A 144179-nucleotide genomic window follows, 5' to 3' on the forward strand; every position below is an offset into this window, starting at 1 on the left:
GGCACCATAGGCCAGGTCAAGAAAAACCTAACATTACTGTAATTAGAGACCATTTTTTTATGTTGCTTTAAAAAAAAAAAATTAGGCAACAATTTTTCTTCCCCTAAATATTATTGAAGAATAATTGACAAATATAATATTATTTAAAGTGGACAGTAAAAATTTATATATATGAATAATTACCAAGATCAAGACAATTAACACATCCATCACCTCACATAGTTAACCTTTTTTGTGTGGTAAGAATGCTTAAGGTCTACTCTCAGCAACTTTCAAATATACAATACCATTTTATAAATTATAGTCACCATGCTGTACGTTAGATCTTCAGAACTTATTCTTCTTATAACTAAAAGTTTGTATCCTTTGCCTTACATCATTTCCCTTCTTTCCCAGCCTCTGGCAACCACCACTCTATTCTCTATTTCTATGAAACCAACTTTTTTTTAAGATTACATATATAAGTGATAGTATACAGTATTTGTCTTTGTCTGGCTTATTTCACTTGGTATAATGTCTTCCATGTGTCAAATGATGGAAGGATTTCTTCTTTTTATAGCTTAATAAAATTCACACACACACACACACACACACACACACACACACAGTAGTCCCCCTTGATCCACAAGGGATATATACATAGTCACCAGTGGATGCCAGAAACCAAGGAGAGTGGCAAACCCTATATATACCATGTTTTTCCTATACATACCTACGTATGGTAAAGTCTAATCTATAAATTAGGCACCAAAAGAGATGAACAGCAACAATAATAAAATAGAACAATTATAACAATATACTGTAATAAAAGTTATGTGAATGTAGTCTCTCTCTGTTCTCCTCGATAAATGATCTGATAAAGGATGGGTAATGTATACAGCTCTGATCCACTGAACAAAGGAAGTGGAATGACTCAAGATTTCATCATGCTACTCAGAACCATGCACAATTTAAAATGTATGAATTGTTTATTTCTGGAACTTTCTATTTAATATTTTCAGACTGTGGTTGACCTCAGGTAACTGAAACCACAGAGAAGGTAGACAGTTCTTTATCCATTCATCCTCAAGAGATATTTAGATTGTATCTATATTTTGACTATTGTGAATATGGTCAAAGAACTATATTAAAATACATTAAATGACCTATAGTCAATGAGCTATTGTGAATGCTGAAATAAACATGGGTATTCCATATTTTTGTCAAGATACTGAATTAATTTCCTTGAGAGGCAGTCATTCTTCATTCTTCCACAGTCAACAACTCTGTAAAGGGACTAGTGTATTTACTAATAAGGAACTTGAAACTCTATTACCATGGGTGAAAATATTAAGTTATACAAAGCTCAAGTTTTAAAATAATTTTCATGAATAATTGTTGGAGTACCATCCACATGTGAAACAGAATCTACTGTAGATGAAATCTCATGATTACTATCTATGACTAATGAATGAAAATCTACTTCTTTAATTTGGAGAAACAGTGCTTTCCTGATCCATATCAATAAGTATTACATAGTGAATCATCTTATAAAATATAAATTTCTCTCGTTCCTAACCATCTAATTAAAAACCTTTGTAAGACAAAAAGCAATTTTAGCCAGTGCTGTTTGCAGGTACTACAACTGCTGAGCCAAATTAAAGCGGGGAGAGAAGGGAGAGCTGAGCAGGGATACAACACATGTCCTGCCCACAGTGATTATCTCTCTGTTCCTTCCATCCTTCACCTGTCTCCACAACCAGGTTGCTTAAACAGTGTTTCTCAAGTATGGTATGTGAGTTCTGAAAGTCAAGATAAAAATGTAAGTGATGTTTTTATTTTGATAATTATATAAAGTTTTATATATAAGCATATTCTGTATATCTGCCTTTCACTTGGAGTGCAGCTTCATCATTTCACTACCTGTTGCATTTGTCTGTACCCACATTGCAACCAAATGGTTCACTTTATTTGTTGAGGCTAACAACAAAAACACAGATGTGAACTTAATATACAAACAATATTTTCATGCCAAATGAAAGTTAGATAGATATCACTGAATGCTCTCAAAGCAATGGTTATGAATCTGTTTAAACACAGAAAAGTGGAGGAAATTTTGAGTTGTCCCTGAGCATATGGTGGTATAGGCATGCCAAAGTTAAAAGACCTGCTTTGTAGCAGCTGGTTTCATATTTATATTTTGAGCAATGATTCAGTTTCAGCAAACAACATCATCCATCACAGTAAAGCAATGTTTTAAAATAAAATTTTATGTTCTTCTTTAGCTTTGTTTGCATCTAATTGGTAATATTATTTTGGAGCTTATGGCAGGGACAGCTGTATGATGATTATGGGGTACTACTTCTCCACCCCTGCTACCAGTTCACAGCACCACTGGGCAGGACAAGAGAAACACACTATTTCTGAACTAGTACATGTAATTTTTCACGGTGTTTTAACCCAGGAAACAAAAATTAGTCATCATTTTTCTATTCTTCCCCATTCAACAACCTTATAAAAGGAGATAGTATATGTATTAATAAGTACAAAATTCTTGAACTTTAAAAATAATAAAAATGATGAACAAAATAATTTTAAACTACCTTGAGGAGGTTTGTGATCATTCTTTTTTGTTTAAAAGAGGCTATGGATTTCTCAACTTTAAGCAACACTGTTCCTAACTGCCCAGTATCTTTTAATCTGTCCTTAGTAGCATCCCACTTTTCCCTTGGAAAACCATTCTTCTGTTGCACATGGTTCTAGTAGAACTACAAAGCATGCTTCTTCTTCCTTCCTCCAAGTTATGAGCACATGACTCATTAGAAAAATCAGATTTTCTTTCACAGGAATTTGGATACAGGGTAGAGACACAAAGATAGAAGACAAATAAAACTGAGGTATTTCCAAGGAAAATGACTGAGTCTTCACTACTGAGATCTCTGAAGTAACAGATTTCTGTTCTTTCCTGAATCCTTGAATCATTTTATATTATAAGCAATACATTATCCTTTCTATAAATTTTTTGCATATGTTAATCAAAGTCAGTTTCTATTGGTCATCACCAAGAATCCTAACTGATGCACTAATCTAAACAAAACCAATCAAAATCATAAACATCAAAGACCAAAAAGTACTTAAGAGTTTAGAAGAGGTTAGAAAAGAAGCAGGACTATAAATATCCTTTTTTTCTTTCTTTGACTGATGTTGGATTCACTTATTAATATTTTTAAATTGTCATTTATTCAACTCTATCATATATTACACGTGACTAGTTCCTTGAAAGCATGAATTAAATCTTATTCATGTGGTATCTCTACAATCTCACAAAATGTTTGGCACACATAATAGGCAGTCAAATATGTTTTGAACTAATGAAAGTTTCAAAAACATAATAATCACTAAGTCAACAAAGTTTTTGTAATTCATGGAGTTTCTCTCTTTTTTATTGTTTAAACTATTACAGATGTTCCATTCTCCACCCCTCTTTGCCCACCTCTACCCAGCTCTCGCCCTCTACCCCCAAGCCCCAGAACAACATCACACTGTTGTCTGTGTCTATGGGTTATTTATGTATGTTATTTGGATAATCTCTTCACCTTCTTTTATCCCGTCCCCCCACCCCTCCCCTCTAAGTTCTGTCAGTCTGTTCCATGTGTCCATGCCTCTGTTTCTATTTTGTTAATCAGTTTATTTTGTTCATTAGATTCCACATATAAGTGAGATCACAACGTATTTGTCTTTTTTCTTGGGCTGGCTTATTCATTTAGCATAACAATCTCTAAGTGCATCCATGCTATTGCAAAAGGTAAGAGTTCCTTCTTTTTTATGGCTGTGTAGTAGTCCATTGTGTAAATGTACCAAAGCTTTTTTATCCTTTCAGATTTTGAAGAATGATCTTTAGGAAGGTCATTATTACTGTCATGAACATCATTTGCTTGCTACAGTAAGCTCCTTTAAGTCATAAAACCATTTTTGCTTTTGTATCTCCAGAGCCCTAAGTGCCTGGCGTTAAGTTGACACTCAGTAACTACTTGTTTAGTAAATTAATATATACTGAAATTAGATAGATCATTCTAGAACTTGCATGATATAAATTAAGTGTAACTTGAATTTGAAGACACTTTTTATGTGTCTTCACTTAAGTCATATCTAATGTTCTGCCCAAACTCTCTGTGTTATTTAACAAATATCCTCCTTAAGGCTATCAAGTATATCATACAGTAGCACCAGTTCTTCAAATCTCTAATAATATACTAGGTCTGTTTAGGTCTAAGGAAAAAACCATGGAACATTGAATATAAATTTAATTGGTAGCACCGACTCTCTCAGGAGTACGAGCATTATTAACATCATTATTAAGATATCCTGAAGTGCCCCTAAACACATCCCTCCGCTTCCTTCTCTCTCTTTCTCTGCCATCGTAGTGCATGTGGTTGATTCTCTTTCACCATGTCTTCTCACAAGACTTTCAGGAACAAAAGTTTCCTGGCCAAGAAACAAAAGCAGAATCGGCCCATTCCCCAATGTATTCGGATGAAAACTGGTAATAAAATCAGGTACAACTCCAAGAGGAGACATTGGAGAAGAACCAAACTGGGTCTATAAGGAATCACACATGAGAGATGGCTCACACATTTATGCTGTATCCTGGTTGCCAGCATCTTACCATAATCACTGAAAATATCACTACTGTCTGGACAGTTGGGCATTTTAATTGGGAAATTATTGGAGGCACGATTTTTCCTTTTCCTTTCTTTTCTGCAGTAGATTCACTCAGTAATAAATGTGAGACCTTAAAAAAATATGACATCCTGAGTCTGTGTTTTTTTTGCTGAAGCACATGATATAGAAATCACTTTAAGATATGCCTTGTATATTGTCCATATTGATGGTTATTTTATTTTCATATTTATTTCTAAAATGTATCAGAAAAATGAGTTGTCTAGGAATAAAGTTTATTTTTCTCTAACATTTGGAACTGATCAGGGCAACTATAAATTTGAGGAGAGGTGTGAAAGCAGAAAATCTGATTGTACATATTATGCAAAAAGAGAAGGTCAAGAATGACTAAGTAAGGGTACAGTGAGTCATCACTTCATAGCAGAATTTAATTGACCATTGCAGCTCAAAATGTCACTGGGTGACAATGTAAAAAAAAAAATCATAGCCATCAACTTGAAAATAAAAGGCTCATTTTTATCTCTTCTCAACAAGCATCAAAGGATGTTGACAAGTTACAAAAATTCAGAGAGCTAACCTCTTGGCTCCCCACAGGGAAAGCTAGTTTGGGTGACAACTGAATGTTTTAGACCCCATGCTAATGAATTATTTTCAATATAGTAATAATAATCTTAACCAAAAATATATCTTCAGCTACTTATATACAAATGTTGTATATTTTAAATTCATGTCATCAGTTTATTTCATTTTCATTATTTATTATCACATTATTGTTTAAAATAATAGCTTTTTGTACAGTGATTACTATGTCCCTAGCACTATACTAAGAACTTTATGGTAAGTATCTCATTTAATCCATGCAACAACCAAACTAAATAGGTGCTCTTAATTATCTTCATTTTATAGATGAGAAAACTAAGGCTTAAAAAGAATTTCTTAGTTGCAGAACCCGAGCTACCTTATTCCTGAACTCACACTCTTAGCCACATATTGTACTGCTAAAATAAAGAGTATGATCATGCCCTGGCCAGTTTGGCTCAGCAATTAGAGCATTGGCCTGCGGACCAGAGAATCCCAGGTTCGATTTCTGCTAAGAACATGTACCTCGGTTGCGGTTTATCCCCGGCCCTGGTTGGGGTCGTGTGGGTGGCAACCACTAGATGTGTCTCTCTCACATTGATGTTTCTCTCTCTCTCTCTCTCTCTCTCTCTCTCTCTCTCTCTCTCTCTCCCTCCTTTCTCCCTCCCACTCTATCTGAAGATAAATGCAAAAATGAAAAAAAAAATAGTATGATCGTACTATTCGAAAGCTCATTTTACCCTTAAGAACAGGAACAAGGCAAGGATGCCCATTTTTGCCTCTCTTATTTAACATAGTACTGGAAGTCTTAGCCACAGGAATCAGACAGGAAGAAAAAAATTAAAAGGGATCCAAATGGGAAAGGAGGAAGGGAAACTGTCATTATTCGCAGATGACATGATACTATACGTAGAAAACCCCAAAAACTCCATCAAAAATTTACTAGACTTACTAAATGAATTCGGCAAAGTAGCAGGATACAAAATTAATGTCAAGAAATCGATGGCATTCTTATACACCAATGATGAACTCACAGAGAGAGAAACCAAGAAAACAATCCCATTTACCATTGCGGCAAAAAAATTAAGAAACCTAGGAATAAACTTAGCCAAAGAAATAAAGGACCCATTGGCAGCAAACCACAGGTCATTGAAAAAAAAAAAAATAGCGGAAGATATAAAAAAAGTGGAAGCACATACCCTGTTCATGGATTGGGAGAATTAACATCATTAAAATGTCCTATTACCCAAAGCAATCTATAGATTCAATGCAATCCCCATCAAAATATCAATGGCATAATTCACAGAATTAGAACAAATACTTCAAAAGTTCATATGGAACCAAAAAAGACCTCGAATGGCCACAGCAATCTTAAAAAAGAAGAACAAAGTTGGAGGGATCACATTACCAGATTTCAGATTATACTACAAAGCCACTGTAATCAAAACAGCCTGGTACTGGCACAAGAACAGGCATATAGACCAGTGGAACAGAACAGAGAACCCAGAAATGGACCCAAGGCAATTAATATTTGACAAAGGTGGCAAGAGCATACAGTGGAGTAAGGACAACCTCTTTAATAAATGGTGTTGGGAAAATTGGACAGCTACATGCAAAAAAAAAAAATGAAACTAGACCATCAACTTACACCCTACACAAGAATAAACTCAAAATGGATAAAAGACTTAAATGTGACTCATGAATCCATAAAAATCCTAGAAGAAACTGTAGGCAACAAAATTTCAGAAATCATACGCAGCAGAATTTTCACTGACACATCACCTAAGGCAATAGAAACAAAGGAGAAAATGAACACATGGGACTACATCAAACTCAAAAGCTTCTGCACAGCAAAAGATACAATCATCAAAATGGAAAGGCTACCCACTGTATGGGAGAGCATAATTGCCAATGATATATCAGAGAAGGGGTTAATTTCCAATATATATATAGTGCTCATACAACTCCACAAAAGGAAGACAAAGAACCCAATTAAAAAATGGGTGGAGGAACTAAATAGACACGTCTCCAAACAGGACATACAAATGGCTAAGAAACATATGAAGAAATGCTCATCATCACTAATCATAAGAGAGATGCAAATTAAAACAACAATGAGGTATCACCTCACACCTGTCAGAATGGCCGCCATCAACAAATCATCAAACAAAAGTGTTGGCGAGGGTGTGGAGAAAAGGGGACTCTAGTACACTGCTGGTGGGAATGCAGACTGGTGCTGCCACTATGGAAAACAATATGGTGTTACCTTAAAAAATTAAAAATTGAACTTCCATTTGACCCAGTGATCCCACTTCTAGGAATACACCCTAAGAAGCCTGAAACACCAATCAGAAAGAATATATGTACCCCATGTTCATAGCAGCAGTATTTACAATACCTAAGGTCTGGAAACAGCCCAAGTGTTCATCAGTAGACGAATGGATAAAAAAGCTGTGGTACATATACACAATGGAGTACTATGCAGCTGTAAGAAAGAAAGATCTCTTATCCTTTGAGACAACATGGAGGGACCTGGAAAGTATCATCCTAAGTGAAAAAAGCCAAACAGAGAAAGACAAGTATCATATGATCTCACTTATTTGTGGAATATAATGAACATAACAGTCTGAGGAATGGGGTAGTCCCAGAGACGTGGAAGTGGGGTACAGACTGACAATCCCCAGAGGAGGGGGTGGTGGGGGAGAGATAAACCACAGAACTTATATGCATGTATGCATGAACAGTGGACATGGACAACGAAGCTGGGGACAGGGCAGGGAGGGAGGGGGAGGGGAGAATCAGTGGGGAGAAAAAGGAGAAACATCTGTAACAAAAATTAATTAATAAAAAAAATTAAAAAAAATTTAAAAACCTCATTTTAATGACTACTATTGTTAATAAAAATACTCATTTTATCTTATTGTAAGGAAGAACAGGAAAATGAAATTCTTGAAATGCAGAAAGGCGATAGCTTTATTGAGCAAAACTGCTGTAAATTTTTTTATCTTTTCAGAGTGTTACGATGAGCAATTTTTTCCTTTCTCTTTTTTTTTTTTTGTTTATATACAGTGGGAGGGAGAGAGAGAAAAAGAGAAACATCGATGCAAAAGGAACACATCGAGTGGCTACCTCCCGCAGGACCCAGCCATGGCCAGGGACAAACTGCAACCAAGGTACACGCTCCTAGCGGGAACTGAACCAGATTTCTCCAGACCACAGGCCAACCACTGAGCCAAACTGGCCAGGACCCATTAGCAATTTACATAATAAAATATTGTACCAAAGATTAGAGCAGAAGAGAAAAACCTCACACTCACAAAATCAAATTTCAGCACAAACTTTAACAAGTTTCAAACATTACATGGTTCAGCATAGTACTTTCTAAGTTTGATCATGTCTAATACATCCTAAATCTTTTAAATCAAGCACAATGTTTCCAATGGGCTTTCCTCAAGTCTCTAATTTGCAGATTCTTTTTAGACTGCTTTACATCAAAATCACTTTCGATTACCCTCATGAGCACTTTTGAATTCTATCTGGCTACATATTTAACACTTAGAGAATACAACCTCTGTTATTTGTACAGTATCTATACTTACTCAAGTCTTTTCACTTGTACAGAAATGGAGAAGTAAGAAGCACCATGAAAGTCTGACTTGCATGAAAACTCCATGATGGTCTATTGTTTATTTATCAATATCCTAGATGGTCATTTTTAGCATTTTGAGAAGCTTTATCTCCTTTTTTTCCTAATTCTTATTTTTGCCCACAAATAGTTAAATATGCAAATACTGTTAGCAGGCAAGATTTTGCATTCAGGATTTCCACAAAGATAATATACATTTTTGTGGGACCATTTATCCACACTCTAGTATCTTAACTTATATTTTAATCTAGCATAGCATTTTTAAACAGAAAGTAAAATACTTTATCTATAATTGTCTATGATTTCTGTATACTGAAATCTATGATTTCAACCGGTTGATCCTTTCACCAGGTTTTAGTAGCCCCATGATTGCCAGACAACAAGACTGTAGACCTGTATGGCACTTGACGAATTGGCTAGAGATATGCCCAAATGACCTCATTTCCACAAAACATAATAATTCATAACTTAATAGTCATTCCCAAAATGTGGTACACTTAACACTAAGTACTTAATACAATTTAGTTAGTATACAGAGAAACATTTTTAATTTTAATGGTAATGTGCTTATTAAATATATAAACGTACTACTAATACATCAAAACTGTGATACTATTATAACAATGAGGTTAAAATAATGTTTAGGTTTTGTTTTCTTTTTTTTTTTTATCCTCACCCAAGGTCATTTCTGCATTTATCTTCAGATAGAGTGGGAGGTAGAGAAAAACATCGATGTGAGAGAGACACATCTAGTGGTTGCCACCCACATGACCCCAACCGGGGCCGGGGACAAACTGCAACGGAGGTATTTGCCCTCAGTGGGAAACGAACCCAGGACTCTGGTCCGCGGGCCGACGCTCTAACCACTAAGCCAAACAGGCCAGGGCTCATTTTTATTTTTATTTTTATTGTTTTTTATCCTCACCTGAGGACATGCCTTTATTGATTTTAAGAGAGAGGAGGGGTGGGGAGAGAGAAACATGGATGCAAGAGTGAAACATTGATCGGCCATCTCCTGAACACCCCCAACATTGAGAATTGAACTCAAAACCTTTCAGTGCACAGGACGACGTTCCAACCAATGGAGCCACACTGGCTAGAGCTGTTTTCTTTTTAAGAATCATTTCAACAGAAAATATCAAGTAATAATAGGAAGGGTGGTACATAGACAAAGCAAAACATTAAAATTATACAAAAATTGCCTAAGTTTGAAAAACAGTAATATAATTTTAAAATAATTTAAAGTTGACTACAGTCTCAAAATAAGCATCAAAATTAGGCCAACCTAAATTACTATAACAAATTCAAAATTGTTACTGAACTTTTAAAAAAGAATAATTAGTTTCCATATTAGAGAATATCTTCAGGCATATCTTAATGCTAATGTTTTATTCAATGTGACATTAGTAGCATTAACTTTTACAAATGAAGCCAAGACATAAAATGTGCTGCATTTTAAATAATGTACAATATTTATGGATATTTCACCTACTCAAATATGTGCTTTATACACTGTAAGGACAATAAATACCAAGGGCCTGAAAAGATTTGTAAGTGCTTCTTTAAAAGTTTTCTGGGAATTTATTTGAGCCAGAAATATTATGAACCATGTATAATAAAGCAAAACTGAAAGTAAAGTAGATTCCATTCTGATGCTACATAGTAATAAGAATTTGAGAAAATGTAGGTTTCATTTAACAGGCATCAAACAACACATGATAGGATATCTGTAAGTCAGATTAGGTAAAGTTCTGAATTGTGTTCATTCTTAGCTCCCTCAAATTATGTGAATTTGTGGCTTTTTTTATTTACTAGGGGGAAATTTAATAAAATTCATTTTTAAAAGTAAAATTCTTTAAATAAAATGTCAATTATTTATTTTGACTTTGTTTTGGATATGATCTTCCAGTTTGAGCTATTTTTTTAAGGTCAAATTATAAATACTATAACTATAAATTAAATATAGACTACATTAGAGTATTTTAGACACAAGTGCTTCAATATCAAAAGTCAATAATATAATAATTCAGAAGCAAATAACACATACATGATTCTACACATAAAAGATGAATAATGTACTGTATAAAATGATACTTTAATATACAAAACTCAGTAAGAAAAAATAAAAGACATGTAGTAACACTGGTAGGAGAATTACAGAAGTAGCCAACTCCTAGTAATGGGAGTGCTGACTGAAAATTATTTCATAGAAGTAATCCAAAAATAAATTAAACTTTAAAAGGCTTTGTCTTAAAAATTATGACAGACAGTAGCAGGGGGGTTGGGGGTGCAAATTAGAGAGCTGAACCTCAGGCACTTGTCAGCTTGCACCATTAATCAGGTGTATGACTGGCAAAACTAAAATATACAGCTTCAATACAGTCAATTGATTGGCAAAGTCACTGAGTCTAACTGTTAGAGAAACACACATGTACACACAACAATAGCCACCATCAGAAATTCATCCTCTTGTTCTCCCACTCCACTATCCACCAGAGGAGGGACAAGTGGAGGGACTGAAGACAGAAATTTTGTCTGCCTTCAATTTATGAAAGTAGGGTTTGGATTCAGTCATTCTTAACACTATGATATTTATTGATTGATATCTTTTCCTCCTTCTCACATGGTTCTTTTAGTCTACCTTTTCCATCCTTCCTTCCTTCCTTATTTCCTCCCTCCCTCCCTCCCTCCCTCCTTCCTTCTTCCTTCCTTCCTCCTTCCTTCCTCTCTCCCTCCCTTCCTTTCTGAGAAACTTTGTCTTTCTCTCTCTCTCTTTCTCTCTCTCTCTCTCTCTCTCTCTCTCTCTTTCTTTCTTTCTTTCTTTCATTTCTTCTTTTTCTCTTATTTCTTTTTTGTTTCTTTCTGACTAAATTCAATTGTATATAGGATACTGCTCATAACTATCATGATCACCAGTCCTTACAAGGCCTCCTTGGTATGGTGTTTTGTTATATTATAACTGCTTCATCAGTTATTCCCAGCCCCATTTATTTAATTCATTCAACCAAATATCCAGGTATTAAGTTACATACAGTGTTTTCCATGTTTGAATGTAATAGTGTTATATGTGACCATAACTTATAATTTAAAATGATGGTTGTTCAATAAATCTTCTGTTTATTACTCATTCTGTTCAAATTATTTTCTTGATTTGTATGTTGCTATACGATATAAGTTGATGCCTTCTGTCACCTACATAGTATCCCAAAGTATGCACATGGCACATTTATGGTATTCAATACCCCTAGCAGGAACCAGTCTTCTTGGGAGGCAAAAATGTTAACAATATGAGGATGTTGCTGTGTCTTAACCATACAACCTGCTGGTTCTGAAATAATTTATTCTTTCTAACTCTTTTGACCCTTAAGCCCATATCAAATTAAAGTACTTTAATTTTCAAAAGTGAGAGAGAGATATATAATGAATAAAGCATTTAATCTTTCACAACTAATCTTTACCATAAAAAAGACTGTCAAATTATCTTCTTTCCATGTATTTTTTCACTGTCCTCCATCTTCTGAAAAATTAGAGCAATGTCTGATCCAGATAGCTACACAGAACACACTTAATGAGTTCCTGAGGACATATAATGAAATGTCAAACAAATATTGCTACTGAACATTTTAGTACTTTAATGAGATAGTTCTACTCTTTGTTTCCCTGCTCGTTTAGATTTCCCTATGGGCCCCAATTGCTTATTTGTCAAAACAGGTGTTACTGATGTGACAATAAAATCTCTAGACCAAAATTCAAGTTCTTTAGCTTGATGATAAAAGTATCAAAAATTGATTTAACAAAGATGTTCTGTCTTTTCTCGCATTTCTTTGCTATAAGGACTCTCTTTTATAGTCTAATCATACTACTACCAAGTCCCGAACAGAAAGGTGAATTTAGAATTACAAGAAAAAGAAGAGAGTATATACTCAGAAAACATATGAACTGAGCTGACTTGCCTTGTATAGGTGTTGTGAGGGTTAAATAAGATGTACAGATAGTGCCTAGCATAGTGCTTGGTAAAAAGTACTCAATATTAACTTTCTTTATTCTCATCTTGCTTGAAATCCTAGTTTTATGTGTTGTATGTGTGTGCTCTACATTTTAGATCCCCTCAAAAACTCCAAGTGTCAAAAGTATTAGTCAACTGACACATCACCTTCTTAATGAAGCCTCCTCAAATCACTACTCTTAAAGAATTTTGTGCTTTGGTTCTTTGAGAGTAGTGACAACAACTCTTGTCAAAATTTCTAAAAGAATGAATGACTTAAATACAGTGGAAACTCAAATCTTTTTTTGAATGAAGAATTTAAAACTGAAATGGTGAGTTTGGGCATGAGGTCAGAGATGAAGATCTCCAATTCATTCATAAAAATCCAATTTATGCTGGGTATGAATCAAAGAGATTGTATAAATGCAAAGCAAGGTTCTAATATCATAGGGGCAAGTACGTAATAAATCACAACCTTCTGACTTCCTGCTGGGAATTCTCAATTTTGACCTTTAAACTTTGAGAGCAAAACCAATATGAGGAATTGGTCTTAAAAATGAAGAGCACAGCCCTGGCCGATTTAGCTCAGTGGTACAGCATCAGCTTGCAGACCAGAGAGTCCTGGGTTCGGTTTTCGCTAAGGGCACATACCTCTTTTGCAGTCTGTCCCCATCCCGGTTGGGGTCATGTGGGTGGCAACCACTCCATGTGTCTCTCTCGCATTGATGTTTCTCTCTCTATCTTCCCTCCTCTCTCCCTCCCGCTCTATCTGAAGATAAAAGCGAAGATGTCCTCAGATGAGGATAAAAAAAAAAAATGAAGAGCACACGCCCTGCTGGTGTGGCTCTGTGGTTGAGCATCAACCCATGCAGCAAGAGGTCTCAGGTCTCATGCTTAGATTGTGGGCTTGATCCCCAGTAGGGGGAGTACGAGAGGCAGCCAATCAATGTTCTCTCTCATCCATGTTTCAATCCCTCTCTCCCTCTCCCTTCCTCTCTCTAAAGTCAATAAAGAAAAAAAAATATTCTTTTAAATGAAGAGCACATGGTCCCTATACTGTGACTGCTTTTTCTCCAAAGCCTTTCTGTTGTTCTGCAGTTTGAAACTATTTATTGAGACTGGAAAATATCATTGATACCTATTGATCTCAACTAGAATGATCTGCTAGCATTTGGAACTCCATATTCACATCATTGTGGTGGCTATGCATCCCACTTTGCCTAGGACAGACTTGATTTACAACAGTTTGCTATAGACAAACTGCAGTTCAGGACTAAGCATTTCATCACATTCTCTTAATAAAATATCCTCACAACAGTATTATTAATTTTAACTTTTTTTGGCTTTTTGTTTCCTTTTAAACTATTTAAGTATGAAAGCCAAAATAAAAGACAATCTACTGTAAATTTTATTTATATTACAGATAAGACCTCTGCTTTTGTCTTACCAATTAAACTACTAATATTCTTATCTGTAGTGTTTAAAATCTGAACACCAACAATTCTAGTTTCCTTTCCTATTCTAGAATAACTACTACTTTTAGTTTGGCATAATACCACCCAGACAATTTTTTTTTAATTATATTTACCTATACATATATGTAGCAGTATACAGAGTATTATCTTTTCAATGGGGAGAGTGTTTACATAAATAGTATCCCACTGTTGAACTAATACCCATTTTCTCAATGGTTATTAGTAAGATAAAGAGTAATTAATTTTTGCATGTAGGCCTCATATTTTTCCAATTTGATGAACTCTCCAGTACACACATTTCATTTGTACGCTCATTTTAATTCTTCTTGGGTAATTTTGGTCATATATATGGCCTTAGAAATTTGGCATTTCCTCCAGTTGTTATAATTTATTTCCACAAAGTTTGTCATCCCCTTTGTACTGCTCAACCTGTTAGCACTAAAGATAATGACCACCTGAAATTATTTCTTTCTGCTTTCATCTTGATGATATTTACCAAAGGTTCTTTTTATTGTTACCTTCAAAGAAATAATGTAAGATTCAATGATAAAATCTTATGAAATGTTTAATTAAATTGGATGGACATATAGTTTTTTTTTTAATCTCTTAAAGTTCATTTTATTTGTTTCCAATATTTTATTAGCTTTATAATGTATATAAGCCATACATATCTTGAGTGACTGTTTTAGCTATAACCACAATTATGAACAGCTGATATTTGGCACTGGCATTTCCTCTTGAAAACAAATGTTATTTAGAGGTGTGTTTTTATTTTCTAGTTGTGTGCTTTTAGGACAATTAAAATCTAATTATATTGTACAGTGATCAGGAAATGTGACCTGAAATAAAACACATTATGCTCTTTATTAAGGTTCACTCCAAGGTCTAAATGTAAATAATTTTGGAAAAGATATTTGTTGTTTCAAAGAAATGAGTGTTCTATATTTCAGCAATAGAAAATTCATACAATTCTATTGGATAAACCCTAGTATTTAAGGTTGCAATTTTCAGTAATCTTAGTTATTTCTAATCTTTTAATCTGCCATTTCTGAGTGATGGATAATAATATGTCTCACTGTAATTGTAGATTGTATATTTCTCAGATTGTATAATAAATTTCAAGCAAATTTGTCAGGTGTGTGAAAATTCCAACTGCTACATCTTCTTGTTGTTCGTGATGAATTGTTCTTCTTACTGAGAAACACTCTTCCACTTTCCTCTGCTGATTCGGTATTGTAATGAACAAAATGCAATGTCTCTTATAATAAGCATTTACCTTGATTTAAATTTTTAAGTTCATTTGAGCCCCTTTTTCTCTTAATAGTTACATTTAACACTCACATTTAAAATGTTTGTATTTCTTAATGCTATTTCATTTTGTACTTTTTCACTATGTTTTCTGTATTTTTTCTTGTTTTGTATCTTATGTTCACCTGTGTTTTTTGTCTTTTTATTCATATTGGTTTTTAATTAAACATTCTACTTTTGCCTGGTCATTGTAGCTCAGTGGTTGAGCATTGATCCATGCACCAAGAGGTTACCAGTTCGATTCCTGGTCAGGGCACATGCCCAGGGTGTGGGCAATATTCCCAATGGGGGGCATGCAGGAGGCGGCCAATTGATGTTCTCTCTCATTGATGTTTCTTTCTCTCTCCCCTTCTTCCTTCCTCTCTGTCTAAAAATCAATTTCAAAAATAAAATAAACATTCTACTTTTTTCATCTATTCATTAGTAAATTTTTATCATTTGTGCTTTTAAAAAAATAACGTCTAGAGTTCATCATGTTTTTATGCATTTTAAAGATTCTGTACTTAGAGTAAGCAATAAGTTTCCTAATTTATTTTCTCCCTGCTGATTTTTGAATTTCACCATAACCTCATTTATGTTCTTTATTATTCACACTGTTGCAGAAATCCCCCACCCCACTCCCACCTTTGCACAACTCCACCCAGCCTCTCCCTCCTTGGCCTTCACCAACTTGTCTGTGTCCATGGGCTATGCATATATGTTATTTAGCTAATCAGATACTTCCTTTTATCCAGTCCCCCCACACCCTTCCCCTCTAAGAACTGTCAGTCTGTTTCACGTGTCCATGCCTCTGGTTCTATTTTGTTCTTCAGTGTATTTTGTTCATTAGATTCCACATATAAATAAGATCATTTTCTTTCTTTCTTTCTTTCTTTCTTTCTTTCTTTCTTTCTTTCTTTCTTTCTTTTCTTTTCTTTTCTTTTCTTTTCCTTTTTAAATCCTCATGCAAGGTTATATTTCCATTCATCTATAGATAGAGTGGGAGGGAGAGAGAGAGAAACATCAATGTGAGAGAGACAGATTAATTGATTGCCCCCCGCACAACCTTGACCAGGGGACCAAACTGCAACCAAGGTACATGCCCTTGACCGGAATCAGACCCTCGATTCTTTGGTCCATGGGCCAACACTCTAACCACTCAGCCAAGCCAACCAGGGCCATATTTCTTTTGATGGCGTAATCCTTAAGTAACTATCTTTGAGAATGCTTTACCTTTGACATCAAGTGATTTTATGTGTTTTGTTATAATAATTTAGAATATATAAAAAGTGAATGTATTTTTGTCTTAATAACTTAGAAATTTATTACCTGTTTTAGTTATATACTTATCATTCTAAAGATAACTTTATAAAATATATTTAATTCCATACTTTAGAAAGCAGACATTTACTACCACTGCCACTCAACTATGAATAAATAGGAAATTTTAATACTTTCAATTTCTCCCTCTTCCTCATTTCTTTTCTATCACCCAGTTTGGGTTGGTTATATATTTATTTTTACTTCTTTAAGTGTTTACCTTCAAAGATTTTGAAATAATACTTTATTACCTTACCTATCAATTTAGACATTACTTAAAATCAAAAGTGGAAGTCGGTATTCTTATATTACCAATATCCATTCTGATTTTTAAAAGCTCTAATTCTAATGACATTTACTCCATATTTTCCTTACATAACTATAAAATACTTGTTTGTGAAGCTATAGAGGTCAAGGCCCTACTGCCTATAGTGTGAATATGAAAATGATGATGACTTCAATTGGAATTTACTTAGAGTTAAGAAATATGCATATTGTTTAAATCCTGCACTGTTTTATTATTTCAAAGTATTTCAGGGTCCATTAGCTCTAAAAAAAAGTTGGATTCTCAAAAAATAGTCTGTATTATTAATCTAATGACATTTAATCGTATGACAAATTCTACATTTTTCACAGCAAAGACTCCTGTAAAGTGCTGGATCAGCTACATGGCAGACATGACGAAATAAGCCCACCAAAACCTTATCTGTTGATTCTATACAGAAAATAATTGTTCTGGACCCAAAATGAATTTCCAATGTAAATCAGAATAAAAATAATAACTTCTTTTTCCCTGCACCTTTCCCAGAGGCACTGCAACACCAGGTCGATGCGTGGAGCGGACAGAGCAAGCTCCTATTCCATCTCCCTGCTCCAAAATCCATTTACTATATTGTCCTCAGATAGAGAGTGTATCAGATATTAAACTGATAAGAACAGATACTACACTTGATCTTAGCCAAAAGGCTGAGAAGCAATAAAAGTAACTGTTTAAAAAGTGCAGTTATGGCCTGGCCAGAGTGGTTCAGTGGACTGAGCATCAGTCCCATGGACTGAGAGGTCCAGGTCTGATTCCCTGTCAAGGCACATGCCCAGGTTTCAGGCTCAATCCCCAGTAGGGGGCATGCAGGAGGCAGCTAATCAATGTATCTCTCTCACACTGATGTTTCTCTCTCTCTCTTTTCCTTCCTTTGTCTCTAAAAATCAATTTTAAAAAACACATTAAATAAATAAATAAAAAGTGCAATTATGTAGAATATCATATTGGCATAGAAAGGGTAAAAGCTATGTAATAGGAAGGATTGGATCTTAAAATAGCAAAAGAAGGGAAAGATTTCAAAAGTAGTATGAAATGCTAGGGCTAACATTTGCTGTACAGAGGGGTAAGGAATAAAGGAATTCAAATCGCTGCAAGTATCCACTGCAACCATTGAAATGGTTCACTATCTCTATTATTTGTCAGCTTACTAGTGTAATGCATGCTGGTTGTAAAATATTGAAGTATAACAGAGCATAAAAAGAAGTCTTACAGGATCCAAACCTGAAATAAGAAAACAAATTAGATTTCTAAAACATACAGATACACTTCTACAGTGTTTTATGTTTGTTTTTAGTCATTTATAGCATTTATAGTTTTGGGTTCCTTTTAACCAAAAGATGAGCTTAGATAGGAAATAATTTATTTAACTTGTCCCTTATTTGGCAACAATTTTCTTGTTTTCAATATTTCACAATTTGCAAATAAGAGTACAATGAATACGCTCAATGAATGAGTATACTGGAAATATATTTGAGCACATTTGCAAAGTATACCTATGTTTCTCAAATAGATTGCTGACAGAGTATAAACATTTTATATTTTAATAGATAAACCAAATTTCTCTAAAAATTATTAGATTACAGTATTACACACCTACCAAAAGCACTGGCCATTTGCCCATGTTGTCATCAACACTGGTTAAGAAATTAAGTATTTTTAAATGTTGATTTTAAGAGGTGCCAAAACATTATAATGAAAAGTTTGTTCCTCTCCCCAAAAATAACTAAAGGAATAGGATTATACTGAAAATGATAGTATTGACAGGAGAGAGAAACACATGGAAAAGTAAATCCTAACTAAGAAAACAGTTCAAAGTGTTAAAAGAGAAGGGTTATAATAAAAAGAACAGTTCAGTTTGATATAGTCCCATTCATTTATTTTTGCTTTTACTTCCCTTGCCTTTGAAGTCAAATTCATAAAATTCTCTCTAAGACCAAAGTCCGAAGTTTAGTACCTATGTTTTCTTGTATGTACTTTATTGTTTCAGGTCTTATATTTAGATATTTGATTCATTTTGAGTTCATTTTTGTATATAAGGACAAATAGTCTAATTTCATTCTTTTGCATGTGGCTTTCCAATTTTCCCAACACCATTTATTAAAGAGGATTTCTTTTCTCCACTGGATATTTTTGGCTCCTTTGTCAAAATCATTTGCCCATATACATATGGGTTTATTTCTGGGCTCTCAATTCAGTTCCATTGGTCTGTGTATCTGTTTTTCTGTGAATACCATGCTACTTTGTAGTATAATTTGAAATCAGGGAGTGTGATACCTCTGGCTTTGTTATTTTTTTTCTCAGGATTATTTTGGCTATTCGGGGTCTTTTGTGGTGATTAGATGATTTTTTTGTTCCATTGCTTTAAAAAACTGTCATTGGGATTTTCATGGGGATTACATTAAATCTGTATATTGCTTTAGGTAACATGGACATTTTAACTATGTTAATTCTTCCAATCCATGAACACAGAATATCTTTTCATTTCATTGTGTCTTTTTCAATCTCTTTTAACAATGCTTTGTAGTTTTCACTACATAGGTCCTTCACATCCTTTGTTAAGTTTATGCCTAGGTATGTTATTCTTTTGGTTGCAATTGCAAAAATCGTTGTTGTTGATATTTTTCATTTCCTTTTTTTTTTAATTTCATTGTTAGTATATAGGAATGCAGTGAAATTTTGTACCTTGATTTTGTATCCTGCAACTTTACTGTATTTGTTTATCACTTCTAACACTTTTTGGTGGAGTCTTTAGGGTTTCCTATATAAAGAATCATGCCATCTGCAAAAACATGATAATTTTACTTCATTCCCAATTTAGATGCCTTTTGTTTCTTTCTCTTGCCTGTTTGTTAAAAAGCTTCTGCATAGCAAAATAAACTGCCAACAAAACAAAATGGCAACCAACTGAATGGGAGAAGATATTTACTAACAACAGCTCTGTCAAAGGGTTGATAATCAAAATATATAAAGAACTCATAAAACTCAATACCAAACAAACAATCTAATTAAAACATAGGCAAAGGACCTAAACACACACTCTCCCAAGAAGACATATGAATGGCTAACGACTGAAAAAATGCTCAACTTTATTAGCTATGAGGTAATGCAAATCAAAACTACAAAGAGATACCTCCTCACACCTGTTAAAATGGCTACTATCAAAAAGACAAGTAATAAGTGTTGGAGAGGTTGTGAAGAAAAAGAAACCCTCATTCAAAGCTGCTTTGAAGGTAAACTGGTACAGCCACTATGGAAAAAAGTATGGAGGTTCCTCAAAAATTTAAGAATACTTGCCTGGCCAGTGTGGCTCAGTGGTTGAGTGTCAATCCATGCACCAAGAGGTCGCCGGTTTGATTCCCAGTCAGGGCACATGCCCAGGTTGTGGGCCTGATCCCCAGTGGGGACATGCAGGAGGCAGCCAATCGATTGCTCTGTCTCATCAATGTTTCTGTCTCTCTCTCTTCCTCTCTCTCTAATATCAATAAAGAAAAAAACAATTTAGAATACCATTAAGTTACAAAATGACCCAGCAACCCTGGGTATGTACCTGAAAAATTTGAAAACATTTATTTGCAAAGATATATGCCACCCTATGTTCACAGTGGCCAAGACATGGAAACAACTGAAGTGTCTTTTGACAAATGATTGGATAAAGAAGATGTGGTACATAGATACAATGGAATACTACTCAACCATAAGAAAAGATTAAATACTGCCATTTGTAAAAACATGAGTCTGGAGAATACTATGATAAGCAAAATAAGTCAGACACAAAAAGAACAACATAATTCACTCACATGTGGAATATAAAACTGAAAACAAGAAATGAACAAACAAAAAATAGACAGAGAGACTCATAGACACAAAAAACAGTATTGTGGTTATCAGGGGGAAGACTAGCGGATACAGTAAAGGGTAAAGGAGGTCAAATAACTGAATACGGAAAGTGATTAGACTTTAGGTGGTGGGCACACAATGCAATATACAGATCATGTACCATAGAAATTTACACTTGAAACCTACATAATCTTATTAAGAAATGGTACCCCAATAAATTTAAATTTAAAAAAAAAAACTATAAATAGAGTAGTTACCATAATAATAAAAATAATCTAATATCCACAATTCTTTGCTGTTTTTTGCCAACTAGCATAAAGAAATGTGCTGTGAAATATTGATCAACCCAATAATAATTATTTTTAAATCAAATGTTACTCTTAGTAAATATATAATTACACATTTTCTGATGTCAATGATAATGAAAGGTAAGGGTGTCTTTTGACTTTAGATAAGGCTTTTTTTTTTTTTTTTTATCCTCACCCGAGGATATTTTTCCCTTTTTTGTACAGATAGAGTGGGAGGGAGAGAGAGGAAGGGAGAGAGAGAGAAACATCGACGTGAAGGGACACATCGAGTGGCTGCCACCCGCACGACCAACCAGGGCCGGGGACAAACTGCAACCGAAGTACGTGCCCTTAGCGGGACCCGAACCCGGGTCTCTCCGGACCGCAGGCCGACGCTCTAACCGCTGAGCCAAACTGGCCAGGGCTTTAGATAAGGCTTTTGACTGCCTTTTTAAAATCTGTTTAAAATCAGAACCCACTGTCTGTTTTATATTAATTTACCACTTTAAGCTTTGCTATTCTCATAACAATATAGTCACATTGAATGTGATATTATGATTGAAAGCCTCTAGTGATGTTGTATTTTCTGCTATTTTAATAAGAAATAATTAAGTAGAAATTAAATTATACTCAACTTACACAACTAAATTGAAGCCACCAGTTCCCTGAGTGTCCTTCAAACACTCATTTAATCAGTAAGCGTTGTTAATGGTAACAGTTACATGCTTACTGAGAGAGCTTAATTAAGAAATACAGTGATGAAATTAGTGAAGGTACTAAAGGAAGCCATATGGACATTTAGTCTCTCAACCCATTGACTGTCTGTATTCACTTTACGTTTTTAAAATGCATGTAGGAAATATTTGGTGAGCCAATATAGCAATACCAGATGTACTTGGCAAGTTGATTATGAAATAAACGATTTTATGATCACACTTGTGTTTTAAACGGTGCTGTTCTGTCATTTAAGGTTCACATTTATAACACATGCTTCTTGTTTAGTATTGTGAATTGTGTCAACTTGTCAAAGCATATCATATATTTCGTTTTCCTTTGGATCTGTTCAGTAAGTATGATTATTGATTCTCTTAGCAGGAAGGATAAATTATTCAATCACATTGTGGGGAGTATGGTATATTACACAGTCTTAATTTTCTTATTAACATGATGACATTGATATGACACTATAGGCAACCAGGAACAATCAACACATATGTCTAAAAGTCATGTCAGGTTGCATCCAGTTCATTAAATACCCGATTCGTGTAACCTAACAAGATTTGATCTGAACATTCAATGGTGTCTTTATGCTATATATGATACAGTTTTGTTTAACTAAGCTCAAAGGTAAAATGTACTCTGGAAGTAATTCTTTATTAAGAGAACATAACTATAATTATTCTAGGCATAGTAGACTAATAATAAAAACCTTAGCCTATATTTAGCCATAATAGAAAATAAATGTGACTACAGCAGTAAGCATGCCTTTCTGAAGAAAGCAATTAAGTATTATAACTTTTGCTCATGCAATAAATTTCAATTTTGTCACTTCTTTAGAATATAATGAAATGTAATAAAAGAGTTTTGAGAAAAAGCCTGACTTGTCCATAAACTCAGCCTGTGTCCTGATATCCTGGAAATGTTCCCTGCCTGATTTGTCAAAGTAACCTAAGTCTGAATTTGAGTGATCCAAGGGCATTTATCATATTATCATAACTGACTACGTCAGTGTAACTGTAAGGAGAGACTTTCATCCATTCAACTAGTATTTTTTTACTCATTACTAAATGAGTAAATGCTCTTGTGCAAGCCTCTAGGGTTACAAATGTAAGTGGATCATTGTGTATGCCCTCAAGAAAATCACAGTCCAGTGATAGAGCAGGATGCAAATAAATGTGTGTGTGTGTGTGTGTGTGTGTGTGATAGAGAGAGAGAGAGTTACTATTACTGTAAACAAATATTTCGACTGTAGTTATTTATATTCATCCTAAAGTATTAAAGGGGGCATTTACTGATGTCTACAATTTACTTTGATATGCACCTAAAATAGATGGACTAACGATGGACAGAGGGTGGGATGGATGGATGGATGGATGGATGGATGGATGGATGGGTAGGTAGGTGGAAAGAAAGAAAGAAAGAAAGAAAGAAAGAAAGAAAGAAAGAAAGAAAGAGGAAGGAAGGAAGGAAGGAAGGAAGGAAGGAAGGAAAGAAGGAAGGAGAAGAAAAAAGGAAGGAAGAAAAAAAGGAGGGAAGGGAAGGGAAGGGAAGGGAAGGGAAGGGAAGGGAAGGGAAGGGAAGGGAAGGGAAGGGAAGGGAAGGGAAGGGAAGGGAAGGGAAGGGAAGGGAAGGGAAGGAAGGGGAAAGAAATGCAGTAAATATTCATAATATAATCTAGGTGTATACAGGTTTTTACTGTAAAATTCTTTTAAATTTTTCATATGTTTGAAAACTTTATATAATAAAATGCCTGGAAAGAAAATACAATTGAAATTATGGAGGAAGGAGGGCAGTTGGTTTAGAGTAAGAACATGATAGGGGTTGGCTGTTTTACAGTGAAAAATAGGATAAATAATGGAAAGTCAAGGAATTGAGAAACCAAGGCAGGAAACTGGAAGGTTTGTCTACCTGAATCGATATGGATATTGAACTCATCAAAATTCTATATTTTTTGTACTAGAGAAAGTGATACTGAACCAAGACTCAAATAATATTTGAGGAATAAGAGAGATTGGACTGTGTTTAGCTAACAGAAACAACGATAGTGAGTGACATAGTCTGATGGCAGAAGCTTTAGGGATGGAGGCTTTTTAGAAGGAGGATGAACAGTGTTCTGGATACAACCGAGAGAAACAAAAAGGGCATCTGTTCCAGTTTCAGGCTCAGAGACAACAAGGGCCATAGGAAGAAAAATAGCCACTACCTGAGAAAGCTACATAAAAACATAGCACAGTAAGTGTACAATCAAGTCTTGGTTAGAGTACAAAGGTAAGGGAATGTTTAATGGAGAGGTTAAAGATGCAGGAGATATTGATAAGGACAAATCACTAGTTCCAGAGAGTGCACCATCTAAGAGTAGGGAATGGAATTAGGAACTGGAGTCAGATCAGGTTAAACACAAGCCACCTGGGGATAAGAGTCTGGGGATTCTGGTGAGGAATAAAATACACAGAAATCAAAGGTGTGATGTGTATAGTCCTGGTGGTCTCAGAGACAAACTGGGTGATGAAGTTCTGAATGATGAAAGGGAGACGGAGATGGTGTCTTGTCAAAAGCAGGCAGACAAGTGGAGAAGGGATTTCCAAGCAGTGGGAACAGCCTGAGCAAAGGCTCAGAGGCTTGTGACAATAGGATGTTCCAGGGACTACAAATATAGTAGTTGAGTATTTGTGGTACATACAGTGCAAGGATGGAAGTTCTAATATATGAGGCGTCAGGTCTTATATGCCAAGTGGAAAGGGTTTAAAAGTAGCCTATAAGCAGTGAGGAACCACTGAAGAGTTGTACAGAGTGAGGTAAGATAATCACATATTCTGGTTACAAAGATTACTCTGGATGCAGTACAGAGCTTGGATTGGATGGTATCATTCTAGAAGCACAAAGACCAGTTAATAGGATTGTTCTAAGGTCAGGTGACAACAGATAATTCATGTGGCAGTCAGGATGAAGAAGTATGGAGAAATATGAGCTGTGCTTAGAAAAAAGGACCAACAAGCTGCAGCAATTGATGCAAAAGCAAGATAAAGGGGAAAATTCACGACAACCTCGGGTTTCTGGGATGATCATGGAGCCAGTTATTATACAGGAAACAATGGGAGCTGAGAGGCTTTAAAAGTTTAGAGGACTTGGATTAGGGGAAATATAATAAATAGCTCTTGTAACATGAGGTTGAATGCAAATGTATGATAACAATTTGGGTTATAGAATCAGGGAATGAGTGTGGATTGCTAAACAGCTTTTAGCAATTTTATTTTTATTTTTTTATCCTCACCTGAGGACATTTTTCCATTTTTTGTTCAGATAGAGCGGGAGGGAAAGAGAGGAAGAGAGAGAGAGAGAGAGAGAGAGGGAAACATCAACGTGAAGGGACACATCGAGTGGCCGCCCGCACGACCAACCAGGGCCGGGGACAAACTGCAACCGAGGTACGTGCCCTTAGTGGGAACCGAACCCGGGTTTCTTTTTTTTTTTTTATCCTCACCCGAGGATATTTTTCCATTTTTTGTTCAGATAGAGTGGAAGGGAGAGAGAGGAAGAGAGAGAGAGAGAAACATCGATGTGAAGGGACACATCAAGTGGCTGCCACCTGCACGACCAACCAGGGCTGGGGACTAACTGCAACCGAGGTACATGCCCTTAGCGGGAACCGAACCCGGGTCTCTCTGTACCGCAGGCCAACGCTCCAACCGCTGAGCCAAACCGGCCAGGGCTGAACCCGGGTTTCTCTGTACCGCAGGCCGACGCTCCAACCGCTGAGCCAAACCGGCCAGGGCGCTTTTAGCAATTTTAAATATTGAACTAAAATCTAATCCCTCCCTGACTATCTACTGCTAGCCCAAACATTACAATAAAAGAATGAAAATTAACAGGGTAGAACCATGGAAATCAAGAGAGATTTACAAGATTGAAACATTCTGACTTGAAAAAAAATGTAACTATGTTCAATGATAAGTTCATACATGCAAAGAACTAAAAAAGAGTTCTGATACATTATCTATTTTTTATTTAATAGTACTTTCAAGAGCTATAACATTGTAATTATGAGCCTATTGCTATTATGTACCCCAATACAGTATGGAGTCAACAAAACTGGAAGCACAGTCTTTGCTTTTTTAGAACAGTTATAGAGTTGAGTAAACAAAACTTATCATATTCCAAATCATTTCCTAGCTTTAACCCAGGAACTCACATGGCTCCTTTATTCCACAAGCAGTAAGGATCTAATTTTTTTTTCCCTTTGTCTATGGCACCACAGTAGTACTATTCTGAAAACTGCAATACAAAACCAATGAAGAATAAACTTAAACCCTTATAAATATATAAAATATAAGTGACCATAAAAGATTCCTTCTTTAAAAAAATGAAGAATGATTTCATAAATGTATTTTTAATTTTGGTATTATGTTCCACTACACTTAGGGCATAAAATGTCTCCAATCAGTGGACCCACAGAGAGATCAGTTTTCATTAAGAATATACAACATACATTGCAATAGCTTTCTACATTTAAAAATATTAATATTATGAAGTTTTCTTATGTTAAATATAACAATATGAAAATGAAAAGTTCACTTCCTGAAAACTGGGGAAAAAAGTATTTATTGTAAAAGGAAAGACCATTTCTTTACTTTGTATGGAGGCTATGTTGTAAAAATCGTAATTATAAAGTAAAATAGAAACCTAAAGCTATAGCTTTGGGCTCTTTTTTTGACACATAATTATATGTGGGTGGTATACCCTTCTGCCAAGTTATGTGTCCATTTTTCCCAATTCTGTATAGATACAGTATTCTAGAACGCATAGACATAAAATCATTTAATGCTAGAACACTGTCAAAATTCTAGTCGAAGTTGACATTTGTCAAACTACATCTGCCCATACTTGAACTTGACACACTATCAGAGTTAGTAAAGACACATTTACCATTCTTACACAAAATACAATTTCTTTTAAAATTTCTAATTATCTAGTTTTGTTCTATCTGTTCAATCTTGCAGATTTCTCCCCAGTGATAGAACATTATTTATACCATTGTTCCTTGGGTTCTACTGAATTTGCAGTTTAGGGGTTTTAAAATGTATTTAGTTATCAATGTTTCTTATATTAATGACTAGACATATGCTAAGTAACATATAATCCTCTTTTAGCTACAACCAATATTAAAAAACTGAGGCAACTGTAAGAATTCCAGTAGCTTCTTCATTTTATTTTATTTTTCTAAATCCTCACCTGAGGATATTTTTCCATTTATCTTCAGATAGAGGAGGGGGAAGAGAGAGGGAGCGAAACATCGGTGTGAGAGAGACACATCAATTGGTTGCCTCCCTCACAACCTCAACCAGGGCTGAGGACTGAACCACAATGGAAGTACCGGCCCTTGACTGGATTCGAACCCGTGACTTTGGTCTGCAGGCCAATGCTCTAATCTCTGAGCCAAACTGGCCAGGGCCCAGCAGCTTTTTTGATTTATACTCTAGTCGTAGCCCTGCATTAGCACTGCTGAATCTCCATGTTGACAAAAAAGAAGGTAATTTATAACATGGCAGTCTGATGATGTTGTCAAGCAACTGTTATCTTTCCACCTAGGATTTCTGACCAGAAGTTATTCATGGTTGCTCAATTTAAGCACTGGTAGAATTAACAGTGCTTTTATCAGCCAAATAGCAAAAAATCAAAGCAACTCCATTTAAAACGAAGTTCTATTCTGATAAAGTTATATACAGCATTTAAATCAGCATACAATCAAACATAATAAATCACCTCCCCCAAATCTGAAACAAATTAGGTTACCCAAGAATAAATGAAGAACTGAGCACTTCAGTATTATAAAATTTTCTTTCGTCCTCATCTTTCTGTTCAAGTCTTGTGTAAATGGCTCAATAAAAATGGCCCTTGGACTCTCCAACGTTTTTAAAACAGTTTCTTGGACACCTTTGATGTTACCATTGATCTTGATTTGCGCTTCATCCTCGGGCCTATGCAGCCCCTTAACATTCTTTCCTTTATGTCCAATTTTCAGATCAGCAATCTGATCTTGAATTTAGTAAGAGAACTTTGTTTTCTTGTTTGTTTGTTTACCTTTGATGTGTCCTAAAACACAGTTGGTTCTCCCTCTCTGGGTCTTTCTACTATAGTTCACTTTGAGAAATGAACATGCTTGATCAAACAGCAGCCTAACTACAGCCTCCCAGAACAACCTAATGGGTTTGTGAATTTCCACCTCAAAGTAATCTATAACCCTCTGCTTACCCCATTTTCTTCCTTAGGATTCTTGCCCTTGTCCTTCGTTTTTCTCCTAGAAAAAAAACAACAAAGAAAACCATTAAAGAGCAGTAACATTTCAATTTGTCTGAAATGAATCTAGGAAAAGAGAGGAGGTAGTTGAGTAGCCTATATGTAACTTCTGATAGCTACAGACTATCATGTGATCTACCTTTACTTATTCCCTGACCAACTGATCAACAGAGTAGGATTAAAACCCCAATGATGTAGATGTTTCCCCCAAAGTTGAGAATTATTTTCTAAAACAAGCATATTTTAAAAACCCCTTAGTCAACTTTTCAAGCATGCTAGAAAACCAATTCATTTTTAAAACCAATAAAGGCTATCAAGTATTTATTCTGCCTCTCCTATATAACTGTACCCTAACATAAAAAAGTAATTGAAAAGGAAAAGTTTTCCTTTAAAACAACTCCTAAATGAAGAAGAAATGATAGAATTAAAATATCTCCATTTTTGAACCATTAAGAAATTAATGAAGCTAGATAATAATCATAATAGGTACTAATTTTCCAGAAGGAATCAAATATTCATGCCTTCTCATGGAGGTACACAATATTATCATTGAAACATTTTATAAGTATCAAATCACAGGAAATATAGGCATTAGGGAGCAAATTAAATAACACCATGGTATTTAGGTGTAATTTTGGTACTTAAAATAATACGATAGAATAATTTTTAAACTCAAAATATTCATAACATTAAATATATCTTGTTGTTTGGAATAAGTATAATTAATACTGATACTGAGAGCATAGAAAAACACCTTAAATAGTGTTCTATTCATTTCTTTGTTTTCTTGCATGGATCACAGCCCTGTGCAGCCTGTTGCTCAATGGATGAACATTACATATGAATTATATGTGAAATTCCATGTATTTAATCCAATTTTTAGTTGTTTACAGCAGAAAATCCCAGGATTTACAGCATAAAATCCCAGACACTGTTCGTCTTTCAAGTCTGGGAGATGAACCACTCTCCCTCTTTTTTAAAACTTAATCTTTTTTTTTTTAAATAAACGTTGGTGAATCAAAACCTAATAAATATATCCTTTAGCCATAGGACACTAAAATATAAGCATCTTTTAATGACAGATACACAGCAAACAAAAAAATCACTGTTTACTATAAAGATGTTGAGAATGTCTTCCATGACATGGCGGTTTCAGAGAGGAGGACCAGTTGAGGTATTTCTCTGAACTTAATATTAGCATTAATTGCATTTCTAAAAACAAGATGTATTCTATGTTATAGACGCTTGGAACATCGAAATGATTGCATTGATCCCTACATGTTAGCACTATAACCTTAGAGTTTAATCTATGGCTCATCTCTAAAATAAGGTACAGGACATTGTGACATCCATTTATATAGTAATCTTATTTTGGTTCTATCTTGTTTTCCTGCCTCTATTTCCCTTTGCCTCATTTTTCTAATTTTAACCTACAGCACACTGTTTCTATATTTATAAAGTTCAAAATAGTTCTGCTCTATGTGTAATATCATATGATTGGTCTTACCTTGAATAGGTACAAAATTTCCTTTCACATTAAAACCCAAATCTGTCCAACTCCTTCACTTTCTATTTGTAGAGGCTTACAAATGTCCCCAGCCATCAGAGAGAAGGTTGTCTTTACATGTGGATTAAAATGAATCAAAGCCCATCGGTATATTGAAAATTAACCTGAATTGGGCTTTAATAATGTTTTCTGAATTTATCTTGAAATTATTATTGATTTTGTTGCACAATCTTGAATCCATCTTGGGTTAATTGGCAAACAGAAGAAATAAATTATATATATAAAAGGATTTATAGTTTATAAAATACTTTAGCTCATTATTGAACATTCAATAAATAATTATATGAATGAGAAAGAATAACATGGTTATCATAAATTATTAACATCATTTATACATTCTTATCATAGAGTTGTTATAAAGCTGCCACCAGTGATTTTGTGTCAAGAGACTTGGATAGCCCTCTATGACCTCAAGCACATTTGTTATTCATAAGACATGAATACCTCATATGTACCATGCCCATCTCACAAATTTACAGTCAAGATCAAATGAGATCATGAAAAATAATAACAGTTTAAATTATTGAGGATTAAATATTTATCAAGAACTCTATATTCTGGTTTCATTTAGTCATCAAAATAATCCAAAGAAATCTTTTCACAAAGAGCTTACATAATTTGCTGAAGGGCACATAGATATTAAGAGATAAAATTAGAATTTGATATCAGCTAGTCTGATTCCAGAGCCCAAGTTCTTAGCCAAAAGGCTAAATTGCTAAGTGTCAGCTGCATCCCTTCAGATTCTGTAAAATTTGGCTATATAACATCAACTAGCTACTATATTTCAAAATTTTAAGATTTAAAATTCCAAGAATAGAAACTTTTTTTTTATTTCCTAGATATAAAGCAACGAATCTAATCAAAACACTCTGTAAACATTAAATGATACTTAAACAAAAAAAATGTCAGAGAATTGATTTAGTAAACATATTAGCCTAGTGACTTGCCAATTACCTGCCTCCTATACAGTAACTAGTTACACCCTCCAGTAGGATTTATCTATATAAACATAAAACATTGAATATTAAATAAAACCATTAGTAGTTCAATTAGTGGATTTATTATTATTTAGTAATTAGCTTCAAATTAAAAACTGGAACCCAAGGGGTTAATCTTAGGCATTAAAGAAATATAAAGCCTGATAGATCTATTTTCTTTCTAATTCAGAAAATGCTACCATGATCCATTCATTTAGATTGTTTTCTGTAACATTCCGAGTTTCCACTGTTCTGTGAAATTTGGAGTACAACACTGCCATCCAGGGGATAGAGGATTGCAAGTGCAGAGCCAGAACAACTGAAAAACGTAATGCAGAGGTTCTCTGTAGGATCGAAACACTCAGCTGTGTTGTGCAATCTGTTGTGAGGTAAATTATTAATGATTGTTTGAATACTAAAGATGGAAAAATATGCTTTAAAAAGATAGGATTCCAAATAACCTTTACTGACTCATTTAAATAAGAGAAAGGTATAGCATTGCAATCACCTTGCTAGTACCAGCCCATAACTTTACCATTATTTTATTGATTTTGGGGGAGAGAGAGAGAGAGAGAGAGAGAGAGAAGGAAGGAAGGAAGGAAGGAAGGAAGGAAGGAAGGAAGGAAGGAAGGAAGGAAGGAAGGAAGGAAGGAAGGAAGGAAGGAAGGAAGGAAGGGAGAGAGAGAGAGAGAGAGAAAGAGAAATGTGAGAAAGAAACATCAGTTGGTTACCTCTGGTATGCACCCCAACTGTGGGTCAACGGGCAAGCTAGATATGTGCCCTGTCCAAAAATTGAACCTGAAACCTCTTTGGTGTACAGGACAATGCTCCAATCAACTAGGCCACCCAGCTGGGCTAATTTCCCCTTTAAAAAAAAGAAACCACTTTATTGAGGTATGATTGACATACAAAAACTGTACATAATTAATATATACTATTGATGACTTTGGAGATAAGTATTCAGCATGAACCATCACCACAATATATTCTATTAGCATATTCAACACCTCCAAAAGTTTCCTCCTGCCCTATTTATTTATTTATTTTTTGTAATAAGAACACAATGTAAGATCAATTCTCCTAGCAAATTTTAAGTATATATTAAAGTATTGTATTAAATACTTATAGTAGATACAGTAGAGCTCTAGGACTTATATTTTATAACTGAAACTTTGTACTCTTTGACTAATGCCTACCATTTATCCTAGGTAACTACTATTCTACTCTTTGCTACTGTGAGTTTAGATTTTTAATATAAGTAGTATCATGTTTATCCTTCTGCATCTGTCTGAGTTCACTTAGCATAATGTCCTCCAGATTCATCCATGTGGTCACAAATTGCAGGATTTTCTTATTTTTAAAAGCTGAGTAATATTCCACTGTTTATATATACCACATTTTCTTTATCCAGTCATCCATCAATGGCCACTCAGGTTGCTTCCATTTCTTGGATATTATGAATAATGATGCAATGAGTGGCAATATCTTTTAAAGATCCTAATTTTAATTCCTCTAGATATACACCCAGAATTGAGATTACTGGATCATGGTTTTATTTTCAATTTTTAAGGAACCTTCAAACTTTTTTCCTTAGTATCTCAATGTGGTTTGATTTCTGTTCCCTGGATGATCATTTAAGTTGACTACTTTTTTTATACATACCTATAGGCTGTTTGCATGTCTTTTTTAGAGAAATGTCTGTTCAGGTCCTTTACCCATTTTTTAATTTGGTTATTTGTTTTGTTTTTGTTGTTGTCTTTCTGCTATTTAGTTGTATGAATTCCTTGTATTTTAAAATATTAACCTTTATCAGATGCATCATTGGGAAATATTTTGTCTTTTCATTTTGTGATGGTTTCTTTTGCTGTATCAAAGCTTTTCAGTCTGATGTAATACTTCTTACTTATTTTTGCCTTTGTTGCCTGACTTTTTGGTGTCATATCCTAGAAATCACAACCAAAGCCTATGTCAAGAAACTTTTTTTCTGTTTTCTCCTGGAAGTTTTATAGCTTTGGTCTTAAAATTAAATATTTGATGCATTTTGAGTTGATTTTTATGTATGGTGTAAGAGGAAGATCTAAAAAAGTGGAAGCATATACTTTGTTCATGGATTGGAAGAATCAACATCATTAAAATGTCCATTCTACCCAAAGCAATCTATAGATTCAGTGCAATCCCTATTAAAATACCAACAACATATTTCATGGAACTAGACCAAATACTCCAAAAGTTTATATGGAACCAAAAAGACCCCAAATAGCCACAGCAATCTTGAAAGACAAGAACAAAGTAGGAGGGATCACAATACTGAATAATAGGTTATACTACAAAGCCATTGTAATCAAAACAGCCTGGTACTGGCACAAGAACAGGCATATAGGTCAATAGATCAGAACAGAGAACCCAGGAATGGACCCAAGACATTATGCTCAATTAATATTTGACAAAGCTGGCAAAAGCATACAGTGGAGTAAAGACAGCCTCTTTAATAAATGGTGTTGGGAAAATTGGACAGCTGCAAAAAAAATGAAGATAGACGTACACCATATACAAGAATAAACTCAAAATACACAAAAGACTAAAATGTGACTCAGGAATTCATAAAAATCCTAGAAGAAAATGTAGGAAACAAAATTTCAGACATCACGTGAAGCAGAATTTTCACTGATACAATGCCTAGGGCAAGAGAAACAAAGGGAAAAATGAACACATGGGACTACATCAAACTAAAAAGCTTCTGCACAGCAAAAGAAACAACCATCAAAATAGAAAGGGAACCCACTACATGGGAGAGCATAATTGCCAATGATACATCAGATAAGGGGTTAATTTCCAAAGTATATAAGAGTACTCATACAACTCAACAAAAGGAAGACAAAGAACCCAATTAAAAAATGGGCAGAGGACCTAAACAGACACTTCTCCAAACAGGACATATAAATGACCAAGAGACATATGAAGAAATGCTCAACATCATCAGAGAGATGAAAATTAAAACAACAATGAGGTATCACCTCACACCTGTCAGAATGGCTGCCATCAACAAATCAACAAACAAGTGTTGGCGAGGTTGTGGAGAAAAGGTGACTCTACTACACTGCTGGTGGGAATGCAGACTGGTGCAGCCACTATGGAAAACAATATGATTTTCTCAAAAAATTCAAAATTAAACTGCCATTTGATCCAGTGATCCCACTTTTAGAAATATATCCTAAGAAGCCTGAAACACCAACCAGAAAAAATATACGCACCCCTATGTTCATAGCAGCACTATTTACAATCGCTAAGATCTGGAAACAGTGTCCATCATTAGATGAGTGGATAAAAAAGCTGTGGTACATATATACAATGGAACACTATGCAGCTGTAAGAAAGAAAAATCTCTTATCATTTGAGACTACATGGAGGGACCTGGAGGTATTATGCTAAGCGAAATAAGCCAATCAGAGAAAGACAAATATCACATGGTCTCACTTATTTTTGGAATATAATGAACAAAACAAACTGATGAACAGAAAGAACCTGGAGAAATGGATGTGGGGTAGAGACTGACAAACCTCAGAAGAGGGGGGTGGGGAGAGGGAAGAGATAAACCACAGAACTTATATGCAAGTATGCATAGCCAATGGACATAGACAACTATGCTGGGGGCAGGGCGGGATCGGGAGGAAGGTTTCAATGAGGGGGAAAGGAGAAACATCTGTAGCAAAAATAAATTAATTAATAAAGAAGAAGAAGAAGAAGAAGAAAGATAAGGGTCCAATTTCATTCTTTTGCGTATAGATATCCAGTTTTCACAGCACAATTTATTGAAGACTATCATTTCCCCAAGGTGTATTCTTGGCATCTTTGTGGAAAATCAGTTGATCTTGCCCTGGCCGGTTTGGCTCAGCGGTTAGAGCGTCGGCCTGTGGTACAGAGAGACCCGGGTTCGGTTCCCGCTAAGGGCACGTACCTTGGTTGCAGTTTGTCCCAGGCCCTGGTTGGTCGTGTGGGTGGCAACCACTCGATGTGTCCCTTCACATCGATGTTTCTCTCTCTCTCTCTTCCTCTCTCTCCCTCCCGCTCTGTCTGAACAAAAAAAAAATGCAAAAATGTCCTCAGGTGAGGATAAAAAAAAAAAAAAAGAAAAGAAAATCAGTTGATCTTATGTGTATGGTTTATTTCTGGACTATTTATTCTGTTCCATCAGTATATCTGTCTGTTTTTATGCTATTATCATATCATTATGATTACAGTAGCTTTGTAACATATTTTGAAATTAAGAAAGGTATAATGCCTTTAGCTTTATTATTCTTACTTAAAATAGTTGTGGTTATTCAGGTCTTTTATATTTTCATACATATTATAGTATTTCTTTTCTATTTCTGTTTAAAATGCTATTAGAATTTTTATAGGAAATACACTAAATCTGTAGATTGCTTTGGGTATTATGAACAATATTATTTTCCCATCCATGAATGTAGAATGTATTTCCATTTATTTGTGTCTGCTTTAATTTTTCCATCAGTGTGTTATAGTTTTCAGTACACAAATTTTTCACCTACTTGGTTACATTTACTTTTTGAAAGTATTTTATTCTCTCTGATGCTACTATAAATGGGGTTGTTTTCTTACTTTCCTTTGAGTAGTTGATTGTAATTATATAGAAACACTTGATTTTTTTGTTGTTGATTTTTTTTATCTTGCAACTTACCCAATGTGTATTAATTCAAATAGGTTTTTTGTTGTTGTTGTTGTTTTGTCCTGTTTTTAGAGTTTTCTACATATGCAATCATCTGCAAACATAGATAATTTTACTTCTTCTTTTCAAATTTGAATGCCTTTATTTCCCTTCCTTGCCAAATGGCTGTGACTAAGACCTCCAGTATTACATTCAGTAATTGTGGTGAGAATGGGGATCCTTGTCTTATTCCTGACATTAGAAGAAAAGCTTTCAGCCTTTCACCACTGAGTCTGATGTTAGCTGTTGAACTGTTATATATGGCCTTTATTATGTTGAGGTACATTCCTTCTACACCCAATTTGTTTAGAGTTTTTATCATGAAAGGATGCTGCTGAACTATTCATTTTATTCATTTATTGTTTTCCTGATTCCATTTGATTTTATCTCTGTTCTCTTTTGAACTATTTTAAGGTGATTAATTTAAAATCTTTATCAGGCAGTTCATAGACCTCTGTTTCTTCAGGATCAGTTACTGGAGCTTTATTTTGTTACTTTGGGGGTCTCATGTTTTCCTGACTTATCATGATCCCAGTAGCCTTGCACTGTTGGCTGCGCATTTGAAGAGGCACCCACCTTTAGTAGACTTTGCAGACTAGAGTCATCAGGGAAAATCATTTCATACTCAGCTTAGCGAGAGATTCTGCGTAGGTCAATTGGTAGGGTTCACAGGCAGGACGACTGGTGAGGTCTGTGGGCAGGGACAGGCCAGCTAGCAGGGTCCACAGATGAGTGGGCTCGTTGCTGGAATCTGTGGACAGTCATGCTTGATGCTAATTCCTAACAGCTATAATAAAATTAAAACTGTGTGGGGAAAATGCCTTAAAGAGAAAAACAATATGATCAGAGCAATGGAAACTGAAAAAGCAAATGATTAAGTTCAGCAACCATTTCTACCAATAAAAAAAAAAAAAACCTGTTAGAAAAATAAAAGAAAGAAAAGTACTTTAATTTGTTCAAACTATTCACCATAATAAGCACAAAATATCATTTCAAATAGTGAAATATTTAAGCCGTTCCCATTAAAATCAAGAACAAGCTGAGATACCCACCATCACTGTTACTACTTATTGTTTTATAATTTCTAGCAAATGTAATAATACACTGAAATAAAATAATTGGCATAAATACTAAAAAATAGATGTAATTATCTTTCTGATAATATGATAATATACTTAAAAAAGTCTCCTCCCTCAAAAAAAAAAAAAAAAAAAAAGACACACACACAAACACTTGGATAAGTAAGTGATTGTATAACAAATACACTCAAAATAAAAACTTGTAGCTTATATCTATACTGGCAATAGAAGCTAACCTAGGCAGAAATGAGAGACCATCTACCATTTACAACTGCAACAAAAAGTATGAGAATATATTTTAGATTTTTTTTTTTTTAAAGTTTATACTACCACATGGTACAAAATTCAAAAGATACAAAAAACAAGGTAGAAAGACTTTACTTATGTTTCCCAGCCAATGACTTCCCCTCCGGGGAACAGAAATGCTATATAATCAAGTAAATGTAATGTGGTATGTACAAACACACACAAATGATCACATACTATAGTATAATGCCACTTGATTTATTCATTAAACAATATATTAAGACAAGCTTTTCATTCCAGTAAATGTATGAGTTGATTCTTCTTCTTAATGAATTGATTTATTTAATCAGTTGTATATTGATGGACAAGTTTCCTTCAACCTTTTGTTATTACAAACACTTGTGTAATAAGTATTCTTGTATATACATCATGAATATGTACCAATATAACTGTAGTATATTCTTCTAGAAGTAGAATTGCTAGTTCAGTAGTAAGTGCATTTAATTAACGACTTTATTAGGTATCATTAACACACCTAATTAAAGTTTACATGTTTTGACATATGTGTACAATGTGATACCATGACCAAATTCAAAATAATAAACATAAACTTCCAGAAGTTTCTTCTTTACCTGTTGTGATTTGTCCCTCCCATCATTTCATCCTTCCTCCCCTACTTCCTTAGGCAAACCAATTGACCTACTTTTTGTCACGATATATTAGTTTGCTTTTCCTAGAATTTTACATAAATAGAATAATACAGTATGTAGTTCTTTTGGCTGAATTATATCAGCAAAATTATTTTAAAATTCATCCATATCATTCCGTATATCAATCTTTTTTTATTCTCAGTGGTGGTCCACTGTGTGTGTGTGTGTGTGTGTGTGTGTGTGTGTGTGTATCTGTCTCTCTGTGTATATACCCCAGTTTATTCTTTATTGGTTGAATAAAAACTTGAGTTGTTTTTATTTTTTGGCTATTACGAATGAAGTTTCTCTGAACATTCATGCACAAGACTTCATATGGGTATTGTATTCATCTCTTTCTTGATCTAGGAGGGGAATGACTCGATCGTATGGCTGATGTACATATAATTTAAGAAACTACCAAACTTCTTTTAGTGATTCTACTATTTTACATTTCCATGTAAATGATGCTGAGAGTTTCAGTTGCTCCATGTCTTCATCAGCACTTGTTATAATCAGACTTTTAAAATTTAATTATTTTAATAGATGTGTAATGATATTATATTGTGGTTTTAATTTGCATTTCCCTGATGTAGAACATATTTTCATGTGTTTATTTGCTACCCACATATCTTTTTAGGTATAGTATCTGTTCAGATCTTTTGCCCATGATTTTACTGGGATGTTTGTTTCTTTATTAGGTTTGAAGAATTATTTATGTATTCTAGATAAAAGTCCTTTATAAATATGTTATTTGCTAACTTTTTCTTTCTATGTGTGGCTTCTCTTTTTACCCTCCTCATGGTGTGTTTTGAGAAGAAGTTTTAATTTTCATTAATTCCATCTTATCAATGTATTTTTATAGAGATTCTGCTTTTGTTCTGATATCCAAGAAATCTTTGCCTATCCATAAGTCACAAAATTTTTGTCCTATGTTTTCTTCTAGAAGTTTTATAGTTTAAGTTTTACATTTAGGTGTAGCATCTATTTTAAGCTGTTTTTGTATTTGGTGTGCAATATGGGTCAAAGTAACTCTTTTTCATATGAATATCTAATTGTTTCAGCACACCTTTAAAAAACAAACAAACAAAAAACTACTTATCCCCCACTGAATTGTCTACAACTCTGTTGAAAATCAGTTGTTATATATGTGTAGGACTATTTTGCAATTCTAGTTTGATTGCTAAACATAAATAAGTTTAATTGTAATCTAGAAAAATATGACTACAATTTTTGAAAGTGCAAAATGATAGAAATGGCAGTCATCAGGCGTGTTAGGTAAAGAAAAGATTAATTTTGAGATAATTTTCTTTTATTAAAGTCAGTGTTATGAACTGAATTGCATCCTGCCAAAATCCAAATTTTGAAGCTCTAACCCCCAATTTGTAGAATTTGGACATAAAGCCTTCATGAATGAGATGAGGTGAAATGAGAACATAAGGGTAGAGCCTTAATCCAATTGGATTAGTATGCTGGTAAGAGGAAGAGACAACAGAAAAGTATCTCTCCAGGAGTGCACATTGGGAAGGCCACATGAGAACACAGCAAGAAGGCTGTCTCTGCAAGCCAGGAAAAGAACCCTCACCACAAACAACCCTGATGGCACCTTGATAATGGACGTCTAGCCTTCAGAACTGTTAGAAAATAAGTGCCTGTTAAAACACCCAGTCTGTGGTATTTTGTTATGACAGGCCAAGTAGATAAATACAGTGAGATTTCAGTAATTCTTGACAAACTTAAAATGGAGAAACTTGAGTCCCCATTAAACATTCTTTTGTTGTTGTTAATCCTCACCCAAGGATATTTTTCCATTGGTTTTTAGACAGAATAGAAGGAAGGGACAAAGGAAGAGAGAGAAAAAAGAAACCATTGATGTGAGAGGGACACATCGATTGGTTATCTCCCTCACAACCCCCAAGTAGGGCCTGGGATTGAACCTGCAACCCAAGTATGAGCTGGACCCATGATTATTCAGTCCATAGGCTGATGCTCTAACCACTGAGCAAAGTTGACTATAGCTAAACCTTCTTTAGATCCTTACTTCCACTGACTGGAACACTGCAATAAAGAGAAAAAAGGTCTTACAATAGTTGCTTTAATGATACTAATTTTGTTGTTTTATTTATCCGACAGCATTTAACTGATCCAGGTCAGCCCTTCAGAAATAAAGAGATGGTTTGATGTGTTGCCTTCTAGAGAAACTTGTAACCTGATTAATAAAAATACATTATTATTTCTACAGGAAATTTTCATAGCTTAATGAGAGCGGGTTAGTAGAATCACCTCAACAAAAAATCAAAATGATTTTGGAAACTGTAGCATTGAAAGGGGGAGATGGATTGAATTGGAGGTGATATAGTAGGGACAATGAAATAATACCAGTCACTTTAAAAATGAGCATCTAAGGTTTCTGAGAGCTTATCATAAAGGAGTAGATAGGACACAAGAAATTTCAAATTAGACTATTATAAGTAATATAAGAATAAACTATTGATGAGAAAAATTAACTTCTATTGGGGTCTATGGGAAGGATTTTAAAAAGGATAGATGGAGTTTGGCTTTATCTTGTAAAGTGGTACTTGAGAAAGCATATCTGGCAGGGGGAGGATCATAGGCAAAGGAGAAAGCTCGGGCTAAGAAAAGAGAACCCAAATTATGACTCTGAGGAGACAGTAGTTGCTAGAAATATGAGGTGTTAGAGAACAAGAGGTGTGGTCAAGAGTAAACACTACAGCCTTTAACAGCTACAGACAAACTTCATGTTAAGAATAAACTTTCCGAAGCATTATGGAATCATAATAACACCTTTCTCCCAAATAAAAATAAATAAATAAAAAACAGTTTTCATAAAGCTCTACATTTAGCTTTGAAACATCCTTTCCTATGTATTTATGTATGGCGTTTCTACTACTCACCTTGGTTGAAAAAGCCACTACACAACAGCTCAGCTTTATGAGGGAAAGCTTACAGATAAAGAGACAATTGCAACTCAGTATATAGTTTATTAATGGCAAAAAAAACTACCTTTATCTGACACTGGTCAAACAGGAAGTCAGCCATTAATGCATTTGTGCTCAAATCATACATGAAACTAAAAGAATCCTAATCCAAATACAAGTCTGAGTTACTGTAAATTGAGTAAAGACTCATTAGTTAAGAGCAAGGGCTCTGGACAGTACTGTCTCTTGGACAGAGTTCAGAAGCAGGCCTGGATTAAATGATCTTTCACCAGACTCTTGAAATTATTAATAATTTTATCTGTGAATGGGAGTTTTGTGAGTGCAGTGGAACATATGTCAAGGGTTTAGTCTCAGACCAGGTGTGGCCCTGCCTCCCACATCCTCCCATTGGGGTTCTTTGGCTTCCCTGATCCTTGTCTACGCCCAGCAGCTGCTGTCATCTTGCGCCAGCATAGCACTCCTCCTCTGAGTCCCGGGGCAGGGCTCCTAGGCACCTGTGCCGGTGTGCAATAGCCCCACCAGTATTTCTGTGATTGAGGGAGCACCAGATTAAATACCAAATAAGAAACATATGGCAGGCCAATAAACACCAGGAAAGAAACGTTTTCCTACTTTTTGAATGAAGGGTTCAGCATTTCACTTTGCGACAGGCCCAGCAGATTACAACCAGCCTTGGAGCCCTGCAGCAATTGTTGGCTCCACCTGGGCAACTCGGGGCAAGGCACTTGGCTCCTTGGAAGTCAGTTTCTACTCTGTAAAATAAGAATAGTTCCTATCGGATTAGATTTCTGTGACGTTTTTAGAGATAATTCATGCAAAGCATTTGTCCCAGCACTTGATTCACGTTAACGCTCAGGACCACACGTGTTAACTATTGATCAATATATTATCTAATTCATACTCCCTCGGGTCTCCTCTGCCTGCAGGTTAATACCTCAAAATATCCCTTCCCACAAGCAGCAGCAAATGTGTGTCCTGATTTTGCTCTAAACGTTCATTATTTAATTAAACTGTCTTACAGTGTGCAGGAAAAATATGTTCATGCCTAAGTTATTGGCTGAAACAAAAGGTTGAATCTAATAAGGCGTGCAAGAATCTTCACATGTGCAAGATAATGATTCGGAGCCCAAACTGGTGATTCAAGGGATGCTTTCACCAAAGCTCTCTCACCTCCGCTAGGACAAAAAAAGGAGGGGAAGGGAGGAGACCCTTACAAGTGAATATAATAAAATCAGCATCCTTAAAAACTGCTATACCTGACAACAAACAGCAGAGCGCCCAGTGGGCCCCCCGCCCACTCCTGGTTCCTATAGGAACGCGCAATTCCGGCGCGTAGCTCTCTGCTCCGGAAGTTGTTCTCCCGCAGTTCTGTTCTTCCCTTCGGACCAGTGTCCCTTTTATCCCAGCCTAAGTTAGCGCCCAATACTGATGAGTTTTGGGCCGAAGAGGCCGCCGTTGAGGGGGCGTGGCGACGCAGACGTCGTACGTCAGGCAGAGTTCACGTGCCTGCTGCGTCGGGTCTTCTTCCTGAATCAACCATGGCTCAACCCGGGACTCTGAACCTAAATAACGAGGTGAGCACCAGGCCCGGGAACCTGTGGGGTGACCCCTCGGCCCTCCGAAGGGCCCTCCTGCGGTTTTGTGAGGGGCGTGTGGTCTGGCCGGGGGTGAGGGCCGAAGGTGCTTGTGGTAGGGCCCAGGCTAGTGTTAGGAACCCAGAGCGGTAACTCCCTTTCAGGTTTCTAAGTGGCTGAAGCAAGAGACAAGTCCCTGGACGTCAGGGCCCGTGAATTTGTGTCTGTGGGACTTTGGGGAGTTCGTTTAATACCGATACTCAGGGTCCTCCTCTGTGAAACTGAACTCGCGGTGTGTAGTACAAGGATGTGAGAATTAAATGAACGGGAATATGGGAAGTGTTTGCACAGCGCGTGGCAGGGAATAAACTCCCAGTGCACATTACCTCCTTCTGTAGCTTCTCCTAACAAGTTACTGGTCTTGAAGGAGGTCATATCTCTTATGAGGATGTACGCTCAGTACCTCGTTTCTTCTAACAGCTAAAGCCCCATTTCTTTGCTTCCATTTACAGAAAAACTCGTTCTCGTAAATCCAGTCTCGTAAAATATTCACCCTCATTACCTCCACGATAATGTGTTTTCTGCCACTGTTCTCTACAGTTTCTGCTTCTATTCAAGGGAGTCATAAGCCATTTGAAGATTAAAATTAATCTGGAAAAGCAAGGGTCAAAATAGGATCTTACAGCTATGGCAAAGGGTGTTTTTTAACTTCTTTATTCAGTAGATACATGAGTTTGCTATGAGCAACTCACCGTTTACATTACACAGTTGTGTATGACATACTTTCTATTTTCAAGCAACCTATACCCAGGTAGGAAAGGTAAGTAACACTCACCTATGCTATAGAATAACTAGTAGTGCAGAAAAGTTTCCAAAGAAGGTGAAGTGAACTGAGTGCAGTATTTGTTCTTGGTATTTAAGGATCTTATGCAGGAATTTCAGTCAGTGATTCAGTGAAGGGGAAGAAGGCATTCCAGACAGATGGACCAGTATAAGCAGGGAAGGGATGGTAGGAGGAAACCGCTTGGGTTGGTGTAAGGATAGGTAATTCTCCATTGATGAGCACTTATGGGATGAAGTAGGAAACGAAACAAATAAATTGCTTCTTTACTGCCAGGTCAGTGTGTATGGGTTTCATTCACTTTGCAGTGATGTACAGGATTTATTGGAGAAGAAAATTTTAAAGGTGTTTTGTATATATTCATAAACATATGTTAAACTTGTGCTAGTTCCAGAAAACATTTGATGGGCTTTTTTTTTTTTTTTTTTTTTTGCATTAAATTACCTATCCCAAGGCCCCTACTATTATTATTCATCGGAATAACTTGTGGACCCATCCTAATTAATAGACTCCTAGCCTTCATCAGAGAGAGAGTCCAATCAGTCATACTTATGGTCTTAGCACAATCCTACCAGAGATTGTCTTCCCATGACGATTGTGAATCAATGGTTTGATCCACTCACAAGAAAAGGGGGGAGTGTTATAGCTCACTATCCTTGGCATTCAATAAAGAAAACCAACTTGTCTTTGAGCTGCCCTAATTAACAGCCTCAGGGACAGCAAGATGAACAACGGGGATTGTTATAGACGGCTTTAGCCTCATAAAAATTAACCAAAGTTTGACCTTCACTGGGAATTTGAAAAACAACATCCTTCAGAAAAAGGGAGGACAGAAACGGCCCCAAGGCCAGAGTGTCCTGCATACTCTATAAATAAACCAATAGGGAGAAACTAAAGCTCCCTTTACCCCATAAAACTGTTAAAAATATATATATTACACCTGACTAACCACTGATATCCATCTCGAATTTGTTAGTTTTTGAAATTTAAATAATAAAATAAATAGCAAGATACATGTATGCTGACCCAGTTCACCCAGTTCCCTTTTGCCTCAGCTCCCTCCCATCTCTGTTTCCTCCTGCTGATCACTGCCTCCACTTCTGTACACATAGCTTGCTTGCTCTGCTAAACTCTTGAATGACCCCTGTCCTATATAAGCAACCCTCCCCCTGAGCTCAGGGCTGCAGTTCTCCTCTGTATAGGTTGGCTGCAGTCCCTGCGCAGGTAGTAAAGCTCCTAATATTCAAAATTACTTTGTGTCCGAGTGAGATTGATTCTCCTGGGTTACAACAGAAGTACTAGTGAGTGAGTTCCTGTTCACTTTTGAAATTACTCTAAGAGTGGTAATGACATATACTGCTTCTCATTTAAGGTTCTTTCTTTTCCACTTAGCTAATTTCTAGGACTCTTCAAAACAGTTAAAGTTTGACCTTTAAGAAGTCTTCACTAATTCACCTCAGTCTAGGCTAAGTGTCTACTCTTTTTGCAACCAGAGTGCTTTGTACTCTGAAAATACTTGTTTACCTGTTTCTCTCTTTTTGTGTGCATGTCTATCACCTACAACATATGTGCTCTATAAATGTTTGCTGGATGACTAAATGAACTTATCTTTTAGGAAATTTATGCCCTGGCCGATGTAGCTCAGTGGTTGGAGTGTCCATTGGCACATGGAAGGGTCTCAGGTTCGATACCTGGTCAAGGGCAGGTACCTGGGTTGCCTGTTTGATCCTGGCCCTGTCCAGGCACCTGAGTGAGGCAGCCAATTGATGTGAGACACATGAGTGTTTCTTTCTCTTTCTCTCCATCCCTCCCTTTCCCCCTTCTCCCTCCCTCCCTTCTACTCTCTAAAAAATTCAATGGAAAAATGTCTTCAGATGAGAATTAACAAAACAAAACAAAAAAAGGAAATTTACATGTCCCATACTAAAGTAAGTCTTGCAGAGGGAAAAGTAAATAATAGATTTGCATAAAATTTGAAATACATCCCAAAGCATGAAAAAAAAAAACCAAAACCAATTAGGAAAAGAACTGTAGCAAATATGACAGATAAATGGCTAATGTCATTACTATAAAATGTCTCACGGAAATTAAGAGGAACCATCTCATAGAAAATTGGTTTAAAAATGAATTAACAACTTCTCTAAGGCAGAAAAGAGTTAAAATTCACTATTATCTTTCAGATCTTTCTTACTACTTTTTCATTACTACCCCTGTCATAGTCCAAGTTATTATATCTCCCGCCAGCACTTCTGTACTAATCTCCCAGGTACGTAACTGTGGTTCTTTCCCTCCAATCTTATCTCCATAATGCAGCTGGAGTGCTGTCTTCAAAACATAAATCTCATCATGTGACTCCCTTGCTTAAAACCTGTTTGGTGGCTTTCCATTGCTTTCAGTAAAGACCTATCTAAATAAAGCCAGTCTTCTTATCTTCTGTTATAACACTCCCCACCCCAACACCCCTTCATCTGTCTTTGTACTTCAACTACACTGGCCTTCCTCCACTATCTAGCACAGCACTCTACAGATCCTTTGCATATACACCATTCCTTTGAACTGTTTCATTTGTCCATTTCATACTTCTACTTGTTACTTTCTCAGGGAAAGCATTCTTGACTTTCATTTGCCCCTTTTATAAGGTCTTGTAGACCATTTCTCCTCTTTTAGCACTTGTAATAAGTTGCTTAGTGTGTGTGTATGTGAATGTGTGGGAGAGAGATTTCTTATTCCCTCTACCTAAGGTTTTGTTAGCTGTCATATCCTTAGCACCTGTCTGTTGAATAAGTAATTTGAGGCATCATTTTTATGATCCTTAATAATGTAAATTAGCTCACCTTAACTGAGATCCAGGAATGTATTTCAGGGATCCTATAGCTGTCTGAATTTGTCTAATTTGGTGTTTGTATGTCTGTCTCTGAGGGGAAAAGAGTCCTTAGGTGTTCATTTATAAAGCTCTGGGATGTTGGAGCTCATATCTGTGATTAATTTGATTCGATTACTTATATTGTGATTTTTTTATAGTTTTTCTTTTAAAAGTTACAGTGTGTTTAATGACCCGAAATGTCTTTTATGAAAATAAAAGCTTGCCTCCAGAGGCACCTATTATCCTAACTTTCAATGCCTTCTACCCTTAATTAATTCGATTCTTTTAAAAAATTTCCAAGGATAAATTTAGACTGATATTTATAGAATATTTCCTGACTCTAGGTCCTTAAACAAGTCTACTAGAAAGTTGCGTTCCATTTCCAATAAGATAGTAACCGTAGAAGCTAATGTGCCAGAAAACAAAATGATTTGCCTCCACATATTGTAAAAGATAAGAATGTAAAAAACTATGTTTGTGCTTTTGAAATTGCAAAACTCCTATTTTATAATTGAATGTGTAGTACCTTTTTTTTATCCTCACTCAAGGACATTTTATTTGCATTTATCTTCAGATAGAGCGGGAGGGAGATAGGGAGGAAGAGAGAGAGAGAGAAGCATCCATGTGAGAGAGACACTTCGAGTGGCTGCCACCCACACAACCCCAACTGGGGCCGGGGACAAACTACAACCGAGGAATGTGCCCTTAGCGGGAACCAAATCCAGGACTCTCTGGTCCGTGGGCCAGTGCTCTAACTGCTGAGCCAAACTGGCCAGGGTGAGTGTATAGTACTTTTTAATAATTTTTACTGAAATAGTAAATCAGGGTCCATCCATATGAAGAGAATCATTTTCTGTTTTGTTGTTAAACTGTTCTGGGAAGTTTTGCTAGGTGGCAGCATATTCTCAATAATGATTAAATTGTAGCTAATTACCAAGCAGTCTAGAATTTTTAAATTGTTGCTCATCAGAAATAAAAAGAAGTATAATTCAACAATAATGACCAAATAAGAAGTTCTCTGTATAAAACCATCATTAATTTTGTTAACTATGAAATAGTTCAGATATATGGAAAATGATCTAACAAATGTCCTTGTAATCTACCTCCTCTTGTATTTAGCAAATGTCAGTATTTTGCCATATTAAACTGCTTAATTCCCATTGTATTTTCAACCTAAGAAGTAATTATTACTCTTTTAGTGTGTTATTTTCTTTTCCATAGTTTTCATAATTGTAGTAACATACCCCATGCTTATATCCAGTGTATAGTATTGTGTTGTATATTTTTAAACTTTGCATGTGATATCATATGCATGTCACTCTAAAAGTTACTTTTTTACCAGACTCGTTTTCAAGGTTTATCCGTGATACATGCAGGTCTACTGCATTGATTTAAAATACTGCATTGTGGCCCTGGCCCGTTTGGCTCAGCAGTTAGAGCGTCTGCCCGCGGACCAGAGAGTCCCGGTTTGGTTCCCGCTAAGGGCAAGTACTTCGGTTGCCGTTTTTCCCCAGCTCCGGTTGGGATTGTGTGGGTGGCAGCCACTCAATGTGTGTCTCACACATTGATGTTTCTCTCTCTCTCCCCTTCCCTATCTGAAGATAAATGCAAAAATGTTCTCAGGTGTGGATAAAAAAAATAAAATACTACATTGTGTATACCTTATATTTGATCTCATGCAACATTTTGTAAGAATGCTGCAATGAATAATAGTCTTATGCATAACCTTTTGTTGCTGTTGGGGTTGTGTCTTCTACCTAGATTCCTAGAAGTAGGAATTTGTTAGATATTGCCAAAGTTTCCTCTGGAAGGACTAGACCAATTCGCATTCCTACCAGCAATGTGAATGCTTGTTTCCTCACAGCCTCACCAACAGAATGTGTTGTCATAGTTTTATGTCTTTACCAGTCTGATAGATGAGTAATGAATAACAAGAAGTTTTAATGTATTATAGGAAACACAGATATACTCAGATTTTTCTTATTACTGCAAGCTTGCCTAGAACAATATTAGGTCTTGGAGTAATTGTTTTCTACTAACCATGGATTTTTGTTACAGGTGATTTAAATGAGTGACAAAGTCAGTGCATTACCAAAAGAAGCTGGCTAGTTGACTGGCTAGCAGATAGTCAACTAAGAGTCAGTTCATCCTCTAACCCCTATCCAAATTGCCAGCTATAAAAATAATCACAGGGATGTAAAGTACAGCATAGAGAATATAGTCAATAATATTGTAATAACTATCTGTGTATGGTATTAGATGAGTGCTAGACTTATTGGGTGATCACTTCATAAGGTACATAAATCTCTAATCACTATGTTACACACTTGAAACTAATAATATTGTATATCAACTATAATTGGAAAATAAAATTTTAGAAAATGGAAATATTGTAATTTAAACACACCTACTTTAAACTTTTAATAAAAACATTTAAATGCAAAAAAATCAATTCAAAGTAATATTTACTTTGTGGATCATATTTTGCTTTCAGCTTTGTAGATCAGAAACTTATCATTATCATCCCCAAAGTATAGTTCATTCTCAAAGCAAATGCACATTAACCATAGCTTTTAATAGATTATATTAAGGAGAAAGCCTGATTATTAAGAAATATATCTAACATAGACAGTAATGCTCACATTGTAAAAAACATTTTTTCCTGTCCACTAATCTACATCAGCTTCTTGGAGTAATAGAACCACAGAAAAGGTTTTGTTGTTATTAGTCCTCACCCTAGGATATTTTTTCCATTGATTTTTGGAGAGAATGGAAGGGAAGGAGGGAGGGGCAGAGAGACAGAGAGAAAGAGAGACATTAGTGTGAGAGACACACATCAATTGGTTGCCTCTTGAAGGTGCTGGGATTGAATCTACAACCTAGGTACATGCCCTTGACTGGGAATTGAACTCGAGACCCTTTGATGCACGGGCCAACTCTAACCACTGAGCAACTGGCCAGAGTTTAGGTAATATTTTTGTACTCTCTATCCAAGGGGAGATCCATGCTACGTTACTATGTATAGATTTTACCAGGTTGAGAGCATCTGTATGTCTCAGTTCTAGGTAACACCTCACTTTCAGTACATGCGTGTGTGCGTGTGTGTGCACTTGGTGTTTATATTAAATGCATTCTTTTGCTGCTTGGAAGCACTTAGCTTAGGTTTCTCAATCTTGGTGATTAAGACCTTCCAATTTCTCCTTCACTTTCTGTCTTCAAACTCTTTTCTTCCACTTGTCTTTCACTTTGTTTCTTCTCTGTCAGCACATTTCATTTCCATTTTTATGCCTCTGTGCTCTTCCTTTTTTTTTTTTCTTTATTGATTTTTAGAGACAGACAAAGGGAGGAGGAGAGAGAGATGGAAACACTGATGAGAGAGAACGATTGGCCGCCTTCTGCATGACCCCCACTGGGGATTGGGCCCACAACCTGGGCGTGTGCCCTGACTGGGAATCTAACCAGCGACCTCTTGGTTGATGCTCAACCATTGAGCCACACCAGCTGGGCTCTTTGCTCACATTTCTATCCTTCTTTCCCTCCGCCCCCTCAACAATATCGTACTCTTACTGCATTTCTAACGATGAGAGTTCTGTTTGCTTTTGGTTGGAGAATATTGTCCAGCTTTCTGATGAAATTGGTTGTTTTAGTCCTATTTGTTGACTTCTGGGTTATCTGTCAACCAGCTTAATAATTTCTGGGTGCCAAATGATTTGGCAGCCCTTTAAATTCTAACTAAAAGCTGTAGTCAGTTTTGCAAAAATAAATTTAAACACTAGGAGAAAGCTAAGTGCTTGGGGTGAGCAGTTGTGAGAAAAATAAAAGTATAATTCAATTTTTACATAAAGTGAATATCCTTTTTTTTTTTAAATATATACCAAACTTAGCAAATTTTCCTCCTGCCTATACACAAATGCTGAGAAAGTTAACCTAGAAAAGCATTTTTTGACATTGGCATGAAATTAAGTACATGAAGCATTCCCTTTGCTTTTAGTTTCCCTTATGCAGTAATAACAAACATAGTACTTCTTAAATTGGAATTTTAAAATTGGAGTCTAGCTTTCCCATGATTGGAATGTAACTGAGGACCAACTCTGCCCACTGCTTATTAGTTAAGTTTGGTTAACAGTGATTAGTAAATGGTATATAATCTCATGCACCTGCAGGGTACAGCAATTAGAAACACTTGTTAATATATTTTAAGGCAAAATTTATTACTTGTTATTAATTTATTTTATGAAATGTAGCATTTCTTTTTTTTTTCTTTAAACCTAATCTAAATGGCTTTTCATTTATGGAAGTATGATTTTTTTTCCAAATCTAATTTTGAAACACATTCCAAAGAGATTAACCTATTTAGTGGAAAAGAAACCCAATTGCTCTGCATTCTGTTACTATATATCATTTGAAACAGTGAATGAACCAGTGAGGATTGCTACCTTTCTGGTCATTTATTTAACAAATATTAAACACACTTAACTGTATGTTATCCACTATGTTAGGTGTTAAGATACAGTGTTGAGTAAAACAAGATATTTGACCTTCATTGAATGTATAACTTACTGGGAGAAAGACACATTAAATATAATCAGATTAAAAATGAAGTATTGAATTTAAAATTATATTCATAAGTGCTATAAGCACTCTGAGTACTTATAATTGGGAATTTTGATTCACACGGAGGCCAAAAAATACTGGGAAATGACAAATAGAACAAAATAAGGATATGTTATTAACAAGCTAACATGGGGAGAAGGCACATACCTACTAGAAGGAACAGCAGGTATAAAGATTTGCTGGTTGATGTGAGCATGGTAAGGATGAAGGATTAAAAAAAAGCCCATGTAGCCATCCTAAGAGCAATTAGAAACCATTGAAGAGAGTGAAATAAAGGTGTGACATGACATCTGTATGTTAAAAATGTATTCTGACTGAGTTATGGATAACTGGAGAGGGGCAAGGGTAGATGTAGAGAAAACAGTTACCAGACTCACCTGGGAGAGGTAGGAGGGGAGGTCAAAATAGAAGAAGAGTGGTAGAATTTGAGAGATAATTAGGAGACAAAATGAACATGACTTGATAATAGATTAGGAGATAAAATTAACAGGACTTGCTGAGAGAGTTAGAAATGAGAGGTATGTAAAATGAGCCATAGGTTTATAACTGAAAAGATCATTCCATTCCTTGAAACATAAAACAAAAAAAAGGGATCCAGTTAGGGTTGAATAACATGAGTTCAGATGTGAGGTAGAAGTGATTTTACGCATACTCCAAAAGAAGTGGCAAGTAGGTCATTGCACATTTGGGTCTGCAGCTGAAAGATCTCAGCGGAAGGTAGAAATTTTTGAGTCATCTTTGTTTAGGTGGCAAATTGAAATAATATACACACAAAAGATCACTGAGGGCTAAAAAGTGTATGGTGAAAAATAGAGCTGGCCTAGGACCGTCCTTTGAACTCTAACATTTCATGACTGATTAGAGGTGGATGAGCCTTCAAGGAGTACCAAAATGGAGTGGCTAGAGATGCAGAAGGAAAACCAGGATTCTGTCATGTGTCATGTAAACCAAGGAAAAATGTTTCAAGAAGGAGGAAGTGGTCAGCAGTATCAGATGTTGCTGAGATTTCAAGTAAAATGAAGTCTGAAAAAGTCCTGTTGGATTCAGAGTCATTTAGAAATCATTGGTGTCTTGGACATGAACTAATTCCACAAACTGGAATTATGTGACATGCACAAATGGAGATAATGAGTTTGAATATCTCCAAAAGATGGCTCTGAAGCAGTTGAAGACAGAGGGTGCTTCAGGTGGACTTTGTAGTGAGGATGTTTTGTCTTTTTTTAAAAATGTGTTTTTATTGACAGAGAAGGAGAGAGCGATAGAAATATCAATGTGAGCCCTGGGGCCAGTTTGGCTCAGTGGTTGGAGTGTGGGACCGTGGACCAATGAGTCGTGGGTTTGATTTGGGTTTGATTCTGGTCAGAGACACGTACCTCAGTTGTGGTTGTGGTTCATTCCCGGCCCTGGTTGGGGTGGTGCAGGAGGTAGCCAATCATCTCTCTCGTATCAATGTTTCTCTCTCTCTCCCCTACTCTCTACCTCTCTCCCTACTTCTCTCTCCATCCCTCCCTCCTTTCCATTCTATCTGAAGATACATAGAAAAATATCCTTGGGTGAGGATTAAACAAACAAACAAAAAAGAAACATTGATGTGAGAGAGAAACATCTATTGACTGCCTCCTTCATGCCTCCTACTAGGGATTGAGCCTGCAACCTAGGCATGTGCCCTGACCAGGAATCGAACCACAATGCTCAATCCACTGAGCCATACCAGCTGGGTTTGTCTGTCTTGTTTTTAATGAAAATGATTCAAGTATGATAAAAATCTATGAGAATAATCCATTTAAGAGGTTGACAATTTTAGAGTAAAGGGGTGAGTGTTCTAGGATGGCAGAAAGGATGGGTTCCAAAATAGTTAAAAGTTTAACCACAGATATGTGTAGGATTATTTCTTATAATAGAGCTTTATTAGTAGAAGAGGGTAGATGATGCAAGCAAATTTGTATTAATGGTAGTAGAAGGAGGATGGTTCTTACTCGATGTCTGTGTTCTCAATGAAATTAAAAGAGATGAAGAGGGATGCCAGATATATTAGGCAAGCAGACAGAGGTTTAAAATAGTTATTGTAGAGTGAATTGACCAAAATATGTAGGATTGCTAGGAAGCGTAAGGGCCTGTTTGAGATTAGTTATGATGAATTTATAGTAGATAGAATGTATCAAGTATTTCCTGGCTATTGGGATGCTGTGGTAAAGAACTCAGAATGTTATTTGTGTTCATGATTAGCCAGAGGGATTATTAACTATAGGGGAATTCAAGGTATTGTCAAATGTTGGTCATGTACCTAAACTGGATAAAAGGAGGAAAATTAAAAGTAAAGTACTAACTGTTTGAGAGAACATATAGGGATCAGTGAATTGCTGATCCCAATGAAGCCAGAGATGATTGTGGTGGATGGAACAAGCAATCTGATAGAAGTTGTAATCTTGGGGAACATTGGAACTGATGGTTTTAGAAATGGAATATTGTAAGCAATGATTAGGACTACAATGTGAGCATGGAAGTGGGTGACAGATGGAATGGATTAGGTAATTAGAAAAGAGGAAGTCAAGAGTGAGGATATATTGGATTAGGTATCAAGTGGGCATCTACATCACCAAGAATGATGGCAAAACTTAGGGTGAAGAGAAATTATAAGTTGGTTGTCAGTGTCTTCAATTTAATACAAAGGGTGAATGATGTTCATGAAAGGTAAGAGAAGGTATTACAGCCAAGTACTAGAGCCTTGAAGAAATAGGATGATCTTAATATGGCAAGAAGAATTTGTAGGTTTGTGTATGCTAGGCACTCTTGGGAGGCACAGAAAACACTATGGAAATATTGCCAATCCTCTTACCTCTAGGAGCTCAAAAGCTATAAAAAAAGGCAGCCGCAGTGATTAATGACAATATGGTGAAATAGATTCTACCTACAAGTATATTGGGAACTCCAAGGATGGAAGGGTTTTCTCTAACTGAAGAAATTACTGGTTTCACAAGAAAGATTATATCTAAAATGAATTTTATGTAATTCCTAAAGTGGAGGAGGGGGAAGAAAGACAATACAGGAGGAATTATAATATACATGGCTCCTAATAATGATGGACAAAACATAAACTCAAAATGATAGCATCCCATTTTACTAAGTACTATTATAACATGTTTCTCTTTATCATTAGAATATTTCGATCTCTTGGCCAATTCTATTTTATTGTTGTTCTTAGAATTCAGTATTGTTCTCTAATGGGATGATTTAAAGTATGTATCTGTATGTGTGAGCACACAAAATATGTCCTTGTGTTTTTGGCATTTCTTTTATGCCTCAAATAATTTATTGATAAAAATAAATGCAAGGGGTACTCGATAAATAAGTAAGTATCATCCCTTTCATGCATTTATTTTGTTAATACACTCATTCAGTAAATTAAATTTCCACCATTATGGGTGAAGCTCTGTTTTAAGCTACAAGGATACAATGATTAGTATGATGGTCTCTGATCTCAGGGAACTCACAGTTTATTATGTTCCAAGCCCAACAAGCTATAATAAGAGTAATATTAAAATACTAATCACTGGGAATGCTGTGACTTTTTGAAAGATAACTTCTTTCTCTTAAGTCCTCAGACCCATTTTTAAAATGGTGATGTATTCCTTTATTCTTTGTTAATGGAAAAAGTTTGATTTCATCCAACTATGAATATAGTTAAACAAAAATTTGGTTAAAGTGGTAGACTTAGTCTATAATATTAAGACTCAAAATAAAGTATGTTTCCTCTTGAATTAATTGTCTTTCTAAATTTTGTTTTATTCTTCAAAGGTTGTGAAGATGAGAAAAGAAGTGAAGAGAATCCGAGTTTTGGTCATCCGAAAACTTGTCAGGAGTGTTGGCAGACTGAAGTCAAAAAAGTTAGTCATTTAAAGTTATGGTCCCATGACTAATAAAATGGCAAAAGTTGCTTTTATTCAGTATTTACTAAATATGAGGGAGTGACCTAACAGAATAATTAAATATCTTACTCATACAGTACCTTTTTTTTAATATTTAGAGAGGATCTGAGTGAGATAAAGTGTGCTGTGTCAGCATGTCCTTACATGATTTGGACCGTATTTGCTTAAAATACATGATGAAGTCTTCTGCTGTTTTTTTAAGTCTATCTTTGGCCTTTTCAGAATGAAAGCCCTTTGACGTTATGTATGTATTTTATGTTATTAGAAGTTATTTTAAGATGTTGATATAGTTTAGCAAATTTAGTAATACCTTGAATCAGTTATAAAGATTTTAAATCACTTTATTTCTTGAATTTCTAATTTGAAATCTTCAGTTCTTGTGGAAGTGTTTATCAAAATATTGTGTTCTATCTAATTTTTTGAAAAAATAGTATTTTGTATTTCCAATGTCACTGGTATTAGAGAAAAAGTATAGTGTTTATAGTTCTTATGCTTTAAACATGAATACTTGCAAAGTCTTTAAATGTGTTTTGTTTCTGACTAATTTCTTGTGCTTTCTTTCATAAATGTTTCAGAAGATGGCCCTCCTGATATAATCAGATATTTGACATCTTTATGTAATCTTTTAATTCCAGAGAACAAATTTTCATTTAATAAAGTTGTATGCGACCTTTAATTACAGCTTACGGAACTTATATTAAATACAATGTGCTATTAACTGATTAATTAAAAAGCATTATTTGGCTTTCCCATTAAGGAATTAGAAGGCAAACGATTAGTGGTAGTAATTGTTAATATTGTGCCAGGACATGCATATTTTTGCCAAAAACTTGGGTTTATTGATAGAATTGGGGTATATGTTGGAAGCAGGGGGTACAGCAGTACAGGATGACATTGCTTGTTATTTAGAGATTTATTATGCTTTTCTAAAAGAAGAGATTTTTTTGTTATCATATGAGTCTATAATAAATGCTTTTCCTGGTTACATATTATAATGTATTTTTTGCAGGGGTACTGAAGATGCACTGTTAAAAAACCAAAGACGGGCACAACGATTGCTTGAAGAAATTCATGCCATGAAGGTAAGGATTTGTGTGGTTGTGCAGGTGTGTGTATATGTGTGTTTTTTGTCTCTTGTCAGCCTGCATTTTATGTGTGTGTTGTGTTACTTATTTGAATATTATTGCAGGTTGACCAAGACTTATTTTTTGGGTCTGTTTGGTGAAGAATGTAGCACATTTAGAAAACTGTAATATGTTTAAGCTTACATTTTTGTTTTCACTGAATTTGTTAAAGTACTTTACTAATTTGAGTCAAAACTCTGCCAAACTAAACTCATCTATGTTTAATAATGCCTCATGCCTAAGGTTTTTATTTTTACTGTAACTTTAGGCATGCAGTCTAAGTTCAAGAATTAAAGTGTTCATGCTATTTGGTAATGTGGATGGGGATATTGGTAGCTGACATCATGCTTTGCTTATTGCCAACTCAATAAATTTTTGTGTGGTGGTGTCAGCATTTTATTCAGCTCTGTAGTAACTTGAAATAAAATTAGTGTTGGACCAAAATGATCCATATTTTTGTTTCTTTCGGCCAGACTCTTCACTAGCATAATTTTTAGGTCTTCTCACTGCTGTTACTTTGTGGAAACTTTCATTTACCAAATGACATACTATTAAATGTCTGGGAGACTGTTTTATTGCAGAACTTAAAAACAACATTTGGTACTAGCAATTATCTTAATTGCATGGTCATTTTGCATGTATGTTTGACTATTACATTTTGGTGTAACTTCTAAGTTTTGAGATAGATAAAAGAATGATTGGATTCTCTAAAACTATTTTAATTGAGTTAGATTATCAAAGTTTCTCACCATTTTTTTCTTTTGAAGGGATGGTAAACTATTGTATAGGTCTAAATTTTCACAGTTCATCTGAGTAGAAACAGATATAGGGCATGGTTTTTCTTTGGTGTGAGGTGTTTTTATTTGTTTTAATGTGTGTTTTTTGTTGTTATTTGGTGGGATTATTTTTATCCACAGGACTTCAAAATTTATTAAATCCATTTGATTTATCTTTTCTAAAGTTTTAATCTCTCCTTTTTCCTAATCATTCAGTCAAAATATTCTATTTGCCTCCCAATTGTCATTTGTGTCACTTTGGATGACACATCATTTAGGCTTTTTCATATACCTTTTTTTCTCATGAAATTCATATGAAAAAATCTTTAGAGATTTTCTTTTGAGGGTAACTCTAAAATAGGAAGTTATTGTATATCCCGTTATGTCTTTTACTTTCTCTTAACCAAGGTCCTTACTAAATTATTGCATTCCTTACCTAAATTTTTCCCTGTAATTTCTTCTGAAGAGTCATTTCTGTAGTCCTCAATTATTCAGAGGCTTTGAGCTACTATATAATTGCTGATTTTATTTTTCCATGGAAAGGATACACTATATGTAATAGGTTATGTGCAGTATATGAAGACTCTGAAAACAAAAGATATTCATTAATCTTCAGAATATTTCCCCTTTATAACTCTCAGTAGGGTTTAAAGTTAATCAGAAAGAAAAGTTGTCCTATTTGATCTATATGTAAAATTTATTTTATTCTTAAACCTCAACAGGAATAACAGATCATACTCAGTGATAAAATTCATAGGTTTACAACATTACTGTGTCACATTCATAGCGTGTGTGTGTGTGTGTGTGTGTGTGTGTGATTATATAAGACCACTATGGAATTTCGTTGCCTCATAGAAAGCTAAATTGTGTAGCCTATATAGGCCTGTATAGTCTTGGAATTCATAAAATAAATTGTGTGTGTGTACATGTGTATTTTTTTTCCTCTCCTCTACACCCTCCCCCCCCCCCACACACACACACCCTTGAATTCATGGCAGTGGTTAGTGTAGTCTGAATTGCAAGCTGAGAATTCAACTCTTTTTGAAATGCTGTTTAAAAGCTGGATTAAATTTAAATATAAAAACCAGAAAGAAGGAAGGAAGAGGAAGACTATGTTTGCTTTTCCTACATGTCAAATTTTATTTCTTGTTTATGATTCTTTTATGAAATTGATCTACTTTTCTAAAAGAAGCAAATATAGAGAGCATTTTTTTCAGTGAAAGGTCATTTGTAATTTCTTAAAGAACTGTTTATCATGTACATGGGAGTATCAAAGCTATAGTGACAAAACAGAAAACTCACAGTCTCAATTAAATTTGAAGAAAAACCTCTACTTATTTGTTTTTCTAGATGAACTTTTTCCTTGGTTCATATACCACTACATTTTTATAGTCTTGTTCATGACATACTGTCCTATACTTGCTTTCTATGATAATAGGGTATTTTGTTGCAAGATGACTTCCTCAAGGAGAAAACCTGAGCTATTTTTAGAAATGGGAGTTTGTTTTTTCTGGCCAAGAAAAAAAAGTGGGGCCCGATCTTTATGATACTATAAAATCATAGGTTCCATTTTTATAGACTATAATGTATGAATACCAACCAACTCTGCTGCCTTTTCTAATAATATTCCTACTTTTAATTCTGATAGTAATATACATTCTGGGTTCTAAAACAGTTCCTTTTTCTTTGGAAATTAAAGTAGCTGATCAGCTTTTACAGATCCCTAAGTTATTTAGCTAGAGAAGGAGATAGTAAAATTAAGGCAGATGATGAAATTAATCTAAATACACAATAAATCCCTTCCTCAATAATAAAGGTATTATTAGGTATTTACTATGTGCCAGGCACTATATTTGTTACTTTTTTTGTATGAGGGCTTAAAGAGAAATTCGCCATAAGGTAAAAGATGCCTTATTTATCCTGTGTTTTATATTCACTGTCTCATGAGGTAGATATCATTATTATTCCTATCTTACAGAATAGGAAACTCAGGCTTAGAGAAGTTAAGCAACTTGCCCAAGGTCAAATGGTTGTTAGGCTTCATAACTGATTAAAAGGTTAATGGCCTTGGCCGCTTTATTATACTGCTTCAGTAAAAACAGAGCTTCTGAAATATACCTATACTCTTCTCTCCTAGAGATTGTGTGAGATAATATAATAAGCACGATACTTGCCCTCAGGGGGGGAAAAAGACCCAGAGAAGGTGTGCAACATGTTTTCAAATTCTTTAATTCCTCATAGCTAAATACATATACCCAGTTAACTCAGCTGCTTCCCCCCCCCCCCCCAACTTTCTTCTCTCTGAGGCCATTAGTTTCCCTATACTGAGTATTTCTGCACAGTGAGAACTTGACTATTACTCTGTGAGGTCTTCTTCTGCCTGCTACTCCTTATTTATTTTATTTTATTTTATTTTATCTTATTTATTTTTTAACTCATCTTTATTGTTTAATGTATTACAGATGTTTCTCCCTTTTTTCCCCATTGACCCCCTTCTCCCCAATCCCACCCCCCTCCTGTTTTCCCCACACATAACCAGTGTCCTTTGGTTATGCATATATGCATAGAAGTTCTTTGGTTTATGTCATCCTGCCGTCTCTCCCCCCTTCCCTTTGAGGTTCATCAGTCTAACAAGCTATTTGTACTTCTTAATTCCTTTCTCTTTTTCACTCATCCCCTCAGCCCCCACCCATTTGGCAAGCAACAAAATGTTCTCTGTATCTATGAGTCTGTTTCTGTTCTGCTTGCTCATTTTGTTTGTAGATTCAATTGGTGATAGATATGTATTAATTGCCATTTTATTGTTCATATTTTTCTTTGCCTTCAAGAAGACCCTTCAGCATTTCATATAATACTGGTTTGGTGGTGATGAATTCCTTTAGCTTTTTCTTGTCTGAGAAACTCTTCATATGTCCATCGATTCTAAATGATAGCTTTGTAGAATAGAGTAATCTTGGTTGCAGGCCATTGCTTTTCATACCTTGAATATCTCTTGCCATTTCTTTCTGGCCTCCAAAGTTTCTTGAGAAATCAACTCACAGTCTTATGGGAGCTCCTTTATAGGTAACAGACTGCTTTTCTCTCACTGCTTTTAAGATTCTCTCTTTGTACTTAACTGTATTTTGATGATCATGTGTCTTGGTGTGGACCTCTTTGGGTTCAACTTGTTTGGGACATTCTGTGCTTCCTGGACTTGTATGTCTGTTTCCTTCACCAAGTTAAGGAAGTTTTCTGTCATTACTGTTTCAAGTAGGTTTTCAATTTCTTGCTCTCTTGCTCTCTCTCTCTTCTCCTTCAGGTACCCCTATGATGCGAATGTTGGTATGCTTGAAGTTGTCCCAGAGGCTCCTTACACTATCCTCATTTTTTGGATTCTTTTTTCTTTTTCCTGTTCTGGTTGGGTGTTTTCTGCTTTTTTATATTCCAAATCGATGGTTTGCTTCTTGGCTTTATGTACTCTACTATTGATTCCCTGTAAATTATTCTTTATTTCAGTTAGTGCATCCTTAATTTCTGGCTGGTCCTTTTTGATGTTGTTGATGTTCTCACTAAGTTCCTCAGAGGTCTCCTTGAGTTCCTTGAAGGTCTCACTAAGTCCCTTGAATGTCTCACCAAGTTCCTTGAGCTACCTTATAACTAGTGTTTTGAACTCTGCATCTAATTGATTGCTTATCTCCATTTTGTTTAGTTCTTTTCCTGGAGTTTTGTTCTGTTTTTTCATTTGGGACTTGTTTCTTTGTCTCCTCATTTTGGCTGCTTCCGTGTGATTGTTTCTATGTATTAGGCAGAGTTGCTATGCCTCCTAGGCTTTGTAGGGTGACCTACTGTTGTAGGTGTCCTGTAGGATCCAGTGGCACAGTCTCCCTGATCACGCAGCTGGGCCCTCAAGTGCATCCCTAGTGTGGACTGTACACCCTTTTGTTGTATTTGAGTCTTGATTGCTGTTGGCACATCAATGGGAGGGTTTTACTCAGGCTGATCAGCTGCAAAGACTGGCTGTGCCCACTAGCCACTGGCCTCTGACTATCTTGGAGGATCAGCTGTGCAGTGGCCACCACACAGAGCAAGACTTACTTCATCAGGGCTCTGGTACCCACTGAGTCCACTCATTGAGTGTGTTGCTTGTGGAGGTGGTTGGGTGGTGGTGTTTCGATGTGGTCTGAAGCTGTCCACTGGGTTTGCTGGCTCTGGGGCAAGGTCAGCCACTGCCTGTCTTCTATCCAGGGCCACCGGCATAAGCTACAAAGTGATCTGCAGATGACGGCTTCTTGTGCTGGGCTTGGAGGTGTCCAGGAAAAGCCAAATTGTGAAACAAGGCTGGCTGCTTCTAGTGCCAGGTCTGGGGTCACTTAATGAGAGGTATGGGGCTGGCTGAGACCAGTCGCTGCTTGTTTGAGAGATTTTAGGAAACTGAAGCAGGATCCAGGACAGGCCAATCCTATGGTAAAGCCTTTGAAAACAGCTTGGGTTGGCCTGAAAGTTGGGTAGGGCAGGGCAGGGCCTCAGGGAATCACCAGGGCGGGGCCAACTGTGTGAGCCTGGTTGCTGGAGTCTCAGTTATAGTGACCCTCTGCTGCCCCGAGGAAGAGCTCACCAAAGGAACAAAGGCCTCCGCCAGCTTGTCTGGGGAGGAGAAAGCTGCCCTCCTGCCCTCCCCTGAGGCCAGACAGCTCAGTTCTTCCCTGTTCTTTAGTGCCCCTCAAACTGAGCTCAGAGAGAGCAAGTCCCAGTAAGTCTGTGAGCAGGCCCTTTAAGAGGAACTGCCTGGGGCTCCCTTAGTCTCAGCCACCCTCTGCCTCAGTTCCTGCTGGTTTTTCCAGCCAGAAGTTATGGGGACCTTTCTTCCTGGCATTGGGACCCTGAACTGGGCGCCTGGTGTGGGACGGGGACCCCTCAGTCCTCAGGGAGGATCTTCCCAGCCGAGGTGTCCCCCCTGATTTTTATCTGCCACATGTGGTTGTGGGACCAGCCTGTCTGAGCCTCCACACCTCCTACCAGTCTGGATGAGGCTGCTGCTTTAATTTTGTAGTTGTAGGATTTCCATTCAGCTCCATGTCAGGCAGTTCTGAATGATGGTTGTGTTGTGGTTTCATTGTAATTTTGATGTGATTGTGGGAGGAGGCGATACTGCATTTCCCTACTCCAACAACCTGACCAGACATTGTTGACCACTCATGAGTTAACTCATAAAGAAGTTTCCCGGTTTGTTGATATTGATGAGACAAATGAAAAAAAGTCACATTGGAGGGATTACTGGTCAACGGACCCTTTGGTTGAAGCTCCAATATTTCCTAAAACTATGAACAGAATGAGATTTGAGCAAATTCTTACATTTTCCATCTTAGTGATAATTCACAAAATACATCTAATGAAGACAAACTGTATAAAATTAGTCCTCCTTTGGATTGTAAAATTTCAGTCTCTGTATGTACCTAAGCAGGAGCTATCTCTAGATGAAAGCACCGCGAAACCAGATATATTTGCAAAACATGTTGCGTACCATTACACATAGGTGATTGCTATCCAGTATGCCACACCAAAAAAAATTACTAAAATATATAATATCTATAAAATATAAAATGTAGCAGATATGTGCAAAGTTTCATTTAAATTCATTATGTATAAATAAAGTATGCTGAAGTTTATTTAGATTGTTTCACTTTCATACTCAATTATGAAAAAATAGCCAGTGACATACTTCTGCATAAAATTGCCGGTCAACAATGTGTTAAAACTCTCCTTTTGTTTCATTCTTTTCTAATTTTACATGCTCAAGTCTCTTATTAAAAGCATCCTTTAAGTGCCTGTTTCATGCTCCTTCATGGCCTTTTTCTAAATGGTTATTAGTGTATCACAAATAGGAAAAGAGGTGTAGATTATGACCTGTAGCAGTATTATGTAAAAGTAAGTAAAATAATGTATCATCAAAATAACATTATATCTTTGAATTTCATTTCACCACAGCTCTACTGGGCAGGATCTTATTTCAAAGGACATGTTTAGAAGGGTTCTAGGCTGCATACCCCTTGGATTGTAGGTTTATCATATACTTCATATATAAATTAGTATTTTGTGACATTTCTTGTTATGTATACTTTTAAAAAATGTATTGAGTGCCCTGGCCGGTTTGGCTCAGCAGTTAGAGCGTCGGCTCGCAGACCAGAGAGTCCCGGGTTCGGTTCCCGCTAAGGGCATGTACCTCGGTTGCAATCTGTCCCCAGCCCCGGTTGGGGTCCTGTGGGTATCTCTCTCACATCGATGTTTCTCTCTCTCTCGCTTCCTCCCTCTCTCCTTCCCATTCTATCTGAAGATGAATGCAAAAAAAAAAAAAAAAAGTCCTTGGGTGAAGATTAAAATATACATATATTGAGTTTTTTCTCTGTAATTTTACATACTATGATTTTGTTAGTTGTTTTATTTGTTTTGTATGGATGCTTAAAAAGAAGTTTGCCATATGGCCCTGGTAGGGTGGCTCAGTTGGTTGGAGTGTCATCCTGTACACTAAAAGCTAGAGGGTTTGATTCCTGGTCAGGGCACATACCTAAGTTACAGGTTCTATCCCAGGTCAGGGCATGTATGGGAGGCCTCTGATCAGTATTTCTCTCTCACATCAATGTTTTTCTCTCCCTTCCCCTTTCTTTCTCTATTCCCCCCTCTCCGTTTCTCTCTCTCTCTATCCCCCATCTCTAAAAATCAGTAAAAAAATAGTTCTCAGGTGAGGATTAAAACAAAAAAAGGTTTGCCATTCAGTAAAACATGCCTTATTTATCCTGTAAGTATACTATATTTATTAATTATGTCAAATTAATGTTTAATTCACTTACTCTACTAAACAGATAGTATTAATAGTATTGTTAATCTGATATTATAATTATTTTTGAGCTTCATCTTTTATTTGTAAGCTAATACAAAGAACCATATTATCAAATCCGACTCATATATTAGAGATATTACCTAGAATCCACTTTTATTGATAATTTCAAGGATACATGCAATCAGAAGGCACAAGTGAAGGAAGGAGAGATCTTGGACTCTGCGTGATTCCATAGGTCCTTCCTTTTTACACCAGACATGCACTTTCTGGCCCAGAGTAGATGAGATCTCTAAATAGGAAGTATAATTTATTACCTCATAGCAGAGAGCATTTAGATTTTGAAACTTTTCCATTCTGTACCCCAAAGTTGTGTAGTTTACATAATATTTTCCAGTGTGCCATACCTTAAAAATCGTTAGCTTATGGATTTGTTTACTCAAAGCTTCCTTAATAAGGGACATCCTGCTAAGGAGCATTCGTCAGATAAGGGCTTTCCTTCTAACAAAAATCATGAGCCTGTCTACCAGGAAGACCAGTTATCAGCATATTAACAAATAGGTTAAACTCTATCACTTACTTGTCCTTGAGTTTTCTCCTGGTAAAGGAAGTGATTGCTCAGGACAACTGTTTTGATTCTTCCCTCTCTGATTTGTAATAGTCTTCCTTGCCTTTTTTCCCCATTTTGTTTGTTTCCCTCCAGTGTTTTGGAAACTATTTTAAACCTAGAAAAAAATTATAATGCTGTAAATAATAATAATATATTGTATCGCATCTAGTTTGTCCCTTTACTGTTGATGCTGTTACAGTTACTTGGTTTAGATGTTGTCTGCCAGATTTCTCCATTTTAAAGGCACTTTCCTGTTTGCAATTAGTAAGTTATCTGTGAGATGACAATTTTGAGCCTAATATTCTATAGTTTTTCACCTAGTGACTGGTGCTCTATGGCTTAATCAGTTAATTGTTTCTATTTTTCTGCTGGGATTTTTTTTATTTCTCTGATAAGATTTTAATTCATTGAGAAGCATTTACTTTTTTTACATTATTGAGGATTGTGCTAATAGCCATTTTTGCCTTTGGAGAGGAAAAATGTTTTCATTTTTTGGTTCTCTATGTTATGTAATTTTGTATTGTACTTTGGACATTATGAAGATTAATTAGCAGAAATTCTGGGTTTGGTTATTTTTCTCCAGGAGTTGTTATTTTAGCAGTTAATTTTTGAGATTGGGTTTAACTTCAAACGAGATAGAGAACAGACTGACAGCTGTCAGAGGGAAAGAGGATTGTGGGGCTGGGTGAAAAAGTGAAAGGATGAGTCAGAAAAAGAAAAAGAAAAAAAAAACTCCTTGACACAGACAACTGTGGTGATTTCCAGAGGGAAAATCGGATGGAGAGAGGTAGAAGGGGGGATAAATGGTGATAGAAGGAAACTTGACTTGGAGTGGTGAACACATAATACAATATACAGATGATATATTACAGAATTGTGCACCTGAAACCTATATAAATTTATTAACCATTATCACTTCAATAAATTCACTTAAGGAAAAACACTATGTTTTTTGTTTGTTTGTTTGTTTTTGTTTTTGTTTTTAAATTTTTTTATATTTTGTTCAGATAGAGTGGGAGGGAGAGAGAGAGAAACATCGACGTGAAGGGACACATGGAGTGGTTGCCACCCGCATGACCCAACCAGGGCCGGGGACAAACTGCAACCGAGGCACATGCCCTTAGCGGGAACCGAACCCGGGTCTCTTCGGACCGCAGGCCGACGCTCTAACCGCTGAACCAAACTGGCCAGGGCTTTTTTTTTTTTTATCCTCACCCGAGGACATTTTTCCATTTTTTGTTCAGATAGAGTGGGAGGGAGAGAGAGGAACAGAGAAAGAGAGAAACATCGATGTGAAGTGGCTGCCACCCGCACGACCAACCAGGGCCGGGGACAAACTGCAACCGAGGTACATGCCCTTAGCGGGAACCGAACCCCGGTCTCTCGGGACCGCAGGCAGACGCTCTAACCACTGAGCCAAACCGGCCAGGGCAGGAAAAACACTATGTTTTTTGAACTCCAACTTCAATTCAGGTCTTTTGTCATTTACTGAGCTCCTTGGAATCTGTTTCTTGTATGAGTGGTTCAGGTGTAGAGATTCCTTGTATGGTTCTTTTTCTTCTTAGTTTCCCTTAGGTGTTTTTGTTGATGTTGTTGCTCTTGTTTTAAAATTAGCAGTATTATTTCAAAGTGTAAACTTGTTGATTAGATAATTATTGACACATTTTTCAGGTTGTAGTTCATCTGTGGTGGAGCCTACTTGGCAGAACTGTGCTGTTAAAACAAAAAATGTTTCTGTTCTTACTCATGTCATCCTAAGTATGCCTTCTTTCCTTTTCCCTTTTCCCTTTCCCCATTCTGTTTCTTATCTGTAAAAAGATGTCTAAATCTCAAAAGTCTGAAATTGTTTTCACAGTCATATTTTCTTCCTTAGGTCTGAAACCTAGAATATGCTGACAGTGGTGCAAGTATGGAAGAGCCGTAATGTTTCTCTTTCACATTTATGTTCCATACTCTTTGATCATACTTACATTGTGGTATTTTATGGCTATAGTATCTGCATTAATAAGTACTATAACCTATAAGTCCCTTTTATAAATCTGCACTGTTTCTTTCGATTACTTTTCTATAATGCATTACAGAAAGCAAGTAATAGATACTTTTTTGAAACCTTTAAGTAGCTTTAAAGATCCCCAATAAAAACTTTCAACTTAGGATACTATTCTCACCAAGAGGGAGATAAATAACAGTTCTCAAGAAGAGTTTAAGGAGTTCAGGTTCCATTGAGAATAATTCTGTCTGCGTGACTATTTAATTTTTTTTTTTTTAAATTTCTACTTGTCTCATCACATTTTTTTGTTCCTTTTTCTATCCTTTCACAGTCATATTTTCTTCCTTAGGTCTGAAACCTAGAATATGCTGACAGTGGTGCAAGTATGGAAGAGCCATAATGTTTCTCTTTCACATTTCTATCCTCGTTTGCTTTGCTCTTACTATAGTACTGATAATTTCTTCTCTGGTTGATACTTCATTAAATAGGTAACATATAGGTAAGTTGATAGACTGAGCAAAGTAAAAGTAATGGCTACTGTACTAAAATGAGGTCAGAAGAATATCTATTGTTGGAGATGATGCTGCTACTTGTTCAGTCAGTCTTACTGTTGGTGGGCATAAAAACTAATACTTGCCCTGACCGGTTTGGCTCAGCGGTTAGAGAGTCGGCCTGTGGTCCAGAGAGACCCGGGTTCAGTTCCCTCTAAGGGCACATACCTAGGTTGCAGTTTGTCCCTGGCCCTGGTTGGGTCATGTGGATGGCAACCACTCAGTGTGTCCCTTTTACGTCAATATTTCTCTCTCTCTCTCCCTCCCACTCTGTCTGAACAAAATATATGGAAAAATGTCCTCAGGTAAGGATCAAAAACAAAAAACTAATATACCTTTTTTTACACAGACATTTGGCAACATGTTAAAATTATTGACTGAGCATTTCCACTTTTAAGAATGTGTTATATAAAAAACACTAATGCATATTTGTAGAAACATTGTAATACTGAAAAATTACACACTGTGCTTAATGCCATCCTTTAAATTTTTAAAGAAATAATTATAGGTTATAGTTAATTGTAGAGAAAATGAAATAAGACGGGCTATGTATCTTTCAATGAGTTATTTTTATTTTATATATTTATTTAATGTTTTTATAAGCAGGTGTATCACTTTTATAAAGTAGACATGTATTCATGTAGAGAACTTAAAGAATTTTAAAGCAATATGGATTAGTAAATGTCCTTCTTAACATAATCATTGTACAGCAAAAATGGTATAGAAAGAAGAAATGTATTATATGTGCATTGTAGGCGTGTGTGTGCATGTGCATGTGTGTGTGCTATATTCTAAGAGTTTTGAAAATCATTTTTGGGGGGATTAATGATGTATTTCAGGGGGAAATGTGAGGTGCTGAGTTGCTGTGCATGTAAAGCCCTGAGAACAGTGCCTGTTCTGAGCACCGAATCAGGCTTTGCTCCTGCTGTTTTGCATTAGCACTGTTTGGAGTGCCTCTGGAATTAGAGTTTGTTACCAGAAAGGATCCTGGGCCGGAGCAGATCTGCCTCAGGCAGGCCTGCAGTATGTGGGTTCTTGACTTCATGCAGGAAGGATTTCACAACATGAGTCCAGATGATTTTGAGAGTATGTTTATTAAAGCTGGAGACAGTGAAATAAGGAAGGACCTAGGATAGAAGCAGAGTCAGGAGAGAGCCCAGGAGGGAGGGCTGCTTTAGCTCTCTGGAAACATTATGGGAAAGAAGTGAGCCAAGGCGGGGCTGCTGTCAGCTCACTGGAGTGTCAGAGGAAAGGGGGCCTTGGGAACAGGTTCAGGGAGTTAGCCCAGGACCTGCTGCTGCCATTGCTTCCCTGGTTGCAAGTCTCATCGGGTCCCTTTGAGTTTAGGAGATGCAGGCCTGTGGGGGGAAGAAATGGGGAAAGAAAGGTACAGGTGTGCTCCTGGGAAAGAGAGTGTACAAGTTTTGAAAATCTTAATGTTTAACTTTTTACAGTAATTTTTAATAATTTTAATCTTTGAAATGTGTATTTCTGGGGGATTATAATGTGAAAATGAGAGAAGACTTTGTATAGCAATTAGTCACAAACTTGTGTTTTGTGAACATTGTGAGACGAGTGAATGATTCTGTTATTCCACAAAAATAGTAAGAAAATAGCTGCAAAAAATTTGAAAATTGAATAAAATTGTTTTCATACTTGACCATTTAAAATTTTTAGCTATGTGATTATAGTTATGAACTGGGTCAATTATTTGCAACAATCTTAAGAGCAGTTGGAACAGAGTAGTGTTCTTCTTTAGATATGTTCACCTACTTTTTTGGTAGAACATATAAAATCTTTTTATCTAACACTGCTGAGCATAGGCCAAAAGAAAAGAAAAAACAAAAAAGTGGAATGAGTATGAATTGAAAACTACAAAACTGTGTTCTTTCAGTCCTGAGCAAAAAAGTATTTTTGTTTTGCAGTAATTTAAGTGGAACTTATATTTTAATTACAAAGCAGTGATTTACATGTTTTAACATATCATTATAATAAAACATATCATTTAAATACTAATTTATTAATTTCTTATTTATTTTATGCTTTTGATAGGGTAAAGACCTTTGTAGATGTTTACCCTTGAAACATCTAACCACGATGATGATGATTTTCTTTACATATGATAATTTTCTTTGTCTTAATAAAATAACAGATACATTTTGGTATTTAAAAAATTATATATCGTGAAACTTTCTAAAAATTTTATAGGTCTTTGTTTCTTCACAAAGTCACCCTGTACTGATGGTTTATTTTTATTGGTCCCAGAGGAAAAGTTGCTTTCTTTTGTTCCTGTTCTGGACCAGTCTCTGTTAATGTGCTGTGTCCCTTTCTTTTTCCTCCTTTATTACTTATGCCTTATTTCACTTATAGCTTCAAACTCTGCCACTATCTGCATGTTCGTCAGCTAATAAACTTGTTTAGTTCATGCTTTAACACCCATCATCATCATCCTTGAACTGCCTCCCAGTTTCTTCCTTTCCCCTTCTTATTAGAATAACATGTTAACCTCTAATAGCATAGCCACTGTGATTTCAACCTCCTCACTTCCCATTCCCTTAGCAACCCACTCAGTTTATCTATATGCCTGTTCATCCATTTCCTTGAATGAGACCTACACTGACGCTTATATGCTGGTGTTCCCCTAAATTCTTTATCTTCTCACTTCGCACTCTCTAACATGGCTAATTCCATTCTGTAAACTTTATAATCTCTCTCTGATGTAAATCTTTCCTGTAAGATCTGCACTCTTATATTCAGCTCCACTTAGTGTTTTTAGATTCATCCCAAACTCAACATTTTACATGATTCACTAAGCTAAGTTAAAAAGTGTGGTTAAGATTGTGAGGTTTCTTGTGAAGCCTAACGGCAAACATTGAATTTTAACCTCAGCAGGGATGAGAATCAGGATCTGGAGATTTCAGAAACATAGGTAGTTCTCTTTGTATGTTTCTTTCCTGTCTCTTTTCACTCTATTTTGTGCTTCATCTCTGTTTTTCCTCATCTTCCCCCCTATCCTGCCCACTCTGCTCTCTCTCACTCTCCTTCTCTCTGAATCTCCAAACAGCTTTTATTCCTTAGGTATTTCCAGGGTCACCATACAGTGGCAACGACAGCTCCAGAATCTTCATGCCTTGTGTTCATGGAAAGAATCCACACTAACTCAGCTTCTAGGTCATCTTGGGTTAGATGTGTTAAACTATCACTGGTCTAGGTCTAGTTAGATGTGGCATTGGGGTAAGAGGGGACAGGGTGATGCATTGTAAGGTAAGAAAAGAAGATGGATAAGCAGATATTCCAAAAGATGTCAGTATCTGAATATAGATTCTAACATTTTGTTCTACACCACCCACACTCTAATCAGATGTTCTTCTCTTCTATTCCTGACTTTGGTTTTAACACTATCATTCATCTAGTTTCCTAAGCCAAAAGTCTAGGAATTGTTTTGAATTCCCTTTTCCCTTAGCTACTTTCTATTCCCATATCTTGTCCTTCACCAAACTCTATTATTTTTATCTTCTAAATATGTTACCACTTCTTAATGCAGGTTATTATTGTTTCTCACTGGGACTTCCTGCCTCAGGTGTCACCCCACTTCAGATCACATTCTGCGTTATAACCGGTAACCTTTCTAAAATGCAAATTTGATCAAGATTCCGTCCTGCATCGCATACAAGGCCCTTGGTGATCTGTACTCTAGCTACCTTTCTTCTCCAACTATAACACCTACCTACCCCATACTTTTATACCAACTTTACTGAACCCCAAACATAACAATCTGTTTCATGCCTACTTTCCTTTGATCGGGCTTTTTACACATAGCATATCTCTCCCATCTGAATAAAGACTTACTCTTTACTTCAGCAGCTTTACTTCAATTCTTATGTTACTTGCTCTAGGAAACTTTCCCTGACACCACTATTCTGACCCCAAAAGAATTATTCACCACGTCTTCTATATAGCCCCTTTACCTTCATATAGCCTACCATGTATTGTGAATCTGCTTTCATGCCATTCCTACTGCTCACAGAAACCTTCTTAAGAAAATATGTTGTTTTACTCAATTCTTTGTCCCCAACACCTAGTAACATGTCAGGTATATAGTGAATGATGCTGCCTGGCTAGCTGACTGAGTGATATTTAATGCAACAGTCTTTCTTTTATTGGTATATGTAGAATGTTAAGGTTGTTCTGAATCTCAGTAGATAAGTAGAATATTACTGATCTATTACTAAGAAGAATCTATAACCAGAGTTGTTTTTGTTTTTTGTTGCTTTTAATGTTAAGTGTCAGAAATACAAGAATGGATAGGCTTTTCATTTTATAGTCACCTTGGCCAGTTCTCTAAGGCCATTTAACTTCTAATTCAGTTTTTAAAAGGGGACAACTTTTATTGCTTCTAAAGGCAGAACAAGATGCCCTTATTTAATATCCTTTTGTAGTCAGCTTGTGACATTTGAAATGAGAAACAGGAAGTCATAGTGGTGTTTTAAAAGATCATTATAATATATACCACTCTTCTCACACACATGAAACAGTATTTAGTAACAGATCATCATGTTGGAATTCTGGTTTGCTTCCTGGCATGTGGTTTCTACAGCTTTAAGCCAGTGTTTTGAATAAATCCACTAACCCTTAGCAGTGTTGCATTTTTAATATGTAGGGGTCATGATTTTCACTGTAAACTGTGTTGATATAAAGATGTTATGTTAAGTCTATGGTGGCCTAAAAATGTCTTCATCTTTTAATAAGAGCAGTTATGGCAAATAAAAATGGTATGCACACACCGTTTTTGGACCTGCTTGCTTCTATTTGAAAACAAAGAAGTTATAGATCCTTGTTTAAAAATTGTTGAAAATGTTATTACCATTTACTGAGTCCTTTTATACCTGTAATTTTACATTTTTATTTATTTATTTATTTATTTTTATATTTTACACATAATTTTAAAGTAAAAAACTGATTTTGGAATTGCTTCAATTCAGTAAGCCTGTTTCAAAGGCTATTGGGTGTGTAAATAGGATTTAAGAGTAGGAAATAAAGGAGTAGTAGCACATGAGCTTTTGGTTAAAAATGTTTTTTATTTCTTTTTATTTTATTTTGATTTTTTCTAAGTTTTGTTATTCTTCAAATTTGAACTTACAACCTTGACAGAATGTTCCTACTAATTGTGCAAGTATCCAAAGCCCTTTTCAACTGTTAATTCAAAAAATTTGGACAACAAATACTACTATTATAATGTTAGTATGAAATAATGTGGTGATTGAGAAAAGAGGCAAATATTACAACATAGTTTGAAACACACAATGGGAGACAGAGAGTCCTAGAAAAAAGCAGCAATAAGAACAATAAATAACTGGTCTTGGAAAATGAGCTTTTCTTTTTTACTCAACTTGGATGTCACCTGAATTTTGAGTTAAATAGAGAGACATGTTATTTTTAAACATTTATACTCATTAACATGCCTACATATTTTACATTGGTTGTAATGGAAACCATGTATCCATGTATTCTTTTTTCCCTGTATATTAGAATAACTAATGTTAGTATTTTACTACTCAGAGTATTAATATTTTGTGATAACGAGAAACTCAATAGTGTTCTTTTTTTCCTTAAATATAAAGTTTATTCTGTTTTCTCTACCTGCTACTAAATTATAAAAATGATTCTTTAGCAATTTATAATAAAAAAAGTATACGTCACCTATTTTCTTGCCTTCTTCTGTATAAAAATCAACCAAACCTTTTAAAAGTATGTTAAGATAAGAAGGTAGCCCTGGCCAGTTTGGCTCAGCGGTTAGAACGTCGACCTGTGGTCCCGAGAGGCCTGGGTTCGGTTCCCGCTAAGGGCACGTACCTCGGTTGCAGTTTGTCCCCGGCCCTGGTTGGTCGTGCGGGTGGCAGCCACTCGATGTGTCCTTTCACATCGATGTTTCTCTCTCTCTCTCTCTCTGTTCCTGTCTCTCCCTCCCACTCTACCAGAACAAAAAAAGAAAAATGTCCTGGGGTGAGGATAAAAAAAAAAAAGATAAGAAGGTAAGGAGAGAAATCTTCACTTTTTAAATTCTTAATTACTGGTGAAACTCAATACATTAAAATAGAACTTGGGGGTTTGGGTTGTAGTAAATTCTGTCCTTCACAATCTAAGATAGCATCCCAGTTTATTAATGATTATATCCCTTCTTAAAACCCATAAAATTTGCAACCAGAAAAGAAAAACAAAAACTACAAATAAAAAATGACTAGGAATTTCAAGAACAGCTATTATAAATTCCATGTTATATGTTCAGGTTAGTTAAATAAATTTTAATTTAGAACCTACTATGTATGTAGGTGAACAGATTTCTGCTGTCAGGGAACATACTGTTCTGTGGGAAATAAACATATGCATCTGTCTGTCATATATACAAGGCTGATATAATCAGAGTTTCAGGAACCTAGTGAAAGAAGGATCAATTAATTTAATTACTTTCAGTATTTAGAGAAGACCTTACAGAATGGGGAGGGAGGGGACGACTGGTTTGGAACTTGAAGAATAAATATGATTCTGCTTTGGAAAAAGCAGTGTAGGTGAATAGAGCGCACACCAAGAAGAAAGCATTCAGAACTGAAAGTACTTGATAAGACTCGGAAGGGCTGTTCAATACTCTTTTTTTTAACAATATTTAGCACATTGAAGTATAATTATTTTGTTATATGTCTCCTCTTGAGAGGATAGAATGTTGTCTTTTTATCTCCAGTGTTTAGTGTACTAATTGGCACAAAGCAAACATTTAGCAAGTATTTCTTCAGTAAATCAATATCGTGGCTGCATGGAGTATGGAATGAATGGAGGACTAAAACGTTGGAGATAGTGAATTAATGGTAGATGAGATTACAGTTTAAAGCCTTTTAGGAAATAGGATGATCAAAGGTTTTTGAATAATCATATGTATTTTTTAGAAACATAAATTTGAAGAAGAGTCGAGGATTGATTAGAGGGAAAAGAAATTGTTGGGCAGATAATTGATTAGGAAGCAGTGACTGACTTATTTTTTTCACGCACTAAGGAGACATTTATTAAGCATATCTTTATGGAAGGTAATACACAATGTAATTGATTGTTACTCTGCAAAAATATCGCCTGGCCGGTGTGGCTCAGTGGTTGAGCATTGGCCCATGCACCAGGAGGTGACCGGTTTGATTCCCGGTCAGGGCACATGCCCAGGTTGTGGGCCCGATCCCCAGTGGGGGTCATGCAGGAGGCGGCCAATCGATGTTTTCTCATTGATGTTTCTTTATCACTCTCCCTCTTCATTCCTCTCTCTAAAAATCAATAAAGAAAATAAATTTTAAAAAAATATATCATACCATCAGAGAAAAGAGCTGATATGCATAATTTTAAAAAGAGGCTAAGTTATGATAGGTGCTTTGAAAATTTTAAAAGAATAAGAGATTGTTTTTAGCTAATAATCAGGGAAGGTTTCCCAGTAAAGGTGACAGTTTATTAATTTATTTATTTTTAATTCTCCACAAGGATATTTTTCTATTTATTGTCAGATAGAGTGGGAGGGAGGGAGGGAGGGAGGGAGGGAGAGGAAGGGAGGGAGGTAGAGGAAGGGAGGGAGGGAGAAAGAAAGAAAGAAAGAAAGAAAGAGAGAGAGAGAGACATTGATGTGAGGGAGATACATCGATTCTCCGCCTTCCGCAAGACCCCAACCAGGGCCGGGGACCAAAACACAACTGAGATATGTATCCTTGACTGGAATCAAACCTGGGACACTTTGGTCCACGGGACAGATGCCGGGGACCAAAACACAACTGAGATATGTATCCTTGACTGGAATCAAACCTGGGACACTTTGGTCCACGGGACAGATGCTCTAATTGCTGAGCCAAACTGGCCAGGGCAAAGGTGACAGTTTAATAAGAAATATTAATTTTACTGATTTACCAAATTGATACAATTTCCTTGATAGTCTTTAAGTGGGTCCCAGTTAGATAGCAAGGATACTGTTTTATGCAATGGCTTCACAATCTGGACTTATATATTATTTATAATATTAGGTAGCTCAATTTCAGAAGTAAGAGCACTGTGAATAAACAATTTATTTATTATTTTTTTTAATCCTCACCCGAGGACATTTTTTGATATTTTGTTCAGGTAGAGTTGGAGGGAGAGAGAGAGAGAGAGAGAAACATCGACGTGAAGGGACACATCGAGTGGCTGCCTCCCGCACGACCCCAAACAGGGTTGGGGACAAACTGCAACCGAGGCACGTGCCCCTAGCAGGAACCAAACCCAGGTCTCACTGGACCGCAGGCCGACGCTCTAACCGCTGAGCCAAACCAGCCAGGGCACATTTAATAATAATTGTAGGTATTAATTACTGAGCACCTGCTCTGTAATACATATTCTGAGTGGGCAAAAGTACATTTACAGTTGTTCGCATGAAAAGTAATGCAAAAATAATAATAGAAGAATAAACTTCCATTTACAACTGTAAACCTACTGTTCCCAACCCCTATGTTATCTACAATCTGTATAGTATCTCTTCAAGGCTTTTATTTAACCTCATTTTACTGATGTGGAAACTGGGGTTTTACGAATTAATTGCTTTGCCCAGAGTTACACTACTAGAGTGTGGCAAAGCCAGGATTCAGTACAAATCTCTCTGAATCAGTAGCCCATATTCTTAACACTCTACTAAATCTAACCTCTCTTACTTTAAGTATTAAGTGTACAGTTTTATCAAGAATAGTTAGGTATTATAAAGAAATGTGCTTTTGTATTATAATTTTAATGCTCACTATTACCTAAAAAGTGAAAATAATAATGAAATGATTTATCATTGCCTCCTGGGGACAAAATTGGATTTGTTTCTAATTTGACATAATTAGAATAGTTGGGCCTTCCTAAAGCTAGAATACCTGGTTATCCATAAAGGATTTTGTGTGTGCATTTAACATTTAGAAGTAATATATGGAAGCTAAATGCCAAAATAATCAATTTTCTAGGCGTCATGAATTACTAGCAATGATTAGGTTTCTAAACATTTTCATTTCTTGCTAAATTTGGCATACTATTTTAAACAAATTTGACTGTAACATGATTCTGGCATTAATTAAGCTATTAAAACATGGAGATATACTCAATGGGCAAAAACTAAAAGTGTTAAAGTGTTTCCTTTAAAAACAGGAACAAGACAGGGTTGTCTGCTTTTACCACTCTTGTTCAACATAGTACTGGAAGTCCTAGCCACAGTGATAAGACAAGAAGAAATATAAAAGGCATCCAAATTGGAAAAGAAGTAAAAACTGTCATTATTTGCAGATGACATGATATTATACACAGAAAAACCCTAAAGATTCCACAAAAAAAACTATGGGATTTAATAAATGAATTTGTCAAAGTGTCAGGATACAGAATTTACATCCAGAAATTGATGGCATTTTATACAATAATGAACTCAGAAAGAGAAACTAAAAACAAAAAACAAAAATTTTATTTACCAGTGCAACAACAACAACAAAAATAAGATACCTAGGGATAAACCTAACCAAATAGGTTAAAGACCTGTACTCAGAAAACTACAGGATGTTGAAAAAAAAATAGAGGAAGATACAAATAAGTTGGTGCATATACCTTGTTCATGGATTGGAAGAATTAATGTCAGTAAAATGTCCATACTACCCAAAGCAATCTTAGATTTAAAACAATCTCCGTTAAATACCATCAGCGTATTTCAAAGATTTAGAACAAATATTCCAAAAATTTACATAGGACCGAAAAAAGACCCCTAATAGCCTCAGCAGTCTGGAGAAGAAAGTTGGAGGGATCACATTGCCAGATATCAAGTTATACTACAAAGTCGTTTTGAACAAAACAACGTGGTACTTGTACAAGAACAGGCATACAGATCAATGGAACAGTACAGAAACCCCAGAAACCAACCCATGCCAACATGGTCAATTACTATTTGACAGAGGAGGCAAGAGCATACATTGGAATAAAGAAAGTCCATTAAACGATGTTGGGAAAATTGGACAGGCACATGCAAAAAAAATGAAACTAGACCAGCAGCTTACCCCATTCACAAGAATAAACTCAAAATGTATAAAAGACTTAAATGTAAGTCATGAAATCATAAAAATCCTAGAAGAAAATATGGGCAGTAAAATCTCAGGCATCTTACATAGTAGTATTCTCAGTGATATATCTCCTAGGGCAGGAGAAAGAAAGGGAAAAAAATTAACAAATGGGACTACATCAAACTAAAAAGTTTCTGTACAGCAAAAGAAACCATCTACAAAATGAAAAGGGAACCCACTATATAGGAGAATATATGTGCCAATGATACATCTGATAAGCAGTTAATTTCCAAAGTAAATAAAGTACTCATACAACTCAACAAAAGGAAAACAGTCCAATTAAAAAATGGGCAAAAGACCTGATAGACACTTTTCCAAAGAGAACATACAGATGGCCAAGAGACATGAAAATATGTTCAGTGTCGTCATCAGAGAGATGCAAATTAAAATGACATTGAGGTGTATCACCTTAAACCTGCCAGAATGGCTTCCATCAATAAATCAACAAACAACGAGTGCTGGCGAAGATGTGGAGAAAGGGAACCCTAGTACACTGCTGGTGGGAATGCATACTGGTGCGGCCACTGTGGAAAACAGTATGGAGATTCCTCAAAAAATTAAAAATGAGCCCTGGCCGGTTTGGCTCAGCGGTTAGAGCGTCAGCCTGCGGTCCAGAGAGACCCGGGTTCGGTTCCCGCTAAGGGCATGTACTTCGGTTGCGGTTTGTCCCCGGCCCTGGTTGGGTCGTGTGGGTGGCGACCACTCGATGTGTCCCTTTCACGTCGATGTTTCTCTCTCTCTCTCTCTCCCTCCCACTCTATCTGAACAAAATATCAAAAAAAAAAATGTCCTCAGGTGAGGATTAAAAAAAAAAAAAAAAAAATTAAAAATGAAACTGCTGTTTGACCCAGTGATCCCACTTCTGGGAATATGTCCTAAGAATCTCAAAACACCACCAGTCAGAAAGAATATGCACCCCTATGTTTATAACAGCATTATTTACAATAGCTAAGATATGGAAACAGCCCAAGTGCACATCAGTAGATGAGTGGATAAAAAAGCTGTGGTACATTTACACAATGGAGTACTATGCAACTGTAAAAAACTCTTACCCTTTGAGACAGCATGGATAGACCTGGAGATTATTACACTAAGCGAAATAAGCCAGTTCAAGAGAGACAGATGTCACGTGATCTCACTTATATGTGGAATCTAATGAACAACATAAACTGATGAACAAATAGGTCCGGAGACATGGAAGCAGATCTCAGAGGGAAGGGGGAGGGCGGAAGGGGTAAGAGATTAACCATATAATTTACATGTTGCATGCATATATGCATAGCCCATGGGCACAGACAATAGAGTGGTGAAGGCTTTGAAGTGGGGGGCAAGTATAGATTTTATTATTATATGTATCCTTGAGAAAGGTTACTGGAAATTTGAAGTTCTAGAGAAAATACTTTGAAGGAATTAGAACTATAATAAATAGTTGAACTTCCTTGAGACTTTGAAAAATTGTTCTTCATTTGTTTCAGTTAAAAACCACTGTCTTTAACACATTCCTAAATCCTTTTTATCACACCCCTATATCTTAGTTGTAATTCTAATATTACAGGGAAAGATTGCCTCAGTCACCTAATATAATTTTCCTAAGGTATTTTGATGAATTTCCTAGGTAATTTACTGAAGGGGAAAAAATGATCTATGGGCTTATGTAATTGTTTATTAAGTTTGAGGGTTTTTGTGTTTTTTTTTTCTTTAACTCTTTGGTATTGGGAAAGCAAAACTAAACTTGCAAATATATGTAGATAAATTTAGGATTAAAACATAAATATAGTATACAAAGCTATAAGTTTGTTCTTTTTATTTGATATACTGACTAATAAAAAACAACTATATAGATCTCACCTCTAATTATTTTATTCTTAGCATGTTATTGAGAATACAAAAATAAAGTAGTTTTAAGTATTTTATTTACTCTTTATATATTATTCACAGAGTTATGTACTTTTAAACAAATATTTAGATTCCATTTCAAAAATAGTAAACTTTTCTCCCCAAGGCCAGGCATTTTATTAGAAGAGAATCTCTAAAATGAAAAAAAATCTGTCTACTCTGACTTATTCCTTAGAATTGCAGAAGTGTTCTAAGTAGAACCTCAGGCTGATGTAATTGTTGCATCTCATTTTCTCTGCTTGCCTCCTTGAACATTCAGAAGTGGGTAATTTCATGTTCCAAGAACAGTTTAGATGTTTTTATTTGGCATAAAAAATGTGATGGTGTTTAGTCACTTGAGCTAAACAAACTATTTTTGTCCTATTTTCTAAAAGATATTTCTACTGTGAGAGATAGGACTATATCTAATGCCAAGAAAGTTTTGCCGCTTCATTTGACTAAATTATTTGATAATGTTTACTTAGTTAATATCTACTTTTAAATGTAATGCAAATCTTTGGATATTGAATTTTACAAGTTGTTTTTTAGCCTTTGCTCACTGAAATTGTAATTATTTTCACATCAGTAAGTATTTTCATATCTTGATGAAAATAATTTATAGTTGAAAGATGTATTGCAGTTTAGTTTTTAGAATATGAAGATTCAGCTTTAAACATGAAAGTCAACTTGGAACTAAAGTGAGACAGTACTATTTGTAGACATTTAGTAATTCTTTAACTGGCTGCCAGCAAAACCTGACACTAGTAAAATTTCCTAATGGTAAACCTACTTTGTTTTATATATTACTCTTTTGTTCAAGAACTTAAATTAACTTCCTCTTGTCTGTCAGATGGGATCTAATTCCTCCTGGGTATTAAAAGCTATTTCATCAGTTGGTTCTCCTATTCTGACTAATTTTATCTCTCATCATTTTTTTCTACTTAATACAATAAACTTTATATCCCCTGCACATACTTTGTACATTCCTGTTTTTAAGTTTCTCTAGCTTTCTCTGACAACAACACAGCATTCACCATCACCTCACACACTTACAAAGCCAAAATGAATCATTGTCAAAACCTTTATCAACCTCTAAAACAGTGCTTTTGTTGGGGGAAGCAGAGATAGATGCATGAGGATTCATACCTGGTGACAAATATCACATGGGTGAGAGGTTTGTGCAGATTGAAAAAGGACGCCCGGTATTTGGGGTATCTTTTTATTATCCCCGCTGTTGATAACTACAACATTAAACAGAAATTACCCTGCTTAGTTCATCTTCATACATCTGTATAGTACGTAGGTGATCAGTTTTTAACAGTCTACTCTATTGTATCTTCCTCTATGTTATGATGTTAGGTCATTTGCACATTATAAGCTCTACTCTGTTTGGTTGTCTTTTTTTTCCCCCTACCCCTGTCCCTGACCTGTGGTGGTCTTTTTTGTATAGTGCCCCGTGTTCTGCCTCGTAGAAGGCTTACTAGTAACATGTTTCACATATTAATGTGGACATCTATTATAAATAGATTTTTAAAGAGATTATAGCACAGTACTGTTAAATTTTGCTAATCAAAGTGAAGATAAATTTCTAGCAGTTGTTTGTGAATTTTTTAGTTTCTTTTTTCTTATCCACCATTTAATAATGCTTGAAACTTGTTATTTAGTTTTCATTTCAGGTTTAAGAATTTGAATTTTACATACATTTGACTCTTGAACAACACAGGGCTTAGGGGCTCCATCACCCTGCTCAGTCGAAAAGTTACACGTATAACTTTTGACTCCCCCCAAAACTTAACTACACTGTCCCTCAGGATTGGCTTCAGGAACTCCCCCACCCCAAAGGCTACTAAAATCTATGGATGCTCAAGTATATTATATAAAATGACGTAGAGCAATGCATACACTTGGCCCTCTGCATTTGTGGATTCCAAGCTGCGGATCAGTTTAGATCCAGGGTTGGTTGAATCCGTGGATGCAAAACCGTGGGATGCAGAAAGCTGACTGTATATTTACTGGGGAAAAATTTTGCTTGTAGGTGAACCTGCACAGTTCAAACCCATGTTGTTCAAGGGTAAACTGTAATTAATTTCTTGAACTAAAATTAGCAATGTGTTGATGACTTTTAAGATGTAAAAGGATATAAGTATAAAAGCAAAGAATAAAGCTACTTCTATCATTTCTGAAAATTTTAACAAGTTAGTTGCTACTGTTTTTGTACAACACTGATATGCAATATCATTGTTTTTAGCATAGTACTGTTTTAAAATTTTTTTTCAAAGATTTTGAATCTTGTAGTCTTTTACTCCATGTTATTAGCATAGATGAAGTACTACTTACAATAGCAGTGGCCTTCGCTACCATTTTTTAAAGTTATGCCAAAACTATTCAATACAGAGAAATCCTGAACAGAGGTCTTGTGAAGATCTACTGTACCCCCCAGTCCACCATCATTGTCCATGTTACATTGTAACTTTTGACGAGAAGCTGAAATAATTCTTATTATTTTAGTACTGTAGGGTTCAAAAAAAAGAAAGTTTTACGTGAGGTTATTTAGTCCTGTACTTTGCCAGAAAAGTTCACATACTTTTATTTTTTCATCTCAGAGCCATCCCAATGAGCAGAGCACTTTATTTCAGCTCAACAAAAATATATTAGGTCTATATGTTTTTTTACCAGATACTTTGCTAGTTTATAGAAATATAGGAATTAATGTTTTTCTTGAGAAGCTTAGAGTCTAATGAATGAGATGGACATGTGAACAGTGAATTTCAATACAGTGTATAAAACACTGATAGGTGTTTTGGAGGAGGGCCACTTAGTACTTCTTTGAGGATTCATGGAAGGTTTCCTATAGAATGAAGCTAACTCTTAAACGATGGCTATTGCTGGGGCTGGTTTGGCTCAGCGGTTAGAGCATCAGCTTACTGACCAAAGGGTCTCGGCTTAGGTTCCTGTCACAGGCATGTACCTCAGTTTTAGTTGGGTCTCTTGTGCAGAAGGCAGCCAGTCGATGTGTCTCTCACATTGATGTTTCTCTCTCTCCCCCTCCCTCCCTCCCTCCCACTCTGAAGATAAATGGAAAAAATTATTCTCAGGTGAGGATTAAAAAAAAAAAAAAGGTGACTGTAATGTCACAAGTTGTACGATGGGAGACTTAAATTTATATTGTTTTTGTTTTAGAAAAGTTGTAAAGGAAGTACTTATTTAGAATTAAATACAATCTGGCTAGTGTGGCTTAGTGGTTGAGTATCGACCCATGCACCAAGAGTTTGATTCCCTGTCAGGACACATGCCCAGGTTGTGGGCCGTATCCCCAGTGGGGGACATACAGGTGGCAGCCAGTCTCTCTCATCGATGTTTCTGTCTTTCTCGCCCTCTCCCTTCCTCTCTCTCTAAAACCAATAAAGGAAAAAAAATTGGAGAAAAAAAAAAAGAAGTACAAAAAATGTTTAGATTATTTTTCTAGTTTTCCTTTCATGAAGTTCTATATTAGATTTGATAGAGATTTAGATTCATATCTTAACATTACAAGATTAAAGTTTTTGTTTGTTTCAAACTTAGAAAATTAAAAATAATAAACTTGAATGAAAGACATAGCTATTAAATGTACCTTCTATAATAGTTCTTGAACAGGAACAGGCAGTGTTTACTGGCAGGTCTAGCTTATGCTGTACCCAGTATTGAGATAACTGAGGTATTCAGTTTAACAATTTATAATACCTAACAAGTAGAAATAACTTCATTATCTATTCTTTCAACAAGTATTTTTGAGCATTTACCAAATGCTTTGAACCCTTCTAGGCACTTAGATATACCTGAGAAACAAAAATTTAGAAAGTGTTCTGATCTTTTGTATTTATTTTGAGGGAAAATTGGGGAAGACAACTAGTAAATAATTATTTAATATATCAGTAGATTATATGCTATGGAAAAATACAGCAGAGTAGGAAGCATTAGAAGTGATAAAGTGAAATAGTTTACAGTTTAATATGAAGACAGTATTGGGCTAGAGATAGGAGATTTTGGGGACCTGTTAACTTGTACCATATATTGAAAATCATAAGACTAGGTGAAATCACTAAGGTAGTATTAGATAATGGTGAAGAGTATCAAAGACAGAATCCTGGTCCACTCTTAAGCTAGAAAGATGAGGAAGAAGAGTATGGGTCCTGAAAGACATACAAAGAAAGTATATCAAAGAGAAAGGAGAAATTAACTTGTGAAAAGGTGATGATGGGCCAAGGAAGGGGAGATTTAGCAACATGGAAATCCTTGGTGAGTTTTTTTGTTTTGTTTTTTTACAAGAATGGCATTGGTTGAAATAATTGGAGCAGAAGCCTGCTTGCTTGGTTTAAGAGAAAATAAAGAGCATTTGGAGATAAGAGGAATTGATAAGTGTTATAATTAGGGTAACTATATGACCACATTTTCCTGCAATTCTCCCAGTATTCACAGCTTGTGTCCCAGCATAATTTTTAATAGTGCCTTATTTCATTCTCAAATGGATCCACATTATGTAGTCATTGTCATTATTCTTTTATCATACCCAAATTTGACCAATGGCATCCCTTCATCCTTCCTTTTCTGTCATAACAAAATATCGCAGGGCTTATACTTTTCCTGCCTCAGAGCTGTAGTCAGCCATTTTCCTAAGAAGTTCTGTCTCGTTTTAATGGTCTTTAGCAAGCAAGAGTTGAAATTTGGATAGATTTTTAATTGGTGGGGATAGGGAGTGAGAAAGGTAAGTGGCCAGTTAGAGAAAGGCATTTCACAAATAAAAAAGTTTAAAGCAGACAATTTACCAAAGATACTGAGGTGGGAGAATAGAAAATATTCAGGGATTCTATGTAAAACTGAATGGAGGGCATATGAGACGCCCCTCTAGAAGAAGTGTATTATAATATTAGAGCAGAAAGGGTCTTTGACTTCGTTCTTTATTTAGGACAGTGACATATAATGGGCGTTGGAGTTACTTGTCCTGGAGGGAGATAAAAATAGTTAGACCCTGGCGGTTTTGCTCAGTGGTTAGAGCGTTGGCCTGCGGTCCAGAGAGACCCGGGTTCGGTTCCCGCTAAGGGCATGTACCTCGGTTGCAGTTTGTCCCCAGCCCTGGTTGGTCGTGCGGGTGGCAGCCACTTGATGTATCCGTTTCATGTCGATGTCTCTCTCTCTCTCTCCCCCCGCCCCCACTCTATATGAACAAAGAATGGAAAAATGTCCTCGGGTGAGGATTAAAAAAAAAGGCATAATCCACACAATCCATAGTGGAATCCTGAGCCTATGGGTAAGGTAATGGTAATCCAAAGGAGGGAACAAAATTCAACAGACTTGACATCAGAGAAAGCAAAAAGCGGGGGGAGAGCATAACAGAAGCATGACAAAGAGGCCCACAGTATCAGATGCCTGAGCAGTGTAACCTGAGCAGCAGTCTGGAGATGCCATTAATTGCAATTGAGAACACAGGAATAGGTGAAGGAGGAAGATAAAGATACTGTTTTGGGAAAAATTCCTTGGGAATATAATGACAGAATATAACCTATTGAAGTTCCATCTGGTGGGGGCATATTTAAGAAACAGTAGAACAATATTTAGGAAATAGGGTTTTTATTGTCACTGAAGGATAACCATAATGAAATTCCCATCTGTGGAAAAGCATGAAGATTTGGATGTCAATAGCTCCCTCACAAATTATTTCATATTTTTTATTTCAGAGAAATGCATTTCTTGCCTCTTTTTTAAATATACCAAAAAAATCTCCAAGAAATCAGATTTTTCTTGGCACCTTAGAATTCTTTGTATTGGGAATTAGCCCCTCCTAACCTAAACATATTTTAGTTTTAATCACATTTTGGAAAATACAAACAGGTTTTATATTTTATTAAGTTAAAAGCCCAGCCTTAATGAGAGCATCTTGGAATTTAAAATGTCTACATGATTACTGCCTTCAAGTTACTTTTTGTCTTGATACAGTGTCCTCCACATAGCCTGATATAAAACAGTTTGGCTGCAAACATAATTTACCCCACTCAACCAGAGACAATACTACTGGTGATATAGTGATTAATCAGTGTACTGTAGTGGTCCAAAAATATTAAGTGGAAAATTCTAGAAATAAACAATTCATAAGTTTTAATTTGTGCACCATTATGAGTAGCATGGTGAAATCCCACATTGTCCTGCTGTGTCCCACCCAGGGCATGAATCATCTCTTTGTCCATGGTATTCACATTGTATGTGCTACCCACCTGCTGGCCATCTGGATTATCAGATCAATACAGTGCTTGTGTTCAAGTAACCCTCATTTTACTTAATGGCCCCAGAGTGCAAGAGTAGTGATAATCGCAATTCAGGCATCCCAAAGAGAAACCGTAAAGTGCCTTCTTTAATAAAAAAAAGGTATTTTGAGAGAGACCATATTCACATAATTTTGATTACAGTGTATTATAATTGTTCTTTTATCATTGTACTCTAGTTGCTGTTAATCTCTTATTGTGCCTTATTTATAAGTTAACCTTTATCATAGGAAAAAATACAGTGTATATGTAGAATTTGGCACTATCCACGGTTTTAAGCGTTCACTGGGGGATCATTCACTTGGAACATATGTTCATTGAATAAGGAGACTATTGTATTTGATTGTTCAAAGAATAGTCTCTGGAGAGAAAGACAAGCAAATCGCCAAATAACCAAAATTGGAATTACATAATTCCAGTTAAATATGCTATTTTGAATACAAGCAAAGCATTAGAATCTGGCCATTTAGAATGAGAGAAGTGGAATGTTCTGATGAATCTGGTTGTTTGTGGATGACTACCTTTAATGTAAGAAACTTGAACAATGTTACTTTAATGTGATTAGGAAATGCATTTTAATTTATCACACTACTGACAACAGCATATAACAAAAAGCAAAATGTGAGGGTTCTAGTCTTAGCATTGTAGCACCTTAAGTGAGTCTCTTAAAAAGTTTATTGGGTTATTATTCCCCTTCCAAAACTGAGTGGGTCAGGGGTCCCTTTGATTACCCTGAAGCTCACTACACTGATTCACAGCACTAAAAAAAAAAGCTTTTATACTCACAGTAACAGTTTATTACTATTCAAGGATACCGATTAAAATGAACAAAAGGAAAAGGCACATGTGGAAGTCCAGAAGAAACCAGGCATAAGCTTGTAGGCATGCTCTCCCAGTAGAATCACATGGACACACTCCCAGCAGTGAAATATGACAACATTTGCAAAGTGTTGCCAACCAGGGAAGCACACTTGAACCTCAGTGTCTAGGGTTTTTATTGGGAGCCAGTCCCATAGACCTGCATGGCTGACCTCAACTGCTCATTCTCCAGCCTCCCAGAGCAAAGAAGTGGTCACTATAAATCACGTTGTTAGCATAAACCATCTGATTAAATTCAAACCCTCTGGCCCAAGGGCTCATTTCCCAGGAGCTGGCCAAGGTCCAATCCTGAAGATAAGCCTTTTCAGGTATGTGCAGAGTTTGAGCAACACAGGCCTCCTGAGTTAACTCTTCTGCACAGTGTAGAATTATTTGATAGCTGAAGTCCCTTATAATTCTAATGTTTTATGAATGAATTAGTAACTTCTTGCATATATTTTGTAAATAACTTAGTGCTTTCTTTTGTCTCTCCTCTCCCCCTCCCTCTCCCCTCCCTCTCCTCTCCCCCTCCCTCCCTCTCCTCTCTCTCTCCTTCTCCTCTCCCTCTCCCTCTCCCTCTCCTCTCCCCCTCCTCTCCCCTCCCTCTCCTCCCTCTCCCTCTCCCTCTACTCTCCCTCACCCTCTCCCCTCCCTCTCCCCTTCCTCTCCCTGTCTCTCCCTCTCCCTCTCCCTCTACTCTTCCTCACCCTCTCCCCTCCTCCCTCTCCCCTCCCTCTCCTTCTCCTCTCACCCTCCCTCTCCCTCTCCTCCCCTCTCCCCTCCCTCTCCTCTCCCACTCCTCTCCCTCTCCCTCTCCCCTCCCTCTCCCTCTACTCTCCCTCTCCTCTCCCCCTCCTCCCTCTCCCTCTCCCTCTACTCTCCCTCACCCTCTCCCCTCCCCTGCCTCCCTCTCCCTCCCTCTCCCTCTCCCTCTCCCTCTCCCTCCTCGCTCCTCTCCCCTCTCCTCTACTCTCGCCTCTACCCTCTCCTCCCTCCCTCTCCCTCTCCCTCTCCTCTCTCCTCTCCCTCTCCCCTCCCTCTCCCTCTCCTCTCCCTCTCCCTCTCCTCTCCCTCTCCCTCTCCCCTCCCTCTGCCCTCCCTCTCCCCTCCCTCTCCCCTCCCTCTGCCCTCCCTCTCCCCTCCCTCTCCCTCTCCCCTCCCTCTCCCTCTCCCTCTCCTCTCCCTCTCCCTCTCCCTCTCCTCTCCCTCTCCCTCTCCTCTCCCTTTCCTCTCCTTCTCCTCTCCTCTCCCTCTCCTCTCCTTTCAGTTAACATTTGATTAGCAATTACTGATGTTTTTAATTCCCTTTGCATTGATGATAAATTTAAACATTTTTAAATGAAAAACCTTTGCACCATTTTTCTACAATTGAGTAAAATGCTAGTTTTACTTGTCTAATTTAGTATGAGTTCTCTCTGTTACACTCATTTTGTTGTTTAGCGCAGTATTCCATATTTAGCCCCTGTTCTATAACTGTTATCTTCATCTTCCCATTGTTTATCCTTGATCCATGGTTTTCTAATTGAGAATGGTTTTATTTGTGTTTTTATTAATTTTTCTTGGGTGTGGCCATTTAACATGTTTGAGTCATATTTTAAATTTCTTTCATTTTAAAAATGTTCAAAAAGTTTTTTTCTAAATTGAAGTATAACTGGGTGTTTTTTCTCCCAAGTTCATAATGTATAACTTTGATATAAAATTCTCAAAATACCATAGGGAACAATGCACTTTGTTCTGCATTTAAAATTACAGAATATTTGAAACTGTTATATTCAATTTAAAGTAGAGTAAGACCTTTCTAAAATTTAAAAGAAATAGTTCATCTGAAAAACAAAAATCACCACTGGATTTACTTTGTATAAAAGAAAGCTTCTTAGTGTCCCAGTCTAATTAGTCATTTTATTTAGAATTAACCCCATATACTAGAAATGGGAATTGCTTGACATCTTAAAAAAATTATTTCCCAATATGTTCTACAGTTTAAATTGCCTATCTAGTAAACCCTTGTGAATTTTGCTATAGCAGCTAGCCTTTTTAATCAATTTGAAGGGTAATCTTTAAAAATATGAATACGTTAAATTTTATGTTTAAATTATAAACTATTACAAATATTAAATTCAGTCCAAGAATAATGAAAATAATTGTTTAAAATTTCTCCTTTTAAAAATATACATTCTGAGTTAGAATATATATACATCTAGACTTTAGAGCAATTAAGAGATGATTTGTAAATCCTGGCACTTTAGCATAACTTCTCAAAAAAGACTCCACAGCAGCCTCTTGGAAGGATTCAGAAAGGCTGTGGGTTCAATTTTCTCTTACTTTCTGCGGAGCATACAGATATTTGAAGTATTTATTTCTTTGTGATAACACATCAAAGAGTCTTATTTTGAAAAACATTACCTGATCTCTTCTAAATAAAAGTATAGGAAAAGAAGAAATAACTTAATGCTATAGTAGTATATTATTTATTGAAGTTTTTGCATTGTCTAAAAAACCATTTGATTTATGAGTTCCTCAATGTCTACTATGATAACACTGAACAGAAATTTTAGTTATGGCACAATATTCCTATCAACACAGTTTGGCTACTTAAATACCATTTTTAAAGTTTTATTATGAACATATTTTAGGCAGTAGTGTTCCCTTTTAATTACACATGGTTATATTTAAAACTAACGTGTTAAACAAATTGGCCACAAAATACTAAAATATGGGTGTTGTGGTAAGGAAAGTTTAAGCCATCCAAGTGCATCTAAATTTCACTTTGATAGTTTTAAGTTAAATATTTAATTTTAGGCATTATTTATGGCACATGGTGCTTGTTCATATAAAATGGTGTAATGAGTTTTTTATTACATGAAGATTGGTAGGAAATGCAAAGTGTATTAGTTTCCTATGGCTGTTGTAACAAATTACCACAAATTTAGTGGTTTAAAACAACGTAGATTTGTTATTTTTAGAGTTCTGAAGATTAGAAATCTTAAAATCAAGATGTTGGCAGGGCTATATTCCTTCCAGAGACTTTAGGGGAGTTTCAGTTTCTTGCCTTTTTCAGCTTTTAGAGGCCACCTGCATTCCTTGACTCATGGACCTTTCCTCTGTCTTCAAAACCAGACCTACCTACTCATGCACATTAGGGTTATGTGATAATTATTAATATGGAAAATTTTCATTTTTGTATAAAATCATCTGTCATTCCCTTAGTGGAATGTTCAAATTAAAATTCTCTTAAACATGAAGAAGGGTGTGTGATAAAATTATAATCATGTAGACATTGCCACTAATTTTACTTATTTCCTTTTTCTGCTTTTCTGTGGTTTTTTTTGTTTGTTTTTAGTTTTCTAAAATAAATCTGGATTAATTCCTTGCATAATAGTAAAGTATTTTATGGCTTATATATATATATATATTTTTTATCCTCACCCGAGGATATTTTTCCATTTTTTGTACAGACAGAGTGGGAGGGAGAGAGAGAGGAAGGGAAAGAGAGAGAGAAACATCGATGTGAAGGGACACATCGAGTGGCTGCCACCCGCACGACCAACCAGGGCCCGGGACAAACTGCAACCGAAGTACGTGCCCTTAGCGGGAACCGAACCCGGGTCTCTTCAGACTGCAGGCCGACGCTCTAACCACTGAGCCAAACTGGCCAGGGCTATGGCTTATATTTTTTAAAATTAAGAATTAAAATGAGTTATTTCTCAATAAATCTCTACATTTGTCTATAAATTGATGAATTTGCCAATGTCCTATAATGTCATTAAAGTAAGATTTTCTTTAAACTTAAGAATTCTTGCCCTGGCCAGTTTGGCTCAGCGGTTAGAGCATTGGCCTGCAGTCCGGAGAGACCCGGGTTCAGTTCCTGCTAAGGGCACGTACCTCAGTTGCAGTTTGTCCCCGGCCCTGGTTGGTTGTGCGGCTGGCGACCACTCGATGTGTCCCTTTCACATCGATGTTTCTTTCTCTCTCTCTGTTCCTCTCTCTCCCTCCCACTCTACCTCAACAAAAAATGGAAAAATGTCCTCGGGTGAGGATGATAATAAATAAATAGACTTAAGAATTTTTAAATTAACATTTTGATTTATTTCAATCTTTTTTGAAACATTTTTGAAAATGTTTTTTGTTTTGTTTTTTTAAATATGTTTTTTATTTTTTTAGAGAGAGAGGAAGAAAGAGAGAAACATCAATGTGAGAAAGAAACATCGATTGGCTGCCTCCTGCACACCTCCTACTGGGGATTGAGCCCGCAACCCAGGCGTGTGTCCTGACTGGGAATCAGACTGAGACCTTTCAGTCCATAGTACAATCCTCAATTCTCTGAGCCACACTGGCTAGGCAAGAAAATGTTTTTATCCTGGAGATTTTATGGCATATTGAATATTCTGGCTTTCATACAATCTGAATATAATTGTTTTAGGAGGATCAGTTTTTATTTCATAGCTTTTTTCATAGTATGGTAATTTCTTACTGTGTGTGATAGGAGTTATTATCTTCTAAAAGGTAAAAATTTAATATCAGATTTTATTTCTTAATATCAGATTTCTTAAAAGTAAAACATAAGAAGGAATTTAACTCAGTAATAATGACAGTTTAAAATTGGACTCATAACTAAAATTATGTTGTTTTATTTTTTTACAGGAATTGAAACCTGATATAGTAACTAAATCTGCTCTCGGTGATGATAACAATTTTGAAAAAATCTGCAAAAAGGTATATCTGCAATGGATTCTATTTCCTTTAGGAAAAGTTACTTTTTTATTCTTTTGACTTTTTTCTTGATAAGAAAACTTATCAAGAAGCCAGGTATTATTAGTATATAAAGAATTTTTTCCACTTGAACTCCAATATTGCCACCCAAAAAAATATTTTATGGTAATTTATGACTTTTGCTTTGCTGTGTTATCACATCTTCAGGGTCCTGAAGTAACTTAATATGATATGTATGTGTTAGATAAAGGTTTCTCACTCTTACTAATTCAAACAAGAATCATTATTTTTATTCTTTCCAAATAATTTTCATGAATAGTTAACTTGATCCCTGCAGTGAATCATTATTTTTAACCCCCTTTACAAATGAGAAAAACTGAAAGAATGAAGTAAGGTGATTACGGCTACATACCACTGCTATGTGGCACAGTTAGGACTTTTACCCAGATCTTCTCCTTGGATTTGCCACTCCTGCTTCTTCCTTACTGTTTACCTTTTTATATTTCTGCCCACTTATATTTAATGCCTACATAAGAGAGTTCCAACTGAAAACAGATTTTGGTTTGGTTGATTTTTCTATATTGCTTTTTTCATTTTCATTGATTTTGCTCTACTCTGTATTATTTGTTGCTTCTTGCATTTTATTTACTTTGCTCTTCTTCTAGTTTCTTAATGTGGAATTTAAATTACTGATTTTTGACCTTCTTTTCTATCGTAAGCATTTAATGCTGTGTATTTCCCTATAAGTACTACGTTAGCTACACCTCATATATTTGATGTTATATTTCCATTTTATTTGAGCTCAAAATGTTTTTCATTTTCCTTGACACTTTATCTTAGACCCATAGTTTAATTAGAAATATATCCTTTAATTTTTGAGCAACTAGGGGATTTTTCGGGTATATTTTTGTTACTGTTTTCTTTATAATACCTGAGCATCCTTTTTTTTTTTTTTTTATCCTCACCCAAGGATATTTTTCCATTTTTTGTACAGATAGAGTGGGAGGGAGAGAGAGGAAGGGAGAGAGAGAGAGAAACATCGACGTGAAGGGACACATCGAGTGGCCGACACCCGCACGACCAACCAGGGCCGGGGACAAACTGCAACCAAAGTACATGCCCTTAGCGGGAACCAAACCCGGGTCTCTCTGGACCGCAGGCCGACGCTCTAACCGCTGAGCCAAACTGGCCAGGGCCTGAGCATACTTTTTTAAAATAAAATAATTTTTATTAACTTTTAGAGAGAGGAAAGGAGCGAGAGAAACATTGATGTGAGAGAGATACATTGATCGGCGTCTGCCTCCTGCACACCCCCTACTGGGGATTGAGCCCAAAACCCAGGCAGGTACCCTAATGGGGAATCAAACTGCGACCTCTCAGTCCATGAGACAACTCTCAGTCCACTGACCCACACCAGCCAAGCTATTCTTTTATCTTTATTATTTGTGTTAAGATCCAGAGTATGACTTATCTTGGTGACTATGTTATGTGCACTTGAAAACAATAGGTATTCTATTGGGGTCCTATATTAGGTCAAATTGGTTGATGGTGTTGTTTAGGTGTTTTATATCTTTACTGATTTTCTGCCTGCTTGTTTTATTGATTACTGAGAGAGTTATGTTGGAATTGTCTGATATAAATGTCAGATTGTCTATTCCAGCCTTAAGGAAAAATATACTCTTATTCTCTATGTAGACTAGCACCGATTTCTCTACAATTGATGTTAGAGATGTTAAATATAAAAGTATTTTATTGTAAAAAGGCCAGAATATAAAATGGTTTTGTTCGTTTGAGGGGCATGAGGATTTGTTGTTGCCATCATTGTTGTCAGAGAAGCAACACCAACATCAGGAGCGTCATTTATTTTGTATTACTATGATTTTACAGTAAATATTATTTCATAGCATTCATTCATAAAAGTATAAGAAAAAACTTAGTTTTGTTACTGTTTTAAACTTGTGTTTTGGTCTGTATCTGATGCAAAATAACAACACCTTAAATTGAATAGTGGTAATGGTATAAAAATATGGCAGAATATATTTTTGTTTTTTCTTAAGCGTTTTAAAAAATATAAGATTTTTACCAGAATAAATTTTTTGAACTTTTTGGTTACTAAGTTCTAAAGGTATTTCATTAATGTTTAATTTGTGGTGAGAGTAAAAAGCCATTTATTTTTAGTTCCCTAATAAAATTATGTTTTCATCTAAACTCGAACAGTAATACTTGGCAATATTTATTACTTAACTTGAACTTGGAAATATCCAAAATAAAATATCCTGTGTCTGTCCTTTTTTTTTCTTTTTAAACTCCTCAGCCAGATTGTTTTCAATTTGGAGGGTTAGTATCAGTTAATGTATGTGTAATATATGTAAAATCAGTTTTTTAGGGTATTGTCTGTCTTCTATTTACAGCCTTTTGTTCAACCTTTCCAGTGTTAGAAATATCTTAAATTGAAAATGGGAAACAAATGTCTATATTAGCTTATCATTATTTTGTAATAGTAAATTCATTTGTATATGACTAGATTTGTAGTCCTGAGATTTATAATAGTAATTCAGATGGAAATTGGATCTATCTGACTGAAATATTGTGAAGTGAAACCTGATTTCATTTCTGCCCTTTGTACCTTCCTCCAAACAAGAGGAAGGAAGGGTGGTGGGGAGGGAGGAAGAGAAAACAGTTCTGTTTCATCAAGTTCTTGAGAGATCCCTTGAGGGAATTAAAGCCAAAGGAAACTGCCCTGCTTAAGAATAATTTCTGATTCCCCGTAAGCTACAGTATTTGATTTCACCGATTTTGTTAACTATTTTATTTTCATTTGTAATATTCTTCCATTGGAGTCAGGTTCTTCCATATTGAAATCAGTTAATAAATTAAACTTCTAAAACAAAAATGAGGCTGGCAGCAGATGTTTGGAGGGAGGATTGATTATTAGTTTGCCATAGGAAGGGAGCTCAGTGGAAGATGACCAAATAGGAAATAAGTCTATTACACAGAGCTCTGCACATTTTAGGTTATGTGACCATCAAAACAGAACAAAACAAATTTGTGTAACATTTTATAACTTGCCCAATTCTTCCTAATGCATTCTTATCTCAGTTGATCTTAAAACAGTGTAAAACAGTGATCTCGTATTGAAATTATTTGTGTTTGTGCACGTGTGTGTGTGTGTGTAGTAATAGTAGTCGTGTCTTATTTTTCAAATAAAGGAAAGGAGGTAGAAAAGTTAAGTAGCCTGTTAATAAGTATGTGATGAGAGTTTAAAGCTAGAGAGTTTAGGGATTGGAACGCTGACATTGCCAGGCAGCTTTTGCCAAAATTTCAGGAACGTCTCAATTCAAAACATCTGTTGCATGCATAGCAATCAGGCACTGTGGAAGATATGAAAGGAATAGAAGAAAATATATGTTTTTTTAATTGTTGACACTATTATAGATATCCCCTGTTTCCCACCCCTCTTGTTCCCCACTCCACCCAGCCCTCCCCTCCCCTCCCCACACCCGGTCTTCACCACACCATTGTCTGTGTCTGTGGGCTATGCATATATGTTCTTTGGATAATTCTCTTCACTTTATTTTCTCCAGTCTCCCCACCTTCCTCCCCTCAGAGATCTGTCAATCTATTCCATGTATCCATGCCTCTGAATTTATTTTGTCAGTTTATTTTGTTCATTAGATTCCACATGTAAATGAGATCATATGGTGCTTGTCTTTCTTTGGCTGGCTTATTTCACTTATAATAATCTCTCCAGGTCCATCTATGCCATTGCAAAGAGTAAGAGGTCCTTTTTTACAGCTGTGTCATATTACATTGGATATGTGTACTGCAGCTTTTCTAAAGGACTATGTAATCCAATAGAAATAAAAGACAGTTATATTAAATAACTATAGGATAAGAGGAAGCATATCAGTACTTGTTAACATGTACCAGTTGCCTGACTCATTAGGTGCTTTACATATGCTAGTTTTCTCAAAGAAGATGATAACCCCAATTTAACAGATGAGACAATGAGCCCAGAAAGGTAAAAAATATACCTATAGTCAGGCAGTAGGAAATGGCAGGTGCAAGGTCTAAATCTAGGTTTCTCATCTTGGCCTATAAAACGAAAGTTTAGGACTAAAGGATGGAATAAGTTTCCATATATGTAGCACTGTATTTTAGAATAATGCTCTCACAGGGATTATGAGTTCAATGCAGAAAGTTTTCCTGTTGCCTTAAATGTGAACTCTAAAACTTAGTTTGCTTAGTTTGCCATAGTTCGTTGAATCTGGCTGAATGGGATGTTTCTTATTGTCTAATTCTTTTTTTTTAATATGTTTTTATTGATTTTTTTAGAGACGAAGGGAGAGAAACATTGTTGTGAGAGAGAAACATCGATCGCCTGCCTCCTGGGCACCTCCCACTGGGGATTGAGCCCATAACCTGGGCATGTGCCCTGACCGGGACTTGAACTGGGACCTCTCAGTCTATGGGACAACCCTCAACCACTGAGCCACACCAGCTGAGCTAAATGTATTTTAGTAATACAAATATTAATGTGTTGATTTATATCCTTAGGTAAAACCTAGAATTGAAATCAAGTCCAATTAATATTAAAAGTACTGCTACTAGCATTCTACGTATAGCAGTTCATTTAGAATCAATTTATTTTAGGCATATTTTCAAAGGAATGAATATGTAAATAAGAGAGCTTTTACATTTTTAGACTGTTTATATTCATATGTACATTCTCAAAATTCTTTTTAAAATTGAACACCATATGCTTTGTTCTCACAATAAATACCTTTATGCCAAAATAAAAATTTTCCATCAAAAAATTAGGTGTTTTCCCTTTTTTATTTAATTTATTTGAAATGGAAGAAACTGGAGGTGTTTTAAACCACAGTTTCCTGAGAATTTTCCATGGCAAACATTGTGTCAACTTTAAATAAGGAAACCTGTGGTTCCTTTCATAGCCCACAATATTGTGAAGCCTTTCATGCAGGTGTAAAAACTATTTGTTCACAGAGAATACTTAGCTTTTTAAGCTTCAAAATAAATTTATTTAAATTTAAGATATATGATTGTATTTTAAATTTTTTTATAAATCTCCATAGCATTTTCTGTCACTCCTATGAAGTTTATCACATTTTGTCTTGGAATAGTTATTTGTGCATTTGTCTTAAACTTTTATTTTATTTTATATTTTAATTGATTTTTTTTTTTTTTTTTTTTTGAGAGTGAGAGAAACATTGATGTAAGAGCAAAGCATCGGTTGGCTGCCTCCCACACACCCCATTCCCCTCTACCACCAGGAATTGAGCCAGCAACCCCCTCAGTGCATGGGATAACGCCCAACCAACTGAGCCACACTAACCAAGGCTATCTTGATCTTTTAAATTAAATCAAGATCACGAGCCTCAAAAGATGGTGTTCTCCTTCTTCATGTGTAAGACCATACCTTCACATGATAAGTCATATTTATGTAAATACAAATATAAATATGAGTAAATGTAAAGAAGGAGGAAGTAATTGAGGAAGGAAGATGGACAGGAGAAGAATTAAGGAGAGATAAAGGAAGTCTGTCATGTCAGGGACTGTCTGCTTATTCTTGTAAGTTCCTACACTTAGCCCAATGCCGTAAGTAAATTGCAGAAGGGACCCAAAGCACTGCCAAAGGTGTGAACCTGAGCAGCCAACTTGCTTCACAAGCTTCTTTTTTTAATGTTCATGTTTCATTTCTTTCCAGAAATGTTTGAGAGGGGCTTAGAGTTTGGTCATAAAATTAAGAGAAAGCTATTAAATAGTTTGGAAGAAAACTTCTTTCTCAACAACTATTCTCATACTAGACTGAATAAAGAAACTTGACTTTGATAGATGTACTTCTTAAATTGTTTGATTTCAAGAAAGTTAGTTAAAAATATCAAATCTTATAAATTTCAACAATCATTTAAATAAACCTATTGCTCCTAAGTAAAAGATGTCAGATTTAATACTTCAAACCTTTCTTTAATTTTATTCTTCAGAAAGCAATTAAAAATAATTTAATTGTTTAAATTTTAACAAGAGTTTGTAAAGGAAACACAGACCAGTGGTTTTAACAATTACACTAACAGTCTTTTTTTTTTTTTTTTCTTTATTGATTTTAAAAAGAGAGGAAGGGAGGGAGAGATAGAGACATCTATTGGCGCCTCCTGCATGCCCCCCACCGGGGATTGGGCATGTACCCTGACCGGGAATCAAACTGGTGACCTCTTGGTACATGGGTTAGCATTCAACCACTGAGCCACACCAGTCAGGCTATTCTAACACTGCCTCTATGACCTAATACAACTGTAGATAGTATGTGAGTGAATGAATTTGGTTGTGTTCCCTTAAAACTTTATTTAAAAAACGTCTTGACTTGATTTCAGATGACCTACCAGTTTCCTAACTCAAGCCTTTATTCTTTGAACTCACTGCTGTTACATACAACCGCATAAACTGTATATTACACAACTCCAGTGGTGACAGCTTCAGTGTGAGTAGCAGTCCTGGGGTTATGCAGTGCAGTGACTCTTTGAATCAGTCAGTCTTATTAACCTGGTATTTTCACCAAAATAAGTCCTCCACAACGGTTGCAACATAAAAGCATAGTTATAGAGAAAACATAAGTACGAATAACATCTTTGTTTATCAGATTAATACATAATTGTAAAATTTTAAACTTATGCTAGAGCCTTTTAAAAAAATATATACAGGATTTACTGAAATTGGATCATTAAGCCCCTCTGGGTTATCTTCCAGGTCAAAGAAAGAACATTGGTAAATAAACTCAATGATAAAATGATTCTTGACAAAACATTATTTACCTAGAGTCAACACTGGACATGCAGGTATTACCACTGCTCTTTTAAAACTTTTTATAACTAGGATGGAAAGTTGTAGGTAACTCTGGAAAGAAAAATACCAAGTTCATCATAGCTTTTAGCAAGTTGTCAAAGCAGGAATTTGGGAACAGTAGTAGATGTTCTGAGCAATTATACGTGAATACATTTAGTCAAAATCTATTAGGATTCCCAGAACTTTTCATCTAAAATTATGTGAAATTAACTCATGTGATGAGAATAGTTTCTAATTTATCTGTTTTATAAATACAGATGTTCATATATTGGGGATTATCTTTGAAGCAGATTTTAGTTGCTATAGGAAATACACTGAAAAAAGCCATTAAAGATAAATAGCTACTGCTGCAATGTCTTATGTCTCCTTTTCCCTTGGAACCTGAAAGAACAGTATGATCCTGGAGAGTGTATAATGGTTTGTTGTCAGGACTAGTTGTTTTTGTTGTCATTGTTGGTGTATTTACATGTAAATGTTCTGGAAATTGTCCTGTGGACTTAAAGTATTGCCTCTGTACTGAATACCAAATTGTTTCTACTAAGCCAGAATCTTTAATTATATCATCATGCAGGAAACACATTTAGTGCTGTAACCTGTTGCCTTGATTTGGCAACAGAAGTGTTTCTTGGTGGTGGTTTTGTTTTGAATTTAACTTCTAGACATCATGAGCCTACTAATTTATTTTGTTTTATTTCTTAATAATCTTTTACCCCATTAAAGATTCTACTTGAATGTAATTTAGAGCAGGTGTCATACCTTTTTCTGTTAAGGGTCCCGACAGTAAATATTTCAGACTTTGCAGGTTATATACAGTCTCCGTCATGACTACTCAACCCTGCCACTATGACTTAGTACAACTGTAGTTAGTATGTGAGTGAATGAATTTGACTGTGTTCCCAAAACTTTATTTAAAATAAGAGGCAACAGGTGAGAACTGGCCCTTTGGCCAGTTTGCCAACCATCAGATATAAGAGTCAAAATACTTACAAGATTGTTTGTGAAAATGACAGGTCTTTATTAGGTTTTCTTCACTTTCAACTGAAGTTGATTCTTACAGAATGTATCCCCACATCAATCTGCTTTTATTAGTACACTTTAAATATTAGCTGTTAACATCCTACTGTGATCTGTAAGGAGTTAGATCTCATTCCTCTATGTCATCTATGTACCTTTCCATCCTGCTGATGTATGATGATCAAATTTAGATTGGATGGAAATTTCTTGATTACGTTATTTTAACTATAAGTCATGTGGTGAGTGATTACTTTTCCATTTCCATACTATTTCTACTTCCTATAGTTTATAATTATGTTTATTTTGTTAGTTTTTGTCTTCTCCCTAGCATAACACCATACTCCTCCTCAACAGTTATTGAAATCTCTAAAGATATTTAATATACCAGGTGTTCTAAATCTAAATCTTCTGTCATTATCCTGGGGATTCCTTTTGCCTGGATCTCGTCTGTCTTACACCCCATGCCTGCCTTATTTTTTGCATCCTTCATTTTAGTGGAACAGTAGCTTCTTGGGATAATGGTTCAAAGGATATAAACTTTTTAAAGCCTTGCATGTCTCAAAGTATTTTTGTGCTTGTCTAATGTGAAAATCATTTTCCTACAGAAATTTAGAAGCATTGCTTTATTTATTGTCTTTTGATCTTCTATCCTGATTCCTGAATTTGTGTGTGTGTGTGTGTGATTTGATTTTTTTCAGTGATTTGTTTTGATTGATCTTTTTTTTTCCCTCCTTTTGAAAGCTTGTAAACCTCAATATTCTAATGTGACTCTATTTTCTATATTGTGTTGAATCTTTTCAGCCTGAAAAATCATGTCCTTCATTGGGAGTTCTGTGCTACAGCTTTTTAAAAATATATATATATGTTTTTATTGATTTTAGATAGAGAGGAAAGGAGAGGGAGAGACATTAATTGACTGTGCCCTCCCAGGAATCCAGCCAGCAAACGGGCATGTGCCCTGACCAGGAATCAAACCAGTGACCTCTTGGTACATAGAACTATGCTCAACCAACTGAGCCACACTGGCCAGGGCTGTGCTGCAGCTTTTAATATGCTTTCTGTAAAACTCAAACAAGCATGTTTGACCCATAAACTTCAGCGGTTCAGCTTGTCACTGAGTGACTCAGGATACCAGCAATATGCTTTCTTCCCAAAATCTCTCATATCTCTTCAAAGTAGAATAAAATAAGTAAGAAGTCCTGTGTTGCATCAGGAAACCTAGCAACAGAATGAAGAAGCAGAGGATTGATTTAATACTGTATATAATGAATACTCTCCAAATGGACCACATTTCTTAGATAAGGTTGAACAAAGGTGATGTTTCAGAGTCACAATCAAGGTATATTAGTTTCCATAAGGCTGCTGTAACAAAGTTCCACAAAATGGATGGTTTGAAACAACACAAATTTAGTCTCATGTTTCAGGTGTCAGTAGGGCTATATTTCCTTAAAAGTTCCTAGGAAAGAACCCTTCCTTCTTCCAAACTTTGGTGTCCCTAGGCCTTCCTCGGCTTGTGGCAGTATAATTTTAATCTCTGCTTCAGACTTCTTCCCTTTCTGTCTCTCTGTATCCAGATGCACTCCTTAAGAAATACCAGTCATATTAGATTTAGGACCCACCCTAATCTAGTGTGATTTCTTCTTTTCTTTTATTCATTAATTAATTAATTTTTATTACAGATGTTTCTCCTTTTCCCCCCACTGATTTTCCCCTGCCCCTCCCTACCCGCCCTGTCCCCAGCTTTGTTGCCCATGTCCATTGTTCAAGCATACAGCTATATAAGTTCTGTGGTTTATCTCTCACCCACCACCCCCTCTTCTGGGGATTGTCAGTCTGTACCCCACTTCCACATCTCTGGGACTACCCCATTCCTCAGAGTGTTATTTTCATTATATTCCACAAATAAGTGAGATCATATGATACTTGTCTTTCTCTGTTTGGCTTGTTTCGCTTAGGATAATACTTTCCAGGTTCTTCCATGCCGTCTCAAAGGATAGATCTTTCTTTCTTACCGCTGCATAGTACTCCATTGTGTATATGTACCACTGCTTTTTTATCCATTCATCTACTGATGGACATTTGGGCTGTTTCCAGATCTTAGCTATTGTAAATAGTGCTGCTACAAACATGGGGGTACATATATTCTTTCTGATTGGTGATTCAGGCTTCTTAGGGTATATTCCTAGAAGTGGGATCATTGGGTCAAATGGCAGTTCAGTATTTAATTTTTTGAGGTAACACCATAGTGTTTTACATAGTGGCTGCACCAGTCTGCATTCCTACCAGCAGTGTACTAGAGTCCCCTTTTCTCCACACCCTCGCCAGCACTTGTCGTTTAATAATTTGTTGGCGGTGGCCATTCTGACAGGTGTGAGGTGATACCTCATTGTTGTTTTAATTTGCATCTCTGATGATTTGTGATGTGAACATTTCTTCACATGTCTCTTAGCCATTTGTATGTCCTGTTTGGAGAGGTGTCTATTTAGGTCCTCTGCCCATTTTTTAATTGGGTTCTTCGTCTTCCTTTTGTTGAGTGGTATGAACACTCTATATATATTGGAAATTAACCCCTTATCTGATATATCATTGGAAATTATGCTCTCCCATACAGTGGGTAGCCTTTCCGTTTTGATGATTGTATCTTTCGCTGTGCAGAAGCTTTTGAGTTTGATGTAGTCCCATGTGTTCATTTTCTCCTTTGTTTCTATTGCCTTAGGTGATGTATCAGTGAAAATTCTGAGGCGTATGATTTCTGAAATTTTGTTGCCTACAGTTTCTTCTAGGATTTTTATGGATTCATGAGCCACATTGAAGTCTTTTATTCACGTTGAGTTTATTCTTGTGTATGGTGTAAGGTGATGGTCTAGTTTCATTTTTTTTTTGCATGTAACTGTCCAATTTTCCCAACACCATTTATTAAAGAGGCTATCTTTACTCCTCTGTATGTTGTTGCCACCTTTGTCAAATATTAATTGAGCATATTGTCTTGGGTCCATTTCTGGGTTCTCTATTCTGTTCCATTGAACTATCTGCCTGTTCTTGTGCCAGTACCAGGCTGTTTTGATTACAGTGGCTTTGTAGTATAACCTGAAATCTGGTAATGTGATCCCTCCAACTTTGTTCTTCTTTTTCAAGATTGCTGTGGCTATTCGAGGTCTTTTTTGGTTCCATATGAACTTTTCAAATATTTGTTCTAGTTCTATGAAGTATGTTGTTGGTATTTTGATGGGGATTGCATTGAATCTATAGATTGCATTGAGTAGTATGGACATTTTAATGATGTTAATTCTTCTAATCCATGAACAGGATATGTGCTTCCACTTTTTTCTATATCTTCCTCTATTTCTTTTTTCAGTGACCTCTGGTTTGCTGTGAATAGGTCCTTTATTTCTTTGGTTAAGTTTATTCCTGGGTATCTTAATTTTTTTGCTGCAATGGTAAATGGGATTGTTTTCTTAGTTTCTCTTTCTGTGAGTTCATCATTGGTGTATAAGAATGCCATGGATTTCTTGACGTTAATTTTGTATCCTGCTACTTTGCCAAATTCATTTATTAAGTCTAGTAAATTTTTGGTGGAGTTTTGGCGTTTTCTACGTATAGTATCATGTCATCTGCAAATAATGACAGTTTCACTTCCTCCTTTCCAATTTGGATCCCTTTTATTTTTCCTTCCTGTCTGATTGCTGTGGCTAAGACTCCCAGTACTATGTTAAATAAGAGTGGCGAAAGTGGGCATCCTTGTCTTGTTCCTGTTCTTAAGGGAAATCCTTTAATTTTTGCTCATTGAGTATGATGTTGGCTGTAGGTTTTTCATGTATGGCTTTTATTATATTGAGATATGATCCCTCTAATCCCAGATTGCTGAGCTCTTTATTTGACCTTCTATTTTGAATGATACCTTTGCTGGATAGAGTAGTCTTGGATTCAGATTCTTGTTTTTCATGACCTTGATTACTTTATGCCACTCCCTTGTGGCCTGTAGAGTTCTGTTGAGAAGTCAGCTGAGATCCTTGTGGGGTTTCCTTTGTAGGTAACCTGTTGCTTATCTCTTGCTGCCTTTAGGATTCTCTCTTTGTCTTTAATTTTTGGCATTTTAATTATTATGTGTCTTGGTGTGGGTCTGTTTGGGTTCTTCTTACTTGGGGCTCTCTGTGCTTCTTGAACTTGAATGCCTTCTTTCACCAAGTTAGGAAAGTTTTCTGTCACTATTTCTTCAAATATATTCTCTAACCCTTGCCCATTTTCTTCCTCTTTGGGGACTCCTATGATGCGAATGTTACTACATTTCCAGTTGTCCCACAGTTCTCTTAAGCTGTCTTCCTGTTTTTTAATCTTTTTTCCTTTTGGTTTTCTGATTGGTTGATTTTTTTCTACCTGTCTTCTAATTACTGAACCGGTCCTCAGCTTCCTCTACTCTGCTGGTTAGTCCTTCCAATGTGTTCTTTATTTCTGCTATGTCATTCTTCATTTCCACTTGGTTGGTTTTCAGTGTTTCTATATCTTTACTCATGGTGCTGATGTCTTTACTCATGCTGTTGAGCTTCCTCAAGATCATGGCTCTGATAATTTGAACTATAGTAGAAGTAGGTTTGAGAAAGAAGTCAAAGCATTCTCTTTTAACTAGTTAACTGCTTTAATATGAACTCTACCTCTGATAATTTGCTTAGCTGCATTTCATTGCTCTCATCTTCAATAGAGTTCTCTTGTTCTTTTATTTGGGATTTGTCTCTCTGTTTCACCATTTTGGCTATCTCAGTGGGTTTTGGAGCCTGCCAAATTTTCCCTGTGGGTGATGGTGTTCTGCTGTTTGTTGCTCTCTCTACTGGGTTTGGATGAGCCTGGGTGGGCCCACTTTAAACACCACTGTCAAATCTTACTTTCCTGGGTAGATTTGTAAGCCCAGGGAAGGTTCAGTTATCCTCTAGCTTTTTCTTGGAGGCTAGTAGTCTCAGTTTTTTAGTGCCTTTGAATGTAGCCCTGGTGTTCTGCATGAGAGGATTTCCAGAGGGTGGGATAGATACTGGTTATTAATAAGCCTCAATTTGCATTTCTTTGCCTCACCTGGGAAAGACTGAATCTGTGGGCGGGGCTGCTGCTTTTCCCCACATGTCTGGGAAGGAGCACACTGGCCACCAGACAGTATGCTGGGTGACATTACCTAAATCAGTCTTCCAAACAGAATCTTGCTTTTACTTAGATACTCCTAAGTTTGTATTACTGGCAGGGGAAAAAATCTTATATTGGGCTAATTACAAGGAAGGGTAAATTTAAAATAAAGATGTTTAAAGCTGGTAGCTCTACTTGCACACACTAGTGAAATGTATTCACTTGCTTTATGGAGTATTTATTAGATGCCAACCATTACTCATTACTGTACTAGGCACTGGGTCAGCAATGAAGAAGACAAAGTCTTTGCCTTACAGATATGCAAATATCTGTACTGGCATGAAGCATTAGGTGATGTGAAATAAAGGAGGAGTGATGGCAAGTGTGTTAATTTCGATAACATTTTAGCAGAGACAGGAATACAGTGAGATGATCAACCATGTATATTTTAGAAGTAGAGTATTCCAGGTAGGGAATATCGTACAATGGAAAAACTTAAGCATCAAGAACAGATAGCATGATCTGGTTATATTTTAAAAGCTCATTATGATTGTTATAGGGGAAATTGGCTGTTTGGGAGCAAGATGCTAAGGAGAGTGACCAGTTATGACCTTATCACATTGGTCCAAGTGAGAAGACCATTGGTGAGTTGGTCAAAGGTAGTAAGAGTAGAAGTGGTGAGAAGTGACTGGTTCTGAGAATGTTTTGCAGCTGGAACCACAGGATTTACTGATGGTATTAATCATGAGATGTGAAGGAAGGAAAATTATAATGGAAGAATCCTTAGAATTTTAAAAGGTCTGTGCAACCAGAAAATTGAAATTACATACTGTAAGATGGGAAGGACTATAGTAGAAGTAGGTTTGAGAAAGAAATCAAAGCATTCTCTTTTAACTAGTTAACTGCTTTAAATATCATCTATAGGCTAATAACTTCCAAATTTCTACCTCCATCTCTAATGAGCTAAATAAAGACTTACCTCCTACTAGAATGCAGTAGTAATACTGGACATTCAAAACATAAATACATAGGATTAGATAATTTCTAGGTGTCTATTAAATGGAAGTTCAAACATTATAATAGTAAGTTATATCACTGAGCTTAATACTATATGTTATTTGATTCTTTCATATTAATTTAGCCTTAACTTCATCTTTTAAGTTATTTGAAAGCAGGAGCTATATTATATTTTGTAAATATCACACATGATGCCTACCACAATTTTGGGAAGCTATTAAATACCAAAGAATATTTATTTATTGATTACACGATAATTATAATTGTTCAAGGACAGTAATATTTTTGTCACAATGAATTTTGTTTCAATTTGCAGCCTGATTCTACTGCGACTGAAAGAGCAATTGCCAGATTAGCAATGCACCCTCTTCTGAAGAAGAAAATAGATGTGCTAAAAGGTATGAATTAAATGACTTTAAGCAATGTACTTAAAATGCATTTGTGTATATTATTTTGAATAAATGACTGTTAATTTTTTAGTGCTTTTGGTTCTTTTTCTCTTCAAGGATCTTTTATATTATAAATATTTAAAAATTTAAATATTATAAATATCTCTCTTAAATATTTCCATATGTGGGAAGTGGCTTCAAAATATGGAAGGTATCTGACACCTGAAGTAAACTAAATCTGCATTTTTTCTCAATTCTAATATATGGATATATATAATATATATTCATGATAATATTAAATACAGTTGATTTTCTAATTATAGATGTAATTCATATTATTACTTTTGATGTTGCTACTACTTAGCCACATTATTTTATGTATATGTGTATTATAAAATGTATTGAAAGAGTTAAATGCTTTTGTCACAGATTAGAAGATACTTATTTTTATGGCTGAAGGCCAGTGTATAATGCTCTACAATTATATCAATACATTATTCCTACAGAAATAAAAGTTGCCATTTGAATTTTAGATTTTAAATGATACTCCTGAACGTTTCTTATAAATTTGGTTTCTATAAAGTCAGTAGATATCTTGGTGAATTCAGACCCATTCATTATATATACAGTCATGCATCACTTAACGACAGGGATACATTCTGAGAAATGCGTTGTTAGGCAATTTCATAATTACGTGAATATCATAGAGACCACTTACATAATTAGAATGTATAGTCTTCTTCACACCTAGGCTCCATTATAATTTTAGGCAACCACCACCATGTATGCCGTCCATTATTAATGGAAAGTCATTGTGTGGTACATGATTGTTTCTAATATAATGCATAAGTTATCCTAAGTGTTCTAAATAATTTAAGAAATACTACACTGAGACAGTGATATTTTTTATATTATTTGTTTCAGTGCTGAAACAAGTTGTGTGCTATTTCTCTTGCAGCTGCTGTCAAAGCCTTTAGAGATGCAAGACAAAATGATACTGAAGTTAAGTCATTAAAGAATGCCTCAGAAGAAAATCATTCCAAGGGCACTTCATGTTCGAATGATGATGCCATTAAGTTACAGCATGAAGGAGCTATTATCAGTGATCAAAAAGACAAAGAAGCCAAAATATTGGCAAAGAAACCAATAAATAGTTCAAAAGAAAAAACAGCCAAGATGGAACATGGACCCAAAACAGTGGACATTCCAAATTCTTCATCAAAGCCTTCTGAAAAGGATTCTGTTGTTCCCTCTGAACCCCAGAAGAAGACACCTGCTAACCCGAATATGAAAATGTTATGTCACACCAAAGAAAAGAAAGAGTCCAGTAGTTCACTTGGTGGTAACAGTGATGGAGAAGAATCACATGAAGAAGAGAAGGAGTATTTTGATGATAGCACAGAGGAAAGGTTTTACAAACAGTCTTCCATGTCGGAGGATAGTGATAGTGGTGATGACTTTTTCATTGGGAAAGTCAGACGGACACGAAAGAAGGAAAGTAGTCACCATTCTTCAGTTTTGGAACAAAAATCCCCCCAGAAGGTGTTCCATGAAGAAAATATACTTGAAACCCATCAGGGTATAAGAAACGACAAAAACAGGCCAGGTACAGAATCAAGGAAGTTTGAATCAGTGTTTTTCCATTCTTTATCTGGATCTAAAAGCTCTAGAAGGTAATTATATTTTTGTATTCTGAAATAATTATTCGTTCTTAATTTTTAATTTCAAAAAAATATTAAATATTCACACATTCTAATAATGAGAGAAGAAAGACTCCCTCACATACATAATTCTAATTTATATAAAATACATCCTGTGACTTGGACCTCTCCCACTGTATGTTAGTGTAATATACACAAATACACTTATGGCAAAGACACATTTGTCTAGCTTCATAAGAAAATGAGATGTTATAGCCAAATAATTTGTCTAGCTAATTTAAGGTTATCTCTTCAATTATCAAAATTTTGAAACTTGGAGGTAGTTTTTGATAAAAAAAACTTTTAACTTTTTTTTTTATCCTCACCTGAGGACTTTTTTTTTTTTTTCTTTTTTCTTCTGATAGAGCAGGGGGGAGAGAGGGAGGAATAGAGAGAGAAACATCAATGTGAAAGACACACATCGACTGCCTGCCACCCACAGGACTCCAACCGGGGCCAGGGACAAACTGCAACCGAGATACATGCTCTTAGTGGGAACCGAACCCAGAGACTCTCCGGTCTGAGTGTTGACGCTCTAACCGCTGAGCCAAACCGGCCAGGGCAGATGAAAAACTTTTGAATGTTTCACATATCTCACTCTTTAAACAGAACTTTATGAATAAAATATGGTGATTTTATGTGGGTTTTTTTTGGTTGACCCAGGGCATTATTGTCAACATCAATCATTTTATTATGTATTTCCATTTCAGTATGTACAGGGGCTTGCCCTAACCAGCTTTTTCCAGACTGCTTTATATTTGCTGATGCTGCTGTCTCTATCTCTGCTATTAACCACCACTTTTCACCGCTGTTCTGTTTTAAATCAATAAGTTTATTTTCATTTGTAATTTTTGTCAGGTAGGGGTATCTTCATTATGATAAGCTAATTTCTTCACTAACAACTGCTTTCTTCTGTAAACTGTTTTTCTGTATTTATAGGTCAGGGATCATTTTTTTAATAGAATAGAAAAATGTGATTTAAAACTTTTTGAAAGAAGTAGGAGTATGGAAAAAACACACAACCATCTTTGGAGCCTTGAAAATAATTAAAATATTACTTCTCTCTGTCTCAAACCTGCCTCAAAAGGCAACATTTTTTTCTAATTTGAAAATAACACATCACTATCCTTTCCTCTCCCTCAAAATGTAAATCTTAATTTTTGTTATATGTGACTCATTCGAATCTCTGTGAGATTTTTTGAAATTCTTTGTCTGTATAGCCCTCAAGGGTAAACATGAGGTAACCAGAGGATATTTTATGAGCAGAAACCCCTATAAGGATAGAAAGAGGGAAATTCCCATATGTTTCTATAGTAATATTGGAGCCTAACAAACCTTTGATGTAGTTAAAACCTGGGGCTTTATAATTTTTTTAAAGACTGCTGGTGGGATGAGGGAGAATACTATAGTTTGCTGAATAAATTATATCAGTTTTATTACATCATCATCTTAGCAGATTTTTTTTTTTTCTTTCTAAATTTTATTTCTTGCTTGGCCGGGTGGCTTAGTGTACTGAGCCTCATCTCATGGACTGAGAGATCCTGGTTCAATTCCCAGTTAGGGCACATGACCAGATTGTAGGCTTGACCTTCAGTGTGGAGCATGTAGGAGGCAGCCAGTGTTTCTCTCTCACATTATTGTTTCTCTCCCTTCCTCTCTCTCTCTGGATAAAAACAAACAAAACATTTAATTATTTTTTTCAATTATTGTTTACATTCAACATTATTTGTTTGGGGTATATCCATAGTGGTTAGACAGTCATATATTTTACAGTGTTTCCCTCCAATATTTCTAGTACCCCCCTGGCACCATACATAGTTATTACAATATTATTAACTATATTCCCAATGCTGTACTTTACATCTCTGTTACTGTTTTCTAACTACCAATCTGTACTTTTAAATCCCTTAAGTTTTTTCATTCAGTCCCCAAGCTCCCTCCCCGGCAATCATCAGTCTATTCTCTGTATCTATTAGTCTGTTTATATTTTGTTTTTTCATTTATTTTGTTCTTAAGATGCCACATGTAAGTGAAATCATATGGTATTTGTCTTTCTCTGACTGTTAAGTCAGAAGATTCGCTTATCTTTTAAAAGTCCTAATGGTGTTTTTCTTCTTTTAGAAATTATAGAGAACAGGCTCCGAAAAGCAACACCCCAGGTATGTTATTAATGGCTGGCTGACCTCCATATGCAATTAAGCAATACTTTGCCAAAGTTGAAGGATGAAAAATTCTGGTTGCTCAATATCCTGAATGAATTACGTACCCACAGAAATGGAAACAAAGCAAAGGAGGGAGTAGGGAAGAGGGAGAGAGAGACAGACAGACAGACAGACTCACAGACATTAATTCGTTGTCTCTCATACCCTGTTTGTGCCCTAACTGGAAATTGGAAATTGAACCAGCAACCATTCTGTGCACAGGATGATGCTCAGCGTATTTTTAGATTATTTATGACAACTTAAGTTTAATATATTTAATATAATATGACTTCTGTGCATATTCCAAACTCTCACTGATTTACTGATTTAAAACAATAAAAATTTATTTCTCACATCATAGCCCACCATGAATCATCAGAGAGGCTGTGTTTCACATAGTCATTCAAGGATCAAACTTCTGGTTCCTTCCTCTTCCAGGTCCCAGATAGTCTCCATTTGGCCAATAGAAGGAAATAAAGTATATGGAGAATTTTGTAGGAGGTTAGCATGGGCCAGATCTGAAACTGGCAGGAATCAGTTCTATTCACATTTCATTAGCAAAATTCAATTATATGATCCTGTCTAGCCACAGGGGAGCTAAGAAATGCCGTCTGACTGTGGCTAGGAGGAAAATGAAAGTGGAATTTCTTGAACAGATAATGATCATCCTTTTGATCACCAGATGCCCATTTCACTTTTCCTTGCACACATAGAGCACACTTATCTGCTCCCCAACAGAGCCAACCCAGAGTCCCATCCACCTCAAAGCCCAGGATTACTGAGTGATGTATGGTGCTTTCTATCAGGTCTCATGGATATGACTGCTCCGAGTTTGGTGACTTGTGCAACAAAAATACAAACTGGCCCTGGCCAGTGTGGCTCCATTGATTGAGAGTCATCCCATGCACCAAGGGGTCACAGGTTCAATTCTCAGTCAGAGCATGTGCCCATGTTGTGGGTTCCATGCCTGTGCAGGGGGTGGCCAATCGATGTTTCTCTCTTGCATTGATGTTTCTCTCTCTCCCTCTCCTCTCTCTAAAATTAATAAAAACATATTAAAAAAAACAAAACAACCTACCCCCAACTCATACCAAATATTTAATGGCAAAGGAGAGGCAAAGTAACTAATAAAACTCTCAACCAGTTAAAGGAAAAATGAGAAGGCATAAAACACGTTTAGTACTGAGCAAAAAGAACTCCTAGAGCACAAGATGGAAAAGACTGCAAGGAGCAGACAGACTGATGAATAAGAAAAAGATTTGATAGTTATTTTTTAAAGTCTATGTATAATACTGAGAGTGGTATTCTGAAATATGGTAGAACCATTAATATAACATAAAAATTTGGTATTGGCATAGCAGTTCAGTAATAGGTGGTAAGAAAATAGGTATCTGAGGCTGAAAAGTGAGCATCTTGTGTGCTAAAGTTAGATAAAGCAGTTGGCAGTGAACTTGGGAAGCAGGCTCCATGTTTTTGAAGTTTACAGCACCAGCTATTTGACAGTATGCTACAAAAAATAAAGGAGAGGATAGAAGCTTCCATTGGCTATAACTCAGTTACATGGCCTCATTTAACTGTAGTGTGATAGGAAATACATTATGGGTGTGCTTCTAGAAGGAAAAGAAGACTACGTTATTTTCACAAACAGGATAACTAAACTAAAGGCAATCCCACGTTTTCCCAGTGAGGAGACCCATATGAAAGAGTTTTATATGTTTTTCTTTAACTTACATATTTATAATATTTATCATTTTATTTACACATGCAAATTTACTTTTCATGATTATAGAAAATATATTATTAGTTTAGAAATACTACTGTCTTATTCAAATCTCAATTATCCTGAAACACTTTTATTTAATATTTAAATTGTCCATTCTTCATCATTTGAGCCACTGAGTATTATAAATTTCTAGAGCACGTGTGATTTGTACAAGATATAGAACCTTTCAAATTTGTGTACAGTGGTATTTTGGAAAGATTATCCCAAACTGTGTACTTGTTTATAAAACATTATGCCATTTGCTTTTTAAGGAGATCTTTGAAAGGCATTTGAAAGTCCTGTCTGAATTGCAGTGGAAAAATTATACATCCCTAGGATTTAATACATCTATATTAAACTTTCTGCTTCTCTGTTTCTTTCTGATCTCTAAACATGCATTTATTGATGTCTTTTCAAGCTAATATCTCTCTCCCAAACAGTACTTGATTGTTCAAAGTAACGGAGTTGAAGTGCCTCATAATATAAGAGGCTAAGGACTAGAATACAAGTTGCCACCCTCCTATCTGGCAGATAACTTTATGACAAACAAAACTTTGTCTTGTAGTGGAGTAGCTTTAGTAATTTGCCTTGTAGTAATAACTTTGTTCAGTAACAGAAGGGAGTAAAATCATTTAACAGCCATTTAAAAATAAATCTCTTCTTTTAATGTTGTCAGATTCAATAACTTGGTCAAAATGTATATTTTCTGGCTACATTTGCTTCACACACAGATATCATAAGCAAATGATATTTCTTAAGACAGCACAGCATCTATTAGGAGTTATACAATACACATCTCCTTACAAGGATTAGGAAACGTGTCCCAAAATTGACTGCTCGTGTATATTTCACCTTCAAACTGTTCCCTCTTGGGCTTAGATTTTAAATTGTGAGGTGTTCTGTTTCAGTAAGAACTAAATGTCTTCTTCAGTACCGATTTGAGATGATGAAATATATTTTTCTTCTATGTTGTTTGGGTCTATAGTTTTCATTGTTTTTGCTTTCTCTTCCCAGGTTTTCAGCAAAATGACCCTCAGCTCAAGAATCAGTTTATTAAGAGTGCACAAAGAGGACCTGAAAATACAAAACAGCAGACACCGCTGCCTCTTCATCCTTCATGGGAAGCAAGCAGGAGGCGAAAAGAACAGCAATCTAAAATTGCTGTGTTTCAGGGGAAAAAAATTACGTTTGATGATTGATTAGTACCTCTTTTTGTGAACTTTTCCATCCAAAAATTCTTTTCTTCTATTTGTTTTTTACCAGCCCATTATTTAAACTCATATTTGAATAAGTCTCTTTGGAAGGGGTGGAGAAATAAGTTTGTTGTTGTCTTTATTTCTCTTTTTCAAGTGTGTTCAAGTTATGTTTACATGAGACTTCCCACAAATCAACTACATAAATTGTTCTTTAAAAATATTCCCAGACTGTTCACTTTATGTATAAAAGAATTTTTAGATTATAATTCAGATTCCTCATTTGTGCTTATCATGAAGTATTGTGCTTATCATGAAGTGTATGTCACTGGATTAGGTCTGTGTTTCTTTGCCTTGAAAATAAAAGTTGAGATATATTTAAAATAATAATGGAAACGTATGAGGAAATTGTAGCTATTTAAAATAGGTCACCTTTGCTAAAAGTTATTCTTGTTAGGAAAACTAAGATTAAGATAGTAATGTTTGGCCCTGGCCGGGTAGGTCAGTTGGTTAGAGCATTGTCCCAATACACCAAAGTTGCAGGTTCAATCCCTGGTCAGGACATACACAATAATCAACCAATGAATGCATAAATAAGTGGAACAGCAAATCTATGTTCATCCTTTCCTCTCCCTAAAGTAAGTTTTTTTTTAAAAAAGTAATGTTTATTATGGGTGTACAAATAATAAATTATACAAATAAATATTAATTTTATTATAGTTTTAATTATTTGTGATCTTGTACTTTTTGACTGTTTTAGTTTTCCAGGACATTTTTGGATTTTTGAATTATGTTTCAATTATTTAGGCAACATACATTGTTTAAATGCAGCAACACAACCAAAAATTGATTTTATATTTTACTACATATAAATATTTCTGTTAAATTCAGAATGTACGACATCTAATTAGATGGACATGTACTCTTATAGAAACCTTTTATCAGGAATTGTAGATTGGAATTTATATGAACAAATTTTGAAAGAGGTGTGATTGAAAGAGCATTTCCACTGATAGCTGAACAGAAGGTTATGAGATGACTCACTGAGGAATGGACTACTTTCTGCATCATAGTACAGTTAATAAAAGGAAAATAGGATTTTAAAATCCCTTCAAAAGTTTTACTTTTGCTGCTCTGGGAGAAACTACAGGTTGTTAAGTAAATAAAAATAACTAAATTGGCCCTGGCCCATTTGGTTCAGCAGTTAGAGCATCAGCCTGTGGTCCAGAAAGACCCAGGTTCGGTTCCCGCTAAGGTCACGTTCCTTGGTTGCAACTTGTCCCTGGCCCTGGTTGGGTCGTGCAGGAGGCAGCCACTCAATGTGTCCCTTTCACGTCGATGTTTCTCTCTCTTCCTTTCTCCACTCTATCTGAACAAAAAATGCAAAAAATGTCCTCCAGTGAGGATAAAAAAAAAAAGATAGGCCAATCAGGTATGACATAGATTGCCTTCAAGAAGCTGAAGACAAAGACAATTCTCTAAGCAAAGCAGAGTTTTTTAATGCACAATGTCCTGCATCCAAATTCCACTGCATTAACATTTTACTGCATTTTCATTATCCATGGCTTTCATCTGCCCTCTCCTCCCTTTCTCTTCCTCCTCCTCTTCTATTTATCCCTCTCTCTTTTTGTCTTCCTCTTTCCCCCTCTCCATCTTGTCACCCTTTTCCCATTTCATTTTTCTTTCCCTCTCTCCCCTTCCCCCATTTATAGTCTCTCTTTAAAAACAAAGTCATTCTCTGTTCTGTATTCTCTTGTATTACCACAATCCAGTTATCAAATATTCGGATTTTGCCAATTGTCTCAATGTATTTTTACTACAACAAAAAACCCAGCATCATCCCTTACATTCAGTCGTCATGTCTCTTTAGCCGGGAATAGTTTCTGAATCTGTTGTAGTATTTCGTTACATTTGACATTTTTCAAAAGCACAGAGTTTATTTTGCTTTGTCCCTCTATTTGGCTTTGTCTAACGTCCTCATTAAATTCAAGCTAGGCACTTTTGGCAGGAACATCACAGAAGAGATGTTGTATTTATCCTAGTGCATATTAGGAGGCAGATGATGTTGATATGACCTAGTCCTGGTGATGTTAACTTTTCTAACTTGTTTCAAGTAGTATCTATATGAGTTTTCTCCACTGGGAAGTTACTATTTTTCTCGTTGTAATTAAAAGTTATCTTGTAGGGACATACTTTTAGACTGTATACTGTTCTAAACTTTCATGAACTATTCATAATTACTGGAAACAATTACTGCTATAGTAGTTGTAAATGGTAATTTTAAAACATTCAAGTTTCTACAATTATTAGCTGGCTTTTTATATTAAGAAAGCTCTATTCAGTTTTTAAATTTATTCAATATGATCTCATGGATACCTCTTTCTATTTTATATTTTTATTGGGTATTTTTATTTATTGTGTCTGTTATTGGCTTATAAGGTTTACAATATATCTTTAGTTTATCACAGTCTGACCTCAAGTAGTAATATTACCACTCTACATATGGTCTAAGTACCCTACCACAATACACTTTAATTTCCTTCCTCCCAGCCTCTGTTATTTACATACATTTGCTTCTGCTGTAACCCTATAATGCATTGTTATTGTTTTTGCTGTAATAGTCCATTTGTTCATGTTTTTCTCTACTTCCTTGAACATGTGGAACATAAATAGTTGTTTTAATGATCTTGTCTGTAGTATTTCTCAACTTGGAGCAATTTTTACCCCCAGACGACATTTGACAACATCTGGAGGTATTTTGGGTGTCACAGGTGGGGAGAGGGAATACATCTAGTGGGTATAGGCCAGGGGTGCTGCTCAACATTCTACAGTATACACAACAAAGAATTACCAAGCTCAACTAAGGTTGGGAAATCTTGCTCTAGGGCTCATTTGGTCCCACTACTGAAGCCCTACCTTATGCTTTTTCTATTAGGAAATCTTTCCATTGTGTCTGGTGAGAACACAAGCAACTGCATAAGTTCTTGGGATTGTTCCACTGACTCCATTCTAGTGATCCCCCCGCCCCTTGCCTTGGTAGATTCTTCATACACATTGCACAGATCTGTCTTATACCATCAACTTGAGGGAACTCTTCTACAGATCTAGAGAGTGCTTTCTGTGCATCTTTTTCCTCTTCTGTATTTCTCCTCATAGAATTTAATTGCATTAGCCTATATCTAAACTCTGAGCTCTTTGGCATTCCTTTCCCCTGCACTGTAGTTTGGAAACATCAGGTAGTGAGCTGAGGCACTCAACTTAGTTGGTTTTCTCTCGGGTATTAATATCCTGTACAGCTTTTTTGTCCGTTAAATGAAAATCTTTGTTTTATAAATTTTATTAAGTTTTCTAGTTGTTTAATGTAGAAGGGCCAATCTGGTTTCTGTTATTACGAAATGGTCAGAAATAGAAGACCATTATTTATTTTGATGCTCAACTTGTCCTTAATTTGACCAGTGCTGGCCTTCTCAAGCTATCTCCTGTGTCCTTTGGACATGTAAGTCCTTTCTCTAACAGTGAGAAATATATATTATCCACAATCATTTACTTTTCTCAACCCAAGAATGCACAGAAGTTCATTTCAGAATTGCTAATGATGCCTCTGCAAAACAGAAGTTTACTAATCAAAGCTCAATATATGTTTAGAGTTCTTTTTTCTTTAGCCTGAGGGTGTATGGTCTCAAAACTAAGTTTAAACATTTTCTGGGGTGATATCAGCAAAAATAGTGGAGTAAGGACATCTGGAAACTTTTCTCGCCATAAAAAGCAACGAGAAAACTGTCCATATTGTTAGAATCAACTTTTTCAGAGCTATGGAATTAACCAAATGCTTACAGCAATCTAGGGAGTATAAAAATATATATATATGGCTGAATGTTCATAAAAATGATCCTTGTGACATTTTAACTTGCCTTATTCTCATCCCCCGCTTTTCATATCTCTGGTAGTCTTGAAAACCAGCAGCTGACAGCCACTGGAGGTCAGTTTCATAACTATATTCTCTCAGAATTGTCATTATTTGACCACTTCGGTTGTTCACTGGAAAACCCCACTTACAAATCTGTCTTGACTGAAAACTTGCCCGGTGCATTAAGTCATTTCCTAAGATCACTTAGAAAACCACAAGAAGCAACATCACAGTTGCCTGAGGCAGTGAATAATACTTGGGGCAAACAAAGAGTTCATCAAAAAGTTAAAAAGAAATATGGAGAATTTAAGATCCTTGGGAAATCTGGTAACTTCTGACATATTCTTAGAATTAAGGAAGTCACATGCATAACTGTGTGCATATTCAGGAAAAAGCTGAGGATGCCCTAAACTCTCACCTCTGGTTGGCCTGCACAATATATTTCTTACTGCTAGAGAAAGAACTTACATGTCAAAAAGACACAGGAGAGTTTTCACAAGCCGGAAATGAAGGCTAAGGAGTAATTGTCAACTTTATGGCTAAGTGTTAAAGGTGTGCCCCAACACACGGCCCAATCAGAAAAATCAGAGAAGTATTGATTCTAGGCATTTAAGGAAATCTCTATCCAGTTATTAGTGTACTACTAAGGTAATGAGGTAGAGACTTTGGTGGACATACACAACAAAGAATACAGACTTCACAAAAATAGTTCAAAAAAGTCACTAAATGACAAAAACCAGTAACAACAAGACTTGGGGAGAAGGGAATATCTGATTTTTGGAGTTGTAATATTATATTTAAAATGTCTAGTTTTCAAGAAAACATTGTAAGACATGCAGAAACAAAGTAAGACCCATATACTGCTGGAAAAAGCAATCAATAGAAACTGTTCTTGGGGAGATCCAGACTTTGGATTTATTCAACTTTGACATTAAATAAGCTATTTTAAATATATTTTAGGAACCATAAGAAACCATGTCTAAGGAACTAAAAAAACGCCTGAGAACAATGTCTCACCAAATAAGGAATATCAAAAAATGGGATAGAAATGATAAAGAAGTGACAAAAAGAAACTTAAGAACTGAAACGTAAAATAACTGAAGCAAAACATGGAGCAGAAAGGCTCAACAGCAGATTTGAAGAGGCAGAAGAAAAATATGGTGAACCTAAATATAGGTCCATTAAGATTATCCAGTCTGAGGGACAGGAAATAAAGAACTAAAATGAATAGATTAACAAAGACTTGTGGGATACCATCAAGTCTACCAACATAGGCATAACAAAGTCTCAAATGACACTGTATTTCCACACATAGCTGTATACCTTAAGAGAATTGAAAACATGTTCAAACAAAAACTTGAACATGAATGTTCATAGTAACATTATTCATAATAGATAAAAGAGGAAACACCCCAAATATCCAACTGACAACTGAATAAACAAAAGTGGTAAATGTAGTTGCCTCTTGAACAGCACAGCATTGAACTGCATGGGTCCACATATATGCAGATATTTTAAATAAATACCTGTACTGTTTTTGATACATGGTTGGGTATCTGGATGTGGAGGTCCAACTGCATGTATCACTCTATGTATGCCATTTTAAATAGGGAACTTGAGCATCTGTGAATTTTGCTATCCATGAGGAAATGGGTCCTGGAACCAATCCCCTGTGGGAAAAACAACTACATTTTGGGGGAGTCAAAAGTTACAGAAATTTGTGCCAGGGTTTGACTGTGCCCATGTTGGGCAAGGGTCAACTTTACATGCAATGGAATTATTTAGCCATAAAAAGGATAGATAGAAGTACAATGACAATGAACAAACTTTGAAAACATCATGTTAAGAAAGAAGCCAAAAACAAAATATGGTTCCACTTTCATGACATGTTCAGAATAAAGAACTCCATAGAGAACAAAAGTAGATTAGTTATTGCTAGGGGCTGGGTGATGGAAGTATATGAGGAACTGCTAATGGGTATGGCATTTCTTTTTTAGATTGATGAATGTGTTCTAGAATTGGATGGGGGTGTTGGTTGCACAGTTTTTTGTGTTTTTTTTGTTTGTTTGTTTTTTTTATCCTCACCCGAGGACATTTTTCCATTTTTTGTTCAGGTAGAGTGGGAGGGAGAGAGAGGAACAGAGAGAGAGAAACATCGACGTGAAAGGGACACATCGAGTGGCTGCCACCCGCACAACCAACCAGGGCCGGGGACAAACTGCAACCGAGGTACGTGCCCTTAGCGGGAACCGAACCCGGGTCTCTCCAGACCGCAGGCCGATGCTCTAACCGCTGAGCCAAACCGGCCAGGGCTGCACAGTTTTTTCAATATACAAAACCCCACTGAGTCGTGCACTTTAAAATGTGAATATTATGGTATGTGAATTGTATCTCAATTTTTAAAAACCTGGGTTAGTGTTTTTCCCCTCCTTTCTTCTATGTAGTACTTTATTTGAAATGCAGTACTATGTTTCTGACGGTGCTTTATTTTAAGGATTTATTTTTCTTTCTTGCTAATTTGAGTTATATTTTTTCTTTATATGTGTATAATACGTTCTATAAGTCAAAACCACACAAAGCACTATACTCAGAGAACTGGCTACTCTCTGCTTTCCACTTTACTCCCATACATTCCCTGTAGATAATTAATCTCAGTCCCTAGTGTATCTTTATTGTGTTTCTATTTGCACAGATGAGCAAATGTATGTATATTTTGTTAGTTCATCTTTTTTAATACAAAAATTAGCAATCTTTAGTTGTTTTTATGAACTTTGCTTTTTTTCATTCAAAAATTATATATACTGAAAGTCACTGCAAATCTTCATTTAAAATAAAGCAAACAGCCCTGGCCGGTTTGGCTCAGCGGGTGGAGTGTGGGCGTGCGGACCAGAGAGTTCCGGGTTTGGTTCCCGCTAGGGGCATATACCCTCACCCCCCCAAAAAAAAGCAAACAAACTTTATAGTACTCCATTTGGGTAATCTATCAATTTATTTAACCACTCATCAATGTATATAAGTTATAAATGTATATGGTGTGTGTGTGTGTGTGTGTACACACATACATATATGTATATGGGTATATAGGTTATTTTCCATATATTTCATTTACAGTGTTGCAAAGGAAATATGAGAAACGTGCATTCTCATATTGTGGGTGTGTTCCTAGAGGTAGGAGTGTTATGTCAGGAGGTAAATGCATAAGCAGTTTTGTTTTAAAAATGTCAAATTTTTCTCCATGAAGGTTATACCAATTTATATTTCCACCAGCAGTGTATGAGAGAGGCCTGTTTTCCCACAACCTCTCCAACAGAATTTGGTGTTTTACATTTTTATTGCCATAATTTGCATAAGTGAGAAATTACCTTACCTCAGTCAAGTTTTACTAGGTATCTTTTCTTTCTAGGAATACAGTTGAATACTTACTATTCTTAAGAACTCTTTTTGAATCAGTGCGAATTTGTTGTCTTGCCCATTTTTTCATTGGTGAGAAGTTATTTATTGTTTTTGTCTTTTTCCCCTAATTTTTAGGATTTATTTTTATATTAGGGATACTAGCCCTTTGTCTGTTATATGTATTGCAAACATTTGTCAACTGTCTTTTGATTTTACTTATGTTGTTTACTTTTCTATCAGCTTTGTCTGCCACTTATTGTATGTAGTCAGATGTATCAGTTTCTTTTTTCATTTTTTTCTGTTCCATTTTTGCATATGGATTTGGAATCATAGTTAGAAAATCTCTCTCTACTATTGTTTGCTTTTTACTTTATTTGACAGTGTTGCTAACCCTGCTTTCTTAGTGTTTCCATTTTCCGGGAGCACCTTTGACTCTCCTTTTATTTTTAGCCTTTCTGTTTTAGGCATGTCTCTTGACCAGAGCATACAGGTGGGTCTTTACAAACCAAGTTTTAAATCTTTCCTTTTAATAAGCAATGAAACCCTTCCACAATTGTTGATGAGATGGATATGTTTGCTTTCAGTTATCAGATTTATGTTGTAATTATTATATTTAGTATTCCTTTTTATAATATGTTCACTATGTTTTTTAAAAAGAAATTCCTAAATTTGGCTCTAGGGAGATTAATATTTCTGTTCTAGTGGTGATCTTTGTGCTTACACCATTTTTAGTGCCCTTAGGTCCTTATTTCTTTTAATCAAAATTTATATTGTCTATTTTTAATAACATTTCTTAACTTTTACTTGTTGTCTAAATCACAGATTAATGAGTTTATTCTGCTTTCCTTATTCTGTCTCCATTCTCAGCCCATTTTTAGTTGCATTGTTTTTATTTCATTGGAACATACGACAAAGCATAGAACACTATTCTAGAACATTATTCTCCTATCCTTGTTCTGACCTTATTTTTTTATTAATTAATTTATTTTATTAATTAATTTATTTTTGTTACAGATGTTTCTCCTTTTCTCCCCACACACCTTCCTCCCTGTCCTGCGCCACCCCGAGCATTGCTTTCTATGTCCATTGGTTACGCATACATGCGTAGAAGTTCTTTGGTTTATCTCATCCCCCCGCCCCTCTGAGGTTTGTCAGTCTGAACCATACTCCTTTCTATGTCTCTGGGTCTATTTTGTTCATCAGCTTTTTCTATTCATTATATTCCACAAATATCTGACCTTATTTTTGCAATTAAGTTATATTAAAGCTAAATTGCTAAAGGTTTCCCAGTCATCTTCTATTTGGGTGCAGTTCAGTTTCTAGTAGATTCCTCAAAAAAGGACTTGGAGAAAGAATTCTTTGAGCCCTTGATCTTTAAAATATTTTTCGTGGTTTTCATACTTAGGTGGTGGCTGGATTTTAGGATTACGGCTTTCTCAGCAATCCTACCCCTCTTCCTTGTGGCAGCCAAACTCTTCATTGTATCTTGGTTGGCAGTGTTTCTTGACCCAAGTTAAGAGCTCTGTAATAATCTGGGTGCAGAATAGCTTCCTGACTCTTCCCAGGTATAGAGTGTTTTTCCTGGTACCCATGCCACAGTGAGCTTTCACCTGTGCCAGGATTGACAGTGTTGGATGACTACAGTAGTGCAAGCCTTTTTTCTCAGAAGGAAGAGACTCCTGATGGATATCTGTCTCTCCTGCAGCAGCAGCAGCACCTCTGTTCTCAGACCTGCACCATCAAGGACAAGTTTGATCTCTGCTCTGTCCCCTGTCTTCCTCCATGGGACTCCCATAACCCGAAAAGTTCTTGCCATCCCTAAATAATTCTGTATTTTCCACTAGTGCTTTTAATAGGGTTTTTTTTTTTATAGGTTTATGTTTACTTTCTTTACTTTTATCTGGAACTTACTCCTGTATATCCTGGCAGAGATTGGCAACCTGCCTAATCACATCAATTGGTACACAAGTAATCTACATCTCTCAGCCTCTCTTAAAATTAGGTCGAGGTCATGTAACTTAAGAATTGCTTAAGAGGAATATGGGTAAAAATTATGTAAGACATTTCTAGGTCTGGCACGTAAAATCCTCTTCTACCCGCCACGCTTCCTTTATCCCTCAGCTGGATGTCAGTTCCCAGGGAGACATTAGAAGACCCCGTTTTTAAAGTGAAGAAACAACCATCAGCCTGGGAACCTAAGTGAAGAGAATCATGGTCATTAACCCTTTCCTCCACTTAAGCCAATTGGACTTGTTGTCATTAAAAAGTATTGAGTTAAACTAAAGAGAATTGGGATTTTAAATTTTATTTATTTATTTATTTATTTATTTATTTATTTATTTATTTATTTATGCTGTCGATCCTCACCCAGGGATATTTTTTTCCATTGATATTTAGAGAGAGAGTGGAAGTGGGGTGGGGGAACACTGATGTGAGAGAGACACGTTGATTGGTTGCCAACCAGGGTCAGGGATCAAACCTGCAACCCAGATACCTGCCCTTGACTGGGAATTGAACCTGTGACCCTTTGATGTGAGGGCCAACACTCTAACCACTGACCCACACCAGCCATGGCTGGGGATTTTAAAAAATTAAACAGGTATCATTACTCTGATGCAGAAATTGGTGCTGGAAGAAGGCTGCCACTGTAGCAAAAATCCAAAATACATGTTATTGGTTCAGCAGACAGTCAAAATGAAATCTAGCAAGTGAGATTTTTGTCATGCAGGGACAAAAACGATTACTGAAATGGTCATTTGCAATTCAAATGTGGATCACGTGTCTAGGGAACCCATCGCTCTAGGGAAAGAAGTTGGAAAATGGGATATTGGTAATGAATGTTGATTGTCATTACCTACATTTATCAAGGTGACAGAAAAGAAGAGATGGGATGTGGCAATGATTTGTTACTTGGCCAGCATGAAAAAACAAAATGGAAAAGGATGGAAAAGCATCTAGTCTCAGATGGTAAGAGATTATGCACAAAGGTCCATTAAGACTTCTGGCTGCAGCACAGACCTAAGCAAAGTTGTGGTATGTCCTCCTAACCATGATGGCTTTAAGACATGGGGCAAAGGAGGGGAAAATTAAGGCTGTCTTATGAATTAATTTGAGAAAGAACTTGGGGAAATGCTACTAGCTTATGTAACTGAATAGAGATACATTTGCCTCAAAAAACAGTAATCTGCTTATTTGTAATGGCAACAAAATTGCAAGGCTGCACTTCAGCAGCCCTCAGATGCTCTGTCATTAAAAGTATCTGGGGGCTCCCAAACTTGCTCAGGCAAAAGATGGGTTACAAAAAACTGTAAAGGACCCCAAGGAGGGCATGATCCCCGTCATGATAATGAGCAAAAGAGAACCTCAATAAGGGGAGATCCAGAGTTATGAAGAATGTTAAATGAGTAGTTCCTTCCATATAGCAATGTTCAAATTAAGATGTTCCTACTGCCAGATCACAGGGACCTCAAAATGCCTGCCAGATGGACCCGTGCCTTCTGTGTGTCTCCGGTGTTTCCTTTACCAGATGGCAGTTTTTATTGCAATTTCCCTGCCCTTGCTTCAACATAGTGTGTTGGGCCAGGTGGCAGTAGAGAGATTTCTGTAACTGTGTTGTTAGCGCAGCTGAAGCTTCAAGGAGCCATATTCAGAACTGATAGAGCCATGTTGCATTCAGAGCTCTTGGACCGTAAGTTGGTTGCGATAACTGGGTAGAATTTTAGATTGTCTCACTTGGGGAAAGAGGAAATGTGCTCTGGCTCTGGTAGACTACTTAGTAACCAGACTGTATTAAAAACTGTCTCTTGGTGAGTCTAGCTAAGGGTCCATCAATCTTGTTTATCTTTTCGAAAAACCAGCTCTTTGTTTTATTGATCCTCTGGATTGTTTTTTTGGTCTCTATGTCGTTTATTTCTGCTCTGATCCTTACTATTTCCTTTCTTCTACTTGCTCTGGGGTTTTCTTTTTGTTTACTCTCTAGTTCTTTAAGTTGTGAGAGAGGGATGAACCACAGAACTTATATGCATGTATGCATGAACAGTGGACATGGACAACAATCTGGGGAAGGGGCAGGGAGGGAAGGGGGAGGGGGGAATCAGTGGGGGAAAAAAGGAGAATCATTTGTAACAAAAATTAATCAATAAAAAAAAAAAAAAAAAAAAAAACCTGTCTCAGTGGTCACTAAATCTATTTATCTTCTTTTCCTTAGGCACCTGGCTAAATGATCTCCCAGCCTCCTTAAAGATAGGCAAATACTGGCCAGTGGAATATGGGTAAAAATGATTACATGATTTTCACCTGCCCCACAAAACTTTCCAAGCAATCTTCCATCTTTCTTCCCTCGTTTTCCAGCTAAATGTTGACATCCTGGACAACCTTGCAAGATAGATTCTGAAGATGGTGAAGATTCTGTCAGCTAGGATTCCATGGTTGCGTGGAGAAGATCCCCCAACGCTGAACAACCACCCACTGAACTTCACATGAGCAAGAAATCAGTGAGTACTTACTTGCTTAAGTGACAGAGATTTAGGGCATTCATCTGTTACTGCACGAGGGTTATTCTAATACATGTATGATATGTGGTTAGGATCTATCTATTTTTTTCAAGATGAATATTGATCTAATGCTATTTTTGAGTAGTTGGGTTATCCTTTCTCTACTGATTTGAAATGTCACCATATAACCACAAAGTGTTTCTAGGCTCTTTCTCTTTTTCACTTATCCATTCCCTTATCCAGTATTGCATTTTAAATTATTCTTTAGATACCTAGTAGCCTGTTTCATGCTTGTCTTTTTTCCCCTCAAAGTTTTCTTGACTATTTTATATCTTTCTTTTACAAAGAAACTTTAAAATTCGTTTTTAAATTTTATTTACTTATTTGTTTGCTTGTTTGTTTTTTTATCCTCACGGAGGATAGTTTTGCATTTATCATCAGATACAGCTGGAGAGAGAGAGGGAAGAAGAGAGAGAGAAACATTGATGTGAGAGAGACACATCGACTGGTTGCCACCCGCACAAACCCAACCGGGTCCGGGGACAAACTGCAACCGAGGTACGTGCCCTGAGCGGAAATTGAACCCAGGACTCCCTGGTCCATGGGCCGATGCTCTAACTGCCCAGCCAAACTGGCCAGGGCTTAAATTTTATTTTAAAAGCATGTTGGAATATTAATTTTGATTACTCTTAGAAATTATTTATTACCTAGGAAGTATTTGTACTTCAAAGATGTTTTCTTTATTGTTCTCTAATTGCATAAAAAGATGTGTCTGCAGGAAGAGGCCTAAATTACAGAATTGCAGAAGAAATAGTATGTAAAGGAATAGGTTTAGTAGCCTAACTATGACATCATCCTGCAGAAGTTAAGTAGCCTTAAGTCAGATACTGGAATGTTGTTTGTTCTTTGAACATGTGTTTCTCTTCAAGGAAAAACTTGTTTTGAAAGAAAGTCATTCTCCATGTTGTTTTCAGGATAAAATTAAAAGGATGTTTTTCAGTAAAAACAGCCAAAACTTAGAGGGTCAATGAAGGAAGGAAGGTTATTTGTGTTTATTTTTAAACTAAACATGGTATGAATATTCAGTGTTTAGCTTAGGTCTCTATTGTGGAGAGAAGTTCATAGTCTTCACACATACTAACAACAACCAGTTTAGCTAGTGTCTGAAATAGGTATGAACCACTTTTGAATTTTTATTTTTATCATAGATATCACCTGTGTAAAGGATTTTCAGTCCCATCAAAGTTTTAAAGATTTTTAAGCAATATAGTTACATTATTAATGCCTAGAATTTGCTTTCTTTTTAAAGTTTTTTTTTGTTTTTTTGTTGTTGTTTTTTTGGTATGTGTCCCTAGTGGGAACTGAACCCGGGACTCTCTGGTCTGCAGCCCGAAGCTCCAACCGCTGAGCCAAACCGGCCAGGGCAAATTTGCTTTCTTTTTTCAAAAACTTTTTTTTCTTCACTTATTTTTAGAGAGAGAGGAAGGGAAAGGGAGAGAGAGATAGAAACATCGATGAGAGAGAACATCAATTGGCCGCCTCCTGCATGCCCCCCGCTGTGGGGTTTGGCTCACAACCTGGCCATGTGCCCTGACCAGGAATTGAACCAGCGACCTTTTGGTGCATGGGTTGACGCTCAACCACTGAGCCACACTGGCCGGGCCTAGAATTTACTTTCTTTCATACTTGAATTTATGTTCTCCACTTGGATATCTGCAAGGCCTGTCCTTCAGTTTTCCATATCTCTGTGCAAATGTCATCTTATTAGGGAGAGCGTCTCTGACCATCCTTAGAAAACATTAACTGGTTATAGTAGCTTCTTTCTTGCTTAACTTTTCTTCTATGACATTTGTCACCTGACACATATATTTTTATGGCTGTCAGTTTCCTCATCTGAAATCTAAGTTTTGAGTGCAAAGACTGTTTTATTCTCTGCCATGCCCCAAACTTGACCATTACTTAGTAATAGTAGGTGCTCAGTATAATACTATTTGAATATGTATTCTATAAATATTTGAATAAATATTATTATTTTGAATAAACAATCATGGGTATATGCAGGGTTTTGTTATTTTTTTTCTCCAGTTCATTAATGACTGTTATAGTTGAATAGCTGCAGCTACCAGTTAGGAAGCAGGCGATCAGAATACTCCAAGGGAGAGAGAGGATGGCTCAAACTTGGTTAGTAACAGTGCAGAATGAGAATGGGAGAAAAGGTAATGTTTTATTGCAGAGGAGAATGTATGAATCCTCTAGGAAAAATATGAGAATAATTGCAATAAAAAATAGTGTGAACCTTGTCCAGTTTTGCTCAGTGGTTAGGGTGTCGACCTGCCAACCGAAGGGTCATGGGTTTGATTCTGTTCAAGAGCACCTACCTGGGTTGCAGGTTCAATCCCTGGCCTTGGTCTGGGTTGCCCAGGAGGCAACCAGTCAATGTGTCTCTCTCACATCGATGTTTCTCTCTGTCTCACCCTCCCTCCCACTCTCTCTCTCTAAAAAACTCAGTGGAAAAATATCCCAGGGTGAAGATCAAAAAAAAAAAAAAAAAAGCAGTTTTGACAGCTTTTTCTATATTAATTTATCTGTTTAGATTTTCACCTAAACTCAATTTATATTTTTTTCTTAAAATATAACCATCTCATCCATGATATATGTTTTATTTGTAAAGCTAAACAGTATAATCTCTTGATTTTTAAAATTACCTCTGCAAGTTTGGGTTAGTTTACTTTTTTGTCATATTTTACATATTTAAATTTTGTACTTGCTTTCTAGATTTGTTAGGTAATGGTTTGCCTACATGAGATATATAGTGTTTTCATTATGTGTTCTTTAGCCATTTCCAAAAGGTTCTGATAAATCCTTACTTCTAGAATACTGGTTTTCTCTTTTTCTATTTTAATTTTTTCCCCCACTCTCCCTTTCTGCTATTCCGGTAATTCTTTTTGTAATTAAGCTTTACATTTTTAAGTGAATGTTTTCTTAAAATCTAAATTAATCTCAGTAACTCTATCAGCCCACCAGCAAAACATAGGCTTCATAACTCTCTAGTCTCTTTTTATCTTACACGCATTTATATCAAGTATTTTAATTCTGCCTTTTAACTTTATCTCCAAATTAGATATCATCATTATTGCTTTATATAGTCAATGTTTATATAGATCTACACACTTCTTTACCAGTTTCTTTATCAGTCTTTCTATGTCTCCAATCTTCTTTCTAGTATCATTGTCCTACTTTCTTAAGGACATATTTTACAACATTGTCTAGTGAAGAGCTGTTACTGGTAAACCTTCTTAGATTTTGTCTCTCAGAATGATGTTTACATTCTAGTCTCATTCTCAAATGACAGTCTAATGGGGTAACTAATCTTGGTTAGCAATTATTTTCTCTCTTTACCATGAAGATATCTCATTGCTTTATGACTTTGTTTCTGTTGAGGTTGGCTGTCAGTCACATTGTCATGCTTTTTAGGTAACTCTTTTGTCAGTAATTCTTTTATAATATGAAATATTTATATAGTTAGAGACTATCTTTATAATTATAATTAACATACTATACTTAATACCCTATTGCATTAGATGAGGGGTCAGCAAACATTTCTGTAACAGGCAACACAGTAAATATTCTAGGCTCTGCAGCCCATGAGATCTGTGCGGCAGCTGCTTGACTGTGGTATTATTGCATAAAAGCAGCCGTAGCCAATATGTAAACAAATTGGCTTGGCTATATTTGGATAACGTTTATCTACAAAAAGTGGTGGTGTGCCCGATTTAGCTTAGTCCCTAATTGCAAGCCCTACTTTGGACAGTATCTATTTACTGATTGATGACTAAATTAATATATTCTTCTTTCTCTCCAAATATTTTCCTTCACTACTGATATTAGTCGGTGGTATTATTTTTTTTTAAAGTGTATCTTTATATTAACAAATCTAAGAATAGGCAGATGTATATGTTTATCTGCTTTAAAGTGCATATTTTCACTCTATTTATAAAAATGTGAAGTAGCAGACTTAGCTTTTCCTTTTCTTCCCCTCTCAATGTGTGTTAACTATTTCATTTCTACCTTATGAACGTTTGTAGCATTTACATTCTGCTCTATCACTCTAATCTTTGGCAACTAGGTGACTTGTTGAAGGTCTTGTAGCCGGTAAGTGGTAAATCTAGGATGTGAACTTAGAAAGCCTGGGTTGTTAACAACTACATCATGCTGCTATTTTACTGCAGCCTGGTTAATCTTCATACTAAACCTAGTAAAGATGATAGGGGTGGGGTGGGAGGAGCCAAATCATTTATAAATGTGGAGTGAAAAGGTCAAATAATACTGTATTCTCTATATTTTTCAAAGTTGCCCAGTATTAACCATGGTTAATTAAATTTTAGGAACTGAATTTGATGAAATATATTATTCAAAAGAGACCAGTAAAAAGTGTTTTCAATCCCAATAAAAGGGCAAGAGCCCAGCTGGAGTGAGTGAGCGGGCCGAGCGTCATCCCGTGCACTGAAAGGGGGAGTCGGGGCCTGGTAACGGAAGTCTTGACTGTCAGGTTCTTGACATTTACAAGAAAATGAGAAACAAAATTGAAAAAGCTGAGGACGAAGAAAGTTATATACTTGTGTAAAGTATTCTTAGTTTATGTTTCCAGTAATTAATCTCTTTGAGAATGTTCTAGGTCAAAGTGTTCCCATGATATTTCAAATCAACAGATTGCTTGTGTAAGGTTAAAATTACATTTGACAATAATGGGAGAGAAATACACATGCACATGACGAAAACAGTTCCAAAAACAACATTTTGGCTTTTCTTATGAAAGGGCACAGCACCTTGAATGTCTTTCATAAGGTTCCAAAACTATCTCAAATTACTAACGGGGGGGTGGAAAAAGTCAATTATCAAATTTCATATTCAATGTTATTTAATTTAATAAAGTACATTAATGAAAGAAACAAATAGTTCAGTTCAAATGAAAAAGCATTATGAAATACTCTCAGTTTTTATAAAAAATCACTTTTGATCACTGACAGTGGATCTAGCAGTGATCAGTAATGGCTGCTAAAATGAGTAGGTGAAGGTCTGAAGGGGGGGTCGGGGGGGTTATAGTGAGTGAATCAGACTGAACAGCCGTGAGCCCAGTGTTCATTCTTATCACCACCAAGAGACAGCTGGAGGTATCCGGGCCTCCTTGTGTAGTGCAGTTATGAAGGACGTGCCTCCACTTATCAGGTCTTCCTACTCTTCCAAATCAAACCTAACTTACATCTGGTCAAGTCTCTAGATCTGATTTTTTTTTTTTTTTTTTATAGGGAACATAAGGAACAGAAGAATATGTTAAATAACACTACCAGGATAAGATCTGCAAATCCAGAATGTGAAAAATTATGTAAGACAATAGTTGTTCTATAAAAACATCTAGTTTTTCACCTTCATTGATAACAAGACAAAAAATGATAAAAGGAAAATATGTATTCTTTTCAAAGACTTAAAACACATAATAACCAAATTCCATGTGTGGTCCTTGTTTGATCCTGATTCAAGCAAGCCAACTTTAAAAAAAAGGAAAAAGATTGTAAGACAATTGGTGAAATTTGAATACAAACTAGATATTTGATGATACTAAAAAACTCCTACCTTAGTAGTTGCCTCAGTGAAATGAGTATTATATACTGATGACAACCAATGTAAGTGATTTTAACGTCACCAGGATGGAGGTATTGGTTTTGGGTAAAGATCTAAAATATAATGATAGGGCAAGGTCCACTCTTACCTTTTTTTTTTTTTTTTCCAGCACATTCAAATGAGACCAGTGTTTGAGGTTAAAGCACTCACATTGGCCTCTTGTTGATCATTGAGAGAGAAATAATTCCAGAGGGCCCCCTGTAGCTAAATTGTGAAATCCCTACGTGAGGAGACAGAAAAGGGGAATGTGTCATTTTTTTCCATGTCTCTAATACTCAGAAGTATTCCCCTGAGAAAACTGGGAGAAGGGACAGGGAAGAAGGTTGTGTATGCCTAGCTCCTGATAAGCCTTCTCAAACTCTGAAATAATAACAGGATAACTCCCTGTGGACTAAAAGGCATCTCTGATCAGCCTCAGCCTTGGGGAAAGTCTTGGCTTACTAGGTCATTTTCCAGATAGCAGGTTGCCTAATTAGTGAAGAAGTTGCACCATTTTGTATGTTTTCTATCCCACCCCTCTGACCTCATCCTCTTAGGTCTCTTCTCTGCAAAGCAAATCTAACAATTACTGATGCTCTCGGACTCAGATTTGAAAACCTCTGGGATGAGTTGTCATACCCGTATACTACTCTCACCGCACTCTAGCATAGCCTCATGTACATTTTTCTATATCTGGACTCAAAGAAACGGTGAGAACCTCAAGAGAGAATATTAGACTGACTACTGTTGCTGTCACCCTAGCCTCTCATTTATCACTGCATTTCTTCCAGAACACTAGTATTTTGCTGTGCTTTTCTCTGAGGTTTTCCTTGATCCCTTATTCCACCATTGAACTGCACCTATTCTACAGGGACCGTAATGTGTTAAAAGCACAATGTATCTAATAGAAATAAAGAGTGCAGTGCCCCTTCCCCTGAGGTCCTCCTTCTAGAGGGAGTCTCTCACTGATGGTCAAAAACAAACAGGGTCGATGGATGGTAGAGGGCATCAGTGGGAATGGTAGCAATTGGAGGAACAAACCTTAAAAGAATGGCTCTTCCTCCTGTTCTTTTCCCTCTTTCTTTTTGGATTGATCCTCGTTTTTGCAACTCCAGTGCAACTGGTTGAATTAAAAAGAACCTGTAAGGATGAGCATCGCTTCTGAAATGCCCTGCTAAGCCTTCATGAAACGCTGAAGGTGGGGTGTGGGGAGAAGGCTGCTTAGACCTGCCAGCAGGGGAGGGAAGTAGTATTGAGAGGGAAAGGAAGGGGGCAGTATGTCTTTCTTGTAGAAAAGTCAGCCCTTAGATGCTGAGAGTATAGAGTTCTCTTAACAGAAATCAGGTGGATAAGCATCTTGGAAGGAAAGGTTCTGAACTGGATTATTTAGAGGTTGATTTTATTAATCTGTTTTGCTGGACATAAGTAGGTGGATTGTTGGTTCCTAATAATCTTCTCATTGAAAATATCCATGATAACTCAGCCCCTTCCTGGAGTATCATTTTCTTTCCCCCCGCCTTCCTCTCGTACCTACACATAAAGCCAAATTGCAGTCATGATTTGGCTGGAAGCAGCCATTCTCTGCTTAACCCTGTCTCCTTGACTTGACCCTGTCTCCTTGACTTCTGTGATTGAATAAGGAGCACTCGACTCACTCTGGACCTGTCATGGTGTCCACCATGACCAGACTGGGGATTGACACTGACCCAGCCTGAGCCTGTGAAATGCCTTCCCCTAGATTTTTCAAACTTGAGCTACAGGTTATTGCAATTTTCTTTCTGGTCAACAAGCTGTGTGAATGTGTCCTGAGATCTGCAGGCAACTAAGTTTCCACTCTTAAGGAGAAATGAAACCAAAAGAATGAAGTCAACACCCAGAGAAAAGACAGTGAGAACATCGATCGTGTTTGATTCCCTCATTCCATCTTCTCCTGGGCCACCCCACCATTGCCTTCCCTCTGTTTGATGACATGACCCTGTAAATTCCTCTCTGGACTAAACGAGTGTAAGCATATTCCTATTACTAGAAACAAAATAGTCCTAAAATAAAAGTAAAGTGATCACAACTGTTAGATTGTTTACTTATCCATGAATCTTAGTCCCAGCAACAGCCCAACTATAGATTGTTATAAAAGTTTTTTTTTCCCTAATATCATACCTCTAAAAAAAGAATGGCATTGTAATGACTGAAAATGTTTCCTCTAAATTTGCACTATGACAATGATATATTTCAGTAGTTTGCAAATATCTGGTTGATAATACTTGTTCCAAAATTTTCAGGCTCCAAATTTATACATTAATTCAGTAAGATATGTGCAGTGAAGAGCCAATATTATTTGATTTAGTTTAAAAAATGAGTTGTCTCACCCTGGCTGGTTTTGCTCAGCGGTTAGAGCATCAGCCTGTGGACCAGGGAATCCTGGGTTCAGTTTTGGCCAAGGGCATGTACCTCAGTTGCAGTTTGTCCCCAGCCCTGGTTGGGGTTGTGCAGGTGACAACCAATCGATGTGTCTCTCTCACATTGATGTTTCTCCCCCCACCCCCACCCCCACACTCTGCCTGAAGATAAATGTAGAAATATCCTTGGATGAGGATTAAAAAACAAAGTGAGTTGTCTCATCTGGCTGGTGTGGCTCAAGGGTTGCACATCAACCCATGCACCAAGAGGTCCCCAGTTTGATTCCCGGTCACGGCACATGCCCAGGTTGTGGGCTCAATCCCCAGTGGGGGACATGCAGGAGGCAGCCAATTGATGTTCTCCCTAATCGATGTTTCTATCTCTCTTTCCCGCTCACTTCCTCTCTCTCTAAAATCAATAAGGAAAACATAAAAAAAGGAGTTGTCTCTATCAGGAGCTATCATTACATTTGTCCTTAACCCCTGTTATGTACAGTTTGTGTCATGAACTCTGGTTTGCCTTTGTATGTAAAGAAATTGGGAACTAGCAATATTGTATTTCTAACAGTGACCTTGGCATATTCTTGGTTATTCTATTGCTGGTTCAATTTTAGTTTAGTGGCTCTTTTTCTTTTTTTCTCTCTCTCTCCAAAGTTGGTATTAACCCATAGTTAAGCAACAAGTTATTAGAAACAAGTTGAAAATACATGCATATATCCTTCTAAGTCATTCATATCCAATCCTACTTTTTCCTGTGCACTCTAAGAAGTGCTAAGATTCATTTCAAACTTACTTAAATTATACTATTATGTATAACATAAAATAATTTCAAATATACAAAATGAAGGGACCATGAAGAAAATGATTGGTTCACCCTCAGTATTATAAAAAAGTAATGTTTGGGAGAGGAGAGGTTTTAATAAAGGGTACCTAAAAGCATTCAAGCTATCTCACAAATAAGAATGGTCGGTATTTCCTTCTAAAACAAAACATGGTTTAGAGATGGAAAGACCCATTAAAAGGATCACTCTGTATCTATTTCCCCTATTTGATCATGCGGTATTTAGGAAGCAAGGCAGCAGTAAATTGGTGGGTTTCAGCTCTTCCTGTTTCATATCACTCAAATGCTGTCACTGTCATGTATTTAAGTAATATGCAAATAATCTCATTTTTATGAACTGATAATTACTTAATATGGCATATCTCAGAGTTTTCCGTGGGAAAAAACAAACAAACAAAACAGTTTAACAGCAAAGTAAGTGCTATTAAAAAATATATGGCAGCCCTGGCCGGTTGCTCAGTGGATAGAGCATCGGCCCACAGACCAGAGAGTCATGGGTTCGATTCTGGTCAAGGGCACGTACTTGGTTGCAATTCAATCCCCGGCCCTGGTTGGGGTCATGAGGGAGGCAGCCAATCGATGTGTCTCTCTTACATCAGTATTTCTCTCTCTCCTTGCCTCTGAAGATAAATGGGAAAATATCCTCAGATGAGGATTAAAAAATAAAAATAATAATAATTACACACACACACACATATGTACATGGCAAAACAAATCTGAGAAACAATAGATAGCAAAGATAAAGTGGTTTCTTTACTCCAGGACTTCTCAGAATCTTGGAACATGGTAATACGTATTGTGAATATCTTCCATAGAGGTAACATTTCCCACACTTATGTTCATATGGGATTCTTTTTTAGTAGACTGTCTTGTGAAACTTGAATTCCTCAATACGTGCTTTAGGAAATCAATATTCTCCTAATTCTGTATATTTTATTTATTCAAATTAAAAAGAGATATGATGCAAGAGCTTTGTTTAAATGTAAGCTGTAAATTGCTACAATGAAAGTGATTCAGCCTGTGTGTTAATAATCTTCTACTAATATCTGTGGCAAGGATTAGAAATATTAATAATGAGTAGCATAAATCAGTGAAGTTTTCTGACAAAAAGGAATGATCTGCCCTCCCCTGTTTTTGGTTAATGAGCTAATAATGATCAGTGCTTGAACACTGATGGGACCAAGAAAATCATCTTTTGCATTAATAAGGAAAGTGTTTTCAGATACTTTGCCTTGCGCAGGCTAGAGAAGCAGGAAATTGGTGGTTTTCGATATTCTACAACTCAAATTTGCAAACTGCCAGCCACAAGCCTACATCGGTTTTATCTGCAGGAGCTCTTTAAAGGTGAATTGTTTTGTGGGTTTTGTGAATTTTGCCCCCCAAAAAACTATTTGTCCACAGTTTGTAGTCGGTTTGTTCTCTCAGGTTACCAGCTTCCAGGCTAATCTGGTACACATTTAAATGACGGTTACTGTGAGAGCAATGTAGCTTCAGTTGGATGTGTCCCCTAGTATGTATGTGTATACATATTTCTTATAAATCCTAATTAAACCAAAATGTGGTTGTTCTCACGATGCCTGCTCTGTGTCCTTGAACTGGCTGGTAATGGTGACAAAAATTAGGATTCATTCATGTGTGGTAGTTTCTTTTTTAAAACATCAGCTAGATTTTTTTTTTATCCATCATAGACAAGTTTCAAGTTATGTGAGCTTATAAAACAATTTGTTAATACAAAAGACAACTAATCAAAACCACCAGCCATATAAATGGCTTTAAGATTTTAACCTAGCCCTGGCCGGTTTGGTTCAGCGGTTGGAGCGTCGACCTGCGGTCCAGAGAGACCCGGGTTTGGTTCCCGCTAAGGGCACGTACCTCGGTTGCAGTTTGTCCCCGGCCCTGGTCGGTTGTGTGGGTGGCAGCCACTCGATGTGTCCCTTTCACGTCGATGTTTCTCTCTCTCTCTGTTCCTCTCTCTCCCTCCCACTCTACCTGAACAAAAAATGAAAAAATGTCCTCGGGTGAGGATAAAAAAAAAAAAAAAAGATTTTAACCTAAAATGAAATTCATATCATTTATTTATATGTAACAACAAATGACCACTATAGATACTTGAAATTGTTTATTCAAGGCATTTTAATATAATTTTGCACTCATAGTATAGGCGTACAATGAAAGAATGTCAGAGTGTAAAGAAGAATATAAAGCCAGTGTCTGGGCATTTGAAATAAGAGCTCCTCGAAAAAGCTACAGATGTTTTACAAATAGGATTACTGAAAAATTTGGAAGAAACTAAAATGTCATTAAAAATATTACAATACCAAATGACATGTCATGTAGTTAGTAGCAAGTAGTTATATATTAATTAAATGTTTATATCCTGCGAAGTAAGACAACACATTTTTACATTCAAGTTGAAATAATTCAGCACCATTTTAGTTTAAAGGATAAATGAAATGCTTGAAGTGTTTAAAAGTGGCCCAGGACTTTTGGTAGCTGGAAATGAAATATAGCTGTTGTTTGAATATATTAATTGTGAATATGAACTCTAAATATAAAAAAATATAGAAGAAGGGTAAATTTTTACTTATCAGTTATTATACTGTTAGTATCAGAACAAGTTATTTTTAAACTAAGGTATCTTCTGACCAGAAATTCTGTATTTTCACACAGTTTACTAAAGGTGAATTTTCAGTGCCACAATAATTTTAATGAACTTCATTTCCTCTAGATATGAATATTAGGAATGTTTGAATGTGATTATTCTGTGAGGTTTCAAAGAGGAAAAAATATTATTGTTCATTATTACAAATAATGCCTAGTGATTGAAATTGTGAATAAATTTATTATGTAAAAATATAAGGATTTCCTAGAAATAGGCAAGTTGTGGATTCATATGTTCCTGTACTTTTGGGAGACTGAATCCTAGTCTCCAGGGTCAAGACATCTTTCATGTAGACTGTGGTCTGAATAATTATGAGGCCATGAATATGGCATATGGAAGACGCTAAATTAGTTTCCTATTTACACTTCCCCCCTCTTTTTTTCACAGTCTTTATTAGATTAAAAGTAATCTCTTTTCAGTATGCAGCATTCTCTGTATCATTTCTACTTTCTATATTATTATTTTTTTAATTTAGAGTTTGTAAGCCTGGACTGTTTGTTTTATTAATAGATAACTTTACCAGCTAGTCATTTTCTATGTTTTTGTGGTTATTCAGAGAAGAGATCCCTTGAGGTTCAAAATATTGAGTGTTAAATCAATATTGCGAGTTTTTTTGGGAGTGTTTAGGGATGACTGAGGGGGAAGAATGTTTACACAAGGAATAAGTGAGAATCTTTAGCCTCCTAATTGAAACTTCTTTTTACCGCAAATCAACCCAATAGTACATTTCATATTTAAAAGGCAGACATTTCAGGAATTGAAAACATAGTTTTAATCATTAGTAACACATACATGCATGTAACTATTAATTTTTAACTTATTTTTAAAATAAAATATGGTCATGAAAAACAATAGTGCTTAAAATAAAAATTTTAGACATGTACTTAAAGTTGTTAAAATGAAATAAAGTGAACCTAAAGGGTGATAATGACATTTTTAATACTTAATTGAGGTTAGAGACAATTTTTTTATATCCCAATGCCTAGCATGTGAGTGCCTGGCATATGTAGGGCCTTCAAATGATAATGGATGGAGAGACAGATGGAGGGCCCAATGAATGGTATTAAATGTATCATCTCATATGTTTCCAAAGGCCATGATATTGGCTAGTTTTTCAATATAGGGGTAAGAATCTTGATGAAGCTATAGACCTTAAATCTATCGATGCCAGTCTGGCTCAGTATTAATACTGACAGTAGTTGAATTATTTTTAAAGTAAGTATGTTAAAATATTTGAAAAGATTACAATTTAAAAGAAAGGATCATTCTGCAATCTTAAAACTAAATAGCAATTTAAGGCAAAGAGGTACAACAAAGAAGCTATCCCATAGCTCAGATCATAGCTCAGTGAAAATTCTGGATCTCTGTTAAGCTGTCTGTGTCCTCTGTTGGTAAGTGTGTGCCCTGGCGGGTGTGATTTTGTGGCCCTCTGTTCACCCCTCGATGGCTGTCCATCTCTAGCCCTCTCACTGTGCTAGGCACCAAGTGAGTGGAATGGTGTTGACTTACAGCTCCATGATGTATTATACAGGGATGCCAACTCATTTTCAAATTCTACCTAATGTGTCCTGGCACTTGCAATACCTTGCTTAGGATTTTAATACTGGTTAATGTAGGAAAACGTCTGCTTAAGCACCACTAACTTAAAAGTGTAATTTGATTTCTTTCTGCACCTTTTGAATCTAGGACAAAGAAAAAATTCTCCAAATTCTGTTGTGGCACATGCTTTCACAGTTTAAAATAAAATCACAGCTGTCTCATTATGCAGCACAATCTTTGGTTTTGCCGAAAGTATATTTTTTCCCTTATACACCAACCCCTCAAATATGTAATGCTGTGTGCTTCACTTAATTTGGATTATATTTCACAAACACACACACACACATACACACACGTATGATGTAGGATAAGGTTCCTGTATCCACACATATTATGTCATCTATTCTGGATAACTTAAAACTTTTTTAGCATTACTCTTTTTAAAGCTGAACATTTAAATGTAGAAAATTTGAAAAATCTAAGATGTTTTTCATTATTTTTTAAAAGTATCTGAGAGACAGTTGTAGTTTGAGGGACTTGTTCGTATGATTTTTATTTTATGTTAGTAAGAAAAAATTTTGGCTAGTACTTCAATATACTTAATTGTGCATTGTCTTTGGATGTATCACATCGGTCATCAGAATTACCTTCCCACTGACACAGTTGTTCTGTGTATACCAGTCCCCAGAATGGTAATTTTAAGATGCCACTTTAAAGGTCTCTGCCCACAGGAAAATTAAAAATAGAGGGGGGCATCGACAAACGTCAGGGGGAGCTGGGCGGTTCAATTACTTAATTTGTTCCAAAACAAAAGCTGACTTAAGTCAGAATGAACTTGTACACTTGACAGAAAGAAAGGAGTTTATCTACTAATTTAAAAATGTAAACATAAATTTTATATAGGGATGTAACTATCTGAATACATATATTGCCGTTTCTCTGCTATATAGTAATATTTCTTTACACCAATGGTAATGTCTGTTCCTTCCTCAGCACCAGATGTGTCCATAGCTATTTAAACAGTAGGAGCCTCATTTCTAAATTAATTTATGCCAGGACATACATAAGCCAGTTGCTGTGGTTCACTGAAGTTACGGCACTTCAGAAAATTCCCAGCTCAAATAATTTGGGGTCATTCACTGAAATATTATTTTCCTTTCAGTATTATCATTTCAAAAGAGCATAAGAAATTTGAATTTCTTTGAAAGAGCCAAGTGTGCAACTACAGAATTGAAACATAATGTCAACTCACAAAATAATGTGAATAATATTACATTTTTTTCCCAAATAATGCCAATTTAAATGTTCAAAATTCAGTTATGTGCTTAGTTATAAAAAAATCCAAACAAAAATTCCTTTGTTGTTTTCCATTCTCTTTTTCAAAATACATAAATCCTACTGAAGTTAATCTATTTTTTTTCCCACTTCAGAACACCAGGCACTGATTTATCCATTGGGAGTCTTGGCTTGCTTTTTAATACCTATATTAAAAAACAAAATAAGACAAGTTATTAACCTGATAACATTATAAATGAATATAACAGACAAGTTTGAAAAAATTGAGGTATCCTTTTCCCTCCACCTTCAGTAGTCACCTTCCACAGTCACCTTCTGAAATGATCCAGTAATACTTGATTTAAAAAAATATTTTTTTTTAATTGATTTGAGAGAGAGAGAGAGAAAAGAAAAAACATCAATGAATTGTTCAACTTATTTATGCATTCTTTGTTTAATTCTTGTATCCTGACCAGGGACCGAACCCACAACCTTGGTGTATCAGGACAATGCTCAAAACAACTGAGCTACCTGGCCAGGGCAAACTTGATTTTAACACTGATTTAAAGAAAGTAACTATGTCAGTAGCAGAAAGTGTATGCCTGGTGCTTGTGGATAAAAGAGACATCTGCTGAAATAACCCAGAGTAAAGCAGGACTTATCAGACCAGCAGCCCTGCCCGGGCGAGTTCCCTCCACGGAGCAAGTGTGGCGTGCGCAGCAGGAAGCAGGCTCAGGGCCTCTGCACTGTGCTGCATCAGTCTTTTCCAGCATGGTTTTGTATGTACAGTGAGGCATTAATGTGCAAGCCACTGGATCACAGCCAATAAATCAATATTAGTGTGTTTATATTATGATCCCAGTTTCCCCATGTGAAGGAAATAAGAATGCCCTTAGTCCAAATCACATACCATAAATTTCCAAACAGTAATTTCTGTGAGAAGAGAAAGTAATTGTAGCACTGTAGCACTAACCTGGGCCACAAAGTCATCTGGTCCGTACGTTTCGTTTGCAATGAGGGGAAGGAGGGAGAAGAGGGTACTTTAAAGGCACACACTTCCTCACTGGGCAGTTTGTTCACACCAATGGAATGCTCTCAAGCATTTTATTAACATGAAAAACATCCGTCCACTGAGAGGGTCATGTCTTTAAGAGTTAAAAAGGTACAATGACCCAGCCGGTGTGGCTCAGTGGTTGAGCGTCAACCCATGCACCAAGAGGTTGCCGGTTCGATTCCCGGTCAGGGCACATGCCCAGGTTGTGGGCCAGATCTCCAGTGCGGGGCATGCAGGAAGCGGCCAATCAGTGTTCTCTCTCATCGATGTTTCCATCTCTCTCTACATCTCCCTTCCTCTCTAAAAATCAATAAGGAAAAAATAATTTTTTAAAAGTACAATGATGTTACCAAATCACACCCGCTGCTTCTTACAGAGTCACCAGACTGACCACATAATTTGAGGCAAGGTACACTCCCCGTCCCAGAAGCTAAAGACTCTGCACAACCTCAGAAACGAAGTTCACACTTTTTAGCTCGCTCTTCGGAGCTCTCTGTGATCTGGTCGCAGCTTGCTTCTCCACCTTTCCGCCTAACTCTTCACTCCACAAAATGTGTCCTGGCCAAACCAGAACACTTGCTGTTCCAAACACGTCCTGCTGTTTCTTCCTGCCATGTGGGGTCAGTGATGACTCCTGGCATGCTCTGCTGAACTCTCCCAGTGCCGTCCCAGCCTTCAGGGCCCAATTCAAATGCTGCCCTAAAGCCACTCCTGCTTCCTGGCCAGAGGACCTCTCTCCTTCCTCTCAGCTCTGATCCCTAGCAAGGGAGGCTGGAAGTGAACCTAAATATAAGAGGCAGTCATCTGAAGGTGAGGGTTTCCTTCTCAAGTCAAGGTTTCTGCCCTTCTAGTATTTCCCACTCGTGGATAAGTGTGATCTTCCTTTAGTATGAATCACTAACTGTGGGTCATTAAACTCTTTTATAGTTTCATCTGATCAATATTTATCATTAAAATTCTACCTTAACCACTCTTACAGTTTATAGTCAGTGGCAACTAGTTAAAAAAAAAAAAGGCAACTCTAGGCTGGAGCAATATAACAAATTTTTATTTGCTCTAAATATCTGGCAATATCCAATTCAGTGGATTTTACTGATGAAAAGCAAGACACATTCAGTGCAACAACAGAGTGACCTCTCCAAACCTAGTCCTAGGAGAAGGTCAGTGGTTGTACCTGGGAGTCACCTAGCTTATTATAACGAAGGCCCTGGTCACACTATATTTTATTTGACCCCACGTGGAACTTTTCATAGTGTTTCTCTATTACAGTTATGTATGTATTTCTCTCACCCTCTCAATTCCAAATTCCCAAAGAGAGAGTAATTTCTCTATTAATCAAGTATTGAATAAGAAGTTGCCCTGGCCAGTTTGGCTCAGCGGTTAGAGCATCGGCCTGTGGTCCAGAGAGACCTGGGTTCGGTTCCTGCTAAGGGCACGTACCTCGGTTGCAGTTTGTCCCCGGCCCTGGTTGGTCGTGTGGGTGGCAGCCACTCGATGTGTCCCTTTCACATCGATGTTTCTCTCTCTCCCTCTCTTCCTCTCTCTCCCTCCCACTCTATCTGAACAAAAAATAGAAAAATGTCCTCTGGTGAGGATAAAAAAAAAAAAAAAAGAAGTGACATGGTGGCAGATGTATACCTGGCAACGGGTACACAGCAGATGAGGAGCTAGGTCCCAGCCATGACAGAGTAGAGCAAGAGACAACCATTCAACAAAGAGATTCACAAGCAATTAATTGGAATTATTCTAAGAAGGCTCTAGAGGGGCACAATACAGCGTCAGGAATCTTATTTATCTTTGCGTTATTCTCTAATATCTAGTGTAGGACCTCAGTAAATACATAGTGCACATGTGAGAGTACCAGTGAATGAATAGAGAATTAGTAACTAAATTAAGAAATTATAAAAATGGAGAGAAATGAATGAATCCACTTATTTTTAATCTATTTTCTTTCCAATTACATTGCTCTTCTGGGGATTTGCACTTAACATTATGATCGACTATACAACAGGGGTCGTAAACCCATCCAGGTTTCCTGTGTTCTGGGCATGTTTAGAAGAACATAGTTAATATCTCTTTTTCAGCACTGTCCCATTGCTGGTATCAGCTTCATTTGTCTTTAATGCTGTGACGATACTTGTGAAGCACAGGCTTTGCTCCTTTATGGGAATAAGGAGAAAGCACCCCTGCAAGGTGAATGCAGCCCAAGCCGTGGCATGTGGCTCTGTGAATGGAGCATGGGCCAGGAGCCCGGGAGTAAGGCAGAACCTGCACAACCGGGCTTAGGTGGTCTTGAGGAAACCTACAAATGACAGGTTCACGCGTGGCCAACCACTGTCTTGACTTGTACATCGGGAAGAAATTCCTATTAATTGCGAGTTTCTAGTGTACCTATTATACCTTCCTGCATGACCCAGAGCCTCCGGTGCCTCTCCAACGTCAAAGTAAAGCTGATGTGTGTTCAGTGTCACAAACGGTGTGCTGGCTGTTCAGGAGGTGTCACTCACAGGTGGCACATGTCATTAGAATCGACAACCCAGCAGCACCGGAGCAGGCTGTGCTCATGGGGTCAGGGTGGGGCAGACAGATGAGCAGGAAACCAACCAGCTTTCTCCAAGGACTTCCATCAACACACCACCCCTGTCAATGTGAACGTGCTGGGATTCTAGCTAAGATTTCATTCAAAGGAGTTCAGCACTAAGAAAATCATGAAGGCACCTCCAATCAGCCCCCCTTGGCGGACCATTTCCCTAGCACTTGTTCTAGAGCTGAAATACGTGAACTCTTGATTCCTCCAGAACAGGCCATCTGACTTCTGCAGCTGCATTCTTTAAGGCAGTGTTTTTTCAGAATGTACTTTGAAGAACTCTAGGAATTTTTCCAGGGCTCCTTCACGGACTGTGGCAGCAGCAGGAAACCCCACTGTTTGGGCTCCCACCAGATCACCCGGACCATATTGCATAGTTTACATATTCAGCCTCCACACAGGCTTTTTGGGTAAACAGTGTGTTCTGTGTGTGTGTCTTGTCTTCAAAACTCAGCTTTAGGGAGCTGAAAACCTGAGTGCATCCCCCTTTCTCCAGCATTACCAAAAACAGATCAGCTCCTACGAGGTGACGGTGCAGACCATTTCTACCTTTGGTCTAGTTACAAGGTAAAGACTGTCACATTCATTCAGTTTTATCGAAGAAAATAATCTTAAGTAAAAAGATAGCCTAAATAAAACATGACAAACCCACCATTTGAGTATTTGTCAACTCTAGTGATAGAAACAGACACATCCTGGGTAATGCCTGTTCATGAATTGAAACGCTCTGTGAAAGAGTGTCACTTAGCTAGGCAAATAAGACTCACGGTGAAATGGTGCAGCCCGAGGCATACGCATGATGTCCTGTGTAGCGGATGTCACAGCGCACGACATTGTTGGAATAGTCCGACTCAGGCACCAGGTAGCTGGGGTTCACGCTGACCTTGGTAACACAAACATCATCCATGTTTCAGATTTTATCAGCAGTGTCTACCGGTTAATTTTTTCCTATTGTCACAGGGCTAGCACACAGGGTTAAGTTAACCAAGTGGTTAAACTCTGGAGACAGTTTAGGGAGAGGCTGTATATGTTCACTTCCAGTTCTTTAAAACTAAGAATTTTTTTCTTATATCTAGCATCAGTTACAAATAGTTCTAGAAGACTTATAATTGCTCTTGGGGCCATGAATACTTGACATTTGAATCCAGCGGAAGAGAGCTATTGAAATGCAGTGGAACTGAATTGCGAGTACATATCCTCCAAGGCATCTACCTTTAGGATGTAGTTTCCAGGTGCTACATCTGTAATGTCAATCCACTGGCAGTCTATGTCTGCATTGTAAGTATCATAACAGCCGGGGCTCAACCCCTAAAACACACAAAAGAAAAAAATGTTAAAAGATGGTGTAGGGTGAGAGTATGCTAAAGAATATGCTTATTATTTGCAAATTAAATTTTAAGTCAGTACTTATAAGTGTGACATTAAACTATACTTATATTGCATCTCCCTTGAGAAGTATATATTACTCAGCCTTATAGCACCTCCAGCTAAAAAAGATACAGGACTAATATAAGTAGCAGTACATCTAGCTTCTTCAAAGTGTCATAACTGACCAGTGAGAAATACAACCTTAAGTGACAAAATAGGCCTCTCCCAAATTTCTAGACTATCACCAGTTCAAGATTAAAAGCCACGTAATAATCAGTTTAGCTCAAGTGTCTTCTTCTTAGTCCAGCCTTCCCCAATTTCTCCTTTTGGAAATTACCTTCTTGTACTCTCCCCATGTTACTTTTTTTGTGTATATAGCTTTTATAGTATTTATCCTTTTCTGCTCTAAATTATCATTGTTATATATAAAAACATATGTAACTAAAGGTCCTAAGGGTAAGGTCTATGATTGCATTTTTGAATAGCTAATAGTAACTATGTATTATCTCTTCAGGGATCATTTTAAACATGTTACATACATAAATTCAGTTCCCAGAACTAGAAAGGTAGATGCTATTATCATCTTCATTTTACAAATAAGGAATCTGAGGCACAGTAGGTCAAATAACTCATGGAAGGATATGCAGCTTGTACATGACTGAGTTGGTTTTGAGTTTAGGCAATCAACTCCAGAGTCTGATCTTAACCACCACACTGTCCTCTCTCTCATATAGTCACTGAAATACATCGTTGAATTAAAGGGATGAGTGTATGTCTCAGGATATGAATCCCACCTCATTCCACTTGCCTGGGTATTCACATCAAGAAGTAAATGAATGACTTCTATAGGCTGAGATATGGTCCTTGGGTCCTTGCTCTACAGAAAGTTATAGTCTGGAGTACTTTGTTCAAATTGAAATCTGTAGGTATCTTCCTTTTTTCACTTTTTTTAACTCATATTATCTTTATTGGAATCATCATAATGTTCCAATAGGTACAATAAAAAGAAAAATATGTGATACAAAAATTATGGGGAAAACTTTTCACATTACATAAGATTTATGGTCACTGGGGAACAAACCGCTAAGGAAGTGATGCTACTGCACTACTAAACAGTACCCAGTTAACCACGATGCTAGGAAAGGCTTCCGCATTTATTCAACTTTATTAAAGAGAATAATATTAATTAAAAACATAGCCTAAATAAAACATGACAAACCCACCGTTTGAACATGTGTCAAAATACACATAACAAGCTTTCAAGATGCATTCCTGTTCTTCTGATACCATGATATGAGAGCTTGCTTTTGGGGGCTAATTACTTAGTAATTAGAACATAGGCTAATTATTTAGTAAACTTGGATGTACAGTGTTTTTACTCCCTTCGATGTGAGTTCTTTATACTTTCTCACTTTTCTATTCCACACTTTTATATTCCAACCACATCTACTAATATTCATTCACACCTACCTGTGGCTACTCTGACGATGCATCAGGATTTTAATAAATTGCCACTTTATTTTTATTGAAGACCAATTGGTAACAGGAGTTAAAATTTAGAATGTTCCTCTCTC

The 144179-nt window shown here is 36.3% G+C and overlaps 3 protein-coding genes, 1 long non-coding RNA gene and 1 other non-coding gene across 6 annotated transcripts in view; 3 read left to right on the forward strand and 2 right to left on the reverse strand.

Moving 5' to 3' along the window:
* The first annotated feature begins 4428 nt into the window (after window positions 1-4428).
* Window positions 4429-4621, forward strand: LOC118642785 (60S ribosomal protein L39-like). The gene has a single exon (XM_036280726.1). The coding sequence runs from the start codon at window positions 4429-4431 to the stop codon at window positions 4582-4584; it is 156 nt and encodes a 51-aa protein (XP_036136619.1). The 3' UTR covers window positions 4585-4621.
* Window positions 4622-17739: 13118 nt separating this feature from the next.
* LOC118643062 lies at window positions 17740-17929 on the reverse strand. Its single transcript, XR_004961946.1, has one exon. It is a non-coding gene; the product is annotated as a U2 spliceosomal RNA (small nuclear RNA).
* Window positions 17930-42117: 24188 nt separating this feature from the next.
* LOC118642835 (serum response factor-binding protein 1-like) lies at window positions 42118-111999 on the forward strand. Its single transcript, XM_036280814.1, has 8 exons — window positions 42118-42220; window positions 54334-54422; window positions 55474-55546; window positions 90121-90192; window positions 104504-104585; window positions 105535-106249; window positions 108398-108435; window positions 111254-111999. Exons 1-8 carry the CDS (start codon window positions 42185-42187, stop codon window positions 111436-111438), a joined length of 1290 nt encoding a protein of 429 aa, XP_036136707.1. The 5' UTR covers window positions 42118-42184; the 3' UTR covers window positions 111439-111999.
* Window positions 112000-121600: 9601 nt separating this feature from the next.
* Window positions 121601-128620, forward strand: LOC118642895. The gene is made up of 4 exons (XR_004961812.1): window positions 121601-121699; window positions 122940-123003; window positions 123083-123225; window positions 128532-128620. It is a non-coding gene; the product is annotated as an uncharacterized LOC118642895 (long non-coding RNA).
* Window positions 128621-137434: 8814 nt separating this feature from the next.
* The window catches only part of LOX (lysyl oxidase), a 15013-nt gene continuing 8268 nt past the window's right edge, over window positions 137435-144179 (reverse strand). The window contains exons 5-7 of one of the 2 annotated variants that reach the window (XM_036279330.1): window positions 142450-142545; window positions 142005-142120; window positions 137435-137802 (exon numbers count right to left, since the gene is read on the reverse strand). In XM_036279330.1, the coding sequence (XP_036135223.1) occupies window positions 137796-137802; window positions 142005-142120; window positions 142450-142545 (219 nt within the window). In that variant the 3' untranslated portion in view covers window positions 137435-137795. Of the gene's footprint in view, window positions 137803-142000; window positions 142121-142449; window positions 142546-144179 lie in introns of those variants that run through there. The other variant, XM_036279331.1, reaches the window with a different exon arrangement.

This window comes from Molossus molossus, unplaced genomic scaffold (genome assembly GCF_014108415.1).
Source record: "Molossus molossus isolate mMolMol1 unplaced genomic scaffold, mMolMol1.p scaffold_m16_p_3, whole genome shotgun sequence".
Classification (NCBI taxonomy): domain Eukaryota; kingdom Metazoa; phylum Chordata; class Mammalia; order Chiroptera; family Molossidae; genus Molossus; species Molossus molossus.

Excerpts from the sequence above, each read along its gene's own strand:
- LOC118642785 (XM_036280726.1), top strand. The coding sequence starts at position 4,429 with ATGTCTTCTCACAAGACTTTCAGGAACAAAAGTTTCCTGGCCAAGAAA.
- LOC118642835 (XM_036280814.1), top strand. The coding sequence starts at position 42,185 with ATGGCTCAACCCGGGACTCTGAACCTAAATAACGAG. Across the intron at positions 54,423-55,473 it reads GGCAGACTGAAGTCAAAAAA|GGGTACTGAAGATGCACTGT; the intron begins GTTAGTCATTTA and ends TATTTTTTGCAG. Across the intron at positions 104,586-105,534 it reads GAAAATAGATGTGCTAAAAG|CTGCTGTCAAAGCCTTTAGA; the intron begins GTATGAATTAAA and ends TTTCTCTTGCAG.